The sequence below is a fragment of the Malus domestica genome, chromosome 03, assembly GCF_042453785.1.
Source record: "Malus domestica chromosome 03, GDT2T_hap1".
NCBI classification, from domain to species: Eukaryota; Viridiplantae; Streptophyta; class Magnoliopsida; order Rosales; family Rosaceae; genus Malus; species Malus domestica.
Genome location: NC_091663.1, coordinates 25,990,886 through 26,134,479, shown reverse-complemented (window position 1 = coordinate 26,134,479; position 143,594 = coordinate 25,990,886). Strand labels below are relative to the sequence as shown.

Below are 143,594 nucleotides of genomic sequence, written 5' to 3'. Positions count from 1 at the left end.
TCTGTTGAGCAATACGGAGTTATTGTGACGCGTAATACGCTAGTAGAGCCGTTGAAGTTGGCATCGAGTTTTGCAGATTGGGTTACTTTGATATAATCAAGCTTAAGATTATGTTCTAGTAGATCTATGCCAAACATTTTACGTTACATTTGTAGCAGAAGCCCCTTCCTTTTTTCTTTGGTTAGACTATGTTACTTGAATTTTTCCAGCCTTATTTATAGAGGGGTTTTAATAAGTTCGTTCCTTTTCTTAAGGTTTGGGCCATGGCCGATTCAAAGAGGCAGGGATATCTTGGTTTCAGTGAGTTCGTTGCCGCTATGCAGGTTATTTTATAAACTGTTATTTTTCTTTTTCATAAATAGCAAAAAATCAAATATTTGGATTTATAGGAATCTGACATGTTACTTTTTCATTTCTAGCTAGTTTCTCTTGCACAAGCTGGACATGATATTACACACGGTTTATTGAATAGCAATGGTGGGTTTCTTTTGTTTAACTTTGTATTGGAATCCATGCTTGGATTGGTAGAATCTCAGTATAAGTTGACGACTTGTAATACCTGCTTCTTCATAAATATGAATAGCGCACAAGTATTTTTTGTTTACTTATTTATTAATTTTTAAATCTTGTTTGGCACACTCATTTAACTTAAACTTTGAATGCTGTGTTTCAGTTGACTTGGAAAGTCTGAAACCTCCTGTTATGGAGGGTTTGGATGCATTACTATTAGCGGTACTTATGCTTTTTATACCTTTCTTATTTGTTTTACTCATTATTGTGGATTTATTTATTTTAATCAATTCATTGTATATGGCCAAGGATTTTGATTTCGTTTACTTAATTTATTCAGAAGAAAAAGCATTCGCACAAGTCAAATGAAAACGAAGTAAATGGTGAGGAGGTTCTCTAACTATGAGATGTGTACTGTCACTTTTGGTTTTGGCTGTCTACTTACAAATTATCTGTGACACAGGAACTGCTGTGGTTAAACAATCACCTTCGGCACTTTGGTTTTCATCAAAATCATCAAAGAAGGTGTATGTTGTTTCTTATTTTTGGAGGAAATTCTTTATAGTATTGCATTCCAGTCTCTCCGAGTTGTTATACTTGAAGCTGATTGCAAAAATACTTATGTTTTTAGTAGGTTAAGCTTATCAATGATCATGCGAAAGCTTTGAGTCAATTAAGACTGTCCAAAGCTTTTGCAAACGTCAGTTTTAGGAGTTTTTTATTTTTTTATTTATTTTTTTATGCGTGATATGTCAGAGTTGATAATAAATTCTCCTGTGCAGACATAATGAAATTTGCAATACTGTTGGGTAGACATGAGTTCTGCACTCTGTTTAACACCTTATAAAAAATCTTTGGCATATTTCTAGGTACCACTTTCTTCTGTAACATCAATTATTGATGGGTTGAAGAGACTGTATGTTCAGAAGCTGAAGCCATTAGAAGTTACATACAAGTTCAACGATTTTGTATCCCCATTGCTGGTGAGTGAGCATTATTCCTTGCTTCTAGTTCTTTCATCAGATTTAATGCCCAGTCACTCATAGTTTTATTTCATTTTTTCATTGGATCTTCTCAAACTTCTATCTAATTGTGGTATGCTATAGATATCAATTGATATTTATTTGCTTTATTTTGCAGACAAATAGTGATTTTGATGCCAAACCCATGGTTATGCTTTTGGGTCAATACTCCACTGGGAAAACAACATTCATTAAACATTTGCTTAAAAGTAGTTATCCAGGCAAGTTATCCTCTGGGAAAGTGTGTCTTGCACAGAAAGTTTGTTCATCCTATGCCATTCCTTATCTTATTTCACTTTTGACAGGAGCTCACATTGGTCCCGAGCCTACAACCGATAGATTTGTTGTTGTTATGGTAATTGCCAATTTATCTCCTTTTATGTTGTCATTAAGGCAGTCTTGAATTACTTAGCAATTAAAAGTTCATATAAATGTTTTATACGCTTGCATGCAAGTTAAAAGGCCATATAATAAGAATAAGGCTTTACAGGACTCAGTAAGAATGTAGTAGAAACTAAACTTGTTAAACAGATAGCCATCCATGGCTTTGGCTTGCCTTAAACTTCTATGTTTTGAATTTAAAGAAATTTTTCCTTTATATTTATGTGTGGCCCTTTTTATTAATTTTCAGTAGGGGTATATATCCTTTAACATTTTCATTAAAACTAAGGGGCTTTGGCACATTTTTGTAAATGTAATCTTGCATTTTGGTCTATATATTAGGGACTGCTGTATTTCAAATTTCAGTAGAAAAAGGACGGTTGTGTTTTGTCTGGTTTCTATTGGTTGAAATAGTCTCTTATAACCAGTCATGAGTCTGGAATTGGAAGGCAGATTGCAGAGCAGCGTGGCAGAATGCCAAGAGTCTGGATAGAGTACTAAACTATTATTAGCCTAGTTCTAGGAATTTGGAGAGAAACTGAGGGACATTTTGTGTTTCTGGTCATTGTCAATAAAACAATATTTCTTGCATCTCTTGGAAATGCTTCTGCGAGGCTTAGCAGTTGTACATGTGCATTTTCCTTTTTTACTTTTTGGGTGTCACTAGTTCAAAAAATGATGTTATAGAGGAGATCCAAAGATTTTCTTCACTTGTTACCTTATATTTCTTAAGAAAATTGTTTGGTTTGGTGTTAAGATATATATTCTGTTGCTTTTTGTAGACATTAAAATTTTCCAAATTCCATTTGCTGTATTTTCTTTTGTTTTTTGTTTTCTGGTAAGTTTCTGAAATTAATATTGTTTACTAGCTAATTCTTCTTGCATGTAGTCTGGGCCTGATGAAAGAAGTGTTCCTGGGAATACTATTGCCGTCCAAGCTGACATGCCATTTAGCGGTCTCACAACTTTTGGAACAGCATTCTTGTCAAAGTTTGAGTGTTCTCAAATGCCACATTCAGTAAGTTATCTTTCAGAATCACCTTGACATTCTCCCAAATTGCCCATTGAAACACCCAAAGCTTACACATTTTTATATCCAAGCTGCTAGAACACATTACTTTTGTGGATACCCCTGGAGTTTTATCTGGAGAGAAGCAACGGACACATCGAGCCTACGATTTTACTGGGGTAACTTCATGGTTTGCTGCAAAGTGTGACCTCATTCTACTTCTGTTTGATCCTCACAAACTCGATGTTAGTGATGAGTTCAAGCGTGTTATTTCATCTTTACATGGCCATGATGATAAAATTCGTGTTGTTCTGAACAAGGCGGATCAAATTGATACTCAGCAAGTAAGACAGACAATATATGAATCTCTTTGATTATTTCCCTTCTACATATTTTTTTGGGAATTTAATTAGGTCATTGGATGTTGCGCTCAAATCATTTTTCATTCTTGGTATGCAGTTGATGAGAGTTTATGGAGCATTGATGTGGTCACTTGGGAAGGTTCTTAATACTCCTGAGGTCATGCGAGTTTATATCGGGTAGCCTCTCCATCCTTGCATCATTAATTCCTTGGAAGCAAATCCTATAGTTTCAAATATATTCCAAAGTTTCCTAGCAAATACCTTGGTTCGATCCTTGCAAGCTAATTTTCTCTTTTGCAGCTCATTCAATGACAAACCTGTAAATGAGGCTGCTACGGGTCCAGTTGGGAAAGAACTCTTTGAAAGGGAACAAGAGGATCTTCTTGCTGATTTAAAGGATATTCCAAAGAAGGCCTGTGATCGCAGAGTGAGTTTGTTATATTTATGTATCTCATATCTTTACTTACCAAGTTGCTTTCTTTTTAGAAAACTGAATGTTTCTTGCAGATTCCAATGGAATGGAATTTTAGTGACCTTTTTTTTCGTAGATCAATGAATTTGTGAAGCGTGCCAGAGCTGCCAAGATACATGCTTACATAATTAGCCATTTAAGGAAGGAGATGCCTGCCATGTTGGGGAAATCTAAGGCTCAACGGAAGCTTATTGATAATTTGGAAGATGAATTTAAAAAGGTACTGTTCCCTCCCTCCCTCCTTCCCTCCCTCCCTCCCCTGCGTATGTGCACTCTTTACTCTATAATGCTCACACTTGACGCTGTACAGGTCCAGAGGGAGCACCATCTACCTCCAGGGGATTTCCCGAACGTAGACCACTACAGGGACATCTTGACTGGTTACAGCTTTGACAAATTGGAGAGGTTAAAGCCTAAGATGATAGATGCCGTCGATGAAATGCTGGGTTATGATATCCCGGAACTCTTGAAGAAATTCAGAAATCCATACGACTAATGGGTGCAAACAGTTTTGAGAAGTATCATGAACTATGGTGGCTTTGAAGTGTACATGTTGATAGAGCATTGCTCTTCTTGAGCATCTTGGTGTTTGTTGTAAGTTTGTAACATAATATGGTTTCAACTCGTACGATAGTTCCGGGATTTAGATAGTGCCAATCGCTAGGCTCCTTATTTGTAATGTCAGTTTTTGTTAGGAAATGATTTAGGACCAAGGTCAGGCTAAAAATTTGTCATCAAAGGTTCCTAACGATGGAAAATTGCATGTGAATGAAAATTTTTACAATTTTATTCTTGAGAGCACTGTTTTAAAGATCCCTGCCTAGCGCCGATGTCCTAATTAATTTCTAGACGTTTGAAAATCAAGAAATGTCGTCTACACCTGCTTATGTGTCCTTCTAGCCCGCTTAGCATGCATAGATCTGCTTAGGTCGCGACTCTCTTATACAGAGAATAGAACTATCGTGGGTGGGGTGCTTGTGTAAGCTGCCTTAGATATGAGGAATTCCTTAAAAAAGGTTATCTGATGGACCCCAGTATGCCAATCCAAGTCATAAGATTTAGTCTCAAAGTCAATCAAGAGTCATTTCTGCTTGACTAGCATTTAGCGTTTTTTAGAACCTTACCTGAAAGGTTTACCAAGCTCTATTGTCTTAGTTGCAGGTTTGTGTATTTGTTGAATTCCTTGTCCAATTGTAGTTTCATAGAGCAACTAGGAATTCATCATATTCCTGTGCTCGACACTTGATGTACGTATAGCATTTAGGAGCCTATAAATTCATTACTTAAGCTCCATCAATACGTTTATGTTATGTTCATATTTGATACATAATTGGTATGGACGGCCTGCTTTGCCTTCGTCCAATCTAATTTATTTTTTTAGCAAACGATATTATTAGTGTAGGGAGTGGAGGAGTGAGCTAAACTTCATAATAGATTAGCAACAATGTAGTTCAAGTTCGCATTTAACAAGAATTAAACTTAAAATCTCTCACTTACAATTGTAGAAGAATATCTCTAGACCGTAGTATTAAGTGACTCATCTAATCTAATTTTAATATTAAAAAAAAATGATTGAAAGATATATTCCTCTTTTTTTTTTTTTTAGAACATTAATTATGTGAAGATTCCTTCCGTTGACTAAACAAGACAGCATAGGAAACTCCCGAAAAGATGTCAATGGAAAAATTAAGATGTCCTCCTCAATGTAGAAGGAAATTTCTCTCAAAAATGTCGTCTTCAATAACTTATAGCCCATGCAAGCCTAAAAGGTCAATCTGTCAGCATAGCACAATCTTCGTTTAATTGTCATGATCAAGAATTAAGGATTTAAATTTGACACAATCAACTTCACTCTCTAAGGAATCATCTCTAGTGGAATCACTTCAAAATTCCTTCGTCTCGTCACTTTTTGAGCAAAGTGGATTCCACTTGACCTACAATCAAAACATAAATAAAAAAACAGAAAGAGGAGAATAAAAAATATCCAATATATATATAACATAACTAAAAATATGGTAAAATATAGTATAACATTAACTCATCAGTTCCTAAAACAATAAAGAAGTTATCTTTTGGTTATGAATTATCATAACAATAAGCGATAAGTATCAATTTACTTGATCTGCACGTCCCGAGACAAGCTACTTTTGTTTTAGTGTCGTCTCTTACAACTTTCATCTTTGCCAAAAGTAACACTGACATTCAAGGGCAACAAGCATTCACGATTGGCCCATCCTAACGAATAGGGCTGAGAAATTTTGTTATAAATCGATTTACCGACCGAATTATACCGGTAGGCTCATAATGGTATGATATAGTTTTGGCATTTTGTTTAGAATCGGTTGACATTTTAACGAACCGACAATTAATGGCATGACTTTGGTAATTGATTTTGTATGCTAGCAGTATGCCATACCTACTTATATATATATATATATATATATATATATATATTTCTATTTAGAGATTTTAGGTATTTTTTACATGCTTGACTCCTTAGTTTTTGGGTTTAGAAAATAAATGACTCCTTAGTTTTAGGGTTTGAAAAATATATGCATGACTTCTAGTAGCCTTGATGTGAAATATATAAGCACACAAATTAAACCCTCTTTTTATCAATTGTAGCAAGTATGTAAGTAGGGATCGTTCTAGGCCGGAGATTATGAGGGATTGCTAAATCACTTGAAAACTGACTCAAAACTTAAAAACAAAGTTTAAAACACTAAACTAGACTCGAAGAATGCAAAACTAAAGTTTAAAACACTAAGATAAACAAAAAGATTCAAAACAGCAACCAAAAGACTCAAAACTGCCTTAAAAACACTTTCTGGGCAGTTTTGAGCACAAACACAAATTTGGACGAAATTGGTTTACCACTTGAATCAAAACACTTAAAAACACAAACTAAAGTGATTACTAACTAATCTAACACTTTGAAATAAATGGGAGATTGGTTCTTGACGAAATTTAAAACTAAACAAAAACTTTAAGAACTAGCAGATTGTAAAACGAGATTGATTAAATTGAATGGATGAGAAACTAGCTAAGGGGTTCTTCTCCACACATGTTATACTTGCATACAAAATAATTTCCAATTGCTCTTCGACACACCATGAATTCCCAACACCTCAGATTAACTGTGAATTGCACTAATTAACCCTCAGATTTCCCTAAAGTTATTGAATTGGATGAATTGCATACGACAACCCAAAGCATTCCTCACAAGTCCCTTACATGAATTGCATAATAGAGATACAAGCAAGAATCATTAAGTTCTATGAAAACCATAAGCATTAGCGAGGCACTTGTTACTATGAATTGCATGAAACTTATGCCAAGAATTTACTTAACATGATTGTGATCAACAACCTTTACTACTTATGAATATAAGTTCATAACGATTAGGTGAAACTCCCTTATATCCTAGCAACAAACTTATGCATGAAAATTAAGCATGCACTCTCAACCAACATACACAAATTAGTTTTAATTCATAGAGATAAGTAAATTAAATTCACAATTCATGAAACGCAATTGGAAGTAATCAAATCATATAGCAAGCATAAACATGGTTTTGAATCCCCCCCTAGCCAAGGGGGTTTAGTTCCTCATACTTGCAAAGCAAAGATACATAAAATTAGACATTAAAATTCAAAGAAAGAGAACACCTAAAACACTCCAACTTGGCAGCAGGTGCATCCAAAGTTCCTCCTTCTTCCTTGCTGCGGCAGAGAGGTTTTGGACAGGGTTTGGGTGGTTTTTATGGTGTAGAATGGATGGGGAATGGTATGGAAAAGTTTAGGGTTGATGGGTGGTGTGGCTAGGGGTGATTTTTGGCTGAATTTGGAGAGAATGGTGGTGGAAAACTCACGGCAAAGACAAGGATCCAAATCTGTTCCATTTTGATGAATATGGGAGGTGGTATTTATAGGCTTGAGAGAGGACCACTCCATTTCCTTTGCATGTGCAGCTTGTGTGGGTGTGTGTTGTCATGTTTCCCCTTTACATTTACACACACATGCTTCATCATTTCAACCACCAAACACCCACATTTTCTGCCCATGCCGTGTGCTCCATGTGTTTGCTGCCATGTTATCATCCTAGCTATTACACTTGCACACACACATGTTCTTTGCATCATTTCAGCCACAAAACAAGCACAATTCCTTCCCCTTTGCCGTGCCTTTCTTCCACTTTGCATGTGGGTGTCTTTGCATGTGTTTTGTGGCAGAAATGTTGTGTAATGATGAGGGGTTGTTGCTGCATTTGTGTGAAGGATGATTCCAGCTCCTCTTTGCATGTGTATGCTGCCATGTTTCATCCTAGTTGTTACACTTGCACATACATCATTTCAGCCACAAAACAACACAATTCCTTCCCATTGCCGTGCCTTTCTTTCACTTTGCATATGGGTGTCTTTGCATGTGTTTTCTCCCTCTCTTGCCGTGAGTTTGCATGTGTATGAGTTGTCATTGTTTGCCCTTGCATTTGCACACACACACACTTGCACACACATATGCCCAAAACGTCCATCCTCATGCATGCAATCCATTTCAGCCCAATATTGATCCAAAATGCACCAAAATGCACTTTTCTTGCCAACGTTGTTATTAAGACCTACAAACATACGAAAATGACTTTAAACGCTAAAATAACTAAGGAAACACAACGTAAACGCACGAGAACAAGCCAATTAAGTCGCATAAATATGCTCCTATCAAATTCCCCCACACTTAGCTTTTGCTAGTCCTCGAGCAAAACAAAGAAATAAAACGAAACAAAACAAATAAAACACAATCTAAACCTTCCAACATTTGCCTCAGGGATTTCCAATGCACATGACATGTTAAAAATCATTATCCCCACATATTTGAGTCATCTTTACACTTAAGCACATACTTAATCATAGTCACCATTTACTTGTTCACAATTAATCGATTAAAACAATGTTTTTGATGTAGTAACATGCCTTAGAAAATTTACTCAATTCCTTACAAAGTGTGCACTCAATTTTCACTCAGATTTTCTAACTACACACCCTATACTAGTCATATGTGAGAAGATTGATGTAGATATGAAAACGAACACTCACATATATGTATCACAAAGAACGCAATTTCTGGAGTTAATAAGCATGTTTAGATATGATCTCATGAATGGAATGCTACTACTTAGATGCGAGAACCAGTGACACCATATGCTCATACCAAATTCAAACTCCACAAATTGAAACACATAACACTCAAGATAGAAGTCAAGGGTTGTAACGGGGCTTGGGGTAATGGTTAACAAAGGAAAGATAGAGATAACAAACGTTCCTAAGGCAATAGCAAGCAAAGTAATGAAATCGAAACTTAGAATTCACTTTAGAATGCAGAAATCAACTTTTAACACAAAGGGAAGATTTGAGCAACACTTAGGGCCGAATTCAATGTTTTGGACCATTTCTTCAACAAACAACACTTTAGAACTCTTTTTCATACATTTTCACAACTTTTCTTTTTCTTTTTTTTTCTTTTTTTTTTTTTTGGATGTATTTTTCTTTTCTTTTCTTTCCACACGTGCCTATGGCTCACTACTTACATGAGAAACACTTCCCCCACACTTGTTTTCTGCCAAACATTACTCAACAGGAATTCAATTTGAATCATGCTTTACTATGCTTTAAGAACAAGGGTATGGATGATCCTAATCTAGGCTAGGTGGAGATGATGTGATTAACAAAGAAAAATAGGATAAACAAGGCTCAACGGGGTTTACACTTGAACATATAATGAAGTAGTATACATGGCAATTTGGCTAAGGTGGTGGTCACTACACAACTTCTTCTTGAATATGTGTTATGCAAATCAATAGCATACTTTGAATGAAATGGGCATGAGTTCTAGCATTTGGAACTAAATGATGAAATGCCTTCTAAGTAGTAACCAAGCAAAGAATAATGAGATCATGCAACGACTTAGAAAACAATAATGCACAGATTATCAACTCTCCAAATAACGTTTAGGCTCAAGTCTCACAAGGTTGTAGCGTTTGTTTGAGTTCCTTCCTTCAAGCATGTTACAAAAACTAATTTTTCCTTTATGATTGCATGTGAATTCATAAATTATAACCACAACCAAGCATACACCAAAGAGTAAATCAAATGTTCATCCATGTTTATAACTCTCTTAAACAGTCATGTAATTAAAAACCAAATCCTCATCATTGTGTTGGAAGGTACCCTAAGACACATACAAAAAACAACTCTTTTTGGTATTTTTTTTTTCAAAACAATTTTTATGAGATTTTCGGATTTTTATGTCAAAACACACTAAAATACTCCAAAATAGCTTAAAAACACTTAAAACAGCAATGAACAACACTAGAAGTAATGGGTGATAAATTCCTACGAATTTCATGCAAAGAATTTCATGCAAAACAATGGTTACCCCCCCATACTTAAATCAAACATTGTCCTCAATGTTTCAAGCATAAACTCACACAAACAAACAACGAATAAACATGACAAGTATGGCAAAGTAAAAATTAGACAGAGTAGAGTTTAAGAACGCAAATCTGGTTTTGGAGATAGATGATCTTGTTATCTTTCCACAGCTTTGATCTCGAACTGGTTTAAGAACGCAAATTTGGTTGATTTGATTGTGCAGTCTGCATTCTTCTCTGCTTGTTTCTTCTGCACGGCAGGTAGGCACGAGGTTGAGGTGTTGGTCGGTTTCTTTCTTCAATCTTTCCAAGTGCCCACTTCTTGCTTTCTTTCTCCTTGTCCCTAGCTGATGATGAATTGGTAAATTGTCTCCACATGCTTCGAGGTATCATTTTCACTTCCCTTATCTGTTCCCCAGGCAGATGTGGTAGACGAAGCGGAAGCATAAGATGATGAAGATGAGTACTCGAGAGCAAGGCTAGGTAAGCAATCAGGAAGGGGTTCCAGGCAGTTGGTTCTAGATCGGAAGATTGATACCAAGTGCTGACTGATTACTCACTTTCTCCTTGTCCTAAAACAACGACAAGGAGAAGGACAGGGAGAAAGCATGATATGAGATACTCTTGCTTTCAACCTTCATGATATGAAATACTTTTGCTTTGGATGGGTTGTTTGCAGAGGTACCGCAAGGAATAAGGAACACTGAGTGACTCGAGAGGGTCTGTTGGAAAGGCATTCTCTGAGAAAAAGAAGGGTTATGTATGTCTGCCTTGCAATTGAGGGTGAAGGTCGACATTTATAGGAAATAATAACCGGTACTGTTCTTTCACTCCTGTCGGCAACCGTTGGATGATTGAACAGTAAACTTCACGTGTTTTCTACTTCAACAGAAATCGTCGACAGATTGCCCGTGATTTCCTCAAAGCTGACGAGGCTGAGAAAGACAGATGGTTGGAATCGGCGCTTTGACAAACTGCCCGTGATTTCCGCAAAGCTTTCTCTGCATGTGACAAGTGCTGACGAGGCTGAGAGAGACAGGCGCATCTTCGCTATCTGAGATCGATGCTTCGACAAATTTTCCGTGATTTTCGCAAAGCTGAGTTTACGTGTGACGGGTGCTGACGAGACTGAGAAAGCTGACACTCTTCGATATCTGGAATCGGTGGTTTGTGAGTAAGCCTAACTTTTGAGAAAGCTGGCGCCTCTTCGATTTTTGAATTGGCTTCTTTGAATTCTGAGCTCGCCTCTTCAATCTCTGAAATCCCATCACATGTTGATTTTTATAGAGGTACGCAGAACGTTCAAAGCACACTTGAATTTCAACCTGTAAAAACTCAATTCTTGCACTTCTACGATCTTGACCTGTCCGACCTCTTCTTTCTTTAACACCTCTGAAAATGTATGGCCCTTCCGACCGTCGTTTTGACTTGAACCTTGGTGAAGAGGCAGTCCCGCCTTCTCCAGACAACATATGGCGCCCATCCTTCATATCCCCTACTGGCCCCCTTACCGTTGGGGATTCAATGATGAAGAATGATATGACAGCTGCGGTGGTGGCCAGGAACCTTGTCATTCCTAAAGATAACAGACTGCTTTCAAAACGGTCTGATGAGTTGGCTGTTAAGGAGTTTCTGACTCTTAGTGTGCAGTGTGCGGGTTCTGTGTCCAACATGGCCCAACGCCTATTTGCTTGAACCCGTCAAGTTGAATCGTTGGCGGCTGAAGTGATGAGTCTCAAACAGGAGATTAGAGGGCTCAAGCATGAGAATAAACAATTGCACAAGCTCGCACACAACTATGCCACAAACATGAAGAGGAAAATTGACCAGATGCAGGAATCTGATGGTCAGATCTTACTTGATCATCAGAGGTTTGTGGGTTTGTTCCAACAGCATTTGCCTTCGTCTTCTGGGGCTGTACCGCGTACTGAAGCTCCAAATGATCAACCTCTGTTGCCTCCTCCTTCTGGGGCTCCGCCGACTGCTGAGGCTCCGTCGACTACTGAGACTTCTCCTAAGCAGCCTTTGTGAAGGCTCCTTCTTGTAATTTTCTGCTTAATGTTCCTTTTCTACAAAAATCAATGAAAAAGCATCTTGTTTACCAAAAAATCCACACCAAAAGAAATCAAACAAGCAACAACTAAAAATGACAAACAAGGTAAAAAAAACGTAGTAAATGGAAGGTTTTTAGAAACGCAAAACCGATTGTGAAGCGATTCATAGATCTTCCTTATTTGAATACATGGGTTGCCTCCCAAGAAGCGCTTGCTTTAACGTCGTGCAGCCGGACGAAGAACGCAATTACTCCCCATTGGAGCCCACGGCATGCAAGGGAATGTCCTCCACGGCATGCTCCTCAAAATGCTCATAATAGGGCTTCAATCGATGCCCATTCACCTTGAATTCATGTCCCGTTTTCAAGCTTTGGATATGGACTGCACCATGAACAAAAACATTAGTAATAACAAACGGTCCAATCCACTTAGAACGTAACTTACCGGGAAATAACCGTAGACGGGAATTGAACAATAACACTTTCTGCCCTACGGAGAATGTTTTGCCTCGAATCATCTTATCATGGAAAACTTTGGTCTTCTCTTTGTAAATGTTAGCATTCTCATACGCTTCATGCCTTATCTCATCAAGTTCATTTAGTTGCAACTTCCTATGACTCTCTGCGGCATTTAGGTCCATATTGAACTTCTTGACGGCCCAATGAGCTTTGTGTTCCAATTCAACAGGGAGATGGCACGGCTTGCCATAGATAAGCCGAAATGGGGACATTCCAATGGGTGTCTTGTACGCCGTACGATATGCCCAAAGTGCATCATCTAACCGTAAGCTCCAATCCTTCCTTGTAGGCCCAACGATCTTCTCTAGAATTTGTTTGATCTCTCGGTTGGAAACCTCAGCTTGGCCTTTCGTTTGAGGATGGTAAGGTGTAGAAACCTTGTGGGTGACATTGTACTTCTTAAAGAGTGCCTCAATGGTCAGATTGCAGAAATGTGAGCCTCCATCACTTATGAACACCCGCAGCATCCCAAATCTAGAGAAAATGTTAGTCTTGATGAAATCTGAAACGACTCTAGAATCGTTAGTACGGGTAGCTTTTGCTTCTACCCATTTGGAAACATAATCAACCGCAAGCAAAATATAAGTGAAACCAAATGAAGAAGGAAAGGGACCCATGAAATCAATACCCCAAACATCAAAAATTTCAACATTGAAAATAGGAGTTTGCGGCATTTGGTCCTTAGCACCGATGGTACCTGTCCTTTGACATCTATCACATGTTAAGCAAAACATTCTAGCATCTTTAAACAATGTAGGCCAATAAAAACCACATTCTAACACCTTGAGGGCTGTTCTTTGAGTGCCAAAATAACCCCCACATGCCTAAGAATGACAAAAGGCTAGAATGGAGTTAAATTCAGAATTTGGTACACATCGTCTAACAATCTGATCTGGGCAGTACTTCCACACATATGGGTCATCCCAAACATAAAAACGTGCATCATGTTTAAGTTTATCACATTGGGACTTGTTTAAGGTGTGAGGAACTTGCTTAGACACCAAATAATTGACCAAATCGGCATACCAAGGGGTACTTACCTCAATAGACAGAAGTTGCTCATCCGGAAACATTTCTGAAATGGGAATGGGCTCTTCCTCACGCACCAACCTGCTTAGGTGGTCGGCAACCACATTGTCACTTCCCTTTTTGTCCTTAATTTCGATATCAAACTCTTGAAGTATGAGCATCCAACAAATGAGTCGAGGTTTAGCTTCTTTCTTTGTGAACAAGTACTTCAAGGCTGCATGGTCAGTGAAGACAATGACTTTAATGCCAATTAAATACGATCTAAACTTATCTAATGCAAAGACAACAGCCAAGAGCTTTTTCTCAGTTGTGGAATAATTTAATTGTGCATCATTCAAAGTACGAGAAGCATAATAAATAACATGTGGCAGCTTGTTTTTCCTTTGACCCAAAACAGCCCCAATTGCATAATCCGATGCATCACACATGAGCTCAAAGGGAATGCTCCAATCTGGTGGAGTGATGATTGGTGCCGAAGTGAGTATGTCCTTGAGATGGTTGAATGCTTGCTCACACGCCTTGTTGAACTCAAACGACACTTCCTTTTGTAGGAGATGGCATAGAGGTTGTGCAATCTTGGAAAAGTCCTTGATAAATCGTCGATAGAATCCTGCATGACCAAGAAAAGAACGAACCTCTCTCACCGAAGTAGGAGATGGTAAGTAGTGTACAAGATCTATCTTAGACTTATCAACTTCAATTCCTTTTTCAGAGATTATATGACCCAAAACAATACCTTGTTTAACCATAAAATGACATTTCTCCCAATTTAACACAAGGTTTGTTTCAACACAATGTTTCAAGATTAAAGTGAGATTATCTAAGCAATTATCAAATGAACTACCAAACACACTAAAATCATCCATGAATATCTCAATAATCCTTTCAACATAATCAGAAAATATGCTAACCATACACCTTTGAAACGTGGCAGGAGCATTGCACAAACCGAATGGCATGCGTCGATATGCAAACGTTCCAAATGGACAAGTAAAAGTGGTATTTTCTTGATCATCCGGGGCAATGACAATTTGATTATAACCAGAGTATCCATCAAGAAAACAATAAAAGGAATGACCCGCTAACCTTTCAAGCATTTGATCTAGGAACGGCAATGGGAAATGATCCTTCCTTGTGGTGGCATTTAGCTTCCTATAATCAATGCATACTCGCCAACCGGTTTGGATTCGTGTGGGTACAAGCTCATTCTCCACATTCTCCACAACCGTCACTCCAGATTTCTTGGGCACGCATTGAATAGGTGAAACCCAACGGCTATCGGAGATAGGATAGATCACTCCACAATCAAGGAGCTTGATTATCTCATTTTTCACAACTTCCATCATTGGAGGGTTGAGACGGCGTTGAGCCTCTCTAGTTGGTTTGGCCCCCTCCTCAAGAAATATGTGATGCATGCACGTTGTAGGGCTTATACCCTTGATATTGGCCAAGGTCCATCCTAGGGCAGATTTGAACTCCTTCAAGACTCGAACTAGTTTCTCTTCTTCTTGTGCCGTGAGGAATGAGGATATGATGGCAGGTAGGGTCTAATTTTCTCCCAAGAAAATGTACTTCAAATGGCTTGGTAATGGTTTGAGTTCAAGGACAGGTGCCTGAATTATTGATGGAAGCAACTTGTTAGTTGAAATGGGAATGGAATCGAAGTTAGGAGACTTACCACCATGCTTAGGTAATGACTCAAGGGCAGCAACCAACTCAATGAATTCCTCACTATAAGCCACAGCATGGAATGGTTCATGCATGTCGTGGGTTAGCATATGGTTTGCATCCATGGTTTTGAGTTCCATGCCTCTTGTAATGACTTTTTCAAGTACATCGTCATTCAAATCTTCAAGATATCCCTGCACAAGAACATCTTCCAAAACTCCCTTTGGATAGACGTTAGATCTATCGGCCAATTGTATGATTACACCATCATTTTTCAACACTCCTAAATTCATAGATGCATAAATTGAGTATGGCATAACATTTATAGAAGCACCTAAATCTAACATGGGAGATTCAAAGCGAGTGTTTCCAATGACACAAGGAATTGTAAAACTACCCGGATCTTTGCATTTGGGGGGTAGTTTGCGTTGCAAGATGGCGGATACATTTTCACCTACCTTGACAACCTCCTTGGTCGACATCCTCTTCCTAGTGGTGCACAATTCCTTTAGAAACTTGGCATATCTCGGGACTTGCTTGATTGCATCCAAAAGGGGTATGTTGACTTGAACTTTCCTAAATGTCTCAAGGATGTCCCTTTCATCTTCCTCCTTCTTTGTTTGCATAAACCTACTAGGAAAAGGGACATTCGAAGGAAAAACATTAGTAGGAAGTGAATTTGACACATTCTTACCCTTATTGACCGAATTGGACAGATTTGGGCCTATGGAAGCTTGCGGCAAAGGTGTGTCCACCTTTGTCGTGGGTGGGCTTATGTCCTCCTCTTCAAATTGTAGTTTTTTATCTTCTTTGAGACCTGATGTAGATGGTTTAGGACCTGCCCCAACTTCTTTTCCACTTCTCAACAATATGGCTTTTGCACTTTCGAAACCTCATTTTGGATTTGGAATGGTAGAACTAGGGAGTTGGCCTGGGTCCCGAAATTTGCTCACAAAGTCTGCAATCTGCCCAATTTGTTTCTCCAATTGATCCACCCTTTTGTCTTGGCTTTGCATAGCTTTGGTTTGATTTTCTTGCCCCTGAGACAAGTTAGTTAGTAACTTAAGGAGTGTATCATTGTCTAGAGATGTACCTGAAGCATTTGGGGCAGATTGTTATGGAAAATGTGGGGGTGCGTATGGCTTGGTGAAAAACCCCGGGGGTTGTTGCCTAAAGCCTCCTTGTTGTTGGGGTTGTTGGGCCTCCCTCCACTTGAAGTTTGGATGGTCTCTCCAACCTGGATTATATGTGGTTGAATATGGATCGTTCCTCGGTTGGTTTTGGCCTTGAAATCCAATTGCGTTAGCGCGCTCTCATCCACCATTCTCAATGAGTTGAGGGCACTTTTCCGAGGCATGTCCTTGGATAGAACATATGCCACACACCATTGGCCCTTGCATTCTCATTCCTTCGGCCATTTGAGAAACAATGGAAGTAAGATTAGCTAATTGTGAATGAATGTCGGATGTGGAACTTACCTCATGCACTTGTTGCCGTGGGGGTCCTCTTTGGCCAACGCCTTCGTATTGTTGAGCGTTCAATGCTCGATTAGCAATCAAGATCTTGGCAGCCATGGGTGTTTTGTCCACCAATGCTCCACCCGCCGAGGCATCGAGCATTTGACGTTCAAGTGGTAGGAGCCCCTCGTAAAAGTATTGTAGAAGTAACTCCTCCTTCATCTGATGTTGTGGACAAGAAGCAACAAGTGATTTAAAACGTTCATAATAAGTAGGAAAAGACTCACCTTCTTCTTGCTGAATACCACTAATCTTTTTACGTAGGAGAATGATTCGAGAAGTTGGGAAAAACTTCTCCAAAAACGCCATCTTCGTACTCTCCCAAGATGTGACAGTTCTGGGAGCTAACTCGTACAACCAATCTTTGGCTTTATCCATTAAAGAGAATGGAAAAGCCTTCATTTTCAAAATACTTCCGTCGACGTTAACCGAAGTCATGCTTGAACACACCACTTCAAATTCTTTTAAATGCTTGTTCGGATCCTCCATGGACAGCCTATGGTATTTTGGAATGTGGTGGAGCAAACTTGACTTTAACTCGAACTCTTCGGTCTTACCTTGCGCAGCCGTGGGATATTGGATACACAAAGGTGCGGCATTATCTAATCCCGAAGCGGCGAGCTCCTTGAGTGTTCGGTTGTCCATGGCCATGTCTTGCACTACTTCTCCCACTTGTGCCGTGGGTATCTCTTCCTCTTCTGGAACTTGTTCTTCAAGGTTAGGTTCCAGGCTAAGTGGGTTGGACTCTTGTTGGTTCCTTCTTCGTCTCAAAGTTCTCTCAAAATCGTCGTCAAAGTCCAAAATATGCTCACGAACAGGGTGGGAACTTCGAGTCATGCACTAGTACCTTAAAAACAAAGAAACAAAACAAGGTCAGAAACTTCAACAAAATAAATGAATGAAAAGAAACAATCAAAGGGATTAGCAAAGTTGCTAATCCCCGGCAACGGCGCCAAAAATTTGATGCGAAATATATACGCACACAAATTAAACCCTCTTTTTATCAATTGTAGCAAGTATGTAAGTAGGGATCGTTCTAGGCCGGGGATTATGAGGGATTGCCAAATCACTTGAAAACTGACTCAAAACTTAAAAACAAAGTTTAAAACACTAAACTAGACTCGAAGAATGCAAAACTAAAGTTTAAAACACTAAGATAAACAAAAAGATTCAAAACAGCAACCAAAAGACTCAAAACTGCCTTAAAAACACTTTCTAGGAAGTTTTGAGCACAAACACAAATTTGGACGAAATTGGTTTACCACTTGAATCAAAACACTTAAAAACACAAACTAAAGTGATTACTAACTAATCTAACACTTTGAAATAAATGGGAGATTGGTTCTTGACGAAATTTAAAACTAAACAAAAACTTTAAGAACTAGCAGATTGTAAAACGAAATTGATTAAATTGAATGGATGAGAAGCTAGCTAAGGGGTTCTTCTCCACACACGTTATACTTGCATACAAAATGATTTCCAATTGCTCTTCGACACACCATGAATTCCCAACACCCCAGATTAACTGTGAATTGCACTAATTAACCCTCAGATTTCCCTAAAGTTATTGAATTGGATGAATTGCATACGACAACCCAAAGCATTCCTCACAAGTCCCCTACATGAATTGCATAATAGAGATACAAGCAAGAATCATTAAGTTCTATGAAAACCATAAGCATTGGCGAGGCACTTGTTACTATGAATTGCATGAAACTTATGCCAAGAATTTACTTAACATGATTGTGATCAACAACCTTTACTACTTATGAATATAAGTTCATAACGATTAGGTGAAACTCCCTTATATCCTAGCAACAAACTTATGCATGAAAATTAAGCGTGCACTCTTAACCAACATACACAAATTAGTTTTAATTCATAGAGATAAGTAAATTAAATTCACAATTCATGAAACGCAATTGGAAGTAATCAAATCATATAGCAAGCATAAACATGGTTTTGAATCCCTCCCTAGCCAAGGGGGGTTTAGTTCCTCATACTTGCAAAGCAAAGATACATAAAATTAGACATTAAAATTCAAAGAAAGAGAACACCTAAAACACTCCAACTTGGCAGCAGGTGCATCCAAAGTTCCTCTTTCTTCCTTGCTGCGGCAGAGAGGTTTTGGACAGGGTTTGGGTGGTTTTTATGGTGTAGAATGGATGGGGAATGATATGGAAAAGTTTAGGGTTGATGGGTGGTGTGGCTAGGGGTGATTTTTGGCTGAATTTGGAGAGAATGGTGGTGGAAAACTCACGGCAAAGATAAGGATCCAAATATGTTCCATTTTGATGAATATGGGAGGTGGTATTTATAGGCTTGAGAAAGGACCACTCCATTTCCTTTGCATGTGTAGCTTGTGTGGATGTGTGTTGTCATGTTTCCCCTTTACATTTACACACACATGCTTCATCATTTCAACCACCAAACACCCACATTTTCTGCCCATGCCGTGTGCTCCATGTGTTTGCTGCCATGTTCTTTTCTTTGCCATGTGTTTGCTGCCATGTTATCATCCTAGCTATTACACTTGCACACACACATATTCTTTGCATCATTTCAGCCACAAAACAAGCACAATTCCTTCCCCTTTGCCGTGTCTTTCTTCCACTTTGCATGTGGGTGTCTTTGCATGTGTTTTGTGGCAGAAATGTTGTGTAATGATGAGGGGTTGTTGCTGCATTTGTGTGAAGGATGATTCCAGCTCCTCTTTGCATGTGTGTGCTGCCATGTTTCATCCTAGTTGTTACACTTGCACACACATTATTTCAGCCACAAAACAACACAATTCCTTCCCATTGCCGTGCCTTTCTTTCACTTTGCTTGTGGGTGTCTTTGCATGTGTTTTCTCCCTCTCTTGCCGTGAGTTTGCATGTGTATGAGTTGTCATTGTTTACCCTTGCATTTGCACACACACACTTGCACACACATATGCCCAAAACGTCCATCCTCATGCATGCAATCCATTTCAGCCCAATATTGATCCAAAATGCACCAAAATGCACTTTTCTTGCCAACGTTGTTATTAAGACCTACAAACATACGAAAATGACTTTAAACGCTAAAATAACTAAGGAAACACAACGTAAACGCACGAGAACAAGCCAATTAAGTCGCATAAATATGCTCCTATCAAGCATTCTCTCAATTTTCTTCTTCTCTTCAACGCACACCTCCTTGTCATCCGGCCAACTGCTATCTCTGCCAGAAAAGGTGTGAAGATGCTCTCATTGAATTTGTGCCTCATTTAGGGTAGTTGAGGGGGAAGGGTTTTTAAAGTATAGCTTTGAGCTTCAACCTCATTTCAAGGTGCCTAATAGGAAGACGGTTGCTATTGGTGTGTGGGTGTTGTTTTTGTAGCTTATTTGCAAACCACCGATTATGCCATTTACCAACCAAACCAGCCAATAGTTTTGGCTGAATCGATTTTTAGCAGAAGACGGTTGGCTAGTGGTAACTAATTTTCGGTAATTATGTATATGTGGCTGGCAGATGACACAAGGAATTTGACACAGTTTGCCTACCGAACCCAGCCCTACCACCAAATTCTTAACATCGCCTCTCGCACAATACATCGAGAATTTGTTGTGTGTAATAAAAACACCGTCACTTGGTACCTTTCCATTGATATGAGTGGATTTTATGAATATATCTCGCTTCAAGGTTATATTCATATGTAACAAATATAGTATAATAATGTCACGTATTTGTGTTTTGAACACATTAAAAAATTACTCCTTGTAAAAAAAGAGAAACTGTGTAAGACAATTTATCTTCAGCAGGCTGGATTATTCAGTACAAGAAAACAAATATAGTATAATAATGTCACATATTTGTGTTTTAAACACATTAAAAAATTACTCCAATATTGCTTGTAAAAAAGAGAAACTGTGTAAGACAATTTATATTCAGCAGGCTGAATTATTCAGTACAAGAAATGAAGGGTCAAATTGAATTTAGAAAAGAGAACTTTAACGAAAAGCACCGGTACTGTTTATTTTAACGAAAAATCACATTTTTGCACTAAAAAGTCAATCTTGGTATTAGCCTTTATTTTGTCCTTATCATTGAAACTCAAATTTTTCAAACCTTTTTCATTAGTTTTCTTTTAGAAAACACTATTTTTACTTATTTGCGAATCTACTGAATATAAAGCTGTAGTATTCCGAAATATAGAAAACTTATCTAATAAAGTTCATACATTCCAATACGAGCATACCAACTTGAAATTTCATACCTTCCAATTGCCTAATTTACCCAAAAATTAGCACTAATTGCCAATCATAAATTATAAGTTGCAAGCCTGGGTCGATTAAGGTCAAGGTACTGCAGCCTATCATCAGGATTTAGAGAGAGCAAGCAGCTAGAGATCCTCTGTTCGTCTCTGCACCATTAGGTGAATTATTACCTTGCAATTTCTCGATACCAACATCTCATGAAATTAATCATTGCTATGATCATTGTTATTTTTAACTCTACGATCCCTTTAATACCAATTTTCGGTTAAATTAGCTATTATTTTTATCCATTGATCATTACCTTGTGGAAGCTGGTGTTTATAGCACACCAGGTGTTCGATAAAATTCCTCTTAAGCTCTGTTTCTGTTTTTGACAACGGAAATTGCCCTTTTAAGTGCAATTCTATGCTTTTTATGGTGACGAACTTAGAAGACCTCGTTTAGATTTGCTTTTAAAATGATTTAAAGTGTTTTTGGTAAAAATATTTTTAGAACCAATATTTAGTAAAGATGCAAGTAAATCTTGAAAAAGTACCTAAAGTGCTTCCTAGAAGAAGCACATAACTTGTGCTTCTTACATAAAACACCTCAAGTGCTTTTAGAACCAAAAATATTTTTTCTAAAAGCGCTTTCAGTCATTTTAAAAACACATTCAAACGATAGATGCACAAACTAAGTTAAGTTGACCTAAAAAATTGGTACTTAATTATGCATTGTTTTAACGGTTTAGTGTAATATGCAGTTTATGTTCAAATTAAAGACACTTGTTTGAACTGGGTAACAGAAGTGGTGGGAAATTTGTGTATATGATATTAATGTAAAAGTTTACCGGTCATTGACTCAATGATTTCTGATTTTCATTTTTAGAAAGAAAGTTGAGGCAGGAGTGAGTGATAAAAATGTTGCCGCCGATGATGAAGAAGACCATTACAGATAACCCAAAGAAGCTGGCCAACTTGATTGACCTCGTAAATCTTCCTTCTACACTGCGAGAGTTCACGGGTCAGTCTCAGATTTCTCGTCTTGGATGTTTCATGCGTGTCTGGTCATACATCAAGGACAACAATCTCCAGGTTCCTTAAATTTATCGATTTGTTTGTTAGTGATAAGTACTCCATGTGTTCTTGCAAACTAAAGTGCGATCAGTTGTATTTAATCATATGAAGTAAAATGGTGCTGCATTAGTCTTTCTGTGTTGCTTTGTCTTAGTTATGGCGCACGATGTTTGCTGTTCAATTGCAATTAAGAGGCAGTTCTTAGTTTTGCTCATCGAAATCTGTTTTAGTACTTTCATGGTATAGATTTTTTTTAAATACTGAAGTGGTGTGCTTGCATAGGATCCGAACAACAAGAATGTGGTCAATTGTGACGAAAAGTTGAGGAGCGTTTTGTTGGGCAAGCCTCAAGTTGAGTTATCTGAACTTCCTACACTGATCAAGCTCCATTTCCCCAAAGAGCCAAAGTAAAATTCCCAATTCAAATTGAGGTGCACATTATCTCCCCCATGGTAATCTTTTCTCTAAGAAGCATTTTACAATTCTTGGTACCTTATGTCGTAAGAAACTATTTCAGGAGTAATTGCAGCCTCAGTCAGCCATTTTACGTTATGTTCTATTTTCATGTCATGCCCTTTTAATTGCTATTCAGTATGGTTTTGTAAGACCTTAACGGTAGTTTTAAAAGGTAAATATGTTTTTGTTTAAATACTCAACTTATCTGTATGGCCTCTCTGTTGGTGTCAAATTTACATTCGGAATCTGTAAGTGACATTACAATTGAAATTATAGTGAAAGCATGACAACAAAACTCGACGAAAAACACTGGGTTTCGGATGATTTCTGAGAGAATATCGTATGGGTTTGATAGAACAAGTTGAAATATAACTAGTTCTGTGTTGAGCTTCTCACCCAATTCCTGCATCTTCACATCGAAACTTTTGGCCTCATCATTGTACTCCTCAATACAAACACTCCCAAAAAGGATATCTGTAGTTCTTTCTAGTGGCAGGCGGCTCATTGGAGGACGGCCGCCTAGAGACATCTTCCGACCTCCAAGATGGTATTTCCAGCAATTCCTAGTAGAAAGCTTGGTTATCCTCAATGGAAAACTGCGATGCTCTGCCTGAAAATTCAAAGTAATTTTCTAGAAATCATTGGTTCCTATAGTCTTCAGGTAAAATGCTTCTCCCAGGACCTCGTTAGCTTTATCGTTGCCTAGGTAGCTTCGCAGGTTCTTCTGATATTTTTTTAGTTCTCCAATTCCTTCCAAAGAGATATCACAAACTGCACAACCAGTATAGCAGCTGTAAATAAAACAAGCCTGTATTTCTTGACTTTAACTTAGTATAACTATTTTGATTTGAAATGACACAAAAGCAATATGATTGAAATGATTAGAACTCAGAATTAACTGAGTTTCTGGAAATTGTTGGAAACAACTGTTTTGTCTTTCGATTAGTTTTCATTTTCTCTTTTCACTTAGATTCACTCATGCATCATTGACGCTTATTAGGCGTACTAGGTTGAATCATAATGCGACTTAAAAGCACATCAGAAGTTGCGTTATGACTCCATAGAAATCCGAATGTTATAAATAGGATCCAAGCATGCAGGCATGGTTGGCTTGATCATAAAAGCTTCAGAAATGAAGTCCGTTGGAAAACCGGCCAGTAGGCCAGCCTCCATAGAAATCGCAACCGTAGTGTTCAAAGTCTTATCTTTAAAACTGTTGATATCTGGTTGTTGTTCCCTGTATCCACAGTAGAGTCTCCAAACACAATGATTGCTGGAACTTTCGCACACACACCATAGAATCTGCACTAGGAGATGGGCAAGGAGGAGCCATTGAATGGCCTTAACTGTGATCTTTTCGCTTCCCTTGAACTCACTCGTTTAGAGTATAAAAATGCAGTAGGTTGTTGGTAGGGATGATATGAATTTATATGAAATGGAAGGAGCTGATGGACATGGAGGTTTATGAAGTTTGTTGAGACTTTAATTTCTGTTGGTGTTTTGTATGTGAGAGAGTCAATGGTGGAGGAACAGGTAAGGAAAATAGGATTGCCCTAATTTGTAGCTGAATCTGAACCTAGTAATAATTAGTCATGGGAGATTCTGGTTTAGGGATAATAAAAAAGTGAAGGAAGCTTAACCTGGCTTTGTATCGAGGTTTTAAATTTTTATCAAGTTACTCTTTCATTTATTTGACTCTAGTAGATATGGAAGTCACACTTGCACTTACACCTTCATGATGTCTTTTTGTTCGTCAGTGTAAGTGTGACTTCCACATCAATTAAAAAATGGTCACATATTTATCATGTCATTAATTTAACAAGGGTAGTGCTATGCATACACTCATTTTTACCTCTTATATATCATTTTTAATTTTTGTCCATTAATCTTCTTCAATTCATTCGATTCATGGCCGGAAATTGAGAGGAGTGTGAGACGTAAAAATTGGTGTGCGGGTAGCACCACCCTTTAACGAAAGACCATACAATCACAGCTACATAGGCAAAAATTATAAATTGATACGATTTCAAAACTTCAATGAGCAATATGAGAAAATTGAAGCCTTGTAAACTCACGTTTACTATAGGTAGCACTCTAAACCAAAGAGGCCTAGCAAACCATAATTATATAAACACTCTCAAGGAATTAGTTAATCTCTTAAAATCACATAAAATTATGAAACTGTTGAAAATACTGGTGAGAAGTGAATGTCCATACAGATCTTGGAAGATGATTCAAAGTGTGTGCAGGATGATATTCAACAATGGCATTGTTATTGTCAATGTTCATAAATGTTGACATAGACTATGGAAACAAAATATGTGTTTGTCAAAATATGCGATGTAAGTTTTCAAATTGTAAGAAATTGTGTGTATGGAGCTGCTCTATAAATAGAGCGCTCCAACTACAACAAACGCACGGAAAAACAGTTAGAAAACAAACAGATCAATAATATCATCCATTCCTCCCTCTTTAATTTGCCATCTCCTTGTGTTTTAATTACAGTGTGATATTTTACCTCTGCTTCGGTCCACTCACTATAAAGGTTATCTCTCTAACTTTTACATTTATATAACACGTTATCAGCACGAGTCTCTAAATATAACCATGTCTCATTTACATTCACCAAAAGAAATCATTCTCTCACTTCTCTCCGCCGAACGAAAAAAAATGTTTCCTCTAAGGTTTTTCCTGTTCATCTTCTTCCTCTGCCTCAACTTGGCGGTATACCCTCGCGACGAACTGTTTGCTCCATGCCTGCTCGTAGTTCTCCAACTAGCGGTTACATACATCTTTGATTACTTGTTTGGTTTGGATATTGATTACTAACCCAGTATTTATTTTTACTGCAATCCAAGATGGTGCGGTACAATCGCCCATCTTGAACTGCAAATTTCATCTTACTGCGATCCAAGATGGTGCGGTATCATCGCCTATCTTGGACTGCAGATCTACTTTTACTGCAAATTTCAGGTGGAGCGGTATAATCGCCCACCTTGCTCTGCAAATTTACATTTACCTGTTGTTTAATTTCATTGCAATTTTAGGTGGTGCGGTATAATCGCCCACCCTGCTCTGCGTATTTCAATTTTCTTGCTACTTGAGTGGTGCGGACTAATCGCCCATTCCATGTTACATTATTTCAATGAGAATGGTGCGGTACAATTGCCCTCCTAATTCACCCTGAAAATCTCGAGCCAGAAGTTTCGAGTGCTTATCATTTTGGCCTGAAGATCAAAATGAAAAATTTGTAAGAACCAGAAGTTCTAACATTACATTCCTCCAGGAATACATATTATTGCAAGTTCTTACACATCTCATTTTCTTTCAGAAAAGAAAATGGCGAACTTGGCGAAGCTTGAATATGATGCCCTGGACATTACCGGGAAGAATTACCTTACCTGGGTACTTGATACCAAGATCCATCTGGAAGCAAGGAATCTTGGAGATACCATCAGGGAAGAAAGCAGCTCATCCTCTCAAGATCGGGCGAAGGCCATGATCTTTATTCGCCGCCATCTTGATGAGGCACTAAAGAGTGAGTACTTAACGGTTGAAGATCCGTTAGCTCTCTGAGAGGCCTTGAGAAGCAGATACAATCACCAGACAACGGTGATTCTTCCAAAAGCTCGCTATGAGTGGTCTCACCTAAGAATTCAGGATTTCAAATCAGTGGCGGAGTACAATTCTGCGTTGTTCAGGATTACCTCTCAGATGAAGCTTTGTGGGGATACCATTACTGAGGAAATGTTGCTGGAAAAGACTTATAGCACATTTCATGCCAATAACGTGCTCTTGCAGCAGCAGTATAGAGCGCGAGGCTACACTGAATACAACCAGCTGATATCTGTGCTTCTGGTAGATGAACAGAACAATGAGCTCCTGATGAAAAACCATAATTCCCGACCTACTGGATTTGCATCATTCCCAGAAGTGAATGCTGCTTCCCTCGAAGTGAATGCCACATCCTCTGGTGGTGATTATCATAAACGAGGACGTGGCCACAAACGAGGTTGATGGAATAGGAAAGGCAAGAACCATGGTGGTCAGTTTCACAACCAGGTTCCGAGGCATAATTCTGGCCCGAGCTTCAAAAATGTGAATCGTCACAAAGGCAAAACTCACATGACCCATGCTTCTAGGAACTCTGAAGGAGCCTGTCATAGGTGTGGTGGCAATGGGCATTGGGCGCGAACTTGTTGTACCCCAAAATATCTGGTGAAGTTGTATCAAGCCTCCCTCAAGGAGAAGGGTGTCGAGACCAATTTTCTCGACCAGGCTAAACCAATGGATATACCTGATCCAGTGTTTGATTTATCAGGGCAATTTGACGTAACTCACCTCGATGTTTCAGACTTCGTTATGGAAATGAGGAATGAAGTATATCGGTCCGACTAAATTGTTTATGTTTGATGTACTTTTATTATGCTGAACTTGTTGTCTAAAACTAGTTTTTCAAATTCAATAAAAGTGGCATGTAAATTTCCTGTTATAAATTGTTTGTTAACTGTGATTCCATTTACTCAGAAAGCATGGATAAAAACTGTGGTTATTCTCAGAACATGAGAAATGGCGGAGATATATGTCTTGCAGACAGTGCAACCACACATACAATACTTCGTGATCGAAAGTATTTCTCAAACTTAATGCTTACAAGAGTAGGGGTAACAACAATATCAGGACCTTCAGATGTAATTGAAGGCTCAAGGAAAGCTCAGATTATGTTACCAAATAGAACAATATTGTCCATACAAAATGCATTGTATGCTACTCGATCTACTCGAAATTTGTTGAGTTTCAAAGACATACGTCTAAATGGATACCACATTGAAACGAAAAGTGCAGAAAATGTGAAGTATCTATGCATTACCTCCAATGATACCCAGAAGCGTATATTGGAGAAGTTGCGTGGTTTTTCGAGTGGATTATATTATACATACATAAGGACAATTGAATCACATACTGTCATGAACCAGAAGTTCATTGATTCAAAGGTTTACATGCTTTGGCATGACCGTCTGGGTCATCCAGGATCCACCATGATGCGTAGGATCATTACCAACTCTAATGGACATCCATTATTGAGTAGAGACATTGCTATCTCAAATGATAACCCTTGCAAGGCTTGTTCTCAAGGGAAGTTGGTAATAAGACCATCACAACTAAAGGTTGATGCTGAATCCCCATCATTTCTGCAAAGAATTCAAGGGGATATTTGTGGACCTATTCAACCATCTTGTGGACCATTTCGATATTTTATGGTTTTGGTTGATGCATCCACCAGATGGTCACATATTTGTCTCTTATCTACTTGGAATGTAGCTTTTGCGAGACTTCTTGCTCAGATAACTAAGTTACGAGCACAGTTCCCAGATTATCCCATTAAGTCAATCCGACTTGATAACGCTGGTGAATTTACGTCTCAAACCTTTGATGATTACTGCATGACATTGGGCATTGATATTGAACACCCTGTTCCTTATGTCCATACTCAAAATGGTTTAGCAGAAGCATTAATCAAGCGGCTTCAATTAATAGCCCGCACTCTTCTTATGAAAACCAAATTACCAACTTCTGCATGGGGACATGCCATCCTACATGCTGCATCATTGGTTCGATTGAGACCTATAGCCAACCACCAATACTCGTCAATACAACTCGTGTTTGGACATCAGCCAAACATTTCACATTTACGAGTTTTTGGTTGTGCTGTTTATGTGCCTATTGCACCCGCTCAACGCACTAAAATGGGACCTCAGCGTAGACTGGGAATTTATGTGGGTTTTGATTCACCATCTATCATTAGATATTTGGAACCCTTGACAGGTGATATGTTTACAGCTCGTTTTGCTGATTGTCATTTTAATGAGACAGTCTTCCCATCGTTAGGGGGAGAAAAGACCGTTCCAGAAGAACGGAAAGAACTGACATGGGTTGTTCCCACCTTGTCTCATTTTGATCCTCGAATCATTCAATGTGAAAATGAAGTAAAGAGGATTGTTCATCTTCAAAGAATTGCCAATCAAATGCCAGATGCATTTAATGATGCTATGAAAGTGACAAAATCGCATATACCAGCTGCAAATGCACCTGCTAGAATTGATGTCCCTGTTGGACAAAATAAAGTGGCAGCGAATGATTCATCTGGTGCACGCCTGAAGCGTAGTAGACCACCAGGTTCAAAAGATTCAGCCCCTCGAAAGAGAAAGACAAGGGCACAACTGAATCCAAATGAAATCATTCAGGAAGAAAGAATGAATGACAAATCCACAATTCATGATTCTGGACTTCCGGAAAAAGAAAATGTCATTGATGAGACATATGTCCCTGAAGAGACAGAAGTACATGAAAGCAAATAAATCTCCATAAATTATGCATGTACTAATGAATTGTGGGATCGGAATGAAATAATCATTGACGATATGTTTGCATTCGCAGTAGCCACTGAAATCATATTAAGTGATGATATTGAGCCCCGCTCTGTTGATGAGTGCAAATAGAGACAAGATTGGCCTAAGTGGAAAGATGCAATCCAGGTAGAATTAAGTTCCTTGGAAAGGCGAAGTGTTTTTGGACCAGTAGTCCAAACCCCGCCTGATGTAAACCTCGTGGGTTACAAATGGGTATTCACAAGGAAACGCAATAAGAAAAACGAGATTGCTAGATACAAAGCACGACTAGTTGCACAAGGCTTTTCACAAAGACCTAGAATTGATTATGAGGAGACATACTCTCCTGTAATGGACGTAATTACGTTCCGTTACTTAATAAGTTTAGTGGTTTCAGAAAAGCTTGACATGCGACTTATGGATGTCATCACTGCGTATCTATATGGAGAATTAGATACTGACATATACATGAAAGTCCCAGAAGGACTTAAGTTGCCTGAAACAAGTAACAAACCACGAGGTATGCTCTCGATCAAATTAAGGCGATCATTGTATGGGCTGAAACAATCTGGACGAATGTGGTATAATCGTCTCAGTGAGTATTTGATCAAAGAAGGATATATCAACAATCCGTCATTGGAAGGGTGTCAAAGATGTATTGCGATACCTTCGTGGGACAACAGACATGGGTCTCTTCTACTCAAAGAACTCCACAAATAACCAGGTCCTTGTTGGATATGCAAATGCTGGTTTCCTCTTTGATCCGCATGAAGCCCGCTCGCAAACTGGATATGTGTTCAAGAATGGAGATGCAGCGATCTCATGGTGCTCAACAAAGCAAACATTGGTTGCTACATCTTCAAATCATTCAGAAATACTTGCTTTACATGAAACAGGTCGTGAATGTTCTTGGTTAAGATCAATGATCCATCATATTCGGAATTCATGTGGTCTAACTTCGAAGACAGATAATCCAACTGTCATTCATGAAGATAATGCAGCCTGTGTTGCCCAAATGAAGGAAGGATTCATCAAGGGCGATAAAACTAAACACATATCTCCAAAGTTTTTTAGTGCACATGAGCTTCAGAAGGCTAAAGTTATTGAAGTCAAACAAATCCGTTCTAATGAAAATCCGGCAGACTTGTTCACCAAGTCTCTACCAAAATGCATGTTTCAGAAGTTAGTGCAAAGTATCGAATTTTGTCGACTTACCAAACAACTAAGTTTGGAGAGTGCGGAATCAGGGGGAGATACATCTCAGGGGGAGCATCCATGATACATGCTTGTTGTACTCTTTTTCCTTCGATTAGGATTTTTCCCACTGGGTTTTTCCTATCAGGGTTTTAACGAGACAACATAAGCATACTGAACACTATATCAACAATCCAGGTAAAGTTGTACTCTTTTTCCTTCGCTATGGTTTTTTCCCACTGGGTTTTTCCAAGCAAGGTTTTAACGAGGCAACTGATGTTGATATGTGGGCACCCAAGGGGGAGTGTTGAAAATACTGGTGAGAAGTGAATGCCCATACAGATCTTGGAAGATGATTCAAAGTGTGTGCAGGATGATATTCAACAATGGCATTGTTATTGTCAATGTTCATAAATGTTGACATAGACTATGGAAACAAAATATGTGTTTGTCAAAATATGCGATGTAAGTTTTCAAATTGTAAGAAATTGTGTGTATGGAGCTGCTCTATAAATAGAGCGCTCCAACTACAACAAACGCACGGAAAAACAGTTAGAAAACAAACAGATCAATAATATCATCCATTCCTCCCTCTTTAATTTGCCATCTCCTTGTGTTTTAATTACAGTGTAATATTTTACCTCTGCTTCAGTCCACTCACTATAAAGGTTATCTCTCTAACTTTTACATTTATATAACAGAAACTGCATTGAATTGGCTCATGACTAATGAGAATTTGCCCCTTACAAGAAGATGTGTCTATTTATAGAGACAAAAGTTGAATCTTTTGATTTAAGAGACTTATCATGGACTTTCCACCACTTTATGTTTTTGACATAATTTTCATGCCAACATTATAAATCATTTTGTCAAAAATAAGAGGTGGTGAAGAGTTCATGGAGAGACCCACTTTTGAAAGAGTTTCCTTAGCATTTCGCTTTACTTAAAACATAAATAAAAAGTTGTATCATTTCACTTAAAATAAAAAATAGACATCTTGTTTTTTTTAGTACATCGGTATTTTTACACTAGGGGAATTAGGAGTTCGGCTAAGCCATACAATGGGCAACCTAATTTGGTATTGAATTCGCCATCCACGAGATTTGAACCTAAGACCTCTCACTTCCAAGTGAAGAGGAATATCACCAGACCGTAGTACTGAGTGACAACTTAGACATCTTGTTAGTTATATACAATTACCATTTGACCTGATAATAATTTAATGTCAAACTCATTATTTCATGCGAGTTGAATTAATGCTAGTGGTAAGAAAAATCATGATTGAAGAAAGAAAATGTTGTAGTTAGAGTGAGCATGTATGATGGTGTAATTTCTATTAGATTGTATTTAGGCTTTCTTACTTTTACCCGTTATGTTTACTACCATATATTCCTATAAGGATCTTAATACAAAAATATATATATATATATATATATATATATGAAGTTCCCGAATGACTTTCATTGTACTGAATTCTTTTTCTCACATCAGCAACAAGAGTTTTAGAAAATTGAAGTCAAGTAGATCTGAACCAAGACAAATTTGCCGACCTCTTCACGAAGTCATTGTCGAAACCTACTTTTTAGAAGCTTGTTCAAGGAATTGGTATGCGTAAATTGTCTGATTTGCAATGCTTATAGTTCTCATTAAGAGTTTTGTCAAACTCAGGGGGAGTATTCTAAAGTATACAAATTTGACCTTAATGTACTATTTCTCCTACAATCAAGATCATTTTATCCCATTGAGTTATTGTAGCTTGACGAGATTTTGATGAGGCAACTACTCTAGTTGGTCATACCTTCTTTTGCGTTTTACTTATGTCCTGAAGATGTTAGTCTTTTACTCGTTATAAATTGTCACATCCCAACCTGGGCTCCCACCATATCCCGGGCTTGACTCCATCGTAGCACGATATTATCCGCTTTGGGACCCCGACCATGCCCTCACGGTTTTGTTTCTGAGAACTCACACAAGAACTTCCCAGTGGGTCACCCATCCTGGGATTGCTCTTGCGTGAACTCGTTTAACTTCGGAATTCCGATGGAACCCAAAGCCAGTGAGCTCCCAAAAAGCCTCGTGCTAGGTAGAGATGTGAATATACATATAAGGCTTACAGGATCCACTCCCCTAGGCGATGTGGGATGTTACAAATTTACTCACTTTTCTCCTTAGACTATTGGTGGATTTTGTCCCATCTTAAATTTTACTTTAGCCAGATTTTGTGAGGTTTATCCATAAATGCATTCTTCCTTATTCTGAAACTCGCATTTGCTACTTGTGTCATTGGACGAGACGACTTCATCAACTGCTTTTATATCATCCATGAAAATCTGATGCGTCATCTACTTGAGTATTTACCCACTCAAGAGGTAGTGTTGTAGTTAGAATTGTAGCACAAATGTAATTGCATAATTCCTAATAGATTGTATATAGAATTCTTATGTAATTTAGAAAATCTTAAGCTTTTTTAACTTGTAGAACAAATAATTTCTTATGTTTACTATAAATTAAGACATAAAGTAAGAGAGAAAATAGGCAAAAGAAAGTTCATGTCGTAAATAGTGGGTATGTTTGCCTACATGTGTATAGTAATGTGTATAGTAAAGTACCACATGTGTATAGTAATGTGTATAGTAAATACTCACATGCATATAATAAGTCTTTCACTATGTTGCTTATGATTTGCTTCTATAAAAACAAGTCTTATGGAACACAACAAAAAAAAAAGAAAAAGGAGAAGATGAAATTAAGAGGTTCATGGGAGAGATAGGAAGGAAGAAAGGAAGAGAGAAAAGAGAGGAAGAGGAGAAGAGATAATAGAGAGAGTTATCTTTGTACTCTTATTATTTCAGATTATAATGAAAGCACCACTGCTGCCCCGAGGACGTACTCCAGTCACATTGACTGTAGAGGAACCTCGTAAATTTTATATCTTGTTTATTTATTCCATTGTACACGCCGTCGATTTTACAATACGTTATCAGCACGAGAAGCTCTCGTGTCAGTGGAAAACACAACGTCACAAATCCTGTTCACCTCTGTCGCCTGGAATCTCACAGATAAGAAAATCTTTTCATTTCATCTTCAAATCTCAGTACAATTGATTTTCTTGAAGCAACTATATATATTGTTGTATGACTGTATATCATCATTTGCAGAAGCAAAAGAGTACAGACTCAAAATTTGTAGAGAATTTGACAGCTATGTAAACAGCCTCGGAACTCCAACTTGCGGACCTCGGATTAAATACTTTCTTCTTAAAAGTTGTTCGTCCGCTCAATATCTACAACATATCAAAATTTCAGAAAACTTTAACGGTGCGATCGTTGCAGATGTCTGAAATACCAAACCAGTTTTCAATTTCCATAGAAAACTGGACAGCCACCTTATGAGTACCCAAACTCCATTTCGGTAGTCAGATCGAAATTGTTTCTTCACGAAAGTTGTTCAGTATCCTCTTATCCATATCATACTAACATTTGAGCTAAATCTAACGGTTTGATCTTCTCATAAGTTGCAAAAACTTTTGACTCCAAAACTTATGGGAACCGTTTCAACTTTTTTGAAACTCACCGGAGGAGGAACACCAATTGGAACCTATTGTTACTATTATTTCCTGAGTAACCAAAATGACTTTAGAACTGTGAAATAAAAATAAAAATAAAAGGAATCAAACAAAAGAAGTGGCAGACCAAGAAAAAAAAAAGCAAAAGATGAGGGCTTAATCATTGCATTTTCTGTTTTGGCATATTTATGTGCATGGTGTTGGTTTAAAGCCCATGTCACAAGTTCTATTTATTTAAAACAATTTATTTACAGTGGGTAGAATTATTACCCTTTGCTTTAAAGCTTTGATATTTATGTGCATGGTGTTGGTTTAAATCCCATGTCACAAGTTCTATTTATTTAAAGCAATTTATTTACAGTGGGTAGAATTATTACTTTTTGTTTTAAAGCTTTGATATTTATGTGAATTGTGTTGAATCAAAGCCCTTTTCATAAGCTTTATTTACTTTAAAGCAATTTCTTTACCATGGACGGTTTTACCGCCTATTGCTTTAAGTTTTGATAGTGCTAAATTAAAGCCCTTGTCACAAGCTTTATTTACTTAAATGCAATTTATTCATTATGACTAGAATTACCGCCTATTGCTTTAATTTATTTATTGCACTTATCTTTTGTTACAATGAGTATATATAAGACCTAAAGTTCATTGATCATATCAGAACCTGCAGTTTCTTGATCCTCATCATATAAAAATGATTGGACCTGAAGTTCCATCACGCAAAAAGATCAGGTATGAAGTCCCTTGATCCTGAAGATCAGGACATGAAATTCCTTGATGAGTATCGTAAGTTTGAAGTGTCGCAGTGCCTCAACTTGATTGTAATAAAAACCATAAGAGTCTCAGTCTACAGACTATTTAATAAGGACCAGAAGTTCCTTATGTCCATACTCAAAATGGTTTAGCAGAAGCATTTATTAAGCGGATGAAATTAAATACCCGCGCTTTGCTCATGAAAACGAAATTGCCAGTTTTGACATGGGGACATGTCATTTTACATAATTCATTATTAAGTTTGGTTGAGACTGGTTGCCAACCATCAATATTTCTCAGTACAACTCGTGTTTAGGCACCAACAAAACATTATACATTTACGAGTTTTTTGTTATGTTATCTATGTGCCTATTGCACTGCCACAACGTACTGAAATAAGGCATCATCGCGGATTAGGCATTGATGTTGAACACCATCTATCATTCAATATTTGGAACTCTTGACTGGGGATATATTTACCGCATGATTTGCGGACTATGATTTTGATAAGATAGTTTTCCAGCCATTAGGAGGAGAAAATAGTCAAAAGATGTTGAGCCAAAGAGGTTACATATGGGCACTTGTAATACAGTGTAATACATTAACATGATATGACACAAGGTTACTAATTGAAATCTGAAATTATACTCTTGTAAACGAGTTCATATAAATGGAGAATTATATACGAATGGTTGTGAGTTGCCCACATCATATCTCCATAAGTAAATCCCTCAAGTATACATGGGAACAAATTGATCTATATAAATTCCAAAGAAAAATGTGTCATGAAGTGTAGAAAATCCCTGAAGGATTCAAATTGCTTGAAGTAAGCCCCCGAAGGGTAAAACATAAAATATGTACTCAATACCAATGGATGGTATAAATTGCCTTAGTGAGTACTATCATTATGATATTGTTGTAACATACTAAAATCTCTTGCAAGAGTCAATGACATTAAATTTGAACTTCTGAAGAGTTGATGATATTAAATTGAGACTCCTGAAAAGTCAAGAAAGATTATAAAGTGTTGAGAGAATTATTGTCTCGAGCTGCAAATCGAACAATCTACCAAAACGAATCTTATCCATGATGTTAAAGAAGCATATGGATTGAAGATTATGAGTTGAATACTCAAATGATGTAGACACTAAGAAAGATCATTTATCTCTGTGAGGGTAAAGATAAATGGATATTTGGTCTAGAAGTACCACATCTTAGTGAAGTATATGCTTTATTGTATTTGGAACAATATATTGAATGAAATAAAGCTTATCTATTAATATCTCCAAGAAATTACAGATATGTACATACACATGAGTTAAAACAATCAAATAGGATAAAGCCTTCACAAAGGTTGCTCATGTGAAGCCTCAGTACTCGGAAGTACCCCAGAAGGGGGGGACACTGTAGATTTATCATGTGACACCCCAGTACTTAGCAAAACACCAAAGGGGAAAACATCAGTTGCTTTCGAAATCTAGCAACGAGCCTCTGGTGATCACTTTGAATCCAACTTTCGGATTCCTGCAGCTGGTCGAGCTTTCTTTTCATGCTCGTAGAGTAATTATTCGCAAACATGTGTAACACTCTATTCTCTTGCTTGAGCCCTATGATCTCTTGTTTAAGACTTGCAACCTCAGCCATTAATGATTCAACTTGGCGAGTTTGAACAAGTAGGCGTTGAACCATATTGGATACAGAGCCCGCATATTGAACACTAAGAGCCAAGGAGTCTTGAACGGCCGACTCGTTATACCGTTTTGAAATGATCATGTTATTCTTTGGAGTGAGAAGATTCCTAGCTACCACATTAGCAGTTATGTTATTCTTCATCACAGAGTCCCCAACCGTAAGAGGACCATTAGAAGATAAGAAGGTCAGGCACCATATATTATCCTGATGTTGTTCGTCTGTATCACTCGTAAGACTCAAATCTAAGCAAATGTTAGATGGGCAAGTTATTTTCAGAAATGATAAAGAAAAAAAAAAAGATCAAATAAAATTTCAGAAGTGTAAGATGGGGGAAATTTATATAGGCAGCAACTTTCTGAGCATACTCTTGAACACAATTGATGTCTTTATAAAAGAAAAGGCAACATAGCCACTTGTTCAGAGATCGAAGATGCACCACTCTCTGAATTTCAAAAGCCAGATTTTCTTGAATAAAGTTCGTTGGCATTTTTCAGACGCAATCTCAGCTTTTTTGGATATCGCGTGCAATTTTGTCAAAGATCTCTGACAAAGTTGAAAACGCGTAAATCTTACTGTTCTAATTACACCACAGTTGCTGACAAGAGTAAAAGCATAGCATCACTACCTGTTATTGGGAAATCTCTATATATGTCGACCTCCGTTCTCTATAACAAGGCAGACCTGCAAGAATGTCCAACTCTTCCTCATCTCTGAGAATGCATCTTCAACAAAGCATCTCGAAATACTCAGTTTTCTTCCTCTCCGAGAATACCTTTTCAAACAAGTCACACAAGAGCAAGATTATCTCATATCTTCAGGGACGAAGGCAAGAGTAGTCATCTTCAACTGTTGATGGAGTTGGGTCTCCAGTCACCAAGAAGTGATGAACTATTCAAATGCAAGGGTTTGCATTCCACTTCTACATCAGGGGACAAATCCTACAAGAGAAGATGCCACACATGTAGGGGAAAACCAGGGAAAATACCACTTATGCAAGGGGAACAAGTAAGGCAAGTGAAAATGATATATTGAAGCATGTGGAGACAAGCGCAACAAACACGTGCTGATTCATCCCCAACAAAGCCGAAGATCACTTGCCACGTGAAGCTCATCACGGTACAACTTCATTCAAAATCAAGCCTCGAAGGTCCTTGAAGAAATCACAAGTTTGATTCAAGATCAAGTGTCCACCACCCTTGAATTAAATTTAGCTCCAGATAAAAGAAGTAAATTCAGACCTTTGGAGTAGGTCTAGCAGAAGGCCCTTCAGCCCAATTCAAGAACAAGCCTGTGGAAAGTTAACAACAAATAAAACACCTCTTTCGGCAACTCTTCTTACTAAGAGACTGAAGCAAAATGATCAACGATCAGCCTAAATGATTTGAAATCAGGGGGAGCATCCAAAACAGATCAAGATCTTAACGAGTTAATTGAAGACTTATGCGGGCATCCAATGTGGAGTGTTGTAAATAGTGGGTATGTTTGCCCACATGTGTATAGTAATGTGTATAGTAAAGTACCACATGTGTATAGTAAATACTCACATGCATATGGTAAGCCTTTCACTATGTTGCTTGTGATTTGCTTAAATAAAAGCAAGTCTTATGGAAAAAAAAAAAAAAAAGGGAGAAGATGAAATTGAGAGGTTCATGTGAGAGATAGGAAGGAAGAAAGGAAAAGAGAAAATAGAGGAAGAGGAGATGAGATAATAGAGAGAGTTATCGTTGTACTCTTTTTATTTCAAATTATAATGAAAGCACATTGCTGCCTCGATGATGTACTCCAGTCACACTGACTGTAGAGGAACCTCATAAATTTTGTATCTTGTTTATTTATTCCACTGCACATGCCGTCGATTTTACAACCGTTCATTCTTATGCATTTTGTTTTCAAGGAATTTGGATGAAAACAAATTCCTTTGTCTTTGGATGGGTTGTCCAATTTTTCTGTCAACGGCCCAACTTCGCTGATCGACTTGATAAACTTGATTAATAATAAGTGTATCCTAAACAACGGCTACAGAGCTGACAATCTTGCACTTGGTCGAAGTCCCGAAGTAGGTGGCACGAGACGAGGTGGTAACTGAAACCTCACTCTGTTTTTCCGGAATCTCACAGAGACAGAGCTCGATCCCATGGCAGCTTCCAAGGTCCAAGCTTTCTGGAACCACCCCGCAGGCCCTAAAACAAGTTTGTTCTTTCATCTTTTTTTGCCTCTTTCAGTTTTCTCCAATAGCTCTTATATGTCTTTGAGGGTTTTACAAATAATTATGTTGTAAAAGATTTAATCCTTCAAAAGATTGAATTTTGGCATCTGGGTTTTGGTTAATCAGGCAGATAATCAGGTCTTGAAAACGGAGTACGCAATTTTTTACTACAATTTTTGAAACGGAATGGCAGGATTTGTCAGTTTTGATTGTTTACAGGATTATTGTTAATTTCAGAGAAAGCTAGTCAATATATCCTGATAATTTAATGTCATAAAAACCTTGGGGAATTGACCAAAATGATCATTTTTTCAAATCTCAATTGCTGAAATGATCAGTTTTTCAATTTGTCTTTAGATATCTGATTGCTATGTCGTCGATTTGATTTGATCAGTTCAGCAACTGGGATTTGTATTCCGATCATTTTAGCCAATTTTCCTAAAAGTTAGAACCCCTATTTTGGAGATGAATAATTTCTTTTAGTCTCAAGAACTCCCAATTATAGAGAATTTCAATAGTAAGTCTCTGCTCTAATCCTTAATAGAAGTCTCATGATACAGTTCACTTCTGGGCTCCAACTTTTAAATGGGGTATTAGCATAGCAAATATTGCTGATTTCTCAAAGCCACCGGAGACGCTGTCTTATCCTCAGCAACTAGGTACGCACCTTTTAGGAAATAGCTTTTCAAGCAGTCCATTTGATCTGTGCTTCGAATTGTGTTGTCATACCTCAAGTATCATTGTGCAGCTGTTACATGCACTGGACTTATTTGGTCTCGTTACAGTATGGTGATTACTCCGGTATGTTTTGTTTCTAGCTCTGAAGGATGTTATCGTTCAACACTTACTGCTTTCGTTTATAACGATTCAGTCTGAATTTCATGATTTAAAAAATACTGATTGCTTGACAAAGCTGTAAAATCCTGCAGAAAAACTGGAATCTGTTTAGTGTCAATGTTGCAATGGCTGGGACAGGCTTGTATCAACTTTCCCGCAAAATCACGTAAGCTGGATTCTAGTAAAATATATATTCATATGGTTAATAATAAATGGTTTGGGAATTAATTTTATCTTCGGTGGAAAGTAGCATTTATGAGGAAAGGGAGATTTTCCTGCAAAATTATCAGAACATGCTCACATTTGCATTTTTTTTCATGCTTTTAATTGCCTTTCCTACTACTTACAGGCACGACTACTTTTCCGACACTGAAGCAGCTGTAGCAGAAGAGTAAATCACAAACCTTTCAGTAGGTACATTGGGTTCATGCTGCAAGCTTTTCAATCTCCTACCATTGCACCTTCGTTTGTTCTTGAATTGAGAGAACTATCTGTTCTTTTCTTTGTCGGAGCAACTTGAGAGGCAACGCCTGAGCTTGAACTTTTGAAAAGTTGTCGGTTGTTGGGATACTCGAATGTGGATTGGAGGATGACAGTAATAATACTATAAACTGATGGACTTAATGTCCAGAAGTTTTTCGGAGTTCATGCTTCCTACGAATTTTTCAGTTTTTATTACTTTTGTCCTTGATTGCTGTTTATTGTGCAAAAATTGATTTACACTAATATGTTACTGCTTTACCATTGATGATATTTTGCGATTTGCAGTCTCGTGTTGAATTTAATGATGTACATGTTAGACACGTACATTATCAAAATAACCCGTAATTTATTATTTTTCTTGATACAAACGATATTGGGAGAGGGAACCGAACTCGGGAGCTCAGGGATAAGGGTGAATGTTTTAACGCAATTTTTTTTTGTTCACGTCAATATAACATAACCTTGGTCTTGCCCTTTTCAACTAATTTACATCTTTACCAAATCCAGCAGCAAACCCATATTCACCGGGCAATGAAGGAGTGTGTAGACAACTTATTCCAAATTTGTTTTTACATAGGATACTCAATTGAGGCGACAAGGAAGAAGAAGGATGCCTTCTATGAACCATGTCAAAAGTATTGAGGTAGAGAGTTAAAGAGAGGGAGAAGAAGTGAGGTGGCAGCAAGAGAGAGGTCCGAGAGTTCTGGAAGGGTACATGGGACAGACGAAAAGAACTGGTGTGGGCCTCCTCACATGACTCACAAAATATCTCCCAACATGAAATTATCAATTTGCCCTATGTATTCGGTGTTTTGTAAAATCTTAATTGTAGCTTCAAATTTGGTTCCGCTTGCACTTACGTGTTCATATCGTTGAGTACTTCAAGAATATGTGTGTGTGACTTTGGGTCAAGCCCAATAATAATTAAATAGGTACGAGACTTAATTAATAAAATATTAACGTAAACGGCCTACTTGCCCATTTGCTTAACGAATCCAACAAATAAGTCATTGATATTACGGTCTGCAACCTACATAGCGACAACTCACTATTGTCTCGATAAACAAGTAATAAATTCACAAGTGCAAAATTATCATTTTGCCCCTTATTGGGAAATGTGTATAAATTGTCCGATTTACACCCGTTCATGCTCACGTGTTCGAAAGAACACGTACCACCTAGAGGTATGTGCAAATGAATAAAGGTAAGGACTCAAATGTCCACGAAGGTTTTCCACCCGTCAAGGGAATTTTCGTAATTTTCCAAGGTTAAGGAATAAAATAATATTAAACTCGGGACGGAATGTCACAAATGATACAGTTGTAGATGATTTGATTATTAATTAAGTTTTGGTTAACTTGCTTATCTCTTATTGATCACACATAATTTCGTTTGCAAATTTAATTTAAAAATTTGGTCTCCCTAACATTATCCTTAGTATATAACTGCATCATATAATCGGTTCGTATAATTATATCTTGTACGAGCCGCCTTAGGCCTAGTTTGGTATTGTTGTGCTTTTTAAAAAAAAAAATGCTTCTGTTGTGCCGTGAGAATAAACAAATGTAAAATAAAGTTGTTGAGTGTTTTTTTAGTAAAAGTGCTTTTAACAAAAAAAAAAAAACAATATCTGAGTATTTGGTAAACTTTTATATAAATTGTTGTAAATATATTAAATGACTAAAAATGGTATATTATTTAGTGTAATATAATAATTGTCAAAGACAACAATGTCCATGCAATGATTGTAATTTTGTAAAATATGTGGAGGTATACTTGTTATTAGAAAATTTCATTAAATAACACTAATTTCCATGCTTTGAAAAAAAAACACTTTTTTTTAGAAGCATGGTAGACCCAACTTCTGCTTTTCTATATTTTTCTACTATCATTAACAACAGTTTTTTAAAAAGTATATTTTTTTTTATGTTTTATCAAACATATTTGATGTTTCATATTTTTTTTAATAAACTGTTTTTTTCAAAACAACCACAGTTCAAACTAGCCCTTAAATAAATAAATAAATAAATAAAAAGCCGGTCGGATAAAGTAGTAATTGCATTCGTCACCAAGGGCGACTCTCACTTTAGCTCAGCAGCTCTCGTCAGGGTTTGCTTTCCAGTTTCCGTTTCCAGGTCTGAGCTGAGCTTTTGCCAGAAAATCAGAGTCCATCTTTTTGCTTGCGGCTCTCTGCTTCCATGGAAACGTAGGTCACTCCTCTCCTCGGATGCTTTTAATTCTTCATATTCATTTGGTCTCTTTGTTGCTGCTTGCTTTCTTAAGGGTTTGAATTGAAATGGTAGATTGAAGGGTCAGAAGAAGATGAGGGACAACCTTGTATCCGTGGATTTCTCATGGAAAGTTGAAAACTTCTCCAAGTTGAATAACTTCAAGCATTACTCTGATGTTTTCTCAGTTGGAGATTATAAATGGTATTTTTTTCCTACTATATCTTGCTAACTAACATGCTTCCATAAAGCCTTTACGATTTGATTGGATTGGATTGGATTGGATATCTCACTAACTTCAAGATGTGTTGGAGGGAGGAAGAAATTGAGGCCAAGTTCTCAGCTTTTTGTTTAAGTTTCCTTCATGACTAGTCCGTCTGATTCCTTCAATTTGGACAAAATTGGGAACTAGTGAGTTATCAGATCTAACCCAATCCTAAGCACCAAACATGGCCGGATGCCGTAACCTTGTGACATGTAATGGTTTTGAGTTTGAACTTTGCATTGTTTGGTTTGGTCAGGCAAATCCTTTTGTATCCAAGGGGGAACAATGTAGAATTCTTGTCGGTGTATTTGGTTGTCGCAGAGTCTTCAAAATTGCCACCTGGGTGGTCGAGATATGCTGCTTTCAGCTTGACTTTGGTCAATCAACTTCACCCCAGCAACTCAAAAACATTGGGTACTTTTGTTTTTCTGTTTTCGTTGTTCACTTCGCATTTGTTTTCGTTTGTTTTCTTGTTATCGTATCTATTTTATGGCAGATATAATGGATTACAATTAAATGGAACTAGTGATTATCGCATCATTTTGTGGACATTTTGTTATGATTCGGATTCAGTTATACGCTCACTACAAAGGAATAATTTTCTATGTGACTGCAAATCCATTCCTGATGGCTTCTTTAACAATACAAGAAACTGCACAAAGACATGAAATTTGTGAATTTGTTTCTCTTGTTTGCACTGAAGAAAGCTATAACTAGACATGAAGTAGAATGGTAGCGGTACTTATACTATTTCTCTTGTTTGTTCTGAACCATTTTATCTCTTTCTATGGAACTACGTTCGTGATTAAGAGACTCTAATTTGGAGTATTCTGATCTTTGACCATGCTTACTGTGGAAAGATTTGGACCTTGAATCTGGTTGTTGTATAGTTAGCAAATTTAACCACTTACTAGAGCCTTATTGTGGGTGTGTGTATATGAAAATTTGTTTGGTCTCTGTTGATCGATGAAAACTTAATTGAGTTTGTATATGAAAAGTAATGATTTACTACAGGCTTCACTTGTCATTATTTCTTTATGACGTAGTAATCAGCTGTGTCTATTTTTAACGTTTTCTTACTACTTTTATCTTTGTTGTTTTGATTTTGCAGACACCGAACATTTGTTCAATAAAAGGGGAAGTGACTGGGGCTTCACGTCATTAATTCCTCTAAATGACTTTTGTAACCCTAGTAAAGGGTATCTTGTGGATGATATGTGTATCATTAGGGCCAAAGTTGCTGTCCATAAAGCTGAAATTAAGATCTTAGAACACCAAGCAAGTAGTTCTGCACCCATTAAGCCCTCAGACAAAAAACGTAAAGAGCTGGAAAGTGGGCAGGCCATCCTAACCATCCCCGACCTTACTCATGTTCCTTCTGGCCCTCCCATAGTCAAGGAACCCGAGGATCTGTCTTCCCCCCCACTTGGAGAGCTTGAGGATTTTAGGGGTTTAGGGAAAATAGAGAAAGCTTTTGTTCCACTACTAGATGAGGTTTGTTCATGGCATCCTTCACTGATTGAATGCCAACGCAAGAGAAGTCGCATGTTTACTGAGTGGGCGTTCACAGCCTTGGGCCGGCTTTTGCATTTTATGAAGACGAAAAAGGTCAAGGACATGACAGACGAGGCATGTGAGGAACTGAAACTTTTGTGGGAGGAGCTTGAGGCCTTCAAATTTGACTTGGCTTGGCTGGAGCCTAGTGTTCATAGGGCCTTGGGTATGAAGAAGATTGTGGAAAGTTCGGGGAAGTTGAAAAGACTGAGAAAGGATGTGGACGCTTTACAAACACAAACGAAGAGGCTGAGGGCTGAGCTAGCTGTTGCGGAGGTAAATCTTGAGGCAGCGGTAAGAGATTTAAACAAGACTCAAGAAGGCTTGGACGAGATAGACATCAACGGGGAGCTGGGTTACGGTAGGGGTTAGCCTTATTTTATGATTCTCTTTTGACATGCATCCCAAGTTTGTTTATGTAGCATTTTCAAGTTGTACGAATAAACAAATAAACTTGTAAGTTTGTTTATGCAGGATTCTCTTTTTCCTCTTGATTATATTTTTATTCAATTCAATCAGTAAAACAATGAGTGTATCGGAAGCAAAGAAGGGTGCGGAGAGTAGTAGACATGTCAAATTTGAACTGCCATAGCTTAGTTTGTTACATATGTTTGTTGAAGAATTCATATGTTTCAACTGAAGCGAGTAATGGGATTTATATTTTGATGCTTCTGTTTCCCTTTCGCCAAGAGAAGGATTCCCTGTCCTTTATTTGATTTGGATTTGTGTGTTGGTCGGGGACTTTTTCTCTTCTTCGAAGCTTGTGTTTATAGGTCACGGATGAGTCCGATCATGGCTGCCAATTAATTGGCTTGTGATTATGACAGTCAGCGAAAATCTTCCTCAATTAGTGATAGCTGAAATTGACTGGCCTGAAGCCACATGCGAAAGAGAGATCTTTGCCGGATCCTCTTTGTGCGATGATCCTCTAATTATATTCGTTTATCGTATATTGTGCGATCAGTTTTTATGAGATACTGTTTATATTTAATTTTAAATTAAAAAATTTACAATGATTTTAAATTAAAGAAGTTTTTATCTGGATTGCGAAAATCTTCCGCAAGTTACGTTAGTCACCTTCAAGCCACTTGCGAAGTTGCGACCAAATATCGGGAGCGCCACCCGAAAAGCTTCTGGAGTCTTCTAAACCCGAAAGCAAAAGCCTCTCCTCAAGAACCCAACTGGTGTTCTGACGGAAACGCCCTCCGCAAGACGACCAAAACATTCCCATCCAGAAGGGTAATTTCGTCACCCGGAAAATCCCACCGGCAACAACCTTGTTTCGTGTCTCTGTTTTTCTTTCTCTCCAAGCACAAGATTTTTCTCACTTCCCCTCACAAACCCCTCCCCCTACAAGGCCACCGCAGCCTCTCTCTCTCTAGATTCCCAAATTTTGATTCCCATTTTGCCCCTCGAATTCCCCAGCCATGTTCGTGTCTAGGGTTTTAGCTCGAGCCTCGAGGACCCTCCCGAGGAGCGCAATGCTCGTGGCTGCTCCGCAGAATCATCACTTGCCAATCCTGTGCAATCAGTCCCATGCTCTGATCCACGATTTTTCCTCTACGGTGCTGTAAAATTCCCTTTTCTGTTCAATTTTTCTCGCTAGGGTTTTGCTAGGGTTTTAGGTTTTCTGCAAATTTCACCAATTTAATTTGGTTCCAATTCCCGTTCCTTGTTATCTGGCGCCAGGGTTTTATGTAATTCATTGTTCTTAGTCATGATGATGGTTGTCTGATTTTGGATTTTTTTTTTGAATTTTTTTTTATTCTGTTAATATTTGGTTTGTGATATATGGTTAAATAGTTTCAAATTTTTGTATGAGAATTTAATATAGGCTGTTTTTGCTAGTGGATTTTGAATTAGTTGATTAGTTCATTTGTTCTGTATAATTGGCACCTGATGATATTTTTTTCAACATAATTTGACTTCAAATGATAATTAATATCATATAACCTATGATTTAGATATCCAAACCTAAGTTTGTGTCACCTTAATTTCTATGCTTATTTTCAAATCTGTTAACTTTAACCAACAATGTTAGTTTTGCCCTTCGGTCTTAGTTATTTTGACTTTCTGCTGGCCGCTGAGTATGAGGTTTTGTTTATACTGAGGGTTGAAGCATACGATTTTGTATTATGTTGGAAGAGCTTAAAGCATACATAATTTGCTCAAAGCGGTTTATTTCATTATGTTTCTCATTTGTTGTCAAACAACAGATTGTTCCGAGGCAGGTGTCCCTATTGCATCATGCAACCCGTACTTCTTCTATCTCTCAAATTTTTGGGTTCTCTTCTTCTGCATCGCCACAGCCTGAAAAGGAACATGGAAGTGCTGTAGAGAATGGTGGCGCTTCAACAAATGGAGAGCCAGAAAAAGCAAGTGGAGATGCGAAAGTTGCTGATCAAACGAAAGAGTCAGGTTATATTTCAGATTCCCAGTCTACCATGTCTCCGCCTGTCAAAAGAAGGAGAGGAGGTACTAAACGAACTGCATTTTCTGATTCAGATTCAGAGAGTGAGGGTGATTTAACTATGGATGACCTGGTAAAACTTGTGACTGAGAAGGAAGATCTTCTGAAGGAGAAACATGAAGAATTCAAGAAAATGCAAGATAAATTCCTCCGAAGTTACGCAGAGATTGAAAATGTCATGGAGAGAACAAAGCGTGAAGCAGAGAATTCAAAGAAATTTGCCATACAGGTCCTTGTTCCTGTCCTCAGAAACTTGTTATTTGCTTCTCTTTTTACCTCATTCTTGTTTGCATGCATAGTCTTTTTTTTTTTATTGAGAAAAAAATTTGTCTGAAGTCTAACTCTGAATTCATAAACATGTTGCAGAATTTTGCAAAGAGTTTACTAGATGTTGCGGACAATCTGGCCAGGGCTTCTTCAGTTGTCAAAGAAAGTTTCTCAAAACTTGACGAGTCCAAGGACTCTGGTGGAGCATTCCCACTTCTGAAAACACTTCTAGAAGGTGTTGAAATGACTGAGAAACAACTTTTAGAGGTACACTGTTTTCATCACTAATTACTAGCATTTGCCTACACACTTTGTGTGTACAAACACATTTTTTTTAGAAAATGAGAAGGAGAGAGGGAGAGAGAGAGAACGTGGGGGGAGTGGAAGGTTTTTGTTTTTGGTTTTTTTATGTTATTTTATTTTATATATTGGAGGTATTTTAACATCATCTGTAGGTGAGGCTTCAATAAAAAATAGTTAAATTTGGACTTGTGAAATTACATTATTGCCCATCATTTTTTTTGTGTGATAGAAGACTAAGTAGTCTTTTCACCCTCTTTTGGTTGACAAAGAGGGTTTCATTAATTAATATAGAGATATAGAGATAATCACTCATTGTAATCCTTCAAGATTTGGGTGGCTTTATAAAGCTGAGATAACATTGTTTTAAAGGTGTTGGATGCGCATTCTGTTTCTCATATGGTCAAAACTCGAAAGTGAAAATTATGTCAGCATCTTTTGCTGTTTTCTTTTCATTGCTAATAGATTATACCGTTTCCAGTTAGTCTCATATGTTTTGTGTCAATCACGCTCATTCTCGCATGTTGTATTTTCTATTTCATGTTCCATTTTGTGTGTAGTTGTGTACTGGACCTACCGGTTAATGGTTTTGTTAGCAAGAGTGGAAATTAAATACAGAGTTATAACGTATAAATGCATTTTGCCATCAGGTATTTAGAAAGTATGGAGTAGAAAAGTATGATCCTACAAATGAAGCATTTGACCCAAACAGGCATAACGCAGTATTCAGTTTACAAGATGCTTCCAAGCCTCCAGGCACTGTTGCGGTGGTTCTCAAGGTACAAAATATATAATCAATTCTTTTGCATTTCTTTTCAAATGAGAAGGAAATTTACTACTGCTTGGCATTAGTAGTAGTACTATAAGTTAACAAGTTGGAAGCCTCGGGGTGACACTTTATGTGCTGCGATTGAAACTCCAATGGACATCCTGACATCCTGACATCTTACAAGTTTGAGATAAAAAAGTTTGGAATTTAATAAATATGTCCTGTTTCTCTCTACTAGAGTAAATCCTTAGTGGAAAAAATGGCATGAGCTTGATGTTGTTAGAAAACCAGCCATATTCAAAATTGACTTTCGGAACATAGCTTTTGGAGGCACATCTGCACACATTTTTGCTCTGATTTTCTTGATAAATGTTTTTGTTTCCAACAACACTAAGTGGCCATTTTTCGCGTTATGATTTATTTAGTAATGGAGAAGAGTCGTTGCAAGGACTTGGATAAATTGTTGGCAGGAATGTGACTATTGAAAGAATCCAAACAGTTGCTTGACTCCTTAGATTATACTATTTTGTTCAACAAAATAGGCTTTTCCTTATAAATCTGTGGGTAGAATTTATTTAACGTTTGTTAAAATGATTTAAGTTACTATAGCACCAAGTGCACAAGTAAATACCCTGATGCGATTGTATATTGCAGGCGGGATACATGCTGCATGAACGAGTTGTTCGGCCAGCTGAAGTTGGTGTAACTACGGAAGCGGAGAACAATGCAGACAATTAAACGGCAGCTAACAAATTTTCCAAGTTACGGCATCGCAGTGCAACAGATAAAGTTACAATTTTTTTTCCCCCATATGTTTGAGAAACTTGAATAAGATTAAATCTTATTCCTGTGACTTAAAAAAGAGTCCATAAACTTTATTTTCCAGCCTGACAATTTTTTCCACCCAATCATTTATATTAGTTCTGTAATATATTTTTCTTGTTATGAGTTTTCGAGAGGTTCCAACTTTTGAGCTTGTTGATGGACCAAGATTAAATAATTGCTTCTGCTCTCGGTTTTCGTTGTACCGCTGCTGGAGCAGTGTGGTTAGTTTTTCATGTTGCAGCTTCTGGATTCTGGCGTTTGTGCTTTTCGGAGCAAGAGTTTTTAAGAAACCGTGTATTCTTTGTATGTACAGAATCAAAACCACCGCTTAAACCACCCTCTCAACTTTCATGTCTGGAGTTATCGTACGTCTAGCTTTCATAAAATTTCTCCGTTTCTCATGTCCTGTTACAACGCCTCTGTAGCCGTAGCGACCAATGGCGATAGGGTGGGTCCAAAGTTCGATTCCCTCGACATAACCAATAAGAAAAAAAAAATTAAAAAAATAGGCCGCAGGCACAACATCACAAACAGGAATGGTCACCCATACAGAGAGTGGCACATAGCTACATGGGTAATCTTTCCAAACAGTGGAGTCGAACACTCGGAAACATCATGTGCTCGTTGATCATGTACTACTACTTACTAACCATATATATAGGGAGATAATCCACAAACTAATCCTACGGCTTAGTTACATACATCATAAGCAGTATCGTACTAAATACAAATCACACGGCATGAAGAAGTACCCCCTGCCAATGGATAATCGCATGCCGCTCTAGGTTTTGTCTTCAGCATCAATCCAACCAAAATCTCTCTGAGCTTCCCTTCTTCATCTGAACTATTAAATCAAGGTTGGAACTGTGACCTTTCAAGCCCAAATCTAAATCCAGATGGCTTCTGTTTGAATCCTGCAAGCCAGACTGGTTCTCGTCCAACTCCTGCAGCACGGACATCATCAGGTCAATAACTTATTGCATGGTAAATTACTTTACATTTTTTCTACTACAGCAGGAGCACCCAAAAATATCCTGGCCTTGTTTGCTTGATGCGGACAAGACGATAACATTATCTTTATCTTCACGTTGCTTTGAGAGAGTATCATACTTGCTAATGGTGTTGGTTCCTAAGGTAGTTTCATATAAAACCTCGCATGCTTATATAACCCATAAGAGTTGAAAGAGTTGAAAGATATTTGATAAGTGGCAGGAACCATGACATTAAAGTTTATAAAATCAAAAAACATATGAGCAAGGAGTTTGATATGATTTTGGATGGCAACTATCAGCTCTCGGGGGTCAGCTTTCCCTATTTCACCACTCAAAAAGGAGCATCTTGCGACAATGAAGGTCTTGACTTAAGTGCTATAAAGCATCTTGCAGCAACGAAAATATTGAATTTCTAGCGACGCACAGTACAAGACGGATCATTCTTCCCAGAAAATTTAACCACTATTTGTGTTTGTCCTTTTGTGTGCGTGTGTGGATACGTACCCTGCAAGAAAGAACAGAAAACAATACATGCTCCTCCTAGACCAACACCACGGCCAGATGTTGCAGACCTCATGGCCATAGCACCATGGCCAGTGACTGGTGGTGGGTGTTTATTTTATGCTTTCTTTTTATCTTACAATGTCATTTGCAAAAGAACTTAACTGGGAATACTGCGTGATTTCATAAATAATACTCATGGGCTAAAGAAACCAAGCGCCAATACCATCATCCACAAGCTCATTCTGCAACGCTAAAAATTATTTCAACCTCTAGGAAAGGGCACGAGAACACAAAAAGACATCCAAATGAACAAAAAAAAAAAAGAAAAAAAGAAGGATAACTGAGCAGGAGTGCAATAAGTCTGACCTCATCTTGTTCCTTCATAATTTGACCAATGTTTGGTTTTCCATGCATCTCATCACTCGGGGTAACTGATTCATCAACCTCACTAGTTTTCTCAGCATCTCCAACCTTTTTCTGAATTCCCTTTTTATGTTCCTCTACCACAGAAACCTGCACAATGAACCAGTCATATGCAATTAACAAAGACCATTCAACAGCATCAAACTTCTAATGTATGGAATCCGGGAGTCGAGAACTCATATTTCTGCATAGTTCTATTCAGGGGATCACGCAAGTTAAACTTTCATGAATGCCCGAAAGCATAACATTAGTCCTCAATTGCAGTACCTAGCAGGATAATATACAGCAATAATATACAGCATACCATTAGTCCATTGAAAGCTTCAAAGACATCCTCCAAAATAATAAAAAAAACAAAAACAAAAACCCACAATTTCCCATAAACCCTAAAAGCCCTAAGAACAAATACACAGCAATTGAAACACATATATGCATGTATGCATGTTGCTGGTGTACTTACGGGCGTGTATCGGAACTTCCGGCGAGGGGGCTCATCCGGAGCGGCGGCAGGTTCGGCGGGGGAGTTGGCGGGAGAGATTGCGGTCCAGCGGCAGAGGACGAGGCGAGAGTTATTGCCGTTGTTGTTGGATTGGGAGTGAGGGTTTTGGTAAGTAAGGGAGGGGGATGAAGAGGACACGTGGACCCACCTCTTCTTCCACCTCCGGACGGGGCCATTGAAGACGGTGGCTGTTTGGCCGTACCTAGAGACGCCCTGCCCAATCTCGACCCGAGTCCTTCCATTTTCCACCCGCTTTTTCCTCCTTCGGCTCTCGAGAGTGACTGAGCCACTGTGGGTGACTATTCCAGGTACGAGGTAAGGAGATGGAGATGGTTTGCTGTTCAATGCCTCGTACGACGTCGTTTCCATGTTCTGTTACAACGTTTTGTTGTCAAACACACGCGACAGGCGACAGCGTTCTGTTGACGGTTAGCAACCGTATTACTCCCCCCCTTTTCCAGTCATTTGAAAAAAGGTGCACTTACTATTTAATTGTACCATTATTTATAGGGAACTTTAACGAAAAGCACCCGGTACTGTTCACTTTAACGAAAAATCACATTTTTACACTAAAAAGTCAATCATGGTACTATTCACTTTACTCTTTATTTTGTCCTTATCATTAAAACTCAAAGTTTTCAAGCCCTTTTCATTAGTTTTCTTTTATTTATACTATATTTCTAATAGAAGTAAAGTCCGCCAACGTGTGTAGATCATTTTTCTATTAAAGAGATAATACAAATAATGGTACAAATAGATGGTAAGTGTAATATTTTTGTTTGAAAAATGATCACTAGACTTCTTTTTTTTCTTCTTTTTTTTCTATTTAATTTTGTTCGTTATTTTTATTAAATTTATGGAGTACGATTCTCTCCCCTCTCAATCTCCCTCCCCTTCCTTCTCTTCCTATTTGAATGATTACGGTTAAGTCACGTCAACGTTTTGTATTAATTTTTTAATAACCAGAAGAGGACAAAAAACAATTTGTGGAAAGAGGAAAAGAAAGGGAATGAGAATAGAAGGAGAGAGAATCCTACTCCTAAATTTATATGGAGGCTAATTTTGTGGTGGACGCATTTTTCAACCCATATTTTTGGGATTTTTGTCTTCCAATTTCGGCTATGAAGGCTTTTAATTTTGATTGTATGAGAAACAATTGTATTAGAGGTTTTAAGCTTTAATAAATTTCTTCTTCATCAAAATAAAAAAAAAAAGTCTACATTACGGTGAAAAGTCAAGGATCAATTGTGAATCTCGTTGATAAATTTTAGGAAAATTTTGAAAGATGTCCAATTTTATAGCCCATCTTTTGAAATAGGTCCAATTTTTAGTGACTTTTTATTTTTAAAATAGATCCAATTTTAGTCCAATTGGACCCATATCAAAAGACCCCTAAATTTTATGTCATGCCACGTAATTAAATTGATTGAAAATCTCACGGAATGATCAAATATTGCAATGCTTTGTTAAAGTTATAGATCCTAATTGACAAATTTTAGTTTATAATTTGTACTTCTTTTCTTGAATATGAACTAATATTGACACTGAATAGTTAGGGTTGAGCTAAGTCATACAATGAACTTACTATAATAATTTGATATAAAACTCGCCCTCTTTAAGCGTCGAACTTACGACTTTTTCCTTGCAAATTAAAAAAATTACAAATAAAAAGGAATTTATTATACCATAGCATTAAGTGACAATTCAAATAACTAATGCCATTGTGAAAATTAGGGAACGGGGTGGGTACTAATTTGGTGAAAGCTTTAGTGGACATAAAATAAAATGGACCAATTACATTTTAGTTGAAATCTAAAATAATTTTTAGAGTTTTAATTTTTAATTTTATTTACAACATAAGGTAATAAATTGTATCAATTGATGTCTTTGTTTGATCATTTCATTAAATTGATGACATATATAAAAATAAAAAAATAAAAAAAAACTCTTATATAGGGTAACATTTAAGTTACATTTCTATCATATTGACAAAAAAACTCATCAATTTAATGAAAAATATTGTAAATTGACATAATTTTAAAACTATAAAACGAGAAAAATAAAATCTTATAATTTATTTTAAAAATCACCTCAAGCCTGAAAGTATAAAATGCAAGTTATCAGAAATAAAATTAACATTGATAAAAAGAAAGAAATAAAATTAACAAATGCAAGAGAGCATTTGTTATATTTAAACATTATTGTTTTCTTATATTGCACTTTTATTTGGGTTTTTCAATTAAAGTTTTATTTTGTGGAAATTTGTTAACTTTTATTTCATCTTGCTCTAGTGTGTCTGCAGGGATGAAGGAATGATAAAAGACGTATGTATTTGGGTTTTTGGAGGCTGAAGATTGGGTCTTTGATTATATATAAGTTTTGTTGTAATTCTATTTGTACTATATTATGGGCTAAATTTGTACTTCTTCATCTTTCATGTATTCCCTATAAACATTGCATATCAAAGATATAACATTAGTAAAGAAATTTATTTCTTTAACTGGGACTAAAGTTTTGATTATCTCTTGTTAATGCATAGGTCTAATTTTATTGGATCTTGCATAGGTCTAATTTTATTGGATCTCTCCTCAAGGGGAGAGTGTCACATCTCGGCCCGGGCCCCCACCACATCCAGGGCTCAACTCCGCTGTAGAACCATATTGTTCGCTTTGGGCCCTGACCACACCCTCACGGTTTTGTTTTTAGGAACTCACACGAGAACTTCCAGTGGGTCATCCATCATGAGATTGCTCTTGCACGGACTCGCTTAATTTCAGGATTCCTCCGAAGCCAGTGAGCTCCCAAAAGGCCTCATGCTAGGTAGAGATCAGAATATACATATAAGGCTTACAGGATCCACTTCCCTGGACAATATGAGATGTTACAATCCACCCCCCTTAGGGGCCCGACGTCCTCGTCGACACACATCATGCCACTCCGTCGTAGCACTATATTGTGCGCTTTGGGCTCTGATCATGCCCTCACTGTTTTGTTTCTAGAAACTCACACGAGAACTTTCCAGTGGGTCACCCATCATGGGATTGCTCTCATGCGAACTCGCTTAACTTCAGAGTTCCGATAGAACCTGAAGCCAGTGAGTTCCCAAAATGTCTCGTGCTAAGTAGAGATGAAAATATACATATAAGGTTTACAGGATCCACTCCCCTAGGCGATGTGGGATGTTACAATCCACCCCATTTAGGGGTCCGACGTCCTCGTCGGCACATATCCCGCCACTCCACCGTAGCACAATATTGTCCGTTTTGGGCCTCAACCACGCCCTCACGGTTTTGTTTCTGGGAACTCACACGATAACTTCCCAATGGGTCACCCATCATAGGATTGCTCTCTCTCAAACTCGCTTAACTTCGGAGTTCTGATAGAACTCGAAGTTAGTGAGCTCCTAAAAAGTCTTGTGCTAGGTAGAGATGAGAATATACATATAAGACTTATATGATCCACTCCCCTGAGCGATGTAGGATGTTACAGAGAGAATCATGAATATTTATTGACAATTAAGTATTAAAATGTCTTATAAGTGAGAGGTCTTATATTCGATTTTCGCCAAATGCGAATTTGAACCACATTCTTGTTAGTTTATTGTGAGATTAAGCCTACCCCCTTCCCCTTAGTATAAATAATATCGTTTGTTAAAAAACAGTATTCCACACATATTCCATGGACAAAGACAATCTATCTACCACACTTCATAAAGTTTTCATTTTCATTTTCTTACATAGAAGGTCGGACTTTTGATAGTATTATTGTAAATAACACTTACAATAACACTGAACAACAACGATTGCTTAGGAATTCCTTGTTCCCAAGGCTCCTGTTAATTTTTTCAAGCATTTTACTATTTTAGGCAAGCATCTATGAGCATATATGTTCGCCGATAATCTTAATCTCTCGTCTCAAATATATGTGAATTACGAATGACTAGATTATGTTTTAGAGTAGATAAGCAGTCTCACACAAAGGTTAAATGCAGTCATGATATAAAAAAAATTAGTAAGTTGTTGAACCGTTGACTTGTTTCGGTCATGTCTCAAAGATGGGGCATGATATATGAACAGTTACTCAGTGACGTCACATGTCAATCTTGGGATCGGAGCATGACAGGGGTGTAGTTAATCCAAATTTTAATACACATTTTTAGAGTCCATCCAAATCTAGGTGTATTAGAAAATTACAATTTTGTAGGATTTCGTTAAGTTGTGGATTTTGTGGGATGTGTTCAAATATTTATTTTGTAATTTTTTATCGGAAAGTTGAACGGAGACTTGGTGGGTAATGGTGAATTTGTAATGGGTAGCGGTGGTGGTGGGAGAGTGGAAGTGCTAAAGAGCAACAACTCTCGACTATCTGTTGGGTTACCATCTCCATAGTCTTAACAATCTATCAAAATCTTAAACCAAGTCCACATAAATCCTTAAGGGCCCGTTTGTTTGACCGGATTAGGGAGGACTGGATTGGACTAGACTGTAGTCCTTTGTTTGGTCTGCACCAGGATTAGGTTTAATGGGATTAAATGAGACTCGCTCGGATTAATGGCTTCGTTAGGAGTTCTTAGCCGAGAACCCCAAATTCGGCCTGACTCGTAAGACCTTCCGCGAGAGAAAACCTCACTCATCCTGCGAGAGAGAGAGTTGTCGCCATCGCTTACTGCTTGCCCTGCTCCCTCATCCTCGTCCTCTTCACCCTCATCTTTGCGTCCTGCTTGCCTTCATCTGCATCTTGTTTGCCCTTATCTGCTCCTCTTGCCTGGTAAACTTCGAATCTTCGATTTATTTCTTCATTTTGTTTTGCAGATTGTGATATTACTGAGCTTTATTTTATTTATTTGTTTTAGGTTAGAGAAATTTTCAATAATATACCTATGCAGTTTAACAAATTAGGGTTTTGATTTTTAGGGTCAAATTGCATATTCTGCTCGCCTTGCTCCTCCACCTTCTTCTCAGGTGACCTCTCAGGAACACTCCAACAAAACCGCCCCTCCTCCTCCCCCGTTTGATCCCAGTCGAAGTAACCCTCTCTCTCTTTGTCTCTCACTCTCACTCTGGTTCTTTTGAATTTGCACTAATGTTTTAAAGATGACTTTTTTATTTATCTGAATTTTTTCCTTCTGTTTTTTTATTTTTTATTTATTTATGGAATCTGGGTTTATTGAAAGGTGTTGAATTTTAGAATCTAAGTTGAGTTTTTGCAAGTTGTATAATGCGATTTAGTTAAGGTTTATGCGTTAGAGTTTGTCAATCTGTTAAATTTTATGTCGGACAAGTGGGAACCTGGGGATCTTGATTCCATTTGAACCTGGGGATCTAAATTCCATCTGTTAAATTTTAGAGTTTGTATCTCCTGGTGTGGGAACCCGGGGACATTGATTCCATTTGAACCTTTTCAAATAGTTTTCATAATTTGAGATCTCTACCATTGGTTGGTTTTGCTTTATGATGAAGCCAGGTTAGCTATAATGGGTTAGGATTAGGCCATTTGAACCTGGGGATCTTGATTCCATTTGAACCTTTTTCTGAAAAATATAAAGATTTGATGCATAATTTGAGAGATTTGCTCTGCTGTAGGCTTAAGCCATAATCTGTTTTCCTAACTGATGGAGATAGGAAGGCTCTTTCGTATTTTGTATGGGGAATACGTGGGTGCGTATTGTAAAAGAGCTACCCAATTTTGAATACTAGGAACTCCATGCACTGCATTTTCTTGTAACGTCAAGGGTATTTCTTATTAGGAAGTTTGTATTCGGTCCTTTTACTGTAATGTAACTATAGTCTTGTTAACATATGAAAGTTATTATGCCAAACTTGTTGGGTTCTTTGTTATCGTTTGTAGTTGAGGCATAGGCAATGATATTTTCTTATAGCTGTTACTGTGGTGGGTTTGCTCAAGTAATTCACATCCTGTACCACTTGCTGCTATGTGTTTTGATTCATTTTGATGGTTCTGCTCTATATATGTGTCCTAATATACACATTGCGTTGCAATATTGAAGTTGGTGATTCAGCATGTTTGAGCCTGCATATCTTTCCTGTGAAGTTAAATAGTTAATACACGTCGTTACTTGAATTGTGTTCAGCATTTTACTGTCCATGTCGACTATCATATCGTCCTTCCGTATGGGCTTTGCTGAGCACATCATTTACAGCTAGCTATGATTTTCCATCATTCACATATCAATTTAGTCACCCATCCAACAGTTGTTGAACCAAATTTAAGAGAAAATATGTTTTCCATGTTTAACTTGCTTTTCAAGCATTATTATATACGGTATTATATGGTCCAATTTCAATTTATTTCTCCATGTTCGTATGCTTAACTTTCCTCGTTTAATTCTTTGATCGTTTTTGGGTTTCATGCATATTTACAGGACTTGAATGTTCTATTCACACTATATTTTCAACCTCTCCATCAATCTTTCTTCTTACAGGTTTTACCCGTTTGTCCTAGACGCCACCAAATTCAGGAAGAAAGTCTCAGTGCGTGTAAATGTCACATTACCAAGTGACGGAGTCATAAATCCATCACATGAGAGGTTATTATGTCAATTGAAATAAATTAGAAAAAAAATAGTTACAAGTATAATTAATTGGAGAACAATTAAAGGTTTTATTTTTCACTTTGTATTGTCAGAAAATTTCAATCAAGCAAGTTGATGAAGCTGTAAAATTTGTATGAAAGTTTAGTACTAAGATGTTTATATCAAAATTGTTCATGATCTCTTCCTTTTGCATATTGTTACTAGTTTTCTTCAAACTAGATGGAGCAAGCCAATTTACGTGTTAGGAATCCAAATGTAGCAATGATCAATACGCAGCTATCTATTTTTCATTGTGCCTTGCATCATTGTGGTCTTGGGATTGAATGCAATTGTCATGGTATGGACTGAAATTGGCTTATACATACAAGAGCAATTCCAAGTAATTATTTCACAATTGAGTAAAAAACTGAACTTGTTCGACATCAATTTTCGTTCTACTCAAATACAAGTATAAACCAACACCTTTAACTTTAATCTACAACTTTAATCCAAAGGTGAATAATTAAGAAAGCATCTTGAACCTTGTCGATTGTTGGGAGAACATTTTGTTATATTGATGTTTGGAACAATGCTACTCTTGAATCATGTATATTTCTTTCGTTGGCAAGAAAATTTGGTTTTTGTATTTTTATTGAGTCTCACTCTCATCCAATATTATTAATTTTAATAATATCCTTAATAAAAAATAATTAAAATAGAACAATAATGTAGTCATAGTCTGAGCAAACACTAAATTGGTGACAGTACTGTTTTCATTATCATGCTTCTTAGTCCGACACTGCACCAAACGATTTACTAAGCTAGTCCAGCTTAATCTAGTCTAAGCCAGTCCAGCTTAGTCCCTGCAGCTAGTCCAGTCCGAGACAGTCCGATGCAACAAACGCACCCTAAAATCCATACGTAATTCGGAGTTTTCAAATCCTATCATATCTAATATTTTTAAAGTCTTAAATTCTTCTTAAATTTTAGGTTGACTACACATTTTTGATGAATTTGGTGTAAATTGACTATTTCTAAACAATTTGGAGGCTACATTGACGAGAGGGAAACAATTACTAAAATAAAAAATTTCTACCGCCTAGTTCTTAGTTTATTTTTTCTTGAAAATAAGATTAACTTATAGCTTCGTCACGACAGTCCATTCTTTCGGGAATGGAAAGACTCACAGATGCATTTCAACCTCTCCCTGCTCACCATTATATGATTCACGAGCGTCAGAAATCAAACTCAAACTCAAAACCTGTCGTGTGGTTTACAGGCCTGAAATTTTTTCCCGACCACTAGACCATTCCGTCGTGTGTAGTTCTTAGCCTAATTATATTATTTTTAAATGTCAGAAAAAGTTTCAACTTCAAATATCCCTATTATTGTAATTTTACTTCCACATTATGTTCAAATATTCCTGTTATAAGAATCTATTGGGTCTTCGCAACGGTGTTGAATACCTTTAGTCCCACAAGTGAGACCTAGTATTGTATAATTACAAAAAAAAAAATATACTTTTGAATAATGTATAACGAGAATTTTAAAATGTTAATAATAATTCCAAAAAAATATTTAAAATTAAAATCTTGAATTCATCTCATCTCTCAACATGTATCCTTGCATTGGATGCAGGTAATTGGATTACAAATGCACATCAAGATTGAGACCACTTGGATTCGTGATGACACCTAAGCCATTGCCAGTGACCGCCCCCAATTAATGCCATTATTCTTCAACTCAATCACAGAAATGCCACTTCCTTTTTCTTTTTATATAAATGATAAAAAAAAAACCCTTTGGAACTGAACATTTGATGTATTTTAGCAATTTGACTGTAGGTAGGGGTGGCCCGGTGAGCTGAATGCTTTTAGTCTTTTTGAACTGACTAGAAATTAATCCTACTCTTCAAAGTGTGCGATACCTCAGACTTCGGCAGTAAAACAAAACAAACATTTGATGTATTATTAGGTTTTTGTGACCCTTCAGTGCAAGTTTAGAATCTTAAGGCATTTTCTTCTTCTTTTAGAGATTACTATCAGAAGATAAAACATCCAAGGTGATGTATGGCGATGCGTATGGGAAGTTAGGAAGTAGTAGCTCTAGTGACCCCAACCGGCAGCGCTTTCGAGTCCTCCACGATATGTCCAATGAGGACAAATCAGGAGAACCTTGTTCAAAGCTGTCACGATCTGAAGTGAATCATTCTCAGAAATAAAATTTTATCATTTTTATGCGATGTTAGTATGATGTGACACATGATACATGATACGTAAAATTCGTTTATCCATTCTCTCTAGTGATTTTTGTTTATATTTGTTAGGAAACCACTCTCTCTAGTGATTGCCAAATTCTAAGCGCATGTGGATGTGGCAGTGGCATGTGCTGTAGTTTTTCTAATTTCCGTGGCCGGGCCAAAATTGTGAAATTGTTCCAAGTTGTCATTGACGATCCCAGACCCAGACAAAAAACCAGTCAAACAAGCAAACACCCCTGCTCTCACTCTACCGCAGTACCAAATTCGTAATTAACCACAAAACCCAGGGCATTAGAAATCAGAATTTTCGGAACAATTAGATTATGGTACATAAGGGCCCCACCTTTGTCTCATCATCTGCACACTGTTTTTTCCTTTCCTGCTCTGTCCTTTGGTAGCTTCCATTACTCTCTCTCAAATGTTGCACTGAGGAAGAACACGCACTCAGTCTTTCAGATCTGAAAAACCCCAAACCCAGAAATACCTAACCTTCAAGGACGATCTGGTAGGATTTTTCTCTGCTACTCTCTCTCAGCTTTTCTGTGTTTTTCTTGGTTTTTGGGGGTTTGTTCAAGTTCTCGAGGGATCTCAAGTTTCTGGGTTCTTGATTGAATGTGGGGCTTAATGGTTTTTTGGTGGGTAATGCATTTTTTATGAGGGTAATTCTTGGTGGGTTTTGTGTTTACTGTAGTGAATTTTGGGTGATTAGGTTAGTGGGGTTTGTATTTGGGTTTGGGGCATGATGGGTTTTGTTCTTGATGATTGGTTGTTGGTTATGAACTTGGAATCTTGGATTTTGTTTTCTTAGTTGGTTAATTGAGTGGGATTTTATGTAATGTACTACTAAGATTAGTGCTTTGTTTTTGGGTGGTGAGAAAATGGGAGGAAAACAAGTTAGCTGTTTTGGTTGTTGTCTTCTTAGTTGAGATTTATAGAGATTTGGGAATCTTTATGGAAGAAAACTAATGATACATGGTTCAATTGTTTGTGGTTCTTTGACTTGGTACTTCGATTGAAATTTTTGTTTGGTCTGTAACATGATGTGATCAGTGTGATTTGTGTTTGTAACTTCATCTTGTACCAAAATATAGTTCTGGGATTAAGATATTGGTCGTTGAAAGATGTGATTCCAGAACCCAGAAGAAATATAGATGGTATCTCTGTAATAATGTTTAGAGGTACCATGTTTTGATTTCTAATACCCCAACTAATGGTTGGGCTTGAACATGGCTACTCAGTATTTCCATCGTCTTCTGAGGTTCTTTAATGCTTGTGATCTTTTCTTATGCTTGAGTCCCTGTACAGATTAGTTATCGTCTTATATGGCGGAAGACGTAGTATTTATGTATTATTTTTCTGGTTAAGTTCTCTCTTTCTGTTTTTTGAAAAAGCTTTAAATGCCTTCCGAAATTTTTTCGATGATGCAGTTAAGGTAGTGATTTCACAAAAATGGCTGTAGCGGATGCTCAAAGCCCTCGTGTAGGAGAAACCACTTGCGGTTCTTTGCTGCAGAAACTGCAGGTGACTTATATTTTTTACCTTTGTTTGTCTGTCCTTTTCTACCCCACCGCTTCTTTGTATGTACTTTAAAGATTGGCTGAACTAATCCATGATTAATGCAGGAAATTTGGAATGAAGTTGGTGAGAGTGATGAAGAGCGAGACAAAATGCTTCTTCAGTTAGACCAAGAGTGCCTAGACGTATACAAGAGGAAGGTCGAGCTGGCAGCAAAGTCAAGGGCACAGCTTCTTCAGGCATTGTCTGATTCCAGACTTGAACTTTCCAGTCTTCTATCAGCTCTTGGAGAAAAAACTTTTACTGGAGTTGTGAGTACTTGCATACATATTCCTCATATGTACTGATTATTAGTTATTGCTACGTTAAAGCAAGTTAATAGTACTATCAAAGTGTATGGTAAGTAATTGTGAACTGTTAATTTGATTACAGCCTGAGGAGACTTCAGGGACAATCAAGGAACAGCTTGCGGCTATAGCGCCACTACTGGAACAGCTGTGGAAACAGAAAGAGGAGAGAGTAAAGGAGTTTACTGATGTTCAGTTACAAATTCAAAAAATTTGTGGCGAAATTGCTGGGAACTCAAACCTCAGCGAGAGTCCTGTGGTTGATGAGTCTGATCTATCCCTGAAGAAATTAGATGAATTTCAATCCCAACTTCACGATCTTCAAAAGGAAAAGGTAAATATATCTTATCCTCGTGAATGTGAAAAGATACACTATCACATCAGTCTACACTTAATCTGGAATACAATGATAATATTAATTGCTCATTTGATCTGGCAGAGTGAAAGATTGCACAAGGTGCTTGAATTTGTGAGTACAGTGCATGATCTTTGTGCTGTACTTGGACTGGACTTCTTGAGTACTGTTACGAAGGTTCATCCTAGCTTAAAGGACTCAACTGGTGTGCAATCCAAAAGTATTAGCAATGATACTCTATCTAGGCTGGCGAATACTGTCTTAGCACTAAAAGAAGATAAGAAGCAGAGGCTGCATAAGGTATTTATTTTTTCCCTTTTTTCCATTAATTGTGCTAGTACAAAGATGAAAGCTGGACTTTTGAATCAAAATTGACTTGTGTCTTCACTCTGAAGCTTCAAGAGTCAGCAACTCAGCTAATTGATCTGTGGAATCTGATGGATACCCCTGACGAGGAAAGGAAATTATTTGAACATGTTACCTGTAACATATCAGCTTCAGTAGATGAAGTGACTGTACCTGGGTCTCTTGCGCTGGATCTGATTGAGCAGGTATATGAAGCGTATGATATTCAATGGTTTGTTAAACAGTTTATCATTGTTTACTCATTTCCCCGAATTGTATTTTCAAGACTGAGGTCGAAGTTGAGCGGCTTGATCAGCTGAAATCAAGTAGGATGAAGGAGATTGCGTTCAAGAAGCAAGCAGAGCTAGAGGAGATATTTGCTCGAGCTCATATAGAAATAGATACAGAAGCTGCCAGAGAAAAGATTATGGAACTCATTGATTCTGGGAATGTTGAACCTACTGAATTACTGGCTGACATGGATGATCAGATAGCGAAAGCGAATGATGAAGCTCTAAGCAGAAAGGATATATTGGACAAGGTTGAGAAATGGATGTCAGCCTGTGAAGAAGAGAGTTGGCTTGAGGACTACAATCGTGTAAGTAAACTCTCCCTCAAAATAAATCTGCCTACGTGTGCATGTGTATTGGGGAGGGGGGAGAGGCATGAACTTGTACCTCCATTCTCATATTTGTCTAATGATTGCCCTCTGTTTTTACATCAAGTTTTGGCTCAAGTGTTGTGCATTTTAGGAACGCGCATACCCTTCGCCTTTCCTATGATCCTATCTGCTCCCCATCATTGAGGGTTGAACTACCTAAACCTTCCCCCATAATAAAGGGACAGGGTGGTTAAGAGTAATCATTGAGTCTTTAAACCAATAACTGGCCTAGGAGATTCTACGTAAAAGGATGGATTGTAACGCATAACTTTGCACCTACGCAGGCCACTTGAGTTTTGCTGATTCTTTTACTTAAACCACTTCAAGTGTTTCATTGTAACCAACAATTTCTTGGTGGAACAGGATGAAAACAGGTATAATGCGAGTAGAGGTGCGCACCTAAACCTCAAGCGTGCAGAGAAAGCACGTATTCTGGTTAACAAAATTCCAGGTACGAGGGATAACACATTATGACGACTGTGTATCTTACAGATGCAAAAATCATAATTATATGGAAGTTTGTTGGCCTGTAGTATGTTGTTGATAGTAGAAATTAAACAGGCATTGCTGCCAATCAGTACACCTTGACTACCCATAATCTTCAAATTTCTTACTATTTCATTTTCTTGGCAATGCAGCTCTTGTAGACACATTGGTAGCCAAAACTCGTGGCTGGGAGGAAGATCGTGGCATATCATTTACTTATGATGGTGTTCCTCTCCTTGCTATGCTGGATGAGTATGCCATGCTTAGGCAAGAAAGAGAAGAAGAGAAGCGGAGGATGAGGGTATGTTTCACTTGAATAGATAATTAAATGCTCATTGATGATTATTTGAGGTGATTACAGGGTCACTGATGATTATATGAGTTCTAATATGTGGCTGAGTATTAAACCAGTGACGTGTGATATGAACCGAATCTAAATCTGACATTACAGTAGCCTGTATGGTTTTGGTTATTACATAGCAGTCTGACTTCATCGTCCTCATGTATCAAATGGGATTATGTCTGATGGATTTTGCAGGACCAGAAAAAGTACCAAGACCTACAACACACAGAACAAGAAGCCCCATTTGGTTCAAAGCCTAGCCCTGCACGACCAGTTGGCACAAAGAAGGTAGTAGGTCCTCGTGCAAATGGAGGCGCCAGTGGAACTCCTAGCAGACGTCTATCAGTTAATGCTCATCAAAATGGAAGCAGGTCTGTAACGAAAGATGGGAAGAGAGATCTTAGGCCCGTCGCTCCTATGAACTACGTTGAAATGGCGAAAGAGGATGCTGCCTCCCACATTTCTGGCACTGACACAGTTTCGGCTTCACCATAATTAAGAAGGGAGAGTACTGTAGGATGCACACACCTCTGTCCAAGTTTAGTGTTTTTACTAGTTACTGTAGTAGGGATATAATGTATGATTCAGTGAGGGTAAATTGGAGAGTGAACTGTGACCTATGTACCTGTGCATGTTATGTTTTGGCATTCGGAGGCTTTCTAAATACGTGTTGCTTTCTCTGTTCTTCAAGTTTTGATCTATATTGTAGCAAGCATGATGGGGCTATTCTGTGTTGGAAATAAAATCCTGCCACTGCATTCTTGCCAGTAGACTCTTGAATTTCGGCCCCGTGTATGGTTCTTGTTTCTTTTTTTGTTTTGCTTTGCATGATTGCTACGCCATATCCAAAGTTTAATTTGAATTTCCTGTCTCGGTTGCAATGAACTTGGTATCCTGCTCGTTCATATACTACTACTAGTAAGAATACTTTAAAATTATAGGGAATTAGATTTGCACACATTTTTCCCACTCAAAACACCCCTTTTTATATTTGTTCATTGGATTGAATAAATCAAACGGATATATAAGACATAATTAAACAAGAGCATGTAGAGGATAAAAAATGATGTGTGTGTATCTTTTTCCAAACTAAACCATATACATATCTTGTTAACGATTAGTGAATGATTAGGAATCTTATTTTCGTAGGAAGGATAAAAAAAAAAAAAAAGCTGAAATTAAAAATATAAAAAAACAATGACAAGACAGATATTTCATTTTCACCATCCTAAGGGGATTATAGATTGGATAGATGGTAGATGTAACCAAGGCAATAGTTTTATAATTTTAAATGAAACTGTATGTAAATTAATAAGTTAGCTTTTTTTTTTTTTTTTTTTTTTTGGGAACTATTACTAAGTTAGCTTTGAGATTAGAACTATTTGATAAATTGGCATTAGCGTTGTGTTGTCTTATGGGTTGTAATCTAACAAATTCGTCTGCTAAGAATGGCTTCGTGTTTATGCGGAGATGCTTTGCTTTTTAACTTTCCCCCTCCAGTCCAAGAGATATTTACCTCAAACAAGGGACATAGAAATATCAAGATTGAGACAAATATAAAAGAGAACATTCGATATAACATTTAAGAGATCCTCAATCTAAAAACTATTTTAGCAAAACATAAAAATCCAACTTCAAGCTAATTGCCATCAGTACATTAAAGGAGCGAGGCAAGCCCGAGAATAAGCAATGAAATACGTCCAAATTTTGAAATCATTCACCCAAACTTAGAGGTCTCGTATTGGATGATAATATGTTGATAAGAAAGATGTTACCTCGCCAAGAAATTTCCAAATAATTTATTGGAGAATCCAAGGAATCCAAAGCAGAATAAATATGCACGACGTATATCTCATATGTATGCTGTACACTATATCAAAAGTAAATGTTGTCTTCCATCTATGAGCACTATTTTGTGGCTCCTAATGTGAAAGAAAAATAAAGAAATGGGTGTCAATTATTACCATTGCTTTGCCCAGTTTCGAAGCCCTGAGAGATTGCCATTGTCTACGGTAAAGGAAGAACATGTGAGCTTCATATCATCAGTTATTGAGTTTTTGAAGCCAAAATGCTTCTGTGGACGAAAGAAGAACCTGTGGGAAAAATTGGAGCAGTCCAATAACGAGCAGACGAAGAAGAAGCAGCAGCAGCAGATGACAGTGGTTAAGAAGGAGGAGTTCACTTTGGAAGAGTGGTTCTTAGCATCATCGCCATGCCAAAAAGACGATATTTATAGTAGGGTTTGTAACAACAGTGAAGGGGAACACTATGGTTCTGGTGGGAATTGGGTTTATCCATCTTTAGGTGCAGAGGATTCAGATGATGTTACCTCCAATTCTAGGGACAGTTTTTCTTTGCTGAAGCTGTTGACTGATGAAAGTGGAAAAAGTGATGCCCATGATCCTTGTTTGTGCAGAAGTGAAAGTAGTGGAAAGGTAAAGAAAAGGGTCAGCTTTAAACTACCAGAAGAGGCTGATATGTTCATTTTCTGGTCACCTGATCATCAAGATGGTTGTGAAGAGGGGAATTTAGTAATGTATTAGATACAGTGTATGCACACACACACACACACACACACACACACACACACATATATATATATATATATTTGTGTGTGTATATATATATACAGCTTGCTTGCTGCTTGTTCTTGGGTCATTTGGAAAATGTAGATTTTCATAAAGGGAGGGTGAAAAATATGTAAGAGTTTCCATCATACTTACCAATTACAATGGACCCATTACCCTACTCCTCGCCATCACTATTGGAACCAAACTATTGCAGTCTGTTCTTAATTATAAGAGTTTTCCGGATGAGTCATTTATCATCACATGTTATCTAACAACTAATTATGTAGATTCAAAATAATGTACATTTATGAAGTTAAGTTATAATAAATCAACTATTTTTAATTAGTAATCTAAAATGAACAAGAAAAATAATGTATTTTGCTCAAGTAATTTACCATGTGTGTTACAGAAAGTTGTTGGATTACTATTTGAATTAGCATTGAGGATCACTAGATGCTCTTAGTGAGAATAATTATCTGGTTAAGAAGTACTGATACCAAATAATTAACAAGGCAGCCTACACGAAACAAAAAACTAGAAGGTAATTCAAAACTTTTTAAAAGAAGAACACCTTTGTTTAGTTAGCAACTGAAATAACTACCATTTCTCACTAACAACCCAGCAACCTTGTTTAAAAACAATTAAATTGTAGTTAAGAAAGAGTGAAAAGTAGAGGTACTAAATAAAATAACATTCCAAAAGGCCAAAAGGTGTTAGATAAAATTTGAGACTCCTACTCATACAACTATCACATGATACTAGACACAATAACATGCCTAAAAGGAGATTAAAGTAAAAGGGATTTGTAACTTTGTACTAAAGTTTCATTTACTTAATCCATTTCAAAGGAACACAAAGTCACAAAGCCTCTTAGGCATATTAATAAAGGTTACTACCTTTTACCAAAAAAAAAAATAAAGGTTACTACCACAGTGAATAATAACATTAACAACACAATACAAGCACACAAAAGAAAGAAAAGAAGAAAAAGGGCACACTCCCTAATTAAGCTAGAGAAAGGGAGGCCACTATGTGAAAGAATTGTAACTTCTCCAGTAGCTCTTTGGCTTGGCTTGTGCCCCTTTTCTCCACCCTTGAGAACAATTCATTGCCGAGGTGGTCACCGATGTGTGCATCGATGAGGACTCCGGCCACGCTCCTACAACTGTTGGCAAGGGCTCGACCGACTTCAGCGGCATCATCGGGTTGGCTCACAACAAGGGGGCTTCCTCCTTTGAAAATCTCAAGCTTGTTTATGATGAATGAGCCATCAGCCTCTACTACCTCCTTGAAGTCTTGTAAACTTGATGCGTACACAGGAATGTTGAAACTGTCACGTTTCTCACTAGTGATAAGCCCCTGCAAAAATTGAGATAGTCTTCGTTCAGATAGGTTCTGTATGTTTTAATTTTCCAATTAATTCATTTCGTGGCTAATTTAAGATGGGTTCTTAATGAAACGGATAATAAAGTTATAGAGTGTATATAAAAATACCAACAATGAAAGATTTTGCAATAATTAATAAGTTTACCACTTTTTAGGGGATCATATACGTACAAGTAATTTAGGGTTTTTTTTCTTTTCAAATATCTTTATTTTGATGAACACTGATCACCGGACTTATCCAAATGCGCTTTGTCCTGAGATACAAGAAATGATGGCTTTGGTTTAAAAAAAACAACCCATCTTATTCATCCATTGGTCAATAATATGGACCACCCGGCAGCCAATAATATATAGTTATTATTATGTCGACAGAACTAATCTACAAATGGAAGGGCCAGATCAGTTTTAGGGTTAACATCCAACGGCTAGAATCACCCCGACTTAATCATGACCAGTTAAAATTCATAATAAATGTCTTGTGAAACCAATAACACCTAATCTAATCATGCAGATCTCCCTTCTCGTTTGTTTATTTGTTTTTTGGTGTTTAATTTCTCTTTTGCTTTTTGGTCTGCCAATTAAATAAAATGTGACAAAAAAAGAAAGTTACTTAGGTCGATAACCCTATATGGTATTATGCATGCACATAGCATACAAAACAAACATTATCATCTAATGTTTTTTTCTTGTGACATATATAATTATGTATATGATTACCTCTTGGACAAGATCATCCCAAGCATCCTGAAAGTGAGTCCCAAAGAGAAGGCCTGGGCCACTTTGGTCAGTAGGGTCCACTGAGGTCCTACCCAAGCAAACAAGAAACATGGAGCCTCCTTTCTTGAGCTCCTTGGCTCTCGACCTGAGAAAGCTTGCCAAGTCTGTCTGAAACTGCTTCTTGTATGCAGTGACTGTGCTCTCATTCGCACCATGGATAAACACCCTTCCCTTGTTGTAGGCTGCTGATCTTTTGTCCAGCACACTCTCTGGCACCTGGGTCCCCGCACAAGACATTATTATTGTTAATCTAGCGGTGTCAAAGTTTTGTTTCTTAAAAGCGGTATTGAAAGAGAAGAAAAATGAAACTTAAAACTTTGAATATATAAATAGTACTTATTGTTAACTATTTGAGCTACAAGAGTTTTACATGTTCATCTTTATAGGGGCTTGCTTATGATACATGTATTTACTTAATAAATTCACTATCTAACAGTCATATATAATTCTTTTCTCGATATGTTCAATGTCTAGATATGGACTTGGAAGCCTGCTAAAGCTCAGGCTTACTCATGCCAGCCACAGAAGCATTAGCAGAAGAAGCTGCAGTTTGTAGACCTTGCTTCTCTTATGATTTTTTCTACTCTACTTTGTTTTTAGAAAAGTGATTGCTATCAAAGAGAGTATAAGTCTAGCCACTCAACTAACGTAAATATATTAATTAAATATATGTACCTTTTGAATTTTAACTACACAACAAGATTATTCAATAGTTGTTGAAAATCCCAAGCATTTTGTAAAAAAGCATGCATCATGAGCCATGTTGCTTAAATTCTTCGAGACATTTGACCAGGCTCACCCACCTTTGTTTGATTTTTTGGTCCAAAGTCATTTGACTTTTTAGTCATTGCATTTAATGTAATTTAGCTTGGATAGTGTTATTTACATTTATTTTTATCTTTAACATATTTTTATTATTTTTTTCATTGATTTTCTTTAATTCATTCGATATAAAGAGGGATGTGAGAGTAAAAGTAAATGTGTGAATATCACCATCCTTTAATTCTCAATTACTAGCTAGCTACTTTGTTTTTTGGTCGAATAGTTATTACTCTAGCTACTTGAGTACTCGGGAAAAGTATGTAGTTATATAACTTACTAAATTGCTCTTGAACGACTTGAATGTAATGATTCAGAAGCTTTTGTTTCTAATTAAATACCAAGACATGGGTTAATTTAATCTAGCTTTGAAAATTGATTAGCCAATCTAGCTAAGTGTAATTAAGGTTTTAAACATAAAGTTCAATTTAAAAAGAGTGTACACATAACATTTCAACATCTGTCTAATTCAAGGGTAATACTATATGGAACGTACACACTCGACTGCGTGTAGAATACGATAACAATCAAACATAAAAACGAAGAATTTGAGATGAAAACGAATAAGTTAAAAATTGAGCAATGTAATTCAATGTATATTATTCTAAATTTGTATAAATATACGTAGTACTAAAATCCTAGTCAGATAACTAATAGAGTTGAATAGCATATAAACAAAAGGGAACTAAAATCCTATAGTCAGATAACTAAGTTGAATAGCATATAAACAAAAGGTTTCCCTTGATGCTATCGACATATATCTTAACTTTTTACCATTATTTAGCATTAGAGATCCCTCTCCCCTTTAGTGTAGATAATATCGTTTGTTAAAAAAAAATGACATTTTAAAAGGACGAACATCCACACATAATTGTCTTTTATGAACAGTTCCTATTAACCATCGAGACCATAATTCCTGGCATTTAACTTTTTGACCTATTCTAAATCGGCAAGAAAATCGTATGGTTTTTCTTTCTTTGCCTATTTTTTAGCTTTTTTTTTTTTTTGCACTAGTGTGGATGTAGCATATTTTCCTTGGAAACATACGAGTATTAATTGGTTTTTCATATTTGTCATCACCAACCTAGAATTTTGTACATACTACGTTATACTATTAAAAAATCCCATGTAATTAGGTAACTAAAAAAGATTACTAGCTGCTTAGTTACTTAATTACCTGAGAGAGCCAATGCAAGGAGAACGCTGAGTGAAAAAGGTCAATGGACCTCGACGGGAAGAGCCGCCGGTAAAATGAACCTGGGACGCCAGCAGCAAAGTAGGAGCGGTGGTTGTCGGCAGCGAGGGTCTCCTCCATGCTACCGCCGTGGTTGGCCATAGGAGGGATAAGCTGGAAGAGGGTGTTGAAGTCATTGCTGGGGAGATCAGAGAAAAATGCCGAGAACTCAGGTGGGTCACCTCCCAAGTCCTCATAGCGCTTGGTCATGTGTTTGATGATCACATCTATTATGTAGATGGTGTTGCTTCCGCTTGAGCATCCAAGGTCCACAACCACAAATGGCACTTCTGGGGAGCTCAGTTGCACGCTGTCTAGGGTTTCTTTTAGCAGGTGAAGCATAGATCTTGCATGTATGGCCTGAAAATTTAATTAAAACACAATTATTTGGATAATAACAAATACTGAAACATATTAAGTGTTAAATACATAAATAAAATTAATTAATTGAATGGACTAGCTAATTACCTGAGCTTGGGAATTGTTGGCATAGCTGGACTCTCCTTTGCCTCCTTTCATGCTAAATATCTTCTCGAGCTTTATACTAGAAACTACAAGGTTATCTCCCTTGGGAGCCATATGAAATTAAGAATATGATGAGTGAGAATTAGTATTGGTGTTTAAGATTTATAAGTGTGATGTGAGGGTGAAGGGCGGAGTTGGTAAATGGTGGAGTATATATAGAGGGAGGAGGGAGAAAATCAGAGGGAAAGAGAGTTGTTTTTAGAAGAGTGACAAAAAAGTATGATGATATAGTAGTGCATTTTGGAGTGGCATGATGGCGAGCTAGCTCTTTTAAGTTTTAATTGTGTTCCCTAAAGAATTTTCCATGTGCACCAAGTTGGGGGTGATGTGACATTGTTCCTTAATTAGCTTAAAAGACAATTTTAAATACTGAGTAATATTTTAATTAGCTTAAAAGACAATTTTTAAAAATACTGAGTAATTTTATGGATTTAATCAAATTTTAGTTTTCTTTTGTAGTTAATTAAAGAAAAATGAAATATTATCCTTGCATTATTAACAAAAACAAACACGGTGACCAAGATGATGGGTAGCTTCGTTTGCTTGTCGGCGCGCGTGGTTTGAAGAACCTCTAGACATTTTACTGATGTTTTGTTTAAAGACTATAACCCTTAATGTGGCCGATTCTTTTCTTGGCCAGCTTACTTGTTGTTTCTTTTGACTTAATGAATATATAGTTGCTTAAAAAGAAAGAAAAAAAAAACACGATGACCAAATTGATAAAATAAAAACTAGAAAAAAATTTGATAAAGAATTAGAGTATTTCCAACAAACTGGCCTACTTTAGCCTAAAAACTCTTATATCAAACTTCAACAACGTAGCTATCTCAAATGCTAAATTCACTTGATGAATAGTTGCTAGGCTGCTAGCTAAATCTAAACAAAATGAAAGAGAATCTAGCTTAAAGTTAAACTGAAAATACTGTAAAATTGACTTGACTTGGTATTCTATCTCCTTTTTAGCTCTCTGCAAGCAGACTTCCGTCACTTCCCCTTCTAAACTTGATCGACAAATGCTCATCCTCTGTTCGGATCTATTCCCACCTTAGAGAGCAGAATGTTTTGACCCTATAATTTATCCTCAAATCGAGCAGAAGGATGATTTCTCTTTCTTCTACTTCTGCGAGGGTTCAGTACCAGTAGGCACAATTGTGTAAGTCTAAGCAAAATTAGGGTTGTGGTAATTGCTTCATTTGTTTTTAATTTGAATTGATTTGCCCTTTTATGATATATTAGTTTTCATTTTCTTATTATCATTTTTCAAACACAATAAATATTTAGTATTTGTGAAAATGCTCATTGTAATAGTACTTGAGTAATTTTCATGCTAAATTAACAAAATTAGCCTGATACATTGTTGGAAATGCCGCTTAAAAACTATAAAAACTGCATAGATCAAATTAAATAAAAGTTAGGGATTTGGCTACAATACTTATATGTATTTAATACAATCACTATATCGACAGTCAGATGATTATTGTAATAAATACATATATTTATTCACATAAATTATAACTAATCGTAAGATGGTGACTGTATTAAATGCATGTAACAATTGTAGCTAGTTCGTAAAGTTAAATTGTAATTATTGACTAAAATTGTCTATTTAATCATTTTTAATCTCAAAAACAAGTAATCACTCATTAATCTTTACCCTAATCACTTGATAGTTTCCAATTGTAATTTCGTGTCTATTTGATAAAGAAATTGTGTCTAAAATAAAGTGTTTATAAAATAAAGGAATAAAAAGTATTAAAGAAAAAGTTTAGATATACAAAGATGAAAAAGAAAAAAGAACACAAGCCAACCTGGGATTGGGAATTGTTGGCATCTCCTCTGCGTGTGTTGGCGTTCTGAACCTTCATATCGGAAACAACTTGTTGTCCACTGGAAGCCATAGTTGTATGGTTATATGGAATTCGAGAAGAAAATAACCAATATGCAGAGACAATGTCAATCGAAAAAGAATAATAAAAAAAAAAAATGCAGAGACAATGAGAACTATTGCATTTAATATATATGCAAACCTTACTCTCAAAAAACTACTGGCGTGACTAGTGGGTTGAGAGCCAAGATAATTGCAACCGATCAAGAAAAAGAATGGATTAATTAGTTAACTAGTTTCAGTAAAAGTAGTGAAATACCAACAACTCAAGCTAGCAGGGAGCCAGAATCCAAGGTGGTGGTAGTTTTTTTTTAACAGTTTCCTCGATCTATACATATCCTAGAGGATTCGATGCTAAATAAGTACAACATTAATTTCTTTCCAAGTTTGTAAGATTTAAATCCTAAAGTTACCAAATATAATATGCTGGTAACGTTAGCTTTACCAAGGAAAGAAAGAAAAAACTGACAAAGTTATGTAACGGTTCAGTAAACCATTGTCGAGTGCTTCTATTAGATTTATGTAACGGTTCAATAAACCATTGCCGAGTGCTTCTATCTTAATCCAATAAAACCTCTATTTCTACCCAGAAAAGTTTTAAAATTATTATTTTTCCCGTCATGCCATTTTGGTCTTGATCAGTATAATTGTCAAGCTAAACTTTAATTTTGTAACGTAATACGTAGTCAGCCCATCTTATGCTTATAAACTTTTAAGAGGAATTGAACATTACAAAAAATAAGTGTCAAAAAGTGTGTTGTCAAATGAGCAAAGATGAAGCAACACCTAGTTGTTGTCAATTGATACCTTTTTTTAAAATAAAAAATACAACAATATATTTTACACTAAGGAGAGATGGAGTTTGATTCAGCCACACAATGGGCAACCTAATTTACTATCGAATTTGTCATTCATGAGATTCGAACCTAAGATCTCTCACTTACAAGTGGAGAGGAATACCACCAGATTGTAGTACTGAGTGTCATCAGTCGATACCTTTTAAAGACCTTAATTTAATCGAATATTGCTTGTGTTGATGGCTATGCTAGAGATAGATTGATGTTGGACTGAATTAAGAAGAAAGGTGGAATTAAAAAAAATTGATACTTTGGATGCGGTCCCTAATACTTAACATTCTTTGATTAAAACCTTAATAGTATTCAAAGTTTGATCAAAGTCCCTTGACTTTGTACACCTCATTATATTACTATTAATATTAATATTAATATTAATATTTTTATAGTTTTGACATTAATTGTTTGATATTTTATGAGATTTTATAATCCTATAAATTTAAAATCCCTCATTATAATACTATTAGAAACGGTTACAATAAAAAAATTCAAACATTTTGATTTAATAAATGGATAAAAACTATGTAAAAATAAGAAATAATAAATGGCAAAAGAATGTATCCATAGTGTTAAAAAAATTGGTACATTTTACAATAAAATAGGTACATTTCACATATAACAAAGTGGTACATTAATAAAGAAGAATGGGTACATTATAAAACTAAAAAGAAAATTAATAAAGAAGAATGGGTACATTATAACAAAAAAATGTTGCAAATTAAAAGTGTGTACAAACTAAAGTATAAATATATGATACAAAGTTTAGGCATAAAACATAAATATACCATATGTAATTTTTATATCATTGATTAAATATACAATGTCACGTGATGATATACACATAGGTACAAACACAAATAAAACTTTAAAAAATTGGGCACAAAAAGAAACTAATATATGGGTACAAATTAAAAATGAAAAGAAAATTGGTACAAATTAAAAAATATTTGCAAATTAAAAATAGGTACTTACTAAAAATAAAAATATATGATAAAAAATTTAGCCATAAATATAAATATACTAATTGTAACATTTGTAACACTAAATGAATATATTTATTAAAAAAATTTATTATTCAAATAATTAATGATGTTATTAATACCGAAGAACCTTGATAAAAAATTGAAAATGAATAGGATTTTAATCAATGGAGTAACAAAAAGAAGGATGTGAACCTAATTTTCCCTAAAAAAAAAAAAAATCTACAAACGTACTCGACCCACTTAGCTCTGTCTGATCCGCGGCCAAAGAGTAGGGGGAAACGAGAACTATTGCTTGTAAACATAATATAACTTTTCATTATTTTACATAATCATACATATATTGCACTAAATATTAGAGAATCTCATTGAGTCCATATGAGAGTTTTTAACATAGTCGTGATCATGAAGCCTTGTGATTTAGAGTGCTACTATTACAAGGATGTAGTCATTGTATCTTGGGAAAAAAATGCCGATTAACCATAGCACCGTAGTGGGGCATAAACTTGTCTTATGAGTAGAGTGTCTAACACTTGCCTCGACCGTATTTCTAAGTTTTTCTAATCCCTTATGTCATGTTCATTTAACATTAGTTACTCATGTGCATGCATTACTTTGATATATATATATATATATGCATAAATTATTTCTTAATTTTTTATATGATTTAATTTAGCAAGTAGACCCTAGTTATTCCAACAATATCTATACAAGTCTATGACTAGAGACCAAGAAATACTAAGCGCATAAGAATTACCAAACCTTACGAGTTCTCCTACCCAAACATTTTTTTTTCTTGCTAAACTCACGAAAAGTTTGCTAAGAAATGTAATTGCATACCTAAGCTCCCCACCAAGGCTGCCCTTCAAAATTCAATATATGTTTTTTTATTTTCTTTTTACATGATTGTTTAAGACGATATTTGCATAACCTCACCTATCTAATTATTCCTTTATTTACTTATGGCTTATTAATTGATCTGCCCTTTGAAACTGTCTTTTAGTCTTACTTTACTCTGTGAAACTGGTTTCGTCACACTTTGTTCCATGAAATAGTAATTTTTGTCTCATTTAGTCTCAGTTCACCCATTTTTCATCCATTCCGTCAAATAGACATTAAATTAAAGGACAGTATGGACATTTTATTTTTATCCAACTAGCTCTTTGCGATCCAACTTGCATGCTAAAACAATGTCAATTCCATTTTCAATAACTCTAATTCAAACCCCCATATGTCTCTCTTGTGGATTACTGTGGAGTTGTAGCTACAGTCACCGGCAAAAGCGAATAATGGTTTGTGTTTGAAAAGAAAATAATGGGTTGTGTTTTAAAATCTATTTCAAGCTACTCATCGATTCCAATGTCAGCAACCACAGCTCTACATCAATCCTCAAGAGATATAGATGGGGATTTGAATAAGAATAATAAAAAAATGAATTTGGGATTGTTTTAGCATGCAAATTGGAGGTAAAAAATTGTGTTAAAAATAAAATGTCCATACAATCCTTTAATTCAACGTTTATTTGACAAAATAGACAAAAAAATAAGGTGAACTGAAATTAAATAAGACAAAAATGGAAGTTTGGGGGGGGGGGGTAAAGTGTGGACAAAATCAGTTTTAGGGGGTAAAATAAGACTAGTTGGCATTTTCAGGGGCAAATCAATTAATAAGCCTTTATTTTTTGTTAGGTCCAGTGGTAGTCCTCTTTACTTGTAAGTGAGAGGTTTTATGTCAAATTCTTGGCAAAGGTGAAGTTGAACCATATTATTATGACAAGCCCATTGTAAGGCTTAGTCCAATCCCCTACCTCCATAGCGAGATACTATCTTTTGTTAAAAAAAAAAAGAAAAAGGAAACAATAGAGTGTATATTAAATATGTACGTGTGTATACATGACTTACATTTCGGTTAGCAGCATTATGAGATATAAACGTTTTTGTTACAGTGAAATTTGTATGTGTCGTGCATATTGGTTATGAAATAATTTAGAGATAATTATTGGCCAAATTTAACTTAATTAAGGCAGAGATGATTAGGAAGCTCCATTAGAACAAATTATGTACAGGACCACTTCAAGATGCAACTTTTAAAGTTTATTTTTTCAGAGAGTTCAATTTCATTGTCGGCTTACGAGAACTTTAATTGGATAATGAGGATCAAATCGTATCTATTAAAAGCCAAATGATGATTGATTATTCTCTTATTAATTTATTTAACCATCACCCCAGAAATCAATAGGTCCAATTTGTACCTAACATTTTTTAATTACTAATTAGGGTTCTAGCCTTTGTTGGATTAGTGTTGGTAGTTAAGCAAAAGCCAACAAACCCACCCTCATGCTCTTCTTCAACATGTAGGTTCTACTTTCCAAATGGTAACCAAATTAGAAAAACAAGATAGACACAAATGTATAGAGATTCTAAATTTAGTACTTGCACTCTATATACAGCATTATTCGCATCCAATAAATAGTGTTCTAAAAAATTCCGTTATAAAACGCTTTATAGTTCTACTTGAATCTCATCATAATTTGGAAATATCAAAATATTAACTTTAATGTAAAGTTGTAGGATTGTTGATTTGTGGTCTTTCTAACAAGTCAATCCACTTTTCTAACCGAAAGGGAAAGGCTTCGTTTAGTTGGTTCTTCGTTCAAATGCCAAAAGAAAAGTCATTAACATCGGTGCGACTTGCTTATTTTGTTTATTAAAATGAGAGAGAATTTTACCAACACATGAAATCATGATTGATAAACGATTATATTATGTAAGAACATTTAGGTAACATTTCATGTGAATGAAGATTTGAGAGATTAGTTATAGCTATACTAGAAGAAGGGAGGTATCTTTCTCAATAGGTAGATATACTCCAACATAGCCCAAATTATGAGATTATTACTAGTAATATGTTTAAAATTATCATTCTCACTTTCTCAATTGTTTAACTTAACAATATAGTAATATAGCATAAGAACCTTATGAAGTCTAACAAGAAAGCATTTCTTATCAAAAGAAAATTACTCCGGCAGTTGCACATATTATGTATTTACGTTTATGTGTACAACAACAACAAAGTTCTATTCCACTAAGGGGGGTTGGTTATATGCATTCTAGAACGCCACTGGGCTTGGTTTTGCACCAAATCTTCCATTAGCTCTAAATACTCCATGCCTTTTCCTAAAGCCTTTATCCAAGTCTTCCTAGGTCTTCCTCTACCTTTTTTGCTATGAGCCACTGTCTCATAATCTCATTTTATAATCGAAACATCTGTAAATCTTTGTTTTATATGTCCAATTCACATTAACCGATTTTCTTTCATCTTATCTTCATCAATTGCGGCCAATCCTACTTTACCTCAATTATCATCGTTCTTAATTTTGTAAATATTGTATTTACGTTTTAAGTGTTGCAAATATTATGTACTTACGTTTATAGTGTAATTTTGTAAATTAGAAGTAGGGTTTATCATGGTCCATTGGATTAGGTCTACGATCATAGTAACTTTTAAGAACTCCTAAAGCCTAGGAGAAGTCATATAAATTTACTTACAGTGGTTATGGTCAAAATCTATTTTGGCTACTGTTTTTAATTTAGCTGATTTAGTCATTGGCCTACAAAATTTGTAATCTTGGTCAATTCCGTTATCTTTATGTTAAAATGCATGTTATGAAGTGAACAAATAGAATCACAACTCTCACGTTTTTTTTCTTCTTTCTCTCTCTAGATTTATTCTGCAACACTTGAACATTTTATTTCACGAGGAAAAGAACCACTTAGTCCTTTATTATTCATTCTCAATATCAAATATTCGAAAATCAACATCCAAAATAGAGACCTTGGAGAATATTACCCCCAAAAAGGAGACCATATAAAATTGTTGAGCTACATACGCACTCTAAAAGAAAGTGGGAATGCTAGGCACAATTTATTCGTTAACCTATCGGTGACCCTAATGTGTTTTTTAAATTTAACTCTGAATACCCGGAGTCTTGCTCTTGCTTTTCCTGATTGCTCTATACTTTCACTCTCTGTGACATGGACATACATAGGGGGGATGTGATTCATTCATATGGATTATAGACCCTCTTTTTGCAACTTCTTTCTCAAAGTCTACAACACACCGTGATGGTCGCCGGTTCACATGAAACAAGGCCAGACCATTTCTTCTTCTTCTCCATCACCTTTATCTCTGGTTTCCCAATTAACTACCCTCTATATATTTATTATTATATATAGCCATACATAGTTTTTGCTTTTATAATCGGAAAGGGATCCTCTCCGGATCCCTTCCTCCTAATCTACCAAGTTTGGGAATCCGGACCGTTGAAATTTGATCAAACTAAAGTTATTATAACTTTTAAGTGGGTCCCTATTTGTAGCTGTTGAATCAAATTTCAACTGTACAAATTTTCGAATTTGGTGGATTAGGAGGAAGGGATCCGGAGAAGATCCCTTTCCTTTCCTTTATAATCTATGCTTCGCATTCCTCCCAATCAAGCCATGCAAAAGGTCCAGACAAAGTGATCACGTAACCTCTTTCTGTTATTATAATAGTAAGTGGATGTGGATGTGACTACTCTTATTTTGAATTGATATTGGCCGTTGGATGGTTGGGTTGGGAGAGAGTACTACTTGAATTAGTTTATTATTATTTTGGGGTTTCTTGAAGAAAAGGGTGGGAAATGTTTAAAGAGGAAATTGTAGTAATGGTTCTAAATTTTTTAATTAAATTGAAGCAATGGTTTGTCAACTAAAATTCATGATTATTGGTCTCTTAATTCATCAAAATGTGCAGTTATGGTCTTTTTCGTCAACTCCGTCATCAAGGGGGAAAATATGGAAAACAAAATGAGATAATTGTAATGGTCCCTCATCCAATTACAGCAATAATCCTTCAACTTTAACTCAATTGGAGAAATGGTCTACCAACTTTAACCTAATTATAACAATGGTCATTCTATCATGACTTATTTTGACGAAATTCTGAAGAAGTTAACGAAAATGACCATATATGTACATTTTCATAAATTAAATGACTAATAAACACGAATTTTTAATTAAGAGATCAATTCTTCAATTTGATTAAAATTGAAAAACAATTACTACAATTTTTTTCAATTTAAAATATAGCTGAGTTAGAGTGGTCAAAAAAGAGAAGGCAGTTATTACTTTGGTTCTTGTGTTGCGTGTCATGTGCTTTTGTCTGCTATTCGCTATGCCCCTCGTATTGAGGGGAGATCTTAGGGGAGGGTTTTCTGAGGGGAGATCCTAAGGGAGGGTTTTCTTTGTCACGTCATATTCATTTTTGTCTAAGATTCCATGTACATGTTAAAATGGATCTTACGAGACCCTAAACGTAAAATTTTCCCTTTATACGTATTGTAGGCAAAATAAGCAAACGAATAACGTGACCCCGAAGTTCGTATCAATTATAAATCTCTCAATATTTAAATTTTGGAGATAGGGTCATTAGGTCAAGGCCTTAGAAAAAATGGTAAGTTTGTAATTGCTGCTTAAGGGGCGGGTTGTCTCCTTATGGGAACAAATGGGACCAGTAGTCCTATTGCTATCAATATTATATTTTCCATTGCAAATTCATCCTGTACTTGATCTGTTATAGAATATACATACACAGCGGTTGCAGTTAACTGACGACCAATATTTGCGTATGTGGAGGACTTTCAACTGTCGTTGCATGCATGTGAACTGTACTATCGTAATCAAGAAGGGTTAGCAATTGTATATGCAATGAAGGTTCCATATACTTTTCTTCGTCACAACGAGAAAACACAATCAGCTGCTACCTCAACCTCTTACAAGCATGTCACCAAACATCTTATCTCTACTTTAAAGATGACATCAATATAGCTAAGGCAAACTGAGACAACATATTGTTGCATGGGGGAGATGGACTCCACTTGCTACAATATATAGATCCGCCAGTGCTTGTGACCCTCCGTCGTTAGCATATGTTTAATTACGATTAATCATAGTTAGAAATTAAGTAGTTTGACACTAGTTTGGGGTGTTTGAAGCAACTCCATTATATATTTGTAGATAGATGATAGATCATGAGAGCCTATAGAAACATAGGTAAAGCAGGCAACAATTTCTGTGCCAAGAGACAAATTCAAACTAATTAGCTTGTAATTAGGGATTTGGTTACAAGTAATAAACTGTAGAAGTGTGATTTCAGTTGTAGGCATGAGACTGCTACACATATTCCACTGGGTAAGATATTCTTAGCCTCTTAAAGGTAGACTAAGAGAGAGTGCCACTAGAAAATGCTTATCCATTTACAAAACCTTATCCAAGAAGCATAATTTTGTAACACAATGGAGGAACAGCCTTCCCACAATCATCCAAACACAGTCATACCTTGGTACTAATTTATGAGGCAAAATCAAACATGGGTTGGGTTATTTGGCGACAAAGATAAGCCCCTATGTGCTATAGATATATTCATGCAAACATTTACTAGGTTTTAGCCTCTTCCATTTTATTCTTTTATTTAAAAATGATAAATCTCATTTCTCAATTAGTTTTTAATGTATTATAAAATCTAAAGGAGTAGGACTTTTGCAATGCTTGATTGGTTTATAAGATTCAACTTGCACATCCCTATAAACGGTGTTTCCTATTAGTCTGTGTCCATAAGAAATATAAGTTGAAATTTAGGTCATGTTCCAAATGATTTTTGTGAGTGGAGAAAAGCAACTCAAAAATCTAATGGTACTACCATTCAACAAATGTGTGCTAAGTGTTTAAAAATGAAAAAATAGATAAAAAAAAAGAATTTAATACCAAAGAGGCACACACTTAATTATGGTTCTTAAAATGACAATAATTGTAATAAACAGTACTATTGGGTGGTGGTGCCACTAAGATAATGTCTTTCTTACACAACAAATTTTCTCCAAATGATGATGGTGGTGACATGATGGACATCAAAGACGTATTCTGAGTTGTTGCAATGTGCATTTTGTTCCGTGTTAAAGTTTATGCATTAAGATATTTTAGGTTTGATGGATCTTAATCGATAGATGTAGTAGAAAACAAACCATCATATCCAAAAGGGTATAGGTTCTCTAGCTAGCTAAAGCAACTAATTGATTCAACGTTATTGGGAATTGAAGGCCTGCATGAAATTTAGGGTTTTTGAAATTTTCTAATGAGACATGTAGCGATCAGATCACGAGAATCAAGCAAACAATTTTTGTTAAATGGTCACGTATTTGGTTTCGTTGTTTTTTTCTTTTTCGCCTATATGGTTGAAGCTCAAGGATTCGTTTTCAATTGCTTGGTTGGTTTACTTTATTTTGTATCTCAAGTAAAAGAGCAGTTAATTCTCTTTTCACTAATATGTTCTAGGGAGTGTTTGGTAAATAGACGGGATAAAATGTGACAGAATTGGACAAGATGGAATGGAAGTTCCACGCTATATTTGGTACGCGCTGGCCAGAATGGGACACTCTGTTCTACGTTTAGTACACACAAGGTGGAATGGTGTGGAAAGATTAAATGACCAATGTAACCCTATTCTGTTTGTTGTTTGGTATAATGTTATGGGATGGAATGGGACGAGATAATTTTTTAATTGTTCATATTAGAGTATATATATGATTATTTATGATATACTTATTACAATAACACTTATTAAATATTAATACTTATTTAAAAACGCAATAAGTAACGAAGGGTTTTTTTGGTAACATAAGGGTAAATCACCCCAAAACTAACTCAATAAATTATTACTAACATTTCGAGTCCTTGAGACTCAGATCATATCATTAGATACATAATCTCCTATCCATTTAAGTGGATTCAAAATAATGGTACCCAAGATTCATATTATAACTTCAATTGACAAGGTCGTCAACCATAACGTTTTTCTTTTAGTAAACATGAACCAACTTGCAATCTGTTATGCGTACCATAAATTGTCTGCATTGGTCAATGATGTTGGCAAAAGAATGAAAGCTGGTATTAGCTATAGTTTAATTAAATTAACCAATATCGCTGAGTCCACCTCCACACAAAGACTTGAAATACTTTTGTTTACAAACTGTAGACCAAAATAAAGCCCCCAAATTTCAGCATCAACCACATGCCATTTGTAAAAATTGACCGGAAACACACCCAGTCAATCACCATTATTATCCCGTAATACTCCCCCAGCACCTATATTTCTAGAAGTGTTGGACCGAAAGTCATTCACATGAAGCTTCACCTTCTCTTCAGGAGGTGAGTCCCGAGCTAGAGACAATAGCACTTACGACTACTAATGCATACAGTATGAGAGGTGTCAACCCACTCGTTCACAACCTTAACATTGATACTTTAGGGAAGATGCGGCACACCAAAGTTATCTCCAAAATTTGTTTATTCTTTCATTTACATATGTACCAGCACGTGAAAATATACTATTCCACCCAATTTTTTCAGACTATATTGTCCAAGCTTCGACATCAAGGTAAAAGACAAACGTACCTGCCAGGGCATTCCCATCAACTCCCCAAATACTCCTTGCTCTTGGACAATCCCAAAGTAAATGAAGATTGGTTTCTAAAAGCCATAGCATAAAGTACAAGAGGAATCAATCAACAGTCAAGTTTCTCTTGGCCCTTTGCTCGTTTGTTAAAAGCCTATCATTTGTAATTATTAACCAAAGAAAGATCTTAATTTTTGGAGGGTACTTTAGTTTCCACATAAAATACCATGGAGGATCAACCATTCATCTCCGTAGAAAAAGAGCTCATAAGTTGTTTTGACACTGGATTGACCATACGAAGTGTGTTCCCATATTTGCTTATCCATGCCAACGCCCAAAACATTACCATGGTGACTAGCTATTCTTTGAATCAACTCTTTTGGAAGATCACATTGATTGCAAAACATACTTTGTGCTTGAAAATGATAGATTCTTGTGACCTAAAAAGAGATTCTAGAACTTATAAATGTGCAAATACGGGAAGATGCAACTGGACAAAAAGATAAATGAAATATTCCAACTTGAACATTCGTCCAGCCTTGAAAAAAAAATATTGTCTTGCTAAAACAATAATGAAAGCATCACTTATTAATACAGTTCATCCTACTTATAGAATTGCATACAATTCATCCTATTTATAGCAAACACCCAAATGGTCACATGCCATCCATATACATCTTAATGAAATATGACTTGTGTGAGTGATCCAAAATACACCAAATACGCAACATTTTAGTATCTTTTACTAACTTTATTGCAACTCATAGCATCTGATTGTATGGGAGACTCATGGCCTGAAGCTCATAAGTTAACCTCGCTTTTGCTTCCCCTGAAGTAAAACTTTCATCCAACCTCTTCATTTCAGTAATTGCTCTATCCCAACCTGCATCCATAATAGCTGCAAGATCTACATCTCTATCATTCCTCTCCCTCTTCCTTTGTCGTTGTCTATACAACAACAATTTTGCATTCATAGTATACACTTGTGCCAGTATAATCCACATGTTCATAAGAACAAAGAAATGAGTCTCAAGTTCATCCATGCCTTAATATGGAACAAGACAAACATGTATGAGTGCATGAATGAAGGAGGAAAGGAAAGATGTATATGATGGAAACAAAACAGAAAATATGATTTTATTGATAGCAATATTATAAATTACAAACTAATAATAGTAATGAGGACAATGCAAATAATAACGAAAAATAGAAATTAATAAGAATTTGCTAGATGATAGAGGCTTGAAAACTTGCAATATCCTTACACTTGTTAAGTAGTTCTTATATGCTTCTGTCACTAGAATTCAACAATTAAAATCAAAGTTCTTGCACTAGGGCTTTGATCCTATTGAACTTACCAAGTGTTTCTCTCCAAAAAGTACTAACGTTCTATAAAAAACGGAAACTTTAATGAAAAGCTCCCGGTACTGTTCACTTTAACGAAAAACCACATTTTTACACTAAAAAGTCAATCTTGGTACTATTCACTTTACCCTTTATTTTGTCATTATCATTAAAACTCAAAGTTTTCAAACCCCTTTCATTAGTTTTCCTTTTTTTTTAGGGAACTTTAATGAAAAGCATCCGGTACTGTTCACTTTAGGCCTGGCAATTCCTGACACGACCCGATAACCCGACACAACACGACACGAAATTAACAGGTATTCGAGTCGACACGATAACAAAACGGGTCGTTATCAGGTAACCCGATAAGCACCTGTTAAGATAACGGGTTGTTTCGGGTATACACGTGGGTAACACGATAGACGATAAGCATAATATTAATTTAATAATTTTATAACCCTAAAAAAATACTATAATAATTATATATATTAATTTAACAATTTTATACCCCTAAAAACTATAATAATTATATATATATATATATTAAATTAACTATAATAATTATAATAATTATATATACTATAATAATTATACCCCCAAAATATTAACTATAATAGTTATATATGTATATATATTAAATTTTATACCCCTAAAAACTATAATAATTATACATACAAAATAAATAGATTTAAATCTAGTTAATAAATAAATAAATATATATATACACACACACACCATTGAACTTCATGGGATACGAATTATACAAAACTAATTTCAACGATCTAACCGTCAAACTTGTTTGTATATGCTTCGAGATTGCATCAGCAAAAAATTACAAAAAAAAAACATTCACAGATAAAGTAACGAGACAAAACTTTTCAACGGTTATAAACGAAAAATCACGATTTAACGGTTATTTTAACTCTGATTTTGAAACTTTTTTACAGCTACACTCCTTGACCCTAAATGAATACAATGAATGAATTCAATCTTCAATTTAAAATATTTACACTAGTGGATACCACAAAATCTTATGTTATACTTGATGAAAGTATGAATAAACTCTTAAGTGTTGGTGAATCAATTGTTTTGATGGGATACGCATTCTACAAAACTAGTTTCAACGATCCAACCGTCAAACATGTTTGTATATACTTCGAGATCACATACGCCCAAAATTGCAAAAAAAAAAAACATTCAGAGATCAAGTAACAAGACAAAACTTTTCGACGGTTATAAACGAAAAATCACGATTTAATGGTTATTTTAACTCCGATTTTGATGATTTTTTACAGCTACACTCCTTGACCATATATAAATACAATGAATGAATTCGATCTTCAATTTAAAATATTTACAGTAGTGGATATCAAAAATCTTATGTTATACTTGATGAAAGTATGAATAAACTCTTAAGTGTTAGTGAATCAATTGTTTTGATGGGATACGCATTCTACGAAACTAGTTTCAACGATCTAACAGTCAAACATGTTTGTATATACTTTGAGATTGCATATGCCAAAAATTGCAAAAAAACAAACATTCAGAGATCAAGTAACGAGACAAAACTTTTCGACGGTTATAAACGAAAAATCACGATTTAACGGTTATTTTAACTCCGATTTTGATGATTTTTTACAGCTACACTCCTTGACCCTATATGAATACAATGAATGAATTCGATCTTCAATTTAAAATATTTACACTAGTGGATACCACAAAATCTTATGTTATACTTAATGAAAGTAAGAATAAACTTTTAAGTGTTAGTGAATCTATTGTTTTGATGGGATACGCATTCTACGAAACTAGTTTCAACGATCTAACCGTCATACTTGTTTGTATATGCTTCAAGATCGCATACGCCAAAAATTGCAAAAAACAAACATTTAAAGATTAAGTTACGGGACAAAACTTTTCGACGGTTATAAACGAAAAATCACAATTTAACGGTTATTTTAACTCCGATTTTGATGATTTTTTACAACTACACTCCTTGACCCTATATGAATACAATGATTGAATTCGATCTTCAATTTAAAATATTTACACTAGTGGATACCATAATATCTTATGTTATACTTAATAAAAGTACAAATAAACACACTAGTGGGTCACTTTCATTAAACTTTGAGTTCCATTGGCAAGGTTTAAACTTTTGAGAAAGGCTTCACAACCTTGAAAACAAAAACGCTTTTATTTTGCATATCCTTGCACATTTAATATTTGTAATAGATTAGTAGTGTATTTTTATGAGGCTCTTATTTTCGAGTGTAGATGTAGTACTTAAGCGACAAATGTGTTTTAATGTTTTGAAGTAATATTTATGTGACAATGTGTGGTATGTGCAAATTTAAGAAAAAAAAAATATTTTTCTTAACGGGTCATAACGGGTCTTAATGGGTTGGGTCACTTTACCCGTTGGGTAAAGTGACCCGACCTGTTAAGGACCCGTTAAGATAACAGGTGTGACACGACACGACCCGTTAAGATAACAGGTGTTACACGAAAATGACACGAACACGACTGACACGACCCGTTTGCCAGGCCTAGTTCACTTTAACGAAAAACCACATTTTTACACTAAAAAGTCAATCCTGGTACTATTCACTTTACTCTTTATTTTGTCCTTATCATTAAAACTCAAAGTTTTCAAGCCCTTTTCATTAGTTTTCCTGTTTTTTTTATCTACTGTCTTTTGCAGTTATGTCGTTTGATTTGACAACTAATCTTTTTAGTTAATAATATTTCATTTGAATTCAAGCTCATAGTCATCTGAAAACCAAAAACACATATGTAAGGATTTGGATCAATTCTGAGACCTCAAGGCCCAAGGCCCTGTCTTCGTCAATCTAATTATGGGCTGCATCATGTTTACTCCATACCAAGCGCATTTAACACTTAATCCAATTTAGACTTAATTGAATTAATAGTCTCGTGGTGATACAATAGTACTTAATTGAATTAATAGTCTCGTGGTGATATGATAGTCGAAAAATTGCTCCAGTGGTAAAAAAAATAATAATTAAGATTTAAGCCCTTGTGCTGAAGTTTGTTTAAATTTAGGCCCAAAATTAAAAATTTTGCCAAATCTTTCTTAATTGTTAGTACATGAGGTTCACATGTGAGGCTAAAAATATAAAGTTAGCCTTACATGTAAACTTCACGTGCTAAGACCAACTCCAACCCTTGAAGTAAGTCTCAAATTTTCCCTTCTATCCCCCCTCCCACCAATTTCATTCCAACCTTTGTTCTAAAATGGGGTTAAGTGTTAGAACTAAAAAAAAGCCAAATTCCGGCCAAGATTTAGGCCAAAGTTACTAGACTGGCCCACTTGTAAGAGTGGGAAACCAGCAATTGGATATCACTTCCCCACTGATGTGCCATATTCTCCCAACTCTCCAGCGCCTGCAAGGTGGCGACCCCACCCACGTAGGTTGTGTCAGCCACTTGTTGGCAATAAAGTTGAGCCCAACGGCTCCTTTTGTGATCAACGACTCACATTCAAATGGCCGTTGGTCATCCAACGATACACATTTAATTTAGTTAATGTTGTTGTTTTATATTTATTCTTTAATAATATGGGGCTAAAAATTTAGGTTTTAAGGGTTGGAGTAGAAAAATTGTTTCTGGGTTAAAACCTAAATTTTTTGGGTAAAAAATTTTAGGTTTTACCCAAGGGTTGGAGATGGTCTAACAATTAAGGGAGAGTTTTGTTTTAGCCTCATATGTAGGCTCACGTGCTAATAATTAATGGAGAGTTAATGAAATTTTTAATTTTGAGCATAAATCTTAACAGACTTCACCACATGGGTTTAAATCCTAATTTTTTTTCACCACAGGGGCTATCTTCCGACTATGTTATTCTTACAAGAACTAATAATCCAATTAGACCTCCAATTGATTAAGTCTAATACTGTAAAACATATAAAATGAATCTCCAACAAACCAATCCACCCATGTGGATGTTTTTCTCCATTCAAAACTAGTATATGAGTATGGATATTTCAATCAAACGCATAAGGTGGATACGGGATGAGCCCCAAAATTAGCCCTTCCAGACAATTAAATTAGAAATTGGCCATTCAGATTGAATCACAATCAAGCAACAAAAGATCAAACTTAAAACAAAATTTTAACAATTCCACCAACTTTTTAGGTATTTCCCCAAGTTTGAAATCTCTAAGGCGTTTCAAACACTGCTTTGTGCGGCATAAGAAACCCAAAAACTTAATAAGAAATTCAAATCCAACAAAAAGAACCCAAATTCCAACATAAAAACTTGTTTATCCCACTTAATCACTGCCCTGAACAGAAAAACAGAAAAAGAAAAGATTTTCGCCCTACCATGTTCTGTCCCATTCCAACCTGCGTACCAACGTGCCTGTAATATGTCTAATGCACTAGATACTTATTACAGTACATCATCCATCTAATAGATACTTATTACAGTGTTACCAATTATAAGAGAAATTCTCTCGCATGCATAATCTTTTAGTTAATTTGGACTGGTGCAATTGCAATATGGCACTACGATTACTATAATTATGCAGAATGTCTCTTGTCGGGTTGTCTTGTGCAAGAATGAATCCATCTATATCAAGATTTGCCTCAATTATTAGAGATTTGGAATATACAATACGACAAATAAGCAGTGTACCCGTCTGGTTGAAGGGCAGCAACATTTTGGTCACTGTCTTTGAAAAAACAGACATGGTTCATTCAAGTCTCAAGACTCTCAAATAAAGAAGACATGCACCATAAAACAAAGAGAACTTTTCATTGAGGGATTTATCTTTGATATTTTCTGCTTGGCATTATTAGTTGTTAGGAGAGGAGGATTGGTGGGGGTCAAATCCGTATCAAGGTCCATAAGCATCATTACTCGCCGCCATTGCGGTAAAACGCTATTTGCCTAACTACCTTAAGTTATGTTGTTGGTCCATTTGTTAGATGTCAACTTTATCTTTTACTCATCATTTGACCCATCCTTCTGTTGAAGAATTGGATCTCATGTGACAAAATATCATATAGTTAATATATGAGAGTTTCTACTCTAATACCAAGGCCTTTTTTTGATAGCACTAACATCTATTAAAAGTACATTAGAAAGTGTTTTTTTGGAATGTGAGCATTTTTTAACCCAAAAGTTAGTCTTTTCTGCCAAACTTTTCAAAAGCATTTTTAATGATCTAAATCCAATATCTGTTATTCTATAAGAACTTCCATAAGAGCAAGCCCACCGGAGTGGACTTTGCCCAGGACCCAGCACAAAAACAAGGCCAGGACCCTGTCAAATGACTCCACCCCCTCAAGTTGACTGGTACCCAGCCCGAGCTGGGCAATGGACCAGCCTAAAAGAGATTGAGCAAGAAGCCGGGCTGTTGGCCTGGCGCGTGCGCTTCACGGCGGCGTGGGGCGAGTGCCCGACAAGGTTTCAGAGGGCTGTCAACCCACTTGTGCTCCGGAGTGACGCGGCATGATCATAGCCGTTGGATTTCCAACGGCTAGTTTTTCTAGACCGTTGGATTTCCAACGGTAAAAAAAATTTAAATTTGACTTTTAAAATGGACCGTTCGATCATAGATCAACGGTTCACGTTAATTAACTAAATTAAAATTTATTAAAAAATACAGAAAAATTATTAAAAAATACAGAAAATTAAAATTTTTTTTTCTATAAATACCTAACCCTCATCTTCCACCTTACACCACATTTCAATATTTTCTACACTTTCTACCAAAGCTTTCATATACTTTTTGTGTGAAAAAAAATACCAAAAAGCTTGTGGTTGAAGAATAAAGAGTATTTGATGAGTTTATGTAATTTCATTTTAGTGTGTTTTTTTTTTATAGTTTATTTGATGAGTTTATGTAATTTTATTTTAGTGTGTTTTTTTTTTTAAGTTTATTTGAAATTTTATCCGAAATTGGTTAAAAATCTTATCCGAAATAAACTTAAAAAAAAAAAAACACACCAAATAAATGCGCTGGGTGCCAGCGCATTTTTTTAGGAGTGGAGATGCCTTGGCCTATTACTATTCATTGGAGTATGTTACTGTTCATTTGAGTGGATAAATGCGCTGGGTGCTGGCGCAAAGTCCTTAGGGGTGGAATTGCTCTAAGGGCATGTAAGCTCTTGATACTATTACACTTAAAAAAAAGAGAATTTTAACGAAAAGCTCCCGGTACTGTTCACTTTAACGAAAAATCACATTTTTACACTAAAAAATCAATCCTGATATTATTCACTTTATTTTGTCTTTATCGTTAAAACTTGAAGTTTTCAAGCTCTTTTCATTAGTTTTCCTTAAAAAAATAAACGCTTCAAACTCAATACTACATAAAAAGACCATGCTTTGCACGAAAACATGACTAAAAAAAGTTTGCAACTACGAACCAATTAGAGCATAACAAATAGATAGATAATTACAGTTCTCCAATTGAGCTCCTTGAAGATTTCTTTTCCCTGATTTACTAAAATAGTCCATGGTTTCTTACCCCAAAAATAAAAAGGTACTCTAAGGTTGGGAACTTGGGAGAGGCCTTAATTAAACAACGCCAAATTAAAATGCCTCTCCTCCCTTCAAACTGCTGAAACCAAGTAATGAATGGATCTGGCTCTCCTATGCCTTACTGGCAAATTTTGCTTCAGCCAAAGTCCATACACATTAAAATGCCTTCTCCAAAACAAAAAATTCAAATTCACCGGCAAACAAACGTACATGGTATAAATAAGAAAAGGCAATTCAACAGTCTGAAGTACTAGACAACCCCTCGGAATCCGACAGTATCATATACCTGAGAACCCTTATGGGAAACCATAGAGCCAGTCCTAGATAATGAGATATTGTCAATGAGATCGAAAGGATACTAGAAAACAGAGGAGAAAGACGTTCATTTCTAATTAATAATACTAACACGATAACAATAACAAGAATGAAGCACCTAAGCAGGGGCTTGGGGCTGAAAGATTATAGCTTGAATTGCTATTGCGACTACAATACAACCTAAGGCTACAGCTACATATTGTACAATACATGAATGTTGAAACTCCCCTTGCAGATTAGCTCAAGCATGCCCCCATTTTTGCACTAGGCTACCTGTATCGACACAATAACTCAGTATCGATCGTTGAAAGAGTTCGAGCATAGCAAAGGGTTACAAATTTAAAATCAGATGAAAAAGAAAATAAATTGTTTGCTCAGTTAGACGTTCTGAAACAAGGGAACACATCTATGAGGTCCAAAGCATCACAAGCTCAAAAGGCTAAGAACCCAACAATAACAGCATAAAAGAACAAATGGTATATCACACCACATCAATTTTTTTGGTGATACAAGCAGGTGAAATTCACACCACATTTTTAAATGGTTGAAAACATACCTTTTTTTCTCTCTACTAAATGATCAGAGGCAAATGAGTCGGTTAACATACAAAGTCTCAATAATTTATTATTAATGCTCTTTATTCATCAATATTTATAAAGCTACTATGCACCATTGCAATATGAAGGTAAAAAGAACACTCAATAAATAATTGTCAATGTAGTTTAATAAGTCATGCGAGAAGCCTACTCCAAATTTCAATATAATAAACCTAAATTATAATATCACAACAGTTTCACATACCTGATCAAAGAGAGCATGTTCGAGTTTCCATAACCAAGAAGAATAACCACCAAAAAAATATACATGCATAAGTGGATTACTCGGGAACAGGCTCCAATACCCCTTTAAACTCATCATAAATCCATCTGCAAATATAAAAATAAATAAATAAAATTATTAAAGAACAAGGTGAAAATATTAAGAAACAAATATCGGAATAAACAAATGGAATTATCCTACCACAAAATAGGATAAAAAACGGCTACTCATAGCAAGTCCACGTGTGCATACATACAGTGTGTGTGTGTGTGTGTTTTTTTTGGGGGGGGGGGGGAAGAGTATAGAATCTAGGCATTTGTGGAGATAACACAGTAACACACAGTAGGCAACGAATAAGTATCCCATATGATCTGTACACTTAAAGAATGAGCTCTTCCTTTAAAAGACACACACAGAGAAATTATTTCTTTCTGTGCCATGTAAGAACTAAAGAGCCTTACTTGCACAGGAAGAGTGGTCGTAATTCATTATTTGCCTCATGTCCTAACTGGCTCCGTCTTTCAGTTTCTACACTGAACTTAGCAGGAGAAAGAACTTCACAAGGACCACGAATCAAACCAGCCATTACATTGCTATCATAATTAGACTCATAGACCTGTAACACAAACAAAGAAAAAATATTAACTACCATATGGATGTTGTAATATTGTACTCTACATGTCAATACAAAATGGGAGTGAGAGGCCTTTAGATCACCAAAGTGTTAAATGGAATGGCACCATACATAGTACCATTATATAGATATATTATATTGGTGCATGTGTTCGCAATCATGTCCACCACGACAAAATCAGTAGTCCTATTCCACTAGTCAACTGATATGCCAACCACTGAATTTTAATGTTGATATGAACATCTTACAACAGAGAGAAATACATAGAACAGTACCTTTTTGGTCATCTCATAGAACAGTATACGTAAAGGAAAAAATGTTTACCTCATTGCTTTCAGGTGTAGATGGGCGACCAACGTTCTCTGGTAAGTCACCAGGAAAGTAGCACCTGTTGACAATAGCCCACTTTGACCCAGTTTTTCTATCCTCCCACATGGACTGCAATGAAATTACAAAGTTCATTACAACCCTTCTAATATAAAGAAAAAACTCGATATAATCATAAACAGATGAAAATGTTTCTAAAACAAACAATAAGTGATTCCACTAGACTTGGTGACCAAAAACAATGGACGACTCTATTCCAAAGATTAATTTCAGTAACATCATGTAATTCTCCAAAATGCTACTACTGACGTATCAAGGGATGCTTAATAATTCACTTACCTGAAGCTTCAAGGGTATCAATTTTCCATGACTAGACTGGAAAAGGGCATGATCTCGCAGTTGATAAGTTACCCCATCAATGCAACAAGTATGATAATATATTTTTTCATCACCACCTTGAACTGCATCGCCAATCCATTTAACAGCTTTCAAGCCATCTGAAAAAAAACCGAAATGCTCTAGAGACCTACCACTAACTACAGAAATTTCACAAGTATTTGCTTGTGCACCACTTTGGTCATTTTGTTTGATGTCATATCTCAAAGAGGAGCCAGAGTTTCCTACAGAGTGAGAAGCATCTGGGTCTTCCAATGCAGAATTCTGGTCATGGAATATCATTGATGGAACTTCTGAAGAGTTGGGCAGCCCAGCACCGTCCACAACTTGTGTGTTGGAAGGGGGTTGGGAATGATTGGACTTATCAGTATCTTTGTTGGAAAATTCAGCAGAAGCTTCTGGTTTTGATTCAAAATGTATCTCTTCAACTCTAGATGATTCAGTAGTTTCTTTTGGTTCAACAGGACGCTCTGCTTTTGAATCAGAATGTCTCTCTTCAACTCTAGATGATTCAGTAGTTTCTTTTGGTTCAGCAAGAGGATCTGTTTTTGATTCAGCAGGAAGCTCCACTTTTGATTCAGAAGGAGGTTCTGCTTTTGATCCAGGTATCTCTTCAACTCTAAATGATCCAGTAGTTTCTTTTGGTTCAGCAGGAGGCTCTGCTTTTGATTCAGCAGGGCACTCCGCTTTTGATTCAGCAGCAGGTTCTGCTTTTGATTCAGAAGGTCTCTCTTCAACTCCAGATGATTCAGTAGTTTCTTTTGGTTCAAGAGGAGGCTCTACTTTTGATTCAGCAGGATGCTCCGCTTTTGATTCAGCAGGATGCTCCACTTTTGACTCAGCAGGAGATTCTGCAATTGATTCAGAATCTTCAACTCTAGATGATTCAGTAGTTTCTTTTGGTTCAGAAGGAGGGTCTGATTTTGATTCAGAACATTTCTCCTCAGATCTTTCACTTAACGGGTAACTTCCAGAAAGAGGTTTCTCATCCATATTTTTACTGCTTGATACGAGATTCTTCCGTTGAGATTCTTTTGCAGTTAAAATCCTTAGATCTGGTGCTGACTCAATGTGATTGCTGCCCCCACCACCTATACCAGCAGTATTCTGCAAAACAGAACTTCCATTTGCAGCTATCTTCGGCTGGTTGACCTTTGGATCTAAATTTTCCAGTGTATTCTCCGAGGACGTTTGAACTCCAGCTGTGTTAGAAGGGACTTTTACTTGTATATTACTTCTCATCACACGTCCATACTTCGGAGGCAAAGGCTTTCCATTGCTCAGTGACAGGCATCTCATGCAGTGCCACTCACCTCTAGGAATTCCTCTCTGGTTAGATGACTGTGCACACATTATGTGATATCCTCTCTCACACGCATCACAAATAAGAACATTATCCACCTCATTGATCGTAAGCTGGCAACTCTGGCAAGTCAAAGTCTTACTCATGTAATCCCTTGACGGAGGAATCCATGGAGGATGATCAGGAAGCTGTGGTTGTAATAATTTCTGAATAACTTTTGCAATTTCATTGTGATTATTAGAAAGCGAGGGAGTTTTAACGAAGTGCATCTGTTGCAAAGGCTGATGTACAACGGGTAGATTTCCAGAAGCTGATTGAGAGACAAATGGTTTAGTATTCTGATTCCGCGCAGCTACAGGAGTCATCTGTTGCATACTGATACCAGTACTTCCGTCAACTTTGACAGGTGTATAGTTTGGCACCTTGTGTTCTGGTCCACTTTTAGCAGATTGAGCTTGCACTGACCAAGCTGGAGCATTCACTGGTGGATGTGGATGATTTGCAAATGAAGTTGCTGCACATGGAAAATATGGTGTAAATACTTACATAGGCAGAGAGGAGATAGAATTAGTAGTAATGATGTAAAAAATTCCAAAAAAGATACCTTTCCGTACAAGTAAGGTTAAAGGACATCAATTACCTTGTACTTGAAATGCATAAGAAGACACATTTGCATTTGGTCCTCCATCTGATCTGAACTGTGCTCTTTCAACTTTAGGCACATTTGGGGAAGAAGAATCCCTTCCTAGATGACTGCTAGGAAAACCACTAGACACCATGGATGCTCTAACATCATTGTTGGGAAACTGATACTGTGTAGGTGCGGGAGTTGCTGTAGATGCATGAAAAAGAGATGGAGAAACAGGGAAACCTCCTGAGGAAATTGGTGCATGACTTGGTTTGCTTGTAGGAATCATATGAACGTTATGTGGCATCCCATGGGTTTCAGCCGCTGCATTTAAGCTTGTTTTTAATGGGTGAGATGGATGTGCAGCAGGTTGAGCTTGTGCAGAGAATTTCTTGGATTCTTCCATCTAGAAAAGAATTTCAAGTTCAGAAAAAAAACATTGTACAGACTCCAAAAAATCCTAAATTGGTTGTTCGGCAGCCTTATATGCTGTAATATGGCATCAGCCACAATGTCAATAACTTCTTGGTCGAATGACTTTAAACTTCACAACTAGCTACTATTCCAAACACTAGCACACCCGCTTACAGAACTCTGATATTTTTTTGAATAAAAATGAAACCTTTCAGTATAACTGAGGACTATCACTATGCAGTTAAGTGCATATATACTCATGATGAAGGTAACCAACAAGCCCAACATATTCTTCCATCTAGAAAATGAATTTCAAATTCAGAAAAAAATAGTTTTACACAGTCCAAAAAAATCCTAAATTGATAGTTTGGAACAATCATCTGCTGTAATATGGCAGTATCCATAAAATGTCAAAGACAACTTCTTGGTCGAATGACTTTAAACTTCACAACTAGATACTAATCCAAACATTAGCACACCGCTTAGTATAACCGAGGACTATCACTATGCAGTTAACTGCATATAAACTCATGATGAAAGTAACCAACAAGCCCAACATGTTCACATCGACTAAGCCAAATAGCTCCACCGTGTCCAATTAAGAAATCATAACAAAAAATGCTTCCTCCCTTAATTTCTCAAAAACCATGCAAATATACCTTAAACGCATACAAAATCAAAACGCCAAACCATATGAACTATATTATTATCAGTCCATTAGGAACAATTTATAATTCAGAATTAAAAGTTTCTTTCTTTTTTTGTTCAACACTTTCCCACCAACCAAAAAACAAATCATACAAATCTAGACTAAACCCTACCCAACAATCTCCAAACTCAAAATCAAACCATATCCAATCAAACAATTGAGTCCTTACCTTCCTCTTCGTCTGCGAAAACTTCTCGGCAATCGTCAACTTGGGACCCCGGAACCCTAATCTCTGCTCCTTAAGCTTAGCATTAAGCCCCAAATCCTCAATCACAGCGCCAATTGCATCCCTGCCCACTATATCCTTAGGCGCCAAACCTTCACACAGTTCCACCAGCTTCGACCTAGCTTCCCCCATAAGCCCAATCTCCGGCTCCGTGGGCTTCTTCCCCCCTCGAATCTTGGCCATGGTTGACAAGGCCAGCACAATCTCCGCCACTCTCCTCAGATCCTTCTCCGAATTGGGTCCCAATCTGGGCTTCTTGTTCAACTGGGTCCCCAATTCTCCTTGTCCTCCATTCTCAATCGGCCTCTTTTCCCCAATTGAGACCTCCGGCGGGGGCGGCTGAGTGGGCTCGGCGTTCAGGGGTGGATCCATAATTAAGGCGCTGGGAGAGGGGAGCCCCTAGACGACGCCGTTTTAGGCGCAGAGGAAAGGGAGCTCAAAGAGAGACAGAAGGCGAGAGAGAAACCCTAGAGAGGCCAGAGGGACGGAGAGGCTTAGCCGTTGGGCGGGTTGGGGGATTTGAAAGGGCGAAAATTTTGTGAGGGAGAAACCGAGAAAGAATAAAGCTTTTTTGGCGGGTAAATTTGAGGGTTTTTTTTTGGGTGAGTGATTAAAATTTGATAATATGGTGAGTTTGCGAGCGAGTTAGAGAGAGAGATTTGGGTTTCAATTCAATGGGGGAACGAGTGAGTGAGTGGACGAGCAGAGAGAGATTTAGAGAGAGAAAGAGTAGAGAGAGAGAGACAGAGGGGGTTCTTTCGTCTTTTAGGCATGCATGCACCGTGGGCCTTGGATATATAAAGACTCGTTTGCTTAAGCGAAACCGGTTATAAATGGAAACGCGTTAGAGTTTTTGGGCTGTCCCATCTAGTTTTAGAGGCTTTTCTTTTGTCACACATCTATTCTAGAGTTACACTCATTAGGCCCTTTATCTAAAGAGATCTGAACCATTTATTTTGTAAGTCTCGATTCATAGATCATCTTTGTAAAAATTTAATTTAATCCAAAACCATTTGCTTATTTAATTACCACAACAAAATTTCATTATTTCTTATAAAACAAAGTGTTCGTCAATTTCTTTGAACTCAATTGGATGTCTCAAATATTTTCGATTTGGATAATATTTTGCAAGGATGATCTATGAGGTCCAACTTAAAAAATAGACAGTTCAGATCGTTGAAGTTCGATGTGGTGTGAGTCTCACAACTAATCCTCACTTTTAAAAAATAAAATAAAAAATAAACAAATAAAGGGTGTAAAATTTGGCTCTTCAAGAATTACGAAAGAACTCCTTAAAATATCTTGTGACCTCCGGCTACGAAAGAATGCTCTTCGAGATAATTTTAAATATGGTTATGCACCCACACTCAACCTCCAATTTCCATTCATCTCCTTCTCTAGTGTTGACTCTCTTTAATAAGAATTGTCATCTGCATTTTTTAGTACCAATATTCCTAGATTCCTTCTCTTGTTTCTATTTGCATCAGAATTTTGATCATTTGTATCAGATTTCCCAAATGTGAATTTATATTTGCCATGTCTCTCACATGCAAATATTATTTGAGGTATCCTCACCTTCATCAAACCCCTCACGCATCAAACCTCTTGACAACAATAATCATGTTATTCTTTTTTTTTTCTTTTTTTTTTTTTGGGTGCGAGTCTATTTGGACCTTAAGAAATTATTTTGGGTGCGAGTCTGTTTGGAGATTATATACTTCTGGATACTCCCCCTTAGTTTAACATAACTTCCAAATGAGAACTACAAGCATCGCATATGATAGTTAGGCATACCAATTCCTCGGACAAGCTTCTGGAAGGTTAACTTCGGTAGTGGCGTCGTGTAGAGGTCGGGAAGGTTGTTTGGGATCGGCTTGCATGACTTCAATATCCTGATGCTTTACTGATGTAAATGTGGACACAATAGGTCTTTGGTGTTGACTTCGTTGATGTATTATGTTTTGGTCGAGTGGATACATGCGGCATAGTCTTCATGGATCATCGTTGGGACTCAACGATGGATGAAAACACAGCAAGTACTTCGAATATGCTCAACAAGAACTCCTAACCATGTTTCACTTGTAGCATAATGAAGTAAGGTGAGTCTTGGAATGATTTGAAGATTTTGCAACTAAGGTCATATCGTGGACCTTCAAGATATTGTGATATCCCTAACGGTAAAGACATAACCATTTGGGGATTTTGCCTTGTGCGGGTTTGATAAGTAACATGCGTCAGCATAACAAACAAGACAAGTATCATTCCAAGGATTAGAGGGGTTGGATCCGCTCGAGATGCGTTGGGATTTTCCCTTGTAGTACCTTCAGGGTACGTCTTTAATACCAATTCAGTGGTTGTGTGTAGGCGCGGTGCTACATTTTACCAATAGATTAATCGCGAATGAGATGTCCTGTCTAAATACAATAAGCTAAGTACAACAAAGCGCAAAGTTAAACTTAGATATGGAATTTTGGATTCCATAACCTCTTCAAGGGTCTCATTTGCATATAACGTATGGACAATCATAGGTATACTCAAAGGTAACATATTTGAGGTGGAGTTTGACTGGTAGACCAAAATACCATCAGAACAATGCTTGAACTTCAGGTCAAAGCATAAACGAGTTTTCCTAATATCATTCATCTCAAATTCCATCTTCAGGTGCGAGGCAGTTTTCTCAAGCTCTTCCAGAATCTTAGTAAGATGTATGTCAACGACATAAACTGTAACTCTAGCAATTTGGAATAAGACTCTATAGTTTAACACGCAAGGGCATAATACATCCCTGATTAATCAAATAATCACTTAGACGGGTATACCACATCCGTCAGATTGTAAGTGAACGCCTCAAACAAGTTAAGAGGGTGTTCCATGGTTTTGGAACTATTTGAACCCATCTATGTAATTCTTCGAGAACTTACGTGTAAATATTCGTATCTATATCCCCATGGAGAAAATACTAACCACATTTCATAATGTTGCTATCAATCATAGGACATTTTGAGAGAAACCTTGCACCATAAGGCGTGCATCATATCACACTATTTCATTCATCTCATAACGCTTCCTTTCCCACTTGTAACATAACAAGGTTACCTTGGGCAGTGTAGGAACGATATGTCAAATACACATTTTGGTAAGGAATTTGACCTAGATTGTAATTTCAGTTGTCTAATTAGTTTTACATTGTCACTTAATCAACGGAACACGGTTCGATATCGTCGCTTTTTATTTATGTCGGTAGCTACCATATAAGTGAAAACATCATCGATGGTAATTTCATTTCAATTCCATTTTCTCATTCAAACTAGTATACTGGACCAAGAACTTTAAGTCTCGGGAGTAATCTGGATTAATCTCATGAGATGAAAATGATTTGAGATAGCGATCGAGTTTAGATTCATTGTTGTACCATGTCTTCCTCTTCCAGGGAGGTAAATCCTACAAACCGAGTGACCTGTCGTGGTCCAATTCAAGACACATTGATTGGCTATCTGCCAGTGCACCAGATTATCCAACAAAAGCGGCACACTCTTCATGGATGTTGACTCGATGTCTATTAAGTACGTCTATCCTTGCAGGCATGTTTGCAGCTGGTATATGATCTCGTCACTTTAGCTAGATCAGAGGAATGCGTCTGGAGCAATATTCTGAAAGCTAGAATTTATCGCACTTGCTTATCACACTTGTGCGGTATGGGGATTGAGATGAGACATAGTGGGCAACGTCCATGCAAATTCGCATCGTTCTACAGGAATGTTAACGTTCTTATCTCCCCTTAACGGCGGGAAAACTGTCTTATTAATGTGACAACCCACAAATGAGAGGTAAAGAGATCGCATGCAAGGTCTCGAAGAGAGCTACTGTGAAGGAGAATCATAATTAACAAAGATTCACATCCTTATTTGAAGACCCAGGTTGGTATGTTGCGGCAGCACAACTTGGCACATAGAATGCTCACCCAAATACGTAAATACAAAAATCGTTAGGTTCGTACCTAGTAACCAACTGTAATGTCAAATAGGTTGGGTGGCAATGGGCCTCAAGGCGGACCAAAATAAATGTGTACAAGAGTGCATAGCCCTAGGCAAAAATCGAAAACTTGGTACATTTACCAAAATCCGGACGATCATTTAAATTGCGCCTTATGATCACTAGACGAGGCTATTTGGGGTGAACATGCGAATTCGATGTTCAATTATAAACCCAAAATACATCCAATACTTTATCGAAAACCGTCGATGTAAACTCTCCGACATTATCCAGTCCCCCAAACTTTAAGGGATAAGTAGGGTGGTGAACCCTTAATCGGCCAAGAAGTTTAGCAGCAATGTGTGTGGACTATATGTGACCAGTTTGTCGATTCATCAACCAAAACCATAAGTATTTATATGGTCCGCATTTTGGTTGTGTTGATGCATAAAATCAACGAGGACTTTGGTACAACAGAAAATGTTAAGTTTGTGACCTTCACTAGATTGCTCCGGTCACTAGTATGGATAAGTAAGTAAATGGATAGGGATAGGGAAGCAAACACAAGATGTACGTGGTTCACCCAGATTGGCTACGTCCATGGAGTAGAGGAGTTCTCATTAATTATGAAGGGTTTACACAAGTACATAGGTTCAAACTCTCCTTTAGTGAGTACTAGTGAATGATTTAGTACAAATGACATTCGAAAATATTATGAGAGAATGATCTCTATTTATAGAAGGGAGTTTCTAGTTTCATTCTGACATTGACACGTGTCGTGTTGTGATTGGCTTCTGATGTTGACATGTATCATGCTATGATTGGCTTCTGATGTCGACACGTGTTGCGCTGTGATTGGCCTCCTGGTTAGAGGGAAACTCTTTGGGCTCCTTGATGGTATAACGTTGACCGGTGCTAAGTAGTTTCGGGATTGGTCAAGTATGGTACAAACAGTGTTCCCTTAAGTTCCCGAGTGAGGGAAACTCCTCGATTGGGGACTTGCAAGATCCAAGCTATTGAGTAATCACGAAACTTCTAAGTATCGAAGTGTGGTATCATTTTCACTTGCCTTATCTGTCTCATATGTAGATGTGGCATCTTCTCTGGAAGTACTTTTCCTCCATCCAAATGTGGTATCTTTAACCGATGAAGATGCACAAGGTAATGTATCAATTTCACTTGAAGCTTACTTATAGTTTCGGGCTTGTTCAAGTGCGATACCAACCCTATAGTAGGAGTCCCCCAAGTTGTCGAGCTAGAAGATTTGCCGAAGGAGGTAACAGACAAGGTAAGCAATCAGACTTCCAAGCAAGCAACCTGGATCAGAGGTTCGACTTCGGCTTCCGGTTGATTGTTCCCCTTCTCCTTGTGTCATAAACAGCAACAAAGATAAGGAGAAGCAAATGGAGAAGAGATGATATGAGATACTTTTGCTTTTGAAGAAGTAACTTTCCACATGCTTATTCTTGAATTGGGCTGGAGGGTTTTCTGGTTTTCTCCAGAGTATAAGGCCGACTTAAGAATTTGAGGGTTAAAACAAATCCATCAAATCTAGAGTACGTTCGACCCTGATGATATAGGATACTTTTGCTGTTGACAAAGTATTGGATGTATCGGCACATGTTCTGTTATGCTTGTCTCCACATGCTTCTTTGTATCCTTCTTACTTGCCCTATATGTTCCTCATGCAGATGTGGTATATTCTCTGGAAGCATAAGATGTTAAAGATGAGTACTCAAGAGCAATGCCAGGTAAGTAATCAGGAAAGGGGTTCCAAGCAATCAGTTCCTGACTGGAAGCTTGATTCCAAGTGTTGACTGATTGCTCTCTTTCTCATTGTCTTACAGGTAAGAACAAGGCCAAAGGAAAAGACAGGGAAAAGTATGATATGGGATACTCTTGCTTTTAACCCTGATGATATGAGATACTCTTGCCTTGGTGTGGCTTGTTTGCAGAGGTATTATCGGGAGGAAAAGAAGTTGAGTATTTCGAGAGACTCTGCTGAGAGTGCCCTCTTGGATGTGAAGAAAAGTTGAGCATTTTTTTTTTATTTGCAGGTCTGCCTGGCTATGGAGGGTGGAGGTCGACATATATAAGAGTCTCCCTAACAACAAGTAGTAGTGCTATTTCTTTACCCTTCTTGGTCATAGCAATGTAGTGGGAGCTGCAAGCTTCACGTGTTTTAATTTTGTCAGAGCACTTTGAAAAAGTGGTATGTGGTATCTAGAAAGCTGATGTTGCGTGTGAAGATTGCAGACAAGCTTTATCCAAGGAAATCTAGCTCTCGAAGTTAGGAGAGCGGTGCCTCTTCGATTTTCGAACAAGCAATCCTGTCGGAGATCTGGCTGTCAAGATTCAGAGAACGGTGCTGCTTCGATTTTTGAGAAAGCAATCCTGTTGGGAGTTTGACTCTTGAGATTCGGAGAGCAGTGTCTCTTCGATTTTTAAGAAAGTAATCCTGTTGGGAGTCTGGCTCTCGAGATTCGGAGGGCGATGCCTCTTCGATTTTTGAGCACGTAATCCTATTGGGAGTCTGGCTCTCGAGATTCAAAGAGCGGTGCCTCTTCGATTTTTAAGAAAGTAATCCTGTTGGGAGTATGACTCTTGAGATTCGGAGAGTAGTATCTCTTCGATTTTTTTAGAAAGTAATCCTGTTGGGAGTTTGACTCTCGAGATTCAGAGGGTGATGCCTCTTTGATTTTTGAGCAAGCAATCTTGTTGAGAGTGTTTTCTCGAATGTGAGTAAAGGTTGGGCATTTTTGCCAATCTGCCTTGCCACGGAACACGGAGGTTGACACACATTGAGACTTTCTAGTTATCAAGCAGTGATGCTGTTCCTTTACCCTTGTGGGTAATAGTAGGGTAGCTGGACCTTCAAATTTATGTGTCTAAACTTTGTCAGAGATCTTTGGCAAAGTTATCTGTGGTACCCGAGGAGCTGATGTTGCGTGTGGAAAGTAGTGCCTCTTTGGAATCCGGAGAGTGGTGCTTCTTCGATTTTTGAACCAACGACCTTGTTGCCCTTTCTTTTATAAAGGCACCATTTGTGTGCAAGAAGTACATTCAGAGAGTTATTGCTTATAGGAATTTTCCCCTTACTTTAGAGATTTATTCCACCTCATTTCTCCTTCATCATTTCTGAGAATGTCTAGCCCATCCGACCGTCGTTTTGACTTGAACTTTGGTGAAGAGGCAGCCATGCCTTCTCAAGACAACATATGGCGCCCATCATTCTTATCCCTTACTGGTCATCTTACTGTTGGGAACTCTGTGATGAAGAATGATATGACCGCTGTGGTAGTGGCCAGAAACTTTCTCACTCCCAAAGATAACAAATTACTTTCCAAATAGTCTGATGAGTTGGCTGTTAAGGATTTTCTGGCTCTCAGTGTTCAGTGTGCAGGTTCTATGTCTAATATGGCCCAATGCCTATTTGCTCGAACCCGCCAAGTTGAATCATTGGCGGCTGAAGTGATAAGTCTCAAACAGGAGATCAGGGGGCTTAAGCATGAGAATAAACAGTTGCACATGCTCGCACATGACTATGCTACAACATGAAGAGGAAGCTCGACCAACTGCAGGAATCTGATGGTCAAATTTTACTTGATCATCAGAGTTTTGTGGGTTTGTTCCAAAGGCATTTATTGCCTTCGTCTTCTAGGGCTGTATCACTTAATGAAGCTCCAAATGATCAACTTTTGGTGCCTCATCTTTCTGGGGTTCTGCCTAGTACTGAGGCTCCGAATAATCACCCTCTGGTGCCTCCTCTTTTTGGGGCTCTGCCGACTGCTGAGACTTCTCTTGAGCAACCTTTGTGAAGGCTCCCTCTTGTTTGTTTATTTTGATTCATGTATATGTACATATTTGTAACTTATCGGAGATATCAATAAACAAGCTTTGCTTCATTTCAACGTATTGTGTTAAATACACCAATGCCTTATTCATTAAGTTCTTTGAATTTTTCCTTTTGTTGAATCTTGTATGTTGAAGCTTTGTGAGTGAAGCATGTAGGTTGAGGTAGTGCTCCCTTAATTTCCCGAGTGAGGAAAACTTCTCGGTTGGAGACTTGAAAAAATCCAAGTCACTGAGTGGTCATGAGACTTCCGAGTATCAAGGTGTAGTAGTATATGGTAGGAGTCCCCCAAGTTTCTGGTCGAGGGAGTTGACGAAGGAGGTGTCTTGCTAGTAGCCAAGTTTCCAAAGTAACAAAACTTCACCATTTTCCTTTCTAAGTGGTAGCCCAAAATCCTCCTTCATATATATTTGTTATGAAAGTTGTTAAGCCCAAATAAGAGGAGGCTTAGGCAATTTTTTTTTTTTTTAATTTTTGAATTTTTGAATTTTCGAATTTCAGAAAGAAATATATATATATATATATATATATATATAACTTTATAGGTGAAGCTTTGTAGGTGAAGCTTTGAGGTTGAACCTTTATTGGGTACCATGAATTGATTTTGCTTCACACTATCTTGATCAAGATAGTGTGAAGCTTTTGTAGGTGAAGCTTTTGTGTTGAAGCTTTGTAGGTGAAGCTTTTGTAGGTGAAGCTTTTGTGGGTGAAGCTTTTATGGTGGGTGAAGCTTTTGTTTGTGAAGTTTTTGTGGTGGGGGAAGCTTTTGTGGGTGAAGCTTTTGTTGGTGAAGCTTTTGTGGGTGAAGCTTTTGTGGGTGAAGCTTTTGTGGTGGGTGAAGCTTTTATGGGTGAAACTTTTGTAGGTGAAGCTATTGTGGGTGAAGCTTTTGTGGTGGGTGAAGCTTTTATGGGTGAAACTTTTGTAGGTGAAGCTATTGTGGGTGAAACTTTTGTAGGTGAAACTTTTGTGGTGGGTGAAGCTTTTATAGGTGAAGCTTTTGTGGTGGGTGACGCTTTTGTGGGTGAAGCTTTTGTGGTGGGTGAAGCTTTTATGGGTGAAGCATTTATGGGTGAAGCTTTTGTAAGTGAAGCTATTGTGGGTGAAGCTTTGTAGGTGAAGCTTTGGAGTTGAAGCTTTGTAGGTGAAGCATTGGAGTTGAAGCTTTTGTTGGGTACCATGAATTGATTTTGCTTCACACTATCTTGATCAAGATAGTGTGAAGCTTTTGAGAATTTGTAGTTGTCCTCCATTGATGAAGCTTTTGTTGGGTACCACGAATTGATTTTGGTTCACACTATTTTGATCAAGATAGTGTGAATCTTTTGAGAATTTATAGTTGTCCTCCATTGATTAAGCTTTGTTGAATTTCCTTTTTTTTTTTTGGGAAACTAGAAATTTGAAAATGTGGGAGAGACAACATATACAAATTTTGCTTCCACACTGTTGAGCAAGAGATTGTGATGCAAGCCATACCTTATAGTAGTCGAAGGTTTGGATGAACCATATAAATTGAATTTGCTTCGAACAGTCTTGAATTTGCCTCGAAGGTTTGAGAATTGTAGTTGCCTTCCATTGATGAAGTTTTTGTTGATACCATAAATTGGTTTTGCTTCACACTGTCTTGATCAAGAGTGTGTGAAGCTTTTAAGAATTGTGGTTGCCCTCCATTGATGAAGCTCTTGTTGGCACCATAAATTGGTTTTGCTTCACACTGTCTTGATCAAGAGTGTGTGAAGCTTTTGAGAATTGTGGTTGAACTCTTTTGATGAAGTTTTTGTTGGCACCATAAATTGGTTTTGTTCATACTGTCTTGATCAATAGTGTGTGAAACTTTTGAGAATTGTGGTTGCCCTCCATTGATGAAGCTCTTGTTGGTACCATAAATTGGTTTTGCTTCACACTGTCTTAATCAAAAGTGTGTGAAGCTTTTGAGAATTGTGGTTGAACTCCTTTGATGAAGCACTTGTTGGCACCATAAATTGGTTTTGCTTCACACTGTCTTGATTAAGAGTGTGAAGCTTTCTACGAGTTGTAGTGTTTGCATTGTTTCAGAGGGGAAATGTCTGAAGCAGATGCAAGAGGGCTGAATAGCTTGATCTTTGTAATCCATGCACTGAAGTTGTTGTTGGCTTGCAATAAGACTTTATTGGTGACTATAACTCTTGTTGGGCATAAGTGCTCCCCTAGTTGAGTTGTCAAGCTTGAGGGTTTTTGATTATTTATGAATGCTAGGAGTTCACATATACAAGTTGTACCACTCGTCTTTTGGTAGGTGGAATGAATAATGAGTTGCTTTCATCACTTGGTTAGTGGTACGAAGGTGAGTTCCTTCATCACATTTCATCACATTTCATCACTTGGTTGGTGGCACAAGGATGAGTTCCTTCTTCACCTGGTTAGTGGCATGAAGGAGAGTACGGGTTATACATTTCATCACCTGGTTGGTGGCATGAAGATGAGTTCCTTCTTCACCTGGTTGGTGGCATGAGTGGCAAGTTGCCAAATGATATTAGAGTACTAGTTGTACATTTCATCACCTGGTTGGTGGCATGAAGGAGAGTACGGGTTGTACATTTCATCACTTGGTTGGTGGCATGAAGATGAGTTCCTTCTTCACTTGGTTGGTGACATGAGTGGCAAGTTGCCCAATGATATTAGAGTATGGGTTGTACATTTCATCACCTGGTTGGTGGCATGAAGAAGAATACGGGTTGTACATTTCATCACTTGGTTGGTGGCACGAAAATGAGTTCATTCTTCACCTGGTTGGTGGCATGAGTGGCAAGTTGCCAAATGATATTAGAGTACAAATTGTACATTTCATCACCTGGTTGGTGGCATGAATGAGAGTACGGGTTGTACATTTCATCACCTGGTTGGTGGCATGAATGAGAGTACGGGTTGTACATTTCATCACCTGGTTGGTGGCATGAAGATGAGTTCCTTCTTCACCTGGTTAGTGGCATGAGTGGCAAGTTACCAATTGATATTAAAGTACGGGTTGTACATTTCATCACCTGGTTGGTGGCATGAAGATGAGTTCCTTCTTCATATTTCATCACCTGGTTAGTGAGAATAAGGGCAAGGTGTCGAGGCACATTGTAGCAAGTGTCGAAGACACAAAGTATGTTGAACCCTTTCGAAGCACAGTTGGCTTATGTATAGATGTGTTGGAATGTATGATGTTTATGTATGAATGTGTTGGAATGTATGATGTTTATGTATGAATGTGTTAGAATGTATAATGTTTATGTTGATTGATATGAGTGATGCTTATGAATGTTTTGCTATGCGTGAAGGGATCCATGCTTTTGATATGTGAACCATGTTGGTTGTAACACTTAGTATCACATACTTTGTGTCAAAGTATGCATGTTGAAGCTCTGAGTTGGAGTATAAGGGTAGGTTAGTGTAGACCAAGTGTTCCAGTGTTAGGAACGCAAAAGACTCAGAAGAAGTTGTCTGAATTCCCTCTTCTTTAAATATTTTCCGAATGGCTTGTGTGACAAAAGATCTCAAGCGGTTGAGAGTTAAAACATTTGTAATGTGTATGCCTTCTTATAATAGCATTTCCTTCAGTACCTAGTCCTCCACTTTGAAAGAGTGAAGCTTGGCCCCATAGTCATAATAGTCGACGGTACGTTCACCCCTGGTTGTCTTGATACGAACTTTTATCCCTCTTATTGTAATGGGCTTGCTGAGAGTAAAAATCCTTCATCTTACCAAGAGACAGATACGTTTGGTGACTTATCGAGTAGCTAAATGAGGCAGAAGATGATGCAATGGGTGTCTGAATGGCCAATATCTCTTCACTTAGTAGAACTTGACTTCCACTTCCCATTTGTTGATAGGGGTTAACCATATGGGGGTTCCCTTGGTATGTTTTTATTTCGGCGGAGGCGTGGTTGTAAGCCTGTGCCATCACCTCAGAGTAAGTCTTCCAAGTGTTGGTATTGATCATGTACTTGAAGAAACAATCACGTAGGCCTGCCGTGAAGGCCTTGAGAGCGGTCTTGTCATCTACCTCAGCGCAGCGAGAATACTCATGGTTGAAGCTACCGGCATGCTCTCGTAGTGACTCGTTCGGCTTCTTGCAAATAGTGTACAAGTCATCTGCAGAATGAAAGTGATCAGTCCGGAAGATGTGTTGAGAGAGAAACAGTTTCCTCAATTCCTAAAATGAGTCTACTGTCTCAGGTGGAAGACGACAATACCAGTTTAGAGCTCCGCCAGAGAGGGTGAAGGGGAAGAGAAGACATCACTCTTCGTCAGTGTGCATCCGATATGCCATGGTGGACTCAAAGAGGTTAAAGTGTTCAATTAGGTCCTCATTTCCAGTATAGAGTTGTAAACCAAGCTTTTGTTTTGTCTTCGCTTGAAGGGGGTGTCAAAGATCATTCTTGTGAGATGGCCAGGCCTGGGTTGGTTCCATTCAGGTATCTCGGCCTGACGTTCGGCCTTCAACTTGTTACTTCCTCAAGGAGCTGTAGGACAAGGGGGTCATGAGTGGAGTCATGTACCATTGTAATTTTCTTTCGTAAGTTTCCATCGCCTCTTGAAAGTAGGAAAGTTTGAGCAAGGGCGTGTGGTTTTTTCTTGGACTCGTCGTACTGACTTCTAGGGCGAGTCTGTCGGAATACCTCAGAGTCCCCCGTACCTTCATGTTCCTCTGGGACCTGTCGTTCCTTCCCTAGATTGGCAGCTGGCCTAGGTTATGGGAGGGGACCGAGTTTTTCAGAAACCCTTGGGTCATTGATCTTCGAGCATATGTGGAGGAGATTCTCTCGACGTTGCTTTAAGAAGTCTCGGCAGTCACGATAAACGGCTTTCGATGTTGGAGATATGCCCTGAAAGTCAATCTTTGGAAGAAACCCTTCAGGACAATGTCTATATGTATGGAAAAACTCTAATACATCAAAAAGGCAAAGTCACTCATTAGGACTATCTCAATAATCGATATAGGTCTTAAAAGGTGAATCCATAGACAATGGATTGATGGAAGAAGTAATCTAATGATGTTAGACTACAGAGACCTTCTTCTCATAACCATGATGTCCAAAAGAGTTCCTGGTCATAGGATTGTCGGAGGGACACTGACAATACATAGACCAGTACATACTATGTCCCATTCCAATGGGAAGGATGGAAAGTCTCATGCCATTCGTGTAGTGACACTAAGACAAGTATGTAGGTGCTCATTATGGGAATGAGTTCACTGAACACAATCAAACGAGAGTACTTGCATGGAGGTCTACTCACATGTCAAGCAAGTAACTCTACTGGTTGGAATAATGTAAGTAATCCTTTGACCTGAGACATCATAGTTGTCTTGGGGATATGTTGTTGATCATTTGATAATGAGATGTGACCACATCTCATCTTGGATGTGTTCTATGCATTGTTGGGGTCAGTGATTTATTGTCAGAGGCATGTGAATGATCAACAAGGGATCTCTAATCCTCGTTATGAGAGGATGAATACTCTAAGATATGATTCAGGAATCTTCGGCCGAAGTATCGATCGTAATGAAGGAAAGCGTTCCTATACGACTCAATAGAATCATATAACTTGATATAATCACATTAGAGGTTTGACATTAGATATCCATACCCTAGAAATGTGATTGTGAGTATTGTATTAGAGAAGGATCGAATTACATTGTAATTCCAACTGAATAGGTTCTCCGAACAAATTCTACATTAGCTTGGGTAGCCATGATATATGGTTAGATGTCACTCATGGCTTGTGGGTTCTTCTAGATGATTAAATAAGTAGTCATCAAAGAAGAAGGAGAATTGAAAGTAAGTTTTAATTCACTAAGTGATTGGATTAATACAAATCAATTGGATTGGTGCCAATCACCTCACTGCCTTGCTAATTAGAACCTAAAATGATTGTACACCGAAACACTCTTGTAGTGAGACAACTAAAGGATGATGGAATAGATTAATTGGATTAATTAAGTGTTATGATTAATTAGAAAGTCTAAAGAAATCATACAAGCGATGAAAGATCGTTTTGGACTTAAAGAAAAGTTCGGGTTCATTTGGGCTCATTAAGCCCAAACCTATTGGGCTTTTATTTAAGCATAGGATGACTTGAAATGATAAAAGCCCAAAGCCCAAACAACACAAAAGGGGCCGGCCATTGGAGAGAGAGAGAGAGTCAAGTTGTTGACTCACTTCTTAGACATTTATAAAGGAAGTTTAATGAAAAAGTTTCATTAGGGTTTTTTAGTGTTATTTTTCACAAAAGAAGAAAAACAAGTCTCTCTCTCTCAACACTCAAAGGCCGGCCACCATAAGGGAGAAATAGCTAATCATATTCTCTCCCCTTTGGTTATTCCATTATCCATCTCACTACTCTAGTGGGTGTGGATCTTTTAGATGTCTTCTACTTTGGAGACTAAATGAGAAAGGAGCTCTAAATCTTTCAAGGTGGAGGAAGCTAGGAGGGAGGCTAGACTCAAGGAGTTCCAAGAACAAAGAGCTTGGAGGTGGTCCATCCTTGGTCTCAAGTCTAGATCAAGAGGTATAAAACTATACCTTCACTTTGTTCTTCAATATTTTCTTAGATGCATCATATATGAACCTATGCTTCTTGAAGGGGATTTGCATGACTATAGCTTTGATATTATGTGATAACATGCTTCCGTTGCAAATGTATATAAATTTAGAATTGTATATGCATGCTAGTCACTAGAAATCCCATATAAATCTCATTATTTCCCTTCATTCGATCATTCCAATCCTTCTGCAAGGAGGTGTCTTCCTCCACTTCTTCTACTTCGGGTCGAAGCATCTGGGTTGAAAGAAGTCTCATGTTGATCAATGTTTTGATGATTAGCTCCCTCCTCATCAGGGATACCCATGTTGAAGGGAGGTGACCCTCCGTGTTGGGAGGCACCCAGATAATGGTTGATGTCCACAGGGGCAACGAGCTCGCATGTTTGAGTATGCCTAGTTTCGTGGAGCGTCTCAAAGAGCTTCTCATACTGCTCCTGGAGGACCTCATTCTTCATTGCTATCTTGTTGTTCTGAGTTTCTAGCTCATCGACTTTAGCTTGAAGAGCAACCCTCTTTCTTTCATTCTTTCATTGCTTCGCACTAGGTGCAAGATGGGTGTCATTCTGTGTGTTGTGGCTTCCCTCGCTCCCAATGTTGGAGAAGGATGCCTGGTCAAAAGAGAGTGTGTGAATGGTGGAAACCAGCTTGGCAAAGCTGAAGAGAGTGGGAATAAGTGTCGTTCCCACAGACGGCGCCAAATGTTGATGCACAAAATCAGTGAGGACTTTAGTACAACAGAAAATGTTAAGTTTGTGACCTTCGCTATATTGCTCTGGTCACTAGTGTGGATAAGTAGGTAAATGGATAGGGACAGGGAAGTAAACACAAAATGTACGTGGTTCACCCAGATTGACTACGTCTACGGAGTAGAGGAGTTCTCATTAATTATGAAGGGTTTACACAAGTACATAGGTTCAAGCTCTCATTTAGTGAGTACTAGTGAATGATTTAGTACAAATGACATTCGAAAATATTGTGAGAGAATGATCTTTATTTATAGAAGAGAGTTTCTAGTTTCATTCTGACATTAACACGTGTCGTGTTGTGATTGGCTTCTGATGTTGACACATGTTGCGCTATGATTGGCTTCTGATGTCGACACGTGTTGCGCTGTGATTGGCCTCCTGGTTGGAGGGAAACTCTTCTGAGTCCTTGACGGTATAACGTTGACCGGTGCTCAGTAGTTTCGGGATTGGTCAAGTATGGTACAAACAAATTAGATTAGTCCACATATATTCTCTTGAATCCATTATGAAAAGAGGGTCGTTTCGTATCTTTGCAACGGATGATATAAAAATCAAATTTTCCAATGAGCAGTCTTGGCAAAGTGTGCTTGTAGGCACAATATCCTTACTTCAGGTAAGGAGATGCGTTGTAACATCATTGTTCGACTTAAGTGTCCTAAATGGTCGTGCCAAAACAAGTAAACTGCTCAATCACCAGGCTCCATGTCGGCCATATGTGGTGTGTTCCCATTTGGGGCCCCAAATCAAAGCTTCAGGCTTATTCTTGAAGCTGATGCAAAGATATTTCACTCTGTTTTCTTAAGTGGTTTTATTTATGATCATTGTTCTCTTGAATATCCTTAAAAACTTAGTGACAGAGAAAATTTAAGGTCCCTTAAATGGTAATTCAGTACCATTCATACAACGAGGAGCGTGCCAATGCTCTTAATCAGGTTGGATAGACCTGAAGTTGTTGTTAGAGATGTGATTTAGGTGTAAAGTTAGTGTGCGTAGTACGCATTCATCCAGATAACTAACTTTCTCACATTCGTACCTAAATCATTTGTTTAATCGAATCAGTCACATGTATTAAGAAACATGATTCAAGTAACTCATAATTGAGGACAATATCAATAGGATTATTCATAAGTAAAACATACACCAAACTTGAATCCAAGAACATGGAAAAATGTTCACAAAGTAAATGGTTTACTAAGGGGATTCAGCCAACAGAGCCATCCATGTCAAAATTTTGCTCTTCCAACGATGCTTGGTGGAGCAAAACTAATCTCACATATTGGCTACGAGAATGGTACTCCTCAACAAGATTGGTAGGGGCATGAACATGTGCATAACCAATGATCTATTCCATCGAGACAAAAGTAGATTATGCAAGGTTAAGGTTTGGGAATACTATCCATTATTCTTGAAGTTTTAGGTTTTAGGTGCTAAGGATCACGTTTCGGGCATGATGCTTCACCTTGGCAAGCCATGATTCTACCATAGGTTGTAAAAACAAACTCGAAATTGGATTGTGAGAGAGTATGCCATTCGGTGTATCCCTACCGAAGCAATGCATCACCATTCGGTAGGTTCTGACCGAACTGGGTTGAGCCATTCGGTAGACTCCAACAGAACTGAGTCTATACATTTCTCTCATGTTTGTGGTAGTAATCAGATCCTAAAATTTGGTAAACTTCCGCTTTCTACACTACTGCTTCAAGAGTGAGTTAGAAACAAGGAAGGATGAGAAAAGTATTCTCTAGTCGAAATTTGATCGGATTTATAAACTTTAGAATTGTACTCATTAATAGACGTAATCATGGTGTGCTTCAGGCAATGTCTTTCATGATTAGATAGTCCATAGGAGCGAGCCAAAGAGCCATGAAATCCTCATTCAGGAGGTGTTTCCGTTTGTAATGTTTTGGGCATAAGTCTTCGAATGAAGATCATGGTGGAGGCTTATTCAGCTCTTCCTTGCCATTGTTGGCTTCAATGGTGTCTTAGCTTCTTGATAGTCAAGTGGAGATTTAATGTCTTGTACCCCATATAAAGTGGTTTCTATTAGAAACGTCCAAATAAGGGAAATCGAACTTGTGACGGTTCTACAATCCATTGAATTGGAGGGAACAAGATTGTGATTGGTGTGATGGGAATGAATCATCCATAAGCATCAAAATTAGAACATTCAAGTTCTAAGACATGGTTTTCATAAAAAACGTCGGGTTTTCATGGGTGTATTGCTTTATGAAAACTTCGGGTTTCAAAGGCACTAAATTTGAAACTACAAGTTCAATTTAGTTTATGAATGTTTAGTTCATAAAAGAGAGGTTCCTGCAAGAACACGTAATGCAATATGTTGATTTAAGTGTAATGGATTTGAGGTTCCTCTGGAACTCAAGTGTGAGAGCTTCGTTACTACGAAATGATGTCAACAGTTCAAAGTATAAAATAAATTATTGAATCATTAATGTCCAAAAGTGATCTTTAGGTCAATAATTTTGGATTCATTATCAGATTAATGGATTGTAGGTCACTTTTAATTAATTCAATAAATCGGGCCATACATGGTCGATTGTAGAAGCAAAAATAATGTTAACATACGGGGTTAAAATTATTTAGAATGCTAAAATAATAGCATTTGGGTCGAAAAATATTGCCCCAAAAATAATTGAGCTCGAGTTGGGTGCCTTGAGTAAAAGGCAGGGCCCTAAATAGCCTCAGGAGTGGGCTGCAGGCCACGGGGGTGTGGGAGAAACCCCAGCCGCATTTGGCTTTCAATTTTGGGTCGAATGAGGGCACAGGTTCAGGCTTAGCATGTTTGCTGGCCTGTGGGTTTGCATGGGAAGCCCAGCCACAAAAGGCTGGTTGTATGTGATGCGGGTCGGGGCAAGAAAAAAAACCCAACCAACTGGGCTGGTGGGATAAAGGTTGCGCGGAGCAACAATAATACCCAGCAAGCACAAAAGGCTCATTGGCAGTCTGGCCATGACAACGTGGTGGGCTCGGGGATGCAGGCTTTATCGAGATGGACCCTAGGCCGAGGCCTAGTTGCTGTGAGGGTTAGCTGGGTTTCATGCCAACAACCTTGGCAACTGTAATGCACAGTGGTGGTGCGGTGGGTGTGCCGCACCATGTCTAATTTCCCTTCTTTTTTTTTTTTTTTTCAAAATCCCCTAGGGTTTAGGAAACCCTAAATATGCTTCTAATTTATTTTATATACATTGACTCACAAATTCCACATAGCAATTTAATTGCGTAATGCATAAAACAAATATATATATATATATATATATTGACAAATATATGAACATATACAATATATATACCGGAAGGCAAATATAAATGTAGGGGGTTCATGCATCATGGAGAATGTTTTCATGCTTCAAGGTCGTTTTAAATATCTTACTTGATTTTAAGCGTACCTGATTGTCAAAAAAACAACAAAAACCTTTGAATTTGTATAAGATCTTTATCGGAAAGCCGAAATTTCATCTTTAATGCGTTGTATCACATTCAACACAAAAAAAATTAATTGAATCAATAGCATGTAGATCAATTTAATAAAATAATAAATTAATTATAAAAAGAATGATTAAAACGTAATACTTCCCTGATTTTTAATTACTTATTGGAATTTAAATATTTTTAGATTAAAATGTTGATAAAAATAAATTAGGATAATCTACATAAATTTTATTTAAAAAAATGTTTCTAAAAAAGAAAAATTAGGTGAAAATTATTTAATAATCTTGGGCTCAAATTTTAAGCCATAAAGCCATCTCCAACTAAGCTGGCCAAAGGGTTATAGGTCAAAACATAGCTCGTTTTGACACAAAACTCATCTCCAATGGAGGGCTTGGCCAAACAAATTTGGGCCCCACCGGGCCAAAATATAGCCAAATGGCCAAAGGGCGGGGCAAACATAGCCAACTATCCAGCCCTGAAAGTTAGGCCCAGTTGTGCTGTTAGCAGATGCCATATAGCCTTTTTTTTAAGACGAAATTTAAAAATAAAAAAATAAAAAATCTAATTTTTTCCTATAAATACCTAAGTCATTTCTACACAATTTCTCACATCTTTTTCACCATTCCATACTATCTTGTCTAAGTTGTTAACATGCAAGTAAACTTAAAATATTTAATAACTTGAAACTTAAAACGACATTTAGTGACAAGTGACCCTATGGTCAGAAACCTTATTTTAATATGGTAGTTTAATTCAATTAATAGATAAAATTAAAAAACAAGCTTAAAATTATAAATTATTGAGGGGCTAAAAAATAGCCCCTTCAGTTGGAGATTGTATATATATATAGTCTATGTTTATTAAAAAATAATTTCTTGCAAGACTATAATCTAGACGAGAACTAAACATAGCCCCTTCGGTTGAAGATGGCTTAAAGGTTGGAGGAGAAAAATAGTTTCTTGATTATGATTTAAAATTTTCTGGCTCGAATTTTTTAGTTTTATCCCCAAAGGTTGGAAATGGAAATGGTCTAAGAAAGGGCAAATTAAGAGACAGAAAAAAAAAAAATACAATCTTGATAAGGAAGGTAGTACAAGTTGTGAAGTACTAACTATAAGACACGCTTTATTTCTTCAGTAACAGTGTTGTCTACCACTCCTTTTAAGTAAATTATCAACATCCCCCTTTACATCTTCAGCTAGCCGAATCTCTCCCCCAAAATGCACAAAAACATTGCTTTCTTGTTCATCCTCTCACTCGTCCTTAAAAGAAGAAGGGAGACATGCCATCAGGACCCGGGGCGTGAGGAGGACCCCAACCCCAACCCCAAACCCCGCCCCCCCCCAAAAAAAAAAAAAAAAAAAAAAAAAAAGAAAAAAAGGGAATGGTGCCCAATGGAACTTCTCCCCTCCTAATCCCAAATCGAAGCAGCTTTTGCAGATGTCGGGACTACCAGTAGTTTTTGTTGTTGAATACTTTGGGTTCCAGCCAAGTTCTCACGGTGATGTCCTAGGCGCAATTCTTGGTACAGGGATTGGTAGGAAGAAGCTTAGAGATTGTCTTTAGAGCTTTCAGTTGGATACCGGTGCGCTAATTGATTATTTTGTAATTCCACTGTCGCATTTAGTATCCATTATTTTGGATTTTGAATTTTTTTTCTTGTTTACGAGGGATACGGACTGGTTGGATCAAGTGTTTATGAATTTTTATTTCTTTCTAGAGGAGAAAGGAGCTCAAGCCATTGTGGTTCCAGAATTTTAGACTTTATTACATTGTCTAGATAAAACGGTAGCAAACAATAAACAAAAGAGAAAATAATGGTACTACAATTTCTAGTAAGAAAAGAGAAGCCTTTTTCACAGGTCAAGATAGTTAGTTATATATCATAATATTTACCAGGATCTTGCTGGTTTGTAATGTGCCAGTATCTTTTACCAGGATACCACTGCTCTTGATCACGAACCACCAAGGTTGCAAATTATCATATTGTTAATGCGGCATCCTTAGTAACTTAAGTATCATGTTCTCTTTGCAGGACTAAGTCGTTCAAAACCATAGAAGCATCAGTGAGAGTTGATGCTATAGCTAGTGCAGGATTTAAGTTCTCACGGACAAAATCAGTTGATCTGATTCGTTACGTTCTTTTCACTTATCTGAACTCTCCCTCGAATTATAGTTTATTGCTCATATACAATTCTATTAAGCTTTACTGAGTTAGTTAATCATGTTCTGGTGGTTTACTACTTAGTTAGATGGGTTCTTTCATTTTCTTCATAATCAGGAACAACGGCGGAGCCAATGAAGGTTCATGGTAGTCAGCCGACCTTCTCAAATTAATAGATTATGCATTTGTATATATTTTAATTTGATTTTGTATATATTGTTCTCAAGGCATGACCGTTTTCACCGTCTGGACCTTTAATGAAATAAAAGGTGACATAAATTTCACAAATATGCAAATTATGAGTTGTTGACCTGTATGTTTTTAGGGCTCATAAAATATAAAAATGGTAATATGAAAGCTAAATATGGTAATAGTTGTGGTTAATTCTTGAAACAAATTTTAATATTAGTGAAATTTACTACCCGGCAATTATTATGGCACATCAATCCATGTAAATCAACGTGGAAAACCTAAGGCTTTTGGGTTATTAATATTTGTTTGGGCCCAAAAATATTGGTTTGGGTCAAGTTTAGATTTGTTCTTGGCCCAGAGGCCGTGCTTGGGAGTCGTTGGGGGGCATCCGGCTTATGGGCCACATAGCCAAGGCCGACCGTGTTCTATTAGGAATCCATGGGTGGTTGAATCCTGATACGAGATGGAGTTTCGGCAGGATAAGAATGTAGAAGTTTGGATTGAATACGGCTTGATAAGGGGGTTGAGTTCAAAGTCCTAGTAGGAGTAGGACTGGCCCATATAAGGTTAGATCAGTAGTATGGTTGTGATACGAGTGGAAGCAGGTTGACTATTATAAATAGAGGGAGGAGGACATCATTAAGCTCTCCAATTCAACACACAAACTGCCCTGCGCAAACCCTCGCTTTCGCGAAACCTCTCAACAACCTTGAGATTTTTATTTTCCTTTTCCACTAACACATCTTCAGTTTGGATAAACAGCATTGTGAAGGCAACCGGCGACATCTTCAGTTTGGATAAGCAGCACTGTTGCCATAGAATCAGCCAACCGTGAAACACCTTCAGTTTAGATAAACAGCACTGGGACAGGGTCGACTGGTTGTCTATCCAAGTCTCGGTCGAAAAGGATTTTTGAATCCTTATTGGTAGAGGTCATCTCATTAGCCTTTTCGGCTAAGTGAGGTGTTACAAATTACTACATTCGGCACATTGAAAGCCGAATTTGATATTGAACTTCACAGAACTAGCAGCTTTGTCTTCAGGCTCTAGAACCTGAAGGCCGATACGTGTTCCTTCCTCAACCGTAGTCGCGAGATTCAGAAGTTAGCAGCGCACCCAACGCAACATCAACATATTTTACTCCTCAGCCGAGCTCGGCCAACGAGTTGGTGCACGCCCGCATACAACCGAAGGACGTAGTTAACTCATTAGTTACTCGGCCTGCGCGCCATGTAGGCTTGGTAGTTTTTAGGGTCAACAATATTATTAGATGATTTATTTGATTTGGTCTTAATTTTGGTTAATTTAGGTTGACCCTCCTTAGTAAATTTTACAGCTCCACCACTGCTCAGGAATCCATTCATCCAACAAGAATAAAACCTTCACTTTTTTAAGTGTTTGATCCTTATCGTAGGAAAAGATCTACAAGTTCAAGATTTGTTTTTTACTTTGTTACTTACTAATACCCTACTTCCAATATAATCGAAAATGATGTGCGCACATCTCTGGATTTTTATCTGTAGTATGGTGATGTGCGTGTGGATTGGACCCCTGTTACGAAAAATGAAGCTACACTCAAGACTGGTGATATTGTGTCGCTTAGAGAAAAAGGAAGACTAAAAGTGAGTTTCCATGTTTAAGAAACTTATCTCACTTTACTCCTCTTTTACCTTCATCGTGAACCGATTACTTCTAGAATTTGCATACATTCATGTAGGGTTGAATCTTTTGCTTTCTTGCATGCCGTGTACGCTACTAAATAGTAGTAAAATGGGGCCAACATAATAAATTAGTATTGAAATCGCAACTTATACGAGTCAAATCTAAAACGTTTCACTTAAAAGGAATACATTAACAAAACAACTTTTGAATCTTTAGATTAGTTGTTTTCATGTATGGCCCCTTCAACGGTGAAGTCAATACTAGCATTGAAAAATTAATGTGGATGAAGCTCTACGTCGAAGTGGAGTGATACGTTGAATTGTACTCGATGGTAAGTTTGCCATTTTATTCTCATTGTTTGAACTATTACTCTTTTCTATTTATTTTTTTATTATTTATTATTTATTTTTATTTTTTTTATTTAAAATGACCAGCAGGTGGCTTCACCACAGCAATCCCAAGACGTGCTGTGTGGATTGCAGGCCTGAAAATCATTGACAACCATTGGACCAATGTTAGGATGCTAGCTGGCATAATCAAATTGTGACATGTGTACAATGGATATGAGTTGGTTAGAGGTTGTTAGAGATTGTTAGTTGGTAGTTACTACAAATAATGCATTGTAGTAGAAGTTGAATTGTCAATGAAAATGTTGTTAGTATTATGGTAAATCATTCTCATTGTAATAGAAGTTGAACTGTCAATGAAAATGTTGTTAGTATTATGTTAAACCATTATCTGTGCAATTACGAAGACGTAGAGCAATGAATCTATCATTGGTTTAAGCCAGTAGTTCCTTTTGATCCTTCAATGTTGTATGATGCGGCAAGCTTTGCGAAAAAAATATGGAATTTAAGGTTTCCATTTTGGAGACTAAGATCGATGAATTCAAGAACTCACAAGACGAAGTTAAAGCGACTCAAGAATTGATCTTGGTGCAATTACAGTCACTCATGGCGCATTGTAATGACAGTTCTTTGGGTGAATATTTAGAAGCTACTCTCGGTGAGAAACAAGGTTAAGATCGCATGTATCCAAATTTTAATCGCCAAGAATTTGAGAACAATGACAATCACCATATTAGGCCTCCATTCGTGAAGTTGGATTTTCCCAGATTCAGTGAAAGAGATGATCAATTGGGGTGGATATACAAAGCTAAACATTACTTCGATTTCTTCAACATCAAAGACTCCAAGAAAGCGAAATTTGCTTCATTTCACATGGAGGGAGAAGCTTTACAATGGTTACAATCGGCTCGGTGCTTGAGTAATTACCCGAGTTGGGAAGATTTTACGATAGTTCTATGTTAAGAATTTGCTCCATCTGAGCTTGAAGATTCGGCTTAAAATTTGGTAAAATTGAAGCAGCTAGGAACTATCAAGGATTATGTGATTGCTTTTAGAAGATTAGTTAATCAAACAAAGGATACTAGCCCCGCATTACACAAATCTTGTTTCATTGGAAGATTAAAGCCAGAATTATGACATGATGTGAAATTACTGAAACTTGGAAATGTTCTTGAAGTTGCAGTTTTTGCTTATCAGATTGATGCAAAACTCAAAGATCTTAAGGTGAAATCTAAACCTCCCTCTCTGCAGTCAAATTTTTGATCTCCCCTACAAAACATGAATACTAATGTTGTGAGTGAAAATCATCCCCAACCTCCTAATATTAGGAGATTAACCCTTGATGAAATAAATCATTGTAGGAAAAATGACCTATGTTTTCACTGTAAAGAAAGATTTGTAAAACGGCATACTTGTGAAAGGAAGAAACATTTTTTTATTAATGTACAATATTCTGAGTTTTGTGACACTAAAGATGTAGAAAATGAAGAACCAGAGATTACTACTCATGCATTGTTTGGTACCCCTACACCTATCCAAACCATGAAAGTTTTTGGTTACATTAAGAACTATCCTATGACTATCTTGATTGATTTAGGAAGCTCTCACAATTTCATAGATGTGGGGTTAGTTAAGAGGTTGAAGGGTTCTTTAGATAAAGGTCATGTCTTTAATGTCAAGATAGCTGATGGTGGGAAAGTGGGTACTCAAGGAACATTAGCTCAGGCTCCTATTACCTTCCAGAAATTTACTTGGCCCTTAGATTAATATGTCATTTCTCTAGAAGGTGTGATGTATTAGGAGTGCAATGGCTTAGAACTTTGGGGCTTATACTATGGGACTTTGACAAGCTTTATATGGAGTTTACAAAGGGGTCTCAAACCTTTTGTATCACCAATCATAATTCTAGTGAAGAACATATCCAAGATATTTCTACATTACAAATGCAAAAATTGTTGCAACAAGATATAACGATTAGGGCAGTTTTGTATCAATTGGAACATGAATAAGCTAGTTTGCTGCAGTTAGATGTGGAATTATTAGATCAAAAATCTTAAGATCTCACTGAATTTCAATTGCAACATTTACATTCTCTTTTGAAAGATTATGAAAGTACTGTTTCTTACTCCTACATCCTTGCCTCCTCAGAGTTGTCATGATCACAAAATTCCATTGATACATGGTAGTAAGCCACCTAATAGCAGGCCTTACAGATATAGTCCAATACAGAAAGTTGAAATAGAAAAGTGTGTAGCAGAATTGTTAAAGGCTGGTTTCATCATATTTAGCAACAGTCCTTACTCTTCTCCAATGATAATAGTGAGGAAAAAAGAAAGTACTTGGCGCATTTGCATGGACTACATAGGCTGAATTGCATAACAGTTTAAGATAAGTTTCCTATACCTCTAATTGATGAGTTATTAATGATCTTTATGGTGCACAATATTTCTCAAAATTAGACTTAAGGGTAGGATACCATTAAGTTTGAATGCATCCAGATGATGTTGAGAAAACTGCATTTAGGACACATGGTGGACACTATGAATTTATAGTGATGCCATTTGGTTTAACAAATACTCTAGTTCCAATGTCTTAAGAATGAGATTTCTAGACCACATTTAAGAAAATTTATTTTGGTTTTCTTTGATGACATCTTGGTCTATAGCTTTACATGGTAGTTGCATTTAGATCATCTCAGAGTAGTGTTTGACACATTGGTTTGTTTGTCAAGCAATCCAAGTGGCATTTGGCAAATCTCAAGTGGAATATTTAGGCCACATTATATCTAAATAGGGAGTTTCTGCAAATCCTACTAAGTTGGAATCAATTGGAAAGTGGCCTATACCAAATTTTGTGAAAGCATTAAAGGGATATCTTGGTTTAACTAGATATTATAGAATGTTTATACCTCATTCTAGTAAGATAATTAGTCCATTGACTACTTTGACTAAAAATATGGTTTTTAGTGGACTCCAGCAACTATTGAAGCTTCTCTATCTTTAAAAGAGGTAATTTGATCACCACAAGTGTTTGCATTACCAGATTTTAGTAAACCATTTATCATTGAGACTAATGCATCTGGTTATGGTACTGGCGCAATACTCCAACAAGAGGGCAGACCAATTGTTTTCACTAGCAAGGCTGTTTGTCCAAGAAATCATGTGTTGTTAGCCTATGAGAGGGAAATGTTGTCAGCTCTTCATGCCATTCATAAGTGGTAGTCATACTTAGTTGGAAACCACTTCATTATTCAAACTAATCATCACAGTTCGAAGTATTTCCTTCAAGGAAGAGCACACACTCTGTGAAGTCTATGATTATTGTTTGGCTTTCCTTGTAAAATCTTGTAAATTGCACCACACATGCTCTAGATAGATTTAGGGTTCAATGTCACTTTTGGGATCTTGCCGCTGGAAATATTCTTTCAAGATCTTAACTTCTTACATTAAAGGTTTGTTCATACATATTCATTTCATGTCATTATTTCCAGTTCATTTTGTCTAATAAAAATTCTTGTTGATTTCTAGTTCGTTGGGCACACACTTTACGACAACCCACATGGGATTTCTGACAATTTTTTCCCCAAGAGTGTTTTCTAACCCTAGATCTTTCCAAATTGATTTTACACATGACATGTGGCTTTTCATCCCCTCTCCTTGTCTGAAACTCAACCCTTTTTATAAAGCCATTCTTGGGTTCATTTATTTTGGGTTTTGAGATTGGAAAATTTTTGAAGCTTTATTTTTCATCTCCATCTCATATCTCATAGGAGCATCAAGCATATTTTATGGGTAATGCTCTTCATTGAATATTTCTAAGCCTATCTTTGGATTTGCTTACTTAAATTCGTTTGATATGCTCATTTGATTTGGCTATTGATTTTAGCTTTGAGCTACCTCTTGTGTTCTTACTTGAAAACCCTAGCCACAAAATCACACTCATGCACTAAATATCCACATCTTTGAATATTAGGGTAGCATTGTTTTTGTGATTTTTATTTTTGTTTTAGGTTAAGTTTTTCCAAGTTTTAAATCTGTGAATTGACCTGTTTTTTGGATTCTCATCATTTTCATCTTTCAAGTGTTTGATTGGTGAAACTGACTAGACATCGAATCCAGATTTACATATCATTGCTATGTCATCATATGCATAGTTTGTGTGTTGGTCTAGATGCCACAAGGTGAAGAGTTCTGGATGAGCTATCATCTTGTGAAGACTGGAGACAACAATATTTTAGTGTCACAAGGTGAAGAGCTCATGAGGAGCTGCCACTTTGTGAAGACTGAAGGAATCCATCTCGAGTAAGGCAAGGTTGCACAAAGGTAAAGCTGCTCCGTAGATAGAGATCTAGCAATTGAGCTTGTGTGGTCTTTATTTAACTGATATGAATCTGTATATAGTTGACTGGTGAGCTTGACTAGTCAATCCAACATGCTTTAATTCATAATTGCTTTGTCATTGCTGTTTGCATAAGGGACTGATATGTAAATGTGTTCAAACTTAGGGATTATTGTCGTGAAACTAATTTGGGCAGACTCTGATTAGTTGAACATAATAGTTAGTTAGGTTTTACTTTTGCAACTGCATTTTTTATCACTGACTAACTTGGAACTAGTTTACTAGCTCATTTGACTAGTCTACTATGTAAAGTTAAATTTTTATTTGCAAGAGATTCTGTCTAGTATCTGATTTCAATTGGTATCAGAGTCTTGCTCTAGATATACATAGAGTGATCTCTGGGAGTTACTGGTATTTGGTGGAATCTAATGGAACAGACTATGCTACATGGTATGAAAAGTTTCAAATCTTTTTGAAAGCACAAGATTCAATTGTAGTTGATTATCTCATCTTTGAATGGAGGGCTCCCCAAGGATTATGGGTGGTGAATTTATTGAAAAGCAAAGTGTGATTGGTCCCCAGGTGAAGTCACATCGACCATGGCTAGTAGGAAGCGAAGAAGAATTATCAGTCGTACTGAATATGGACCTTGTTTCTTTTGTGGTGGCATTAGACATCGGGCAGCTAAGTGTGCAAAGAACAAGAAACCGCATCAGAAACATGACAAAATAATGATGGTTATCTAGTGTGATAGCGAGAGTGAAGATTCTGTTTGTCCCGACAGGTCAACAGATGATGAGGAGAAAGCCATTACTTTTGTTACCTCAGTTGAAGAGATGTCTCTTAGTGGTGATGCATTTATGTTTGATGAGTATGAGAACTTGACTAATGAGAAGCTGTGTCTTGATTATGGTTTCTTCTTTGATGTGACTTGTGTTGCACAAGTGGATAATATTGAGTTGACCAAGAAGGTTTATGTGTTGCAAGAAGAAAATAAGTCTCTACGACTAGTCAAAATGGAATTGAGTGAAAAAGTTGTCTTTCTTAAGGCATAAGTCAAGATTCTAAATGAAAAGGGCTTTGTGTGTGTTGATGAAGATGAATGAGACGATCTTATTGCTACTTGTTACATCAAGTTCATGTGTTGAAAGTCAACAACGAAATGTTTCATGAAGTCTACTTGAAGTTATCATCTGAGTTGGTTGAGACTATGTACAAAATGGTTTGTCTGATTTTTTATGCTGAATGATTTGACAAAATGCTATATGTTGGAAGTTTATGTAGTGTCAAGAATGGTCTTGGTTTTGTGGAAAATGGTACACGTTTTATGGGCATAAGCACATAGATTTTGAAGGACTCATTGCCAGTGGCTTCTATCATCAATACTTCTTCAAAGACAAGATATTTTCCCACATATCATCATTGTGGTGAACTTGGTAATATTCGACCTAGGTGCTGAAAACATTCCTCAGAAAGGAAGAATGACTTGAAGAATCAAGTTGATCGACTAGCCATTTGTTTGGTACCTTGACCGTGGGTATGCTTGTCATATAACTAGCGTCAAATACATCTTTTTATCTTTTGCATCTATTAATAGCGATGAGATTGAGCTTGGTGAATGATACATGGATCAGATTGCTGGAAATGGGGTTTATTGATAAAAAAAATGGAAAGAACTTGCTTATTGTTCCTAAATCATAGGACAATTACTGCATTATTCTAATTCCTAAAACTGGTGAATGGTCAATTTAGGGCAAAGAAACAGATGGACTTTTGGTCACAAGGAGGCTGCCTCTGCTCTACTTCTTTGAATGCCACTATGTGAATCTTGTAACTTGGGAAAACACTCTATCATGTCTCACTTGGGAGTCTTCTTTACTGGAATTCCTAATGCTTCTCATCTGGTGGATATGACTCTTAGTGCTCATACCTTAATGAAGGTTCGTGGTATGATGAAGACAATCTTGATAGCTGGATACATCAAAGGTATGTTTTTCTTTCTTATGTGAATGCAAATGTTGCTCTTGTCATGATTACTTGTGTCTTTATGTTGTGGTTATTGTATTTATTCAATAATCTTGGCATGAATTATTTGGTCACTCATCTTCAATTTGACCATGTGTGAGAAATTGACATTTCGAAGAGCCTTGTCCAACACTCAAAAACCAAACATATTGACTTGTGACATCACTTCGTTAGAGATCTCATGAAAAGGTAAATTTCTTACTTTAATCTTTGTGGCAACTAAAAAACAGCTAGTTGTCTTTATGCTAAATTAAATAGATTGAATAGCTATGCTTCCAAGTTTTTCTAGTATGTCTAGTTTTTGTGCATGTTTCTGCTTTATCAGTTGACTCATCAGTTAATTGTAATTTTCTCTCTGAATGCATCTCTTAACTGTCATACATTGTTAGTATTTTGTGGATTAACCTTGGATAATTTTTCCACTATGATGTCAAAGGTTCTCCCTACTTCAGATAGCCTCTGAACAATCATTTTTCTTACCTCACAAAAGCTTGGGTTGATTTGAGGTTAAGTTCACTTTGGTCTTGATTAAGTTGTAGTGACTTTACTTACTCTATAATCTGGACCATGTGTCACTTCTCTTCTTCTTTTTTGTGCTCTCTCCAAATCAAAACAAAAATTAAAATGAGAGAGTGTTGTATGAGATGGGTGCCTTCGAAAAAAAATCATGTACCATCAAAAATAGGAAAATCCCATCATTTTGGCCTTCCATGCAATGTCATGAGGTTGTGCTTCGAGATCCACTCTACAGGTCTTGAATTCAAATTGTAAAATTCAAATGGTGTCTCATAAATATTCACCTTTCATTCAAATGACCTTGGCATATCTCAAATTGGTGCCTCACAAAGTTCCTCCCCAAAGTTCACTTTCTTTCAAGGCTTGTGTCTTGCTTTTTGTGAGTCTTGTCCCTTGTTCATATTATGAAGAGGGTGATGTTTCTTAAGCTTAATAGATTATTAAAAGTTTGGTTAGCCTTTGAATTAACTTTGTGCCTAGTGGCATAGAGCTATGAATTCAAAAAGGCTATCACATGTCCCTCTTCCTATACCTTGACACATCATCGTTACATCATGAGCATGTGTTAATCTTAATATTACTATCCATGTATGCCCTTGAAGAATTGTCATTTGAGAGTTGCACTGCATGTTTATTTCTCAAGTTCTTGAATTGCTAATCATACCTTGGGAGCATAGATATTCAAACTATATGTTTCAATTCCTTTGTGGATTGTCTCGTTAGCTGTAGTTTATTAGTGTTGAGGTTATGCATATCTTCCTTGATCTCATTTTTTTGTCCAAATTGTGTGGGTACATTGTTGTGTGCTTTTGTACAAAACCATTTTTAAATGGACATGTTTCCTTATTTGACGAGTAACTTATTCTTGTCGGAAGAGTGAAAAATTTCAGTGTTACTTAAGTCATTTGGGATTGTCAATTTTCAAGGAATGCTCTTATCTATTTTTGACATGGAATCATCTCAAAAACATCTTTCAGGTTTTCACCATATGACTATCTTGTCATCACTAAGTCTGAGTATCTCCTAAGTGCTCATATATTTCATTCTATCACTTTGTGCTGATATTGTGCCTTGTTCTCCATCTTCACATCTGGGTATTACAGGGGAGTCATGTGCATTCTGAGAACACTCATTTTGGGAGAGTATAGTATTTTGTTAAGATTTCATGTTATAGAGGAGTGAGTTTGTGAGTGTTCAGTATCCTAGGAGAGCACTTTTTATGGGAGAGTTCATTTTCTTGTGACAGTGGATTATTTGTATATTGAAAACTCTCATTATGTTGTACTTGGTTATGTTACTCTTGTGTTGGTTGTTGATGGTTGCCTTGAATATATTCCTTGATCATGCCATGTACTTTTATTGGTTGGAACGGAGAATTGTACCTTATTTTAGAGAGAGAGAGAGAGAGAGATATATATATATATATATATATATATATATATATATATATGTTCTTGGTTTGCTCTTATTCTCTCATTGCACCATTTTCATTCAATACCATTTGCATTATCTTGTTATCTTGTTTGTCATTTGTGCTCTTGGAAATTAAGCCATCGTCCTTTATGGGGGAGTTGGTTCATTTACATACGTTTACTTGTTGTTTAATCGTTACTTCACCTTGCTTGGACATGCTTATATGATCTATTGCTAATTCTTTATCCATTGTGTTTTTGCTATCCTTGCATTGTGTATTTACAACAATTTTTGTTACTTCTGATTTGGTGCAGCCATTTAGTTTGTAGACTTCTAGGTTTATGAGGGAGTTTGTGTCTAGGAGAGTGCTAATTATAGGGTGTTTATTTTTTTAAGGCAAACTTGACCTATTTTGACTTTGTTGTATTTGAACCTTTCTTCTGTTAAACCTTGTTTATGCTCGTCTCGAGTCAGTTTGGGTTTGGTGACTATATATCTTTGACGGTGAGTTCTATTATGAAGAGTTCTAGCTTTTGAGGGAGTTCAATAAATGTTCTTGATTATTCGAACAATGGTATTTTCTTTGTAATTGAAACTTTCTTTTTGTTGTATCTTATAGTGCTACTCTCGGCTTAGCCATTGTTTGTTTTCTTGAACAAATGGGTGTTTTAAACAGATTACATTGACATGTTGTTATGCTTTTAATATTTTGGTATCGAGAATTGTACTTTGTACTTAAACTTCTTCGTTGTTATGTCTTTGTTGTTGGTTCTTATATACTTTGTTTGTGGTTGGACATTATTGTCCTGAGCTCACTTGACATATTACTTTCTTTTGTTTGATGAAATTGGAATTCTATTCATTTTAAATCATTTGTCTTTACCATGACAAAATGGGGAAGAAAAATTTTAGTTGTGTTCTTACCTTGCACGCTTTTTACAATGATAAATTTCACTTGTTCGTGTCAAGTTTTGTTGTTTTGCAGGATACGTTCTGTTGTCATCTCTTGAGTGTGGGTGAGGGAAATTAGCTTTAGGCTTGGGGTATTTTGTCAAGGAAAGCTAAAGGGGAAGATTGTGAAGTCTAGAATTATTGTTTGGCTTTCCTTGTCAAATCTTATAAATTGTACCACACATGCTCTAGATAGATTTAGGGTTCAATGTCACTTTTGGAATTTTGCTGCTGGAAATATTCTTTCAAGAGCTTAACTTCTTACATTAAAGGTCTGTTCATACATATGCATTTCACGTCATTATTTCTAGTTCATTCTGCTTAATCAAAATTCTCGCTGCTTTCAAGTTTGTTGGGCACACATTTTAAGACAACCCATATGGGCTTTCTGACAACTTTTTCCTCAAGAGTGTTTTCCAACCCTAGATCTTTCCAGATTGATTTTACACATAACACGTGGCTTTTCATCCCCTCTCTTTGTTTGAAACTCAGCCCTCTTTATAAAGCCATTCTAGGGTTTATTTGTTTTTGGGCTTTGAGATTGGAAATTTTTTTAAGCTTTATTTTTCATCTCCATTTCAGATCTCCTAGGAGCATCAAGCATATTTTATGGGTAATGTTCTTCATTGATTATTTCTAAACCTATCTTTAATTTGCTTGCTTAAATTTGTTTGATATGCTCATTTGTTTTGGCTAGGAGTTACATTTTTAGAAAAGAGTTGATTTTAGCTTCGAGCTACCTTTTGTGTTCTTACTTGAAAACCCTAGCCACAAAATCACACTCATGCACTAAATACCCACATCATTGCATATTAGGGTAACATTGTTTTTGTGATTTTGATTTCTATTTTCGGTCAAGTTTTTCCAGGTTTCAAATCTGTGAACTAACCTATTTTTTGGATTCTCGTCAGTTCCATATTTCAAGTGTTTGACTGGTGAAATTGACTAGACATCGAATCCAAATTTGCGTATCATTGCCATATCATCATATACATAGTTTGTGTGTTGGTCTGGGTGCCACAAGTTGAAGAGCTCAGAAGGAGCTGGCACTTCGTGAAGACCGAAGGAATCTATCTCATGTAAGGTAAGGTTGCACAAAGGTAAAGCTGCTCCGTAGATAGGGATCTAGAAATTGAGCTTGTGTGATTTTAGTACGAACCTTGATTATACTAGTGGATTGGACTCAGTGGAGAGTTTCTGGTTTTTTAACCCAGAGGTGGGGTTTTCCGGCCAAAACTTCCTTGTGGTCATTACTTTACATAATATTCTTTATGACCAAATAACCATTGCTAGATATAAATGTTGTAGGGTTTGCTAGTATTGACATGTTGATAGCCAAGTAAATATAACTTAAGAATCAAGGCTAAAACATAATTGAAGATCACACTTTCTTGTTTTAGCTTTATAAGTTTGCTTGGTTTATATGCTTTTGAACACCTAACAATTTGTATTCAATTGACTAGTACGTTTGACTAGTCAGTACAATTGATTTCAAAGTTTACACTGTGTATTATGAGTAATGAACTGAATTGTTCTTGACTAGGACGATTTGTTGTGAACTAAGTTTGATTCGTAGGTTTGCGTTTGTTTAACTGATACGAATCCGTACTTAGTTGACTGGTGAGCTTGACTAATCAATCCAACATGCTTTAATTTATAATTGCTTTGTCATTATTGTTTGCATAATGGACTGATATGTAATTGTGTTTAAGCTTGGGGATATTTGTCGTGAAACTAATCTGGGCAGATTTTGATTTGTTGAACATATTGGTCAGTTAAGTTTTGCTTCTACAACTACATTTTTTATTATTGACTAACTTGTAACTAGTTGACTAGCTCATTTGACTAGTCTACTGTGCAAAGTTAAATTTTTATTTTCAGGATATTCCTCCTAGTACCCGATTTCACACTCCCTTTCAACAAAAATGGGTGACTAAACTTCTAGGATTTGACTATGAGATTAATAGAAATGGTTGACTAAACTCCCAAGAAATCATGTCAAGCCGAATCCCATTTACCCTATCAAGTCTTCCCATCATGTTTTCTTTTGAAATTAATAGAAAGTTTGCTTCATAATGAAAGCTTTTAATCGACACCAACGACCAAAACTAAAATCTGTTTTTCACTTGATACTAGATTGGCAACAGTAGTCAGTCAATAGATATGCCATAATGTTTATTCTCAACAAATCTTCTGTTTGCTAACACACAAGAAATGAATAAAGAAGTCAATTTCATATTGTGAAACATGTACATTTCATCAAGGTATGATTACCAATGGCAGAACTGTTATCCGGACATCAATCCTCATTACGTACCTTATATTACTCTCATTCCCAAAATCACGGTAGGTAAGGATGCTCTAAAAGCAAATCCATGAAGAAGCATAACATCTATATAGCAATTAGTATCTTACTTACTCACCCACATGTTTTGCATGGGTATTATATATTAGGAAACTTTAATGTAAATAGTTTTTCTTAACGAAAAATAACCTAATAACTTTATTTAATGAACAGTACTTCAAATTTAATGAAAAGACAAAACTTTAATATAATAAGGACAAGAAGAGAAAAAAAACTACTACAAAAACATGATGCGTGGGACCCACGTGTCTCTACCTCCCTCTCTCTCCCACCCTCCCTCACCGTACCCACTACCTCTCATCATCCATCACCATCATTTTAACTTTAACTAGAATAATATGTCTATATGTTGTAAAATTATTTTACATTTATTAATATATATGAGGCACATTTTATTATTACTATATCTATGTATATGTGTGTAAAATAATTTACCTATATTTATATGTAAAATATATTTCAGGCAAATAACATTTCTTTATGTTGTAGGTAAATTATTTTCCATTCATTAGCACATATATTATACACATTTATTAATTTCCCCACATACTGTTAAATTACATCATATATATATATATATATATATAGAGAGAGAGAGAGAGAGAGAGAGAACGGATCTGTGACACCATATTTTTTACACAAATTTTGACATAAGTCTTAGACCATTAGATTATATACTCTTAATGGTTGAGATGTAAACTAATTAATTTCTTTTATTTAAATGTCACTTAGTACTACGGTCTAGTGGTATTCCTCTTCACTTGTAAGTGAGAGGTCTTAGGTTCGATTCTCGGGAAATGTGAGTTTTAATAACATTATTGCTAACTCATTGTGAGGCTAAGCCCACCCCTCCCCTCTAATGTAGATAATATCGTTTGTTAAAAAAAAAACATTGGGATCAAAACTTTGAAAACCTTTTAATTAGTTGTTTTCCATTCTCTCCTAATCTATTTTTCTTCTGTTTCCTATATTTGCGTTCTTTGCATATCTTTTACTCTCTTTCTTGTCACAGCCCGTCCTGAATTAAAGTTATCGATAACGTGAATTGACGAAATTACCCTTGAACGGTTGGTGGTGGTGTGTGTAAATGGGCTAAGGTTTGGACTCAATCAAAATTTTAAAGTTTTAGTTGTTTAGTTGGTGACCCAATTTGGACCACACACACACAAAAGTACCTTCTCTCTCTTCTCTCCCGTGCTCTCTCCCTCAAACTCACTCTTTCTCCTTTTCTCCCATACGGATTAACAACAAAATAGTCGAAAGTTTGCAGATCAAGGGTTTAAAGGACACCAATGTGTTCTTGAGGTTCATACGAGTTGAATGGTACCATTTTTAGGTAAGAACTTATTCGAAAACTCGTGAAAACCCTAACCCGATTTATGTCACTATTCATGCAATCGAAAAATCGTGTGTTTTTGGGGATTTCAAGCTTACAGGTAGCTTAAGGAGGTCATCATGAGGCTCGAAATGGTTCGTTGGAAGAATTTGGACGTCGGATTGTCGAGAACGACGGGTTTTAAGATTTGTCGGAATATCGAGGCTTTTTCCGGCGGGTTTCTAGGGTTTCAGGGCTCAACTCAGGGGAGGCTTATCCAGAGGACGAGCATAGTCAAGGGCGACTCGGGGACTATGACCCTTCAACATACCAGTGAGTGGGCTTTTGGTTTTAAGTATATATGTATATGCTTGATATTTTCCCAGAAAATGCATTTAAATAAGTTATGATTTGAATTGCCATGCCAAACGTTTTATATTTAAAATATTCATATGATGTTTGCATATATATATATATATATATAATTGTGGTGCTGTGGACGCTCAAGTAAGCACATGTGAGTTATGAATTGTGAATGTGATTAACAGTTGTGATTAATTGAGAAGCATAGAGCTCATAAACCTGCATCCCGGGTGATTGTGAATTACTAGAGATAGAGTACAGGCCTGTTTATAATGTCACCTCCCGCACCATATGCTCACTTTAGATCCAATTTAGGTGCACAGTCTTGTCGTATAGACCATCATAGATGGTTCCGACTCGTAGGTGACTAGCGATTTATCGTATAGCTATCATGAGTACATAGCATTGAGCATAACTATATTACACCCAATCTTGTCGTATAGACCTTTTCAGTGGTTCCAACTTGTGTGCAGTGTAGTGCCGTATAGGTCATTGGTAGTGACTTCGGCTAGATTGACTAATGAGCTATGAATTCAGCCGTACAGACTTCTGCAGGGGTTCCGGCTAATGTGATGTTTTTCATGAATTTATTTTTCACCTGAGTTACTTATCCTGTTTATATCTTGGCATGGCATACTTATGATTATGAATATGTGAATCATGATTTTGAGTATATATATATATATATATATATATATATATATATATATATATATATATATGTATATTTATATTCTATTTCTGGGAAAAATATACATGTTTTACGGTGTGAGGTTAAAGCTTTTGAAAGTTAAATGTGTTCTTAAAACCTTTGTTTTTGCCTACTCACATTTTTTGTTTTACGCCCCTCCAGGTTTTAGGTAGACTTGCTGTTGGTGGCATTGAGGATCTCGGCGGTTCTGACAGAATAAAATATTTGTAGGACATCTTCTGGTACTGTATAACTAGTACTTGTCCTACTGGACTGCACCTAAACTTTCTATACTCTGATTAGGAATATTTATCTCACTCCTAGCACTTCCTGTTTATAAGTGCACATTAGTAGCTTTCGGTTTTTATTTATTCGTATATTGCTTATCTTTATTGCTTCCGCAATGTGCACATGGCTATGTCACCCTCACGTGACGGCCAGCATGCCTCGATCGATTGTAAAATCCCACATCGCTCAGGGGAGTGATCCTTATATGTATATTCTCATCCCTACCTAGCACGACGCCTTTTGGGAGCTCACTGGCTTCGGAGTTCATCAGAATTCTGAAGTTAAGCGAGTAGCACGCGAGAGCAATCCCATGATGGGTGACCCACTAGGAAGTTCTGCTCGCGTGAGTTCCCAAAAACAAAACCGTGAGGGCGTGGTTGGGGCCCAAAATGGACAATATTGTGCTACGGTGGAGTCGAGCCCGGGATATGGTGGGAGCCCAGGCCAGGATGTGACAATTTGGTATCAGAGCCAATCCTTGGCCGAAAGTGTGCCGACGAAGACGTCGGGCCCCTAAGGGGGTGGATTGTAAGATCCCACATCGCCTAGGGAAGTGATCCTTATATGTATATTCTCATCCATCCCTAGCACAAGGCCTTTTGGGAGCTCACTGGCTTTGGAATTCATCAAAACTCCGAAGTTAAGCGAGTAACGCGCGAGAGCAATCTCATGATGGGTGACCCACTAGGAAGTTCTGCTTGCGTGAGTTCCTAGAAACAAAACCGTGAGGGCGTGGTTGAGGCCCAAAGCGGACAATATCATGCTACGGTGGAGTCGAGCCCGGGATATGGTGGGGGCCCGGGCCGGGATGTGACGTTTCTTCTCCATTCATCCTCATTTGATATTTTCTTCTCTACTTTATTTCTTTATATTTTTTCTCTATCCATATTTTCAATAGCAAAACATCAAGATTGTTGTAAACCTATTTGATTGAACTAATCTAAGGGATTAGAGAGAGAAGAGGCCAGCAGTAGCAAGAGAGAGAATATAGTGATTTAATTGTGAGGTGTGTGTTGTATCACCTCATTGTGCCTTTATTTATTGTAGTATGATAGGTAAAAACCTTATCCTTTTAGGATTACAACTCTTAATAGGTAATCAACTCCTAATAAGAATATAAGAGATATTCTTAAATCTACTAGGATTTATACAATTGCATTCCTATTCTAAGTATGACTGCAAGAAGAATATATATTTAAAAAAGAATGAATACTTCATTCCCATTGTCTATTTTCCGACGGTTCGGTAAGAAACCTAAAATTGGGCATCATATTATTTGAATTTACATTTTCAGGATGTATGTTCGGAATTTTTTCTTTTCTTTTTTAATCTCAAGGAGTTAATATTGCTATATATTTCACACTGAGTTAGGGTTGTGCAGCCAAATAATTAGGTATGGTAATCATGGGATGCAGGAGGCTCGTAGGCTGCAAAACACTTCAATTTTTTCTTCAATAAATGGGTGATTCCTCGACGCACTAATCTGTTGCTAGTAATTGGCTAGGTTCTGCAACGTTTTTTTTTTTTTTAGAATGAGATTATGTTTGTGTTAAAAAAAAAAAAAAAAAAAAAAAAAACTCCAAGGAATAAGGCATCTGTAAGGCATCGGGTCTGAAAGGATTTAAAAACAATTAATGGAGAAGAGATTTAAAAACAAAACCAAAAACTTGGAAAGGAGCATGGCCATTGGAGGAAGAATGGAGAAGAAAGAGAAAAGGAAATATGTAATATATATATATATATATATATAGGATGGGGAAGTGATCCTCCAGATCCCTTCCATCAAATCTACCAAGATCACAAATCCTTGAAATTTGATCAAATGACTACCAATAGGCCACTTTAAAAGTTATAATAACTTTAACCGTTTGATCAAATTTCAAAAAATCCAAATTTATGATCGTAGTGGATTTGGTGGAAATGATCTAGAGAAGATCCCTTTCTTGTAAGATGAACGATGAAGAGGGAAAAGGAGAAGAAAGAGTCCAATAAGAAAGGGAGAAAATTAATGAAACACAATTAATGAGGTGAGAGGGAATATAAAAATCTTAATTAAAAGATTTTTAAAATTTTATTTCCAATCCATTTTTTAAATAAAAGAAATTAATTGGACTAATTAGATTACATGTCAACTATTAAAAGTGTATAAATTTAAGGAAATTTTAACGAAAAGCTTCCGGTAGTGTTCATTTTAACAAAAAATCACATTTTTACACTAAAAAGTTAATCATAGTACTATTCACATTTCCCTTTATTTTGTCTTTATCGTTAAAACTCAAAATTTTCAAACATTTTTCATTACTTTTCTTTAAATTTAATGGTCTAAAACTTGTGTAAAAAATATGTGACGTCACGGATCTTCCCTTATATAGACATACATATATGTATAGTGATGGAATCACACTATGAAGACACATTAATGCTTATTTGTCTTTTCAAGAATCATTAATCCACCTTTTAATCCGTATACAATTAATTGTATAGGTCAAAAATGTAATTAAGGGTATTTTAGGCATTAAAATGTACAATGAGTGAAGTAAAACATAATTAATAAATTTGTTTGTGTGGAGCGTAGTCAATTGGTTTTATTCAAGTAAAAAAATTATGTCTGGTTTTATGTAACAAAAATTGAAATTTTTCAGATTAATACTAAGATTAGAGTAAAATATAGGGAAATGTTATTAGCACTCCAAAAATTCATTATACACTCCTCACAAGCGCATTTTTCCTTATAATTATAGAAAGTTTGAAGTGTAAAATGAAATTTTTAGAGTGCCAATAATAATTCCCAAAATATATAGTATAATATTGGCTTATCAAATTACAAAATGATCAATTAGCAGACTAGTATCCAACTAAAAGCTCAAAAGAACTTGATGAACTTATGCGAGGAGTGAGAGGAAAAGAGATAAGAGTCCTTTGGTAGGAGAGCTTGTTGCTTAAAGGAAGAAGAGGATGAGAGAGAGCAAAAGCCACAACTGCTTTTCAGACAATCGACGCTGCTACGAAACTGGTGGCGGCCATGGCCCCCTGCACAAACTGTACAAGGCCAAGTGTGTTTAATTTGATAGGAAAAATATGTGCTTCTCCCTTTTGATGGGCTTTGGATTCACAAAATTTTAGCCCAGTGTTGCACTTGTAAACATTTACGAGAGATTTTTCAGTGTGTTGGGAACACGATTTAGTACACTAAGCGTCATAACAAGTGATTGGATATTTGAAAAAAAAAAAAAATCTCAAACCATTTTTATTATGACACTTAGTATACTAGACTGTATTTATGACATACGAAAAAATTTCTTCAGGGTCTAGTGGAAGTTTAAAGGACATCTGATTGAAATTAGATACATTAATAGGGAATATCAACCTCAAACTAACACCATACATTCGTACGAAATATCAACGTGGTACCAACAATATTTCTCGAATGTCATACTATTAACGAGAGACTAGAAAAGAACGAAGAAGTATTCAATTTATTTCAATTTGGATGCTAAATCATGAATTGGAACCAAATTTTTTTAAAATTACAAAGAATGATCCCTAACTTCCTACAGTTGTGGAAAAGCTTTAAAGAAACTGTATATATTAGAACAAAGTATTCAACGTGAAAATTGTCACAACTAAACTAGGATTCTTACAAATATTAGGTGAGTTTCCTAATATTGAGTCTCAACTACAGTTGTGTAAATTGTGTGTGTCCAAATAGTTTCATTGAACTATTATATATTAGAACAATCCTTACATCATGATGAAAACAAACAAATAAAACCTAAAAGAGTCATACTATTTGGATATACACAATTAACACATTTGTTTACACACTCCCTCATACAACTGCAGTCCACATACAATGATAAGATTCCACTCTATTAGAGAGTGTGTCACCAAGTGTGTTGATTTTGTGTATCCAAATAGTTTTATTGAAAAAGAAAAATATATAATGAAAAGTAGAATCTAGTCCCTAAACCTTCTTTTCAGCCTGGGCATGCACACTGCCATCTTCACTCATACATTATCAAGGAACCAAAAATATGCCTACCTTCATGTCTTCTTAAGAACTAAAGAACCGCAAACTCCCCAAAATCCAACAATGAAACCTAGGGTTGCAAAGATATAAATCCAAGGAAGCTTGTCGCCTTCATTGTCCACATCTTGGTTGACTTTGTTCTTATTATCTGCACCAATTTCTTCGCACACATTTGGAAGTGGAGCACCACAAAGTTTAGGGTTCCCCTCAAATGCAGAAGTGCTGAAGCTCTGAAGCTGCGTGCCCGTCGGTATTTGTCCTTCGAGATTATTGTACGAGACGTTAAATTCTTTCAAGAAGTTAAGGCTCGTCATTGATGAGGGAATTTTTCCTGACAAATGATTCATGGAGAGGTTCAAAATCTCTAAATTTTTTAGATTAGATACTTGTTCAGGAATGTTGCCAGAGAAGTGGTTGTCGTCAAGATACAACTCACAAAGAAGCCCTAATTGACCAATCTCAATAGGTATACTACCATTAATGTTATTGCCCCCTAGGTTTATCATTCCTTGCAGGTTAGACGTTCTACGCGCCATAAAACTTGGATTTTTTATTAGGCCGCCAATGAGGGGAAGTTCGAATTCATAATTGTCTGCTCGAGATGCATTCATCATTAGCATAGGTAATCCGAAAAGTTGTTTTGGAACTTCACCTGAAATTTTGTTGCATGACAGACCCACAGAAAAGAGTTTTGGAAAAGTCCCCAACCAACTTGGAATTGACCCTGTGATTTGATTAAAACCCAAATCCAACATCTCTAGATTCTTTAGGTTTGATAACCATCTAGGTATCTGACCAGTGAACCCACAATTAGCCAAACTCAAGACACGAAGCTTCCGGAATCCAATAAAATAAACCATGACATCATCAGTTGGCATTGCCTCCTGGTTAAATGAACCTCTAAGGAAGAGTGTTTGAAGACTTTTGCAACGCATTAATATCTTCATTGCCTCTGTGATATTGGTCAATTGTACACTACGAAGCGATAGAAAGGACAAGGATTTCAATGAAAGGATCTCAGGTTGTATTTTTCCTTTTAAATAAGGATTATCACTCAAACGAATTGCTTTTAGGGACCAACATGAGTAAAGACGTCTTGGCAAGAAACCACTGAAGTTATTCCTTATTAGGTCAAGTTTACTAAGGTGGCTGAGTTTGGAGAAATTAAGCATGGTGAGATCTCCTTCCAAGTAATTGAATCCCAAATGTAGTTCAACGAGGTTTGTGCAATTCATCAAAGATGGGGGCAAATTGCCTTGTAAGCTGTTGAGATCAAGATTCATGAATTTCAACTTGGACAGCTTCCCGAAATTGAGAGGGAGCTCACCACTCAGATGATTAAAGTAGAAGTCAAGGAATGTGAGGTGGGTGAGGTTGGTGATTCTTTCTCTAATGGCTCCATTTAGTGAATTGAGAGGTAATGCAAGTTCCTCAAGTTTGGTAGCATTATAGATATCATCTGGGAGTGATCCCGACAAATTATTGTGACCAGCACGAAGAATTTGCAATTTGGAACACCCGCCAAACCCACAAGAAAGCTTGCCACTAAATTCATTGGAGGAAAAATCCAATACTCTTATGGAAGGAGGCGATCGGAGACAAATAGATGATGGGATATGCCCAGAGAAGGTGTTGTTGCTGACATTGAAACTTGTCAAATTCCAAGCTTGTTGGAAGAAAGAAGATGGAATCGCACCGTAGAAGTGATTGCTTGACAAATCTATTGTCTGAATATTTATTTGTGGTAGAGAAAATGGCATCTCTCCGGAAAGTAGGTTATAGCTCAAATCAAGAATCTCAAGGTGCTTTAAGAATGAGAAGAATTTGGTTTCAAGTGCACCATAAAGTGAATTGTGTGAAAGGTTCAAGTGGGTGAGATGTGTGAGATTTCCAAGTGATGAGACAAACATACCTCCTGTGAGCCCTTTGGAGGGTAAGAGCAAATGGGTGACCCAACCCTCTTGATTACAAGTGATGCCGTTCCAACGACAACAATCAACAGAACTACTCCAATTTACGGAAGAAGAAGATAGAGTGAGGGAGAAAGCTAATAGAGAGATGCGTTCAGTTTGGTTGCATGCTTGAACATTTGTTGTAAATATAGTGCAAGCAAATAATAGGAGGAGGAGGAAGCCATAAGCCATTTTTAACTTAGATACTGCTTACAATAACAGGTTTGCGTGTGTGTGTATATATATATATATATGAGCAACCAAAGGTGCATGACGGTGTTTTTTTTTTTTTTTTTTTTTTTTGTAGTTTTGATTATTTGTTTCCTTTTAGCTTTGAATTATTCAAACCCCAATGTACGTTTGAAGAAAATTTGCATGGCATGAAAGAAACTAAAAAGTGAAGACGTTAATCCGTCATGACTTATTATAACATGGGGCCACACATGAAAATAACTAAGCACAACTAAAGACTAAAATGTTGCTCGTTACCAAAAAAAAAAGAAAAAAGAAATAAAAAGGAAGAAGAAGAAACCATAAAATTGTTTTGTCACTAGTATTTCTTATTATTTATAAGTGAAACGTTTTAAGTTAGATTCGTGTAAATTGCGACTTGAATAAAAATTTATTATGTAAATTAACTTGGCTCCTCAATTTAGTACACGGACAGTTTACAGATCTTCATGTTTATTCATTGGTATTGTAAATCATTATGTAAAGATCATCTCTACCAAAACAAAAAAAAAAATCAATAACATAAGAGATATTTTATCATCAAATTATATAAACAAATGAGTAGATTCGATAAAAGTGTTAAGAATCGTCTATCTATTTACTATAATCAGTTTACTGTACACCTTAGTTTTAAAGGAAAACTAATGAAAAGAGCTTGAAAACTTTGAGTTTTAATGATAAGGACAAAATAAAGGGTAAAGTGAATAGTAACAGGATTGACTTTTTAGTGTAAAAATGTGGTTTTTCGTTAAAGTAAACAGTACCGGGCGCTTTTCGTTAAAGTTCCCTAGTTTTAATTAATTTTTTAAATTAAAGAAAAGCTCCTCAGTCTTGACGAGTCAAGCTTGTCCTTTTAAAGCCATTAAGTGCCGTATATAGTATGCAAGAGAACAAAAGATTCGTCATTGCAGGGATGAGCTTGTCCTTCTAAAGCTTTTGAGTGTCGTATATAGCATGCAAGATAACAAAAGATTCGTCGCTACAGGAATGTGCTCAAATTTCAACATTCCGTGTATATGCGTTGCCATCACCCTGCATTAAGTCTTGAATACATAACAAATGAAATGATGTTGCATAATATCAATAAAGTATTTATAGGCTCATCTGATATTTAGGAATGGGTTAGATTGTATAACTCACATCATATCAAGACATTTTAAAGGAAAACGAAAAGAAAAAAAAAAGTATTCAACGTGAAGGTATAAGATGAGTTTCTCATTAAGAAAACTCATCACCTACAATTCCTTAAAAATTGTATGACTAAAAGAAACAAGTCTCTTTCATGCCTAATCCACCTCTAATCTCCTAAAGAGATCCTCTCCGGATCTCTCCCTCTAAAGCCCAAGGATCAAGTGATCCGAGCATTTGAAATTTGATCCAATGGCTAAAAATAAAGAAGTCAGTAAAAACTTTTAAAAGCTATAATAATTTTTATCCGTTGGATCAAATTTCAAAGGTTCGAATCACTTGATTCTTGAATTTTGAAGGGAGAGATTCGGAAAGGATCTCTTTCCAACTAAAATTTTATTCTTTTATATTTGTAATAATTTATGCAATTAAGCGTTGATACTTTCTCGATCACTACTTGGAGAGACTTTGAGTTATTCTTTATTGTTAGCATCATCATTCCTACAATTTCTAAACGCCTTGAATATGGCAAAGAGAAATTTCCACATTTTCTACTAATGAAAGCAAAGTGAAAAGGACCTTCTTTGACTAATTTCCCTACATTTCATCCAAAAGAAAAAAAAAATGTAAATGTCACATCCAAACAGCAAAAGCCATACACATTTAATTAAGTCTCGGCACATTGCAGTAACTGCCACAATTTCTACTAATGAAAGCAAAGTGAAAAGGAACTTCCTTGACTAATTTCCCTACATTTCATCCAAAATAAAAAAATGTCACATCCAAACAGCAAAAGCCATACATATTTATTTAAGTCTCGGCACATTGCAGTAAATGATAATTGCAGTAACTGCCACAATTTCTACTAATGAAAGCAAAGTGAAAAGGACCTTCTTTGACTAATTTCCCTACATTTCATCCAAAATATAAAAAAATGTCTCATCCAAATAGAAAAAGCCATACACATTTAAATAAGTCTCGACACATTGTAGTAAATGATAATTGCAGTAACCGCCACAATTTCTACTAATGAAAGCACAATGAAAAGGACCTTCTTTGACTAATTTTCCTGCATTTCATCCAACAAAAAAAAAAAAAAAACGCCACATCCAAACAGCAAAAGCCATACACATTTAATTAAGTCTCAGCACATTGTAGTAAATGACAATTGCAGTAACCGATTCAAAGTGAAGGTAGAAAAAGAGTTATTCATTAAGAAAACTAATCACTTTAAATCACGACGGATGGTGGAAGATTAAAATGAGATAGGTTTCTTTGATGCCTAATCTAACCTCTTCTAGTTCCTTTAAATTGAAAAAACATCCACTTTTACCTTTATTTGATCTTAAATCTAATCAATCTTAAGCACCATAGGAGATTGAATATAATCAATCTAACGAAATGGTTATCTAACGGTCCTAAAGGATTACAGATGACATTCAAGCTCACGATTGCTTAAAAAATAATAAAACTAGAATATTCTCAAGGCGAGCTCGATGGAGAAGTAAGCAATAATCGCCTGGCCCAGCACCCTGCCTATATGATACAAGGTTGACATCAGTCACAATTTAAATTATTAAAAAATTACTAAAAAGTATTAAAAATTACTAAAAATTATTTAAAAATTATAACATACTATTATTTTAATACGAATTGCCTAGACTATTCAGTTTAGAGGTGGAGATGCACTTGGGCAGTTACTGTTCATTTAAGGGGATTATCTTGGCTCCTTAATTCAGTACATAGACAGTTCACATATCTTCATGCTTATTCATTGGTATTGTAAATCATTCTATAAAGATCATCTTTACAAAAAAAAAATCAATAACATATGAGATCTTTTATCATTGAACTGTATAAACAGATGAGCAGATTCGATAAAAATATTAAAAACCGTTTATCTATTTGCTATAATCAATCTATTGTACAATCTTAATTTTAATTGATTTTTTTAATTGAAGAAAAGCTCCTCGATCTTGAGGAGTCAAGCTTGTCCTTTTAAAGCTATTAAGTGTTGTATATAGCATGCAAGATCACAAAGGATTCATTGCTACATGAATGAGCTTGTGTTGGATCTAAGTCAACAATCTGTGATTTAATTATATATG

At 36.7% G+C, this 143,594-nt stretch overlaps 10 protein-coding genes and 1 long non-coding RNA gene across 17 annotated transcripts in view; 6 read left to right on the top strand and 5 right to left on the bottom strand.

The window, feature by feature from the left end:
• Positions 1-4,545, top strand: part of LOC114823998 (EH domain-containing protein 1-like) — a 5,180-nt gene extending 635 nt beyond the window's left edge. Inside the window, exons 3-16 of the mRNA XM_070818417.1 lie at positions 255-323; positions 420-477; positions 674-732; positions 851-893; positions 974-1,035; positions 1,380-1,493; positions 1,651-1,753; positions 1,838-1,887; positions 2,803-2,931; positions 3,015-3,266; positions 3,382-3,461; positions 3,585-3,711; positions 3,833-3,976; positions 4,067-4,545. Of these exons, the coding sequence (XP_070674518.1) occupies positions 255-323; positions 420-477; positions 674-732; positions 851-893; positions 974-1,035; positions 1,380-1,493; positions 1,651-1,753; positions 1,838-1,887; positions 2,803-2,931; positions 3,015-3,266; positions 3,382-3,461; positions 3,585-3,711; positions 3,833-3,976; positions 4,067-4,252 (1,476 nt within the window). The 3' untranslated portion in view covers positions 4,253-4,545. The remainder of the gene's footprint in view (positions 1-254; positions 324-419; positions 478-673; positions 733-850; positions 894-973; positions 1,036-1,379; positions 1,494-1,650; positions 1,754-1,837; positions 1,888-2,802; positions 2,932-3,014; positions 3,267-3,381; positions 3,462-3,584; positions 3,712-3,832; positions 3,977-4,066) is intronic.
• A 16,593-nt stretch (positions 4,546-21,138) lies between these two features.
• On the top strand, positions 21,139-22,920 carry LOC103418980 (upstream activation factor subunit UAF30). The gene is made up of 3 exons (XM_017327744.3): positions 21,139-21,367; positions 22,077-22,282; positions 22,547-22,920. Exons 2-3 carry the CDS (start codon positions 22,109-22,111, stop codon positions 22,673-22,675), a joined length of 303 nt encoding a protein of 100 aa, XP_017183233.3. The 5' UTR covers positions 21,139-21,367; positions 22,077-22,108; the 3' UTR covers positions 22,676-22,920.
• Positions 22,921-38,310: 15,390 nt separating this feature from the next.
• On the top strand, positions 38,311-40,680 carry LOC103428167 (mitochondrial pyruvate carrier 4-like). Of its 3 annotated transcripts, none has more exons than XM_070818416.1 (6): positions 38,311-38,502; positions 39,080-39,178; positions 39,268-39,320; positions 39,449-39,522; positions 39,706-39,770; positions 40,417-40,680. In XM_070818416.1, exons 1-5 carry the CDS (start codon positions 38,448-38,450, stop codon positions 39,749-39,751), a joined length of 327 nt encoding a protein of 108 aa, XP_070674517.1. In that variant the 5' UTR covers positions 38,311-38,447; the 3' UTR covers positions 39,752-39,770; positions 40,417-40,680. The 3 variants fall into 3 exon arrangements, with proteins under 3 accessions (XP_070674517.1, XP_070674516.1, XP_028955950.1); XM_070818415.1 differs by having other exon boundaries at positions 40,350-40,680; XM_029100117.2 differs by having other exon boundaries at positions 40,347-40,680.
• Positions 40,681-41,877: 1,197 nt separating this feature from the next.
• Positions 41,878-44,383, top strand: LOC103428424 (MATH domain and coiled-coil domain-containing protein At3g58370-like). Its single transcript, XM_070818414.1, has 4 exons — positions 41,878-42,045; positions 42,143-42,271; positions 42,589-42,746; positions 43,444-44,383. Exons 1-4 carry the CDS (start codon positions 42,038-42,040, stop codon positions 44,256-44,258), a joined length of 1,110 nt encoding a protein of 369 aa, XP_070674515.1. The 5' UTR covers positions 41,878-42,037; the 3' UTR covers positions 44,259-44,383.
• Positions 44,384-44,900: 517 nt separating this feature from the next.
• On the top strand, positions 44,901-48,706 carry LOC103428178 (grpE protein homolog 2, mitochondrial). Of its 2 annotated transcripts, XM_008366279.4 has the most exons (6): positions 44,901-45,451; positions 46,103-46,304; positions 46,392-46,585; positions 46,723-46,890; positions 47,574-47,702; positions 48,347-48,706. In XM_008366279.4, exons 1-6 carry the CDS (start codon positions 45,314-45,316, stop codon positions 48,428-48,430), a joined length of 915 nt encoding a protein of 304 aa, XP_008364501.3. In that variant the 5' UTR covers positions 44,901-45,313; the 3' UTR covers positions 48,431-48,706. The 2 variants fall into 2 exon arrangements, with proteins under 2 accessions (XP_008364501.3, XP_008364496.3); XM_008366274.4 differs by having other exon boundaries at positions 44,980-45,451; positions 46,103-46,585.
• Positions 48,707-49,041: 335 nt separating this feature from the next.
• LOC103428405 (uncharacterized) lies at positions 49,042-51,412 on the bottom strand. Its single transcript, XM_008366509.4, has 3 exons — positions 50,897-51,412; positions 50,380-50,526; positions 49,042-49,461 (listed from the first exon to the last, which is right to left on the bottom strand). The coding sequence occupies exons 1-3, from the start codon at positions 51,302-51,304 to the stop codon at positions 49,318-49,320; spliced, it is 699 nt and encodes a 232-aa protein (XP_008364731.3). The 5' UTR covers positions 51,305-51,412; the 3' UTR covers positions 49,042-49,317.
• Positions 51,413-59,905: 8,493 nt separating this feature from the next.
• Positions 59,906-64,546, top strand: LOC114823996 (65-kDa microtubule-associated protein 1-like). The gene is made up of 10 exons (XM_029100112.2): positions 59,906-60,232; positions 61,155-61,248; positions 61,350-61,553; positions 61,675-61,923; positions 62,029-62,244; positions 62,340-62,495; positions 62,576-62,887; positions 63,314-63,401; positions 63,589-63,737; positions 63,975-64,546. Exons 2-10 carry the CDS (start codon positions 61,177-61,179, stop codon positions 64,272-64,274), a joined length of 1,746 nt encoding a protein of 581 aa, XP_028955945.2. The 5' UTR covers positions 59,906-60,232; positions 61,155-61,176; the 3' UTR covers positions 64,275-64,546.
• A 2,613-nt stretch (positions 64,547-67,159) lies between these two features.
• Positions 67,160-73,389, bottom strand: LOC103428134 (indole-3-acetate O-methyltransferase 1). Of its 3 annotated transcripts, none has more exons than XM_070818413.1 (6): positions 73,118-73,388; positions 72,899-72,977; positions 71,034-71,132; positions 70,509-70,925; positions 68,453-68,728; positions 67,160-67,708 (listed from the first exon to the last, which is right to left on the bottom strand). In XM_070818413.1, exons 2-6 carry the CDS (start codon positions 72,953-72,955, stop codon positions 67,355-67,357), a joined length of 1,203 nt encoding a protein of 400 aa, XP_070674514.1. In that variant the 5' UTR covers positions 72,956-72,977; positions 73,118-73,388; the 3' UTR covers positions 67,160-67,354. The 3 variants fall into 3 exon arrangements, with proteins under 3 accessions (XP_070674514.1, XP_070674513.1, XP_070674512.1); XM_070818412.1 differs by having other exon boundaries at positions 73,123-73,388; XM_070818411.1 differs by having other exon boundaries at positions 72,899-73,389.
• A 10,449-nt stretch (positions 73,390-83,838) lies between these two features.
• LOC139194252 (uncharacterized) lies at positions 83,839-84,667 on the bottom strand. The gene is made up of 2 exons (XR_011579011.1): positions 84,565-84,667; positions 83,839-84,344 (listed from the first exon to the last, which is right to left on the bottom strand). It is a non-coding gene; the product is annotated as an uncharacterized lncRNA (long non-coding RNA).
• A 6,858-nt stretch (positions 84,668-91,525) lies between these two features.
• On the bottom strand, positions 91,526-97,695 carry LOC103428395 (uncharacterized). Of its 2 annotated transcripts, XR_011579393.1 has the most exons (7): positions 96,872-97,695; positions 95,592-95,985; positions 93,592-95,465; positions 93,250-93,363; positions 92,753-92,907; positions 92,274-92,398; positions 91,526-91,745 (listed from the first exon to the last, which is right to left on the bottom strand). XR_011579393.1 is itself a non-coding variant. In XM_070819205.1 (6 exons), exons 1-6 carry the CDS (start codon positions 97,298-97,300, stop codon positions 92,350-92,352), a joined length of 3,015 nt encoding a protein of 1,004 aa, XP_070675306.1. In that variant the 5' UTR covers positions 97,301-97,625; the 3' UTR covers positions 92,271-92,349. The 2 variants fall into 2 exon arrangements, 1 of the variants encoding a protein (XP_070675306.1); XM_070819205.1 differs by lacking the exon at positions 91,526-91,745 and having other exon boundaries at positions 92,271-92,398; positions 96,872-97,625.
• A 40,494-nt stretch (positions 97,696-138,189) lies between these two features.
• On the bottom strand, positions 138,190-140,319 carry LOC103407940 (receptor-like protein 2). Its single transcript, XM_070819671.1, has one exon. It carries the CDS (start codon positions 140,317-140,319, stop codon positions 138,190-138,192), a length of 2,130 nt encoding a protein of 709 aa, XP_070675772.1.
• Positions 140,320-143,594: the final 3,275 nt, after the last annotated feature.

Coding starts and splice junctions, on each gene's coding strand:
- LOC103428395 (XM_070819205.1), bottom strand. CDS start 97,300: ATGGATCCACCCCTGAACGCCGAGCCCACTCAGCCGCCCCCGCCGGAG. Junction 93,364..93,591: donor TGATACCCTTGAAGCTTCAG/GTAAGTGAATTA, acceptor ATTTCATTGCAG/TCCATGTGGGAGGATAGAAA. Junction 92,908..93,249: donor CTACACCTGAAAGCAATGAG/GTAAACATTTTT, acceptor TTTGTGTTACAG/GTCTATGAGTCTAATTATGA.
- LOC103418980 (XM_017327744.3), top strand. CDS start 22,109: ATGTTGCCGCCGATGATGAAGAAGACCATTACAGATAACCCAAAGAAG. Junction 22,283..22,546: donor TCAAGGACAACAATCTCCAG/GTTCCTTAAATT, acceptor GTGCTTGCATAG/GATCCGAACAACAAGAATGT.
- LOC103407940 (XM_070819671.1), bottom strand. CDS start 140,319: ATGGCTTATGGCTTCCTCCTCCTCCTATTATTTGCTTGCACTATATTT.
- LOC103428134 (XM_070818411.1), bottom strand. CDS start 72,988: ATGGCTTCCAGTGGACAACAAGTTGTTTCCGATATGAAGGTTCAGAAC. Junction 68,729..70,508: donor CCTTGCATTGGCTCTCTCAG/GTAATTAAGTAA, acceptor GCGGGGACCCAG/GTGCCAGAGAGTGTGCTGGA. Junction 67,709..68,452: donor GGGATGATCTTGTCCAAGAG/GTAATCATATAC, acceptor CAATTTTTGCAG/GGGCTTATCACTAGTGAGAA.
- LOC103428424 (XM_070818414.1), top strand. Junction 42,272..42,588: donor TCAGTTGGAGATTATAAATG/GTATTTTTTTCC, acceptor TGGTTTGGTCAG/GCAAATCCTTTTGTATCCAA. Junction 42,747..43,443: donor CAGCAACTCAAAAACATTGG/GTACTTTTGTTT, acceptor TTGATTTTGCAG/ACACCGAACATTTGTTCAAT.
- LOC103428405 (XM_008366509.4), bottom strand. CDS start 51,304: ATGGAAACGACGTCGTACGAGGCATTGAACAGCAAACCATCTCCATCT. Junction 50,527..50,896: donor GGAAGTTCCGATACACGCCC/GTAAGTACACCA, acceptor TTCATTGTGCAG/GTTTCTGTGGTAGAGGAACA. Junction 49,462..50,379: donor TTATGAAGGAACAAGATGAG/GTCAGACTTATT, acceptor TCCGTGCTGCAG/GAGTTGGACGAGAACCAGTC.
- LOC114823996 (XM_029100112.2), top strand. CDS start 61,177: ATGGCTGTAGCGGATGCTCAAAGCCCTCGTGTAGGAGAAACCACTTGC. Junction 61,924..62,028: donor ACGATCTTCAAAAGGAAAAG/GTAAATATATCT, acceptor TTGATCTGGCAG/AGTGAAAGATTGCACAAGGT. Junction 63,738..63,974: donor AAGAGAAGCGGAGGATGAGG/GTATGTTTCACT, acceptor TGGATTTTGCAG/GACCAGAAAAAGTACCAAGA.
- LOC103428178 (XM_008366274.4), top strand. CDS start 45,314: ATGTTCGTGTCTAGGGTTTTAGCTCGAGCCTCGAGGACCCTCCCGAGG. Junction 45,452..46,102: donor TCCACGATTTTTCCTCTACG/GTGCTGTAAAAT, acceptor GTCAAACAACAG/ATTGTTCCGAGGCAGGTGTC. Junction 47,703..48,346: donor CTGTTGCGGTGGTTCTCAAG/GTACAAAATATA, acceptor TGTATATTGCAG/GCGGGATACATGCTGCATGA.
- LOC103428167 (XM_070818416.1), top strand. CDS start 38,448: ATGGCAGCTTCCAAGGTCCAAGCTTTCTGGAACCACCCCGCAGGCCCT. Junction 38,503..39,079: donor CCCCGCAGGCCCTAAAACAA/GTTTGTTCTTTC, acceptor CTCATGATACAG/TTCACTTCTGGGCTCCAACT. Junction 39,523..39,705: donor CAACTTTCCCGCAAAATCAC/GTAAGCTGGATT, acceptor TACTACTTACAG/GCACGACTACTTTTCCGACA.